This window comes from Perissodus microlepis, chromosome 20, assembly GCF_051167445.1.
Source record: "Perissodus microlepis isolate ML-2025 ecotype Zambia chromosome 20, ASM5116744v1, whole genome shotgun sequence".
Classification (NCBI taxonomy): Eukaryota; Metazoa; Chordata; class Actinopteri; order Cichliformes; family Cichlidae; genus Perissodus; species Perissodus microlepis.
The window spans coordinates 11960568-12104746 of record NC_140480.1 but is presented as its reverse complement, the minus strand read 5'-3'; the positions used below and the strand labels follow the sequence as shown (position 1 = coordinate 12104746).

General features: G+C 39.3%; 6 protein-coding genes, 3 long non-coding RNA genes and 2 pseudogenes across 18 annotated transcripts; 7 read left to right on the top strand and 4 right to left on the bottom strand.

Annotated features, from left to right (window-relative positions):
- Positions 1-11716: 11716 nt before the first annotated feature.
- Positions 11717-15583, bottom strand: LOC146364192 (uncharacterized; annotated as a pseudogene).
- Positions 13846-24497, top strand: LOC146364191 (kinesin-like protein KIF1B). 3 transcript variants are annotated; one of them, XM_084918106.1, is made up of 10 exons: positions 13846-13951; positions 15398-15615; positions 18236-18317; positions 19323-19542; positions 20046-20142; positions 20248-20325; positions 21488-21533; positions 21623-21689; positions 21837-21921; positions 24392-24497. In XM_084918106.1, the coding sequence occupies exons 6-10, from the start codon at positions 20301-20303 to the stop codon at positions 24484-24486; spliced, it is 318 nt and encodes a 105-aa protein (XP_084774232.1). In that variant the 5' UTR covers positions 13846-13951; positions 15398-15615; positions 18236-18317; positions 19323-19542; positions 20046-20142; positions 20248-20300; the 3' UTR covers positions 24487-24497. The 3 variants fall into 3 exon arrangements, with proteins under 3 accessions (XP_084774232.1, XP_084774230.1, XP_084774231.1); XM_084918104.1 differs by lacking the exon at positions 20046-20142; XM_084918105.1 differs by lacking the exons at positions 18236-18317; positions 20046-20142.
- Positions 24498-24603: 106 nt separating this feature from the next.
- LOC146364190 (uncharacterized) lies at positions 24604-25415 on the top strand. Its single transcript, XR_014799047.1, has 3 exons — positions 24604-24737; positions 24838-24899; positions 24994-25415. It is a non-coding gene; the product is annotated as an uncharacterized LOC146364190 (long non-coding RNA).
- Positions 25416-59099: 33684 nt separating this feature from the next.
- Positions 59100-65028, top strand: LOC146364189 (uncharacterized). 5 transcript variants are annotated; one of them, XR_014799054.1, is made up of 5 exons: positions 59100-63031; positions 63522-63678; positions 63931-64039; positions 64145-64266; positions 64409-65028. It is a non-coding gene; the product is annotated as an uncharacterized LOC146364189 (long non-coding RNA). The 5 variants fall into 5 exon arrangements; XR_014799055.1 differs by having other exon boundaries at positions 59561-62652; positions 62807-63031; positions 63931-64266; positions 64409-65025; XR_014799053.1 differs by having other exon boundaries at positions 59574-60414; positions 62259-63031; positions 63931-64266; positions 64409-65024.
- Positions 65029-76060: 11032 nt separating this feature from the next.
- On the top strand, positions 76061-79258 carry LOC146364188 (uncharacterized; annotated as a pseudogene).
- Positions 79259-79888: 630 nt separating this feature from the next.
- Positions 79889-82191, top strand: LOC146364187 (G2/M phase-specific E3 ubiquitin-protein ligase-like). Its single transcript, XM_084918023.1, has 5 exons — positions 79889-80205; positions 80277-80458; positions 80674-80867; positions 81092-81300; positions 81417-82191. Exons 1-5 carry the CDS (start codon positions 80046-80048, stop codon positions 81650-81652), a joined length of 981 nt encoding a protein of 326 aa, XP_084774149.1. The 5' UTR covers positions 79889-80045; the 3' UTR covers positions 81653-82191.
- Positions 82192-82332: 141 nt separating this feature from the next.
- Positions 82333-86476, bottom strand: LOC146364186 (uncharacterized). Of its 2 annotated transcripts, XM_084918249.1 has the most exons (5): positions 86056-86476; positions 85743-85848; positions 84404-85133; positions 83195-83413; positions 82333-82582 (listed from the first exon to the last, which is right to left on the bottom strand). In XM_084918249.1, the coding sequence occupies exons 2-5, from the start codon at positions 85843-85845 to the stop codon at positions 82372-82374; spliced, it is 1263 nt and encodes a 420-aa protein (XP_084774375.1). In that variant the 5' UTR covers positions 85846-85848; positions 86056-86476; the 3' UTR covers positions 82333-82371. The 2 variants fall into 2 exon arrangements, with proteins under 2 accessions (XP_084774375.1, XP_084774374.1); XM_084918248.1 differs by lacking the exon at positions 86056-86476 and having other exon boundaries at positions 85743-86049.
- Positions 86477-88755: 2279 nt separating this feature from the next.
- On the top strand, positions 88756-89707 carry LOC146364185 (uncharacterized). Its single transcript, XR_014799102.1, has 3 exons — positions 88756-88919; positions 89084-89232; positions 89552-89707. It is a non-coding gene; the product is annotated as an uncharacterized LOC146364185 (long non-coding RNA).
- Positions 89708-96275: 6568 nt separating this feature from the next.
- LOC146364184 (TELO2-interacting protein 1 homolog) lies at positions 96276-114930 on the bottom strand. Its single transcript, XM_084917527.1, has 14 exons — positions 114797-114930; positions 113513-114270; positions 112836-113173; positions 112474-112738; positions 110339-110516; positions 109855-110147; positions 105548-105946; positions 105252-105411; positions 104666-104833; positions 104344-104492; positions 103884-104024; positions 103157-103361; positions 100753-100840; positions 96276-99474 (listed from the first exon to the last, which is right to left on the bottom strand). Exons 2-14 carry the CDS (start codon positions 114236-114238, stop codon positions 99255-99257), a joined length of 3330 nt encoding a protein of 1109 aa, XP_084773653.1. The 5' UTR covers positions 114239-114270; positions 114797-114930; the 3' UTR covers positions 96276-99254.
- A 287-nt stretch (positions 114931-115217) lies between these two features.
- zgpat (zinc finger, CCCH-type with G patch domain) lies at positions 115218-120054 on the top strand. The gene is made up of 7 exons (XM_084916852.1): positions 115218-115390; positions 115765-116417; positions 116580-116713; positions 116804-116971; positions 117394-117516; positions 118762-119173; positions 119558-120054. The coding sequence occupies exons 2-7, from the start codon at positions 115810-115812 to the stop codon at positions 119694-119696; spliced, it is 1584 nt and encodes a 527-aa protein (XP_084772978.1). The 5' UTR covers positions 115218-115390; positions 115765-115809; the 3' UTR covers positions 119697-120054.
- A 1350-nt stretch (positions 120055-121404) lies between these two features.
- On the bottom strand, positions 121405-136867 carry LOC146364182 (neuronal acetylcholine receptor subunit alpha-4-like). Of its 3 annotated transcripts, none has more exons than XR_014798884.1 (6): positions 136465-136867; positions 133768-133919; positions 132258-132499; positions 128873-130304; positions 126198-126939; positions 121405-123025 (listed from the first exon to the last, which is right to left on the bottom strand). XR_014798884.1 is itself a non-coding variant. In XM_084916850.1 (6 exons), exons 1-6 carry the CDS (start codon positions 136514-136516, stop codon positions 126814-126816), a joined length of 1917 nt encoding a protein of 638 aa, XP_084772976.1. In that variant the 5' UTR covers positions 136517-136867; the 3' UTR covers positions 121405-126813. The 3 variants fall into 3 exon arrangements, 2 of the variants coding, with proteins under 2 accessions (XP_084772976.1, XP_084772975.1); XM_084916850.1 differs by having other exon boundaries at positions 121405-126939; positions 132258-132367; positions 132455-132499; XM_084916849.1 differs by having other exon boundaries at positions 121405-126939.
- Positions 136868-144179: the final 7312 nt, after the last annotated feature.

The window sequence follows — 144179 nt, the reverse complement described above, 5'->3', positions numbered from 1 at the left end:
GCAGATGATATGAGGCTATCAGGAGAGACTGTTAAAAAGTTATGAGCTGTCTTGATGCAGAGAAAGTGGAGTTTGTCATCCTGGAGCTGTTGCCAAGATTGAATGATGCTCTGGCTCTGTGGTCAAGTTCAGACATAGGCTTTAAGCAACCATGAGCCACTGATAAGCGTGATAGATTAATAAGCATGTATAAAGTGGACTTGTTAAACAGCTGTGATAGGAGAAAGTCAATGAGCACGCAATAAAGTGGACTTGTTAGGGACAGTTTTACCATCAGCCTTGATAAAGTTTAACTTCATTTGTATTGAAAGACAGACTTTAAAGAAGATTCTTATTTGAAACTGGTGATAAAATCCAGGTCAGATACAGTTACATACAAGCATACAGTACACACTACTGCTCAAAGGTCAGAGGTCAGTTAGAAAAGACCCTGATTTTAATAGAAAATTGGCTTTAATGCAACATCACATGAAGTTTATCAGTAATGTTTCACAGCTTTAATCAAATCCTTCATCATCCATAAGTTGTGATGGAAAAATGTCTGCAAGCGTGCAGGAGCCCATTTTTAGAGACAATCATTCCTGTGTTATAATGCTCATTGAAGTTTATCAGGTCAGACGACCAACAGATGATAAGAAATATAATCTTACTAATTATTAGAGTTGAAAAGTACTTTGCTAAGCAAAATTCAATGAGGTTAGGCTGGAGATTGAGACGTTAACATAAAAGGGTCAGTTGGTGATGCATGAAAAAAAAGAATTTCTTCTAAAAATCTATTGGAGAATTCTGATTGTAAGAAATGAAAAATATTAAAACAGTGAAACTGTTAAAAAAAAGTGAAGGTTTTGTGCAGCTGGGTGTTGCAGCCCCTTTAGAGGAAAATGGAAACTTGGTTTCATGAGGTTAAAAACAAACACTGGGATGATCCAGACACATTTATTGTTTCTTTAATCACCACAATAGTTTCAGTTTGTGCTAAAATCTCTTAAAAAGCTGTTTTGAGTGATAAGTTTGGCTTTAATGTGTTAAGCTTGCATTAGATAAGACAATGTACCACTGAACACAGGAGGGATTATTGCTGAAAATGGGTCTCTGAACACCTCTGTAGATATTCTATTAAAAATCATTCATGATTTGTGATCAGTGTTAATATTAAGCATTTATATGATTATTTTTGATAAATTGCTGTGATTCAATCTGAAACCAAATTTGAGTCTATTCTGAAAACAAGACATTTCTAATTCACCTCAGACTTTTGAGCTGTAGTCTACATTGTAATGATAGTGTATGGTTATTGATTAGAGCAGATGATATGAGACTATCAGGAGAGACTGTTAAAAAGTTATGAGCTGTCTTGATGCAGAGAAAGTGGAGTTTGTCATCCTGGAGCTGTTGCCAAGATTGAACGATGCTCTGGCTCTGTGGTCAAGTTCAGACATAGGCTTTAAGCAACCATGAGCCACTGATAAGCGTGATAGATTAATAAGCATGTATAAAGTGGACTTGTTAAACAGCTCTGATAGGAGAAAGTCAATGAGCACGCAATAAAGTGGACTTGTTAGGGACAGTTTACCATCAGCCTTGATAAAGTTTAACTTCATTTGTATTGAAAGACAGACTTTAAAGAAGATTCTTATTTGAAACTGGTGATAAAATCCAGGTCAGATACAGTTACATACAAGCATACAGTACACACTACTGCTCAAAGGTCAGAGGTCAGTTAGAAAAGACCCTGATTTTAATAGAAAATTGGCTTTAATGTAACATCACATGAAGTTTATCAGTAATGTTTCACAGCTTTAATCAAATCCTTCATCATCCATAAGTTGTGATGGAAAAATGTCTGCAAGCGTGCAGGAGCCCATTTTTAGAGACAATCATTCCTGTGTTATAATGCTCATTGAAGTTTATCAGGTCAGACGACCAACAGATGATAAGAAATATAATCTTACTAATTATTAGAGTTGAAAAGTACTTTGCTAAGCAAAATTCAATGAGGTTAGGCTGGAGATTGAGACGTTAACATAAAAGGGTCAGTTGGTGATGCATGAAAAAAAAGAATTTCTTCTAAAAATCTATTGGAGAATTCTGATTGTAAGAAATGAAAAATATTAAAACAGTGAAACTGTTAAAAAAAAGTGAAGGTTTTGTGCAGCTGGGTGTTGCAGCCCCTTTAGAGGAAAATGGAAACTTGGTTTCATGAGGTTAAAAACAAACACTGGGATGATCCAGACACATTTATTGTTTCTTTAATCACCACAATAGTTTCAGTTTGTGCTAAAATCTCTTAAAAAGCTGTTTTGAGTGATAAGTTTGGCTTTAATGTGTTAAGCTTGCATTAGATAAGACAATGTACCACTGAACACAGGAGGGATTATTGCTGAAAATGGGTCTCTGAACACCTCTGTAGATATTCTATTAAAAATCATTCATGATTTGTGATCAGTGTTAATATTAAGCATTTATATGATTATTTTTGATAAATTGCTGTGATTCAATCTGAAACCAAATTTGAGTCTATTCTGAAAACAAGACATTTCTAATTCACCTCAGACTTTTGAGCTGTAGTCTACATTGTAATGATAGTGTATGGTTATTGATTGAAGCAGATGATATGAGGCTATCAGGAGAGACTGTTAAAAAGTTATGAGCTGTCTTGATGCAGAGAAAGTGGAGTTTGTCATCCTGGAGCTGTTGCCAAGATTGAACGATGCTCTGGCTCTGTGGTCAAGTTCAGACATAGGCTTTAAGCAACCATGAGCCACTGATAAGCGTGATAGATTAATAAGCATGTATAAAGTGGACTTGTTAAACAGCTCTGATAGGAGAAAGTCAATGAGCACGCAATAAAGTGGACTTGTTAGGGACAGTTTACCATCAGCCTTGATAAAGTTTAACTTCATTTGTATTGAAAGACAGACTTTAAAGAAGATTCTTATTTGAAACTGGTGATAAAATCCAGGTCAGATACAGTTACATACAAGCATACAGTACACACTACTGCTCAAAGGTCAGAGGTCAGTTAGAAAAGACCCTGATTTTAATAGAAAATTGGCTTTAATGCAACATCACATGAAGTTTATCAGTAATGTTTCACAGCTTTAATCAAATCCTTCATCATCCATAAGTTGTGATGGAAAAATGTCTGCAAGCGTGCAGGAGCCCATTTTTAGAGACAATCATTCCTGTGTTATAATGCTCATTGAAGTTTATCAGGTCAGACGACCAACAGATGATAAGAAATATAATCTTACTAATTATTAGAGTTGAAAAGTACTTTGCTAAGCAAAATTCAATGAGGTTAGGCTGGAGATTGAGACGTTAACATAAAAGGGTCAGTTGGTGATGCATGAAAGAAAATAAATTTCTTCTAAAAATCTATTGGAGAATTCTGATTGTAAGAAATGAAAAATATTCAAAGAGTGAAACTGTTAAAAAAAAGTGAAGGTTTTGTGCAGCTGGGTGTTGCAGCCCCTTTAGAGGAAAATGGAAACTTGGTTTCATGAGGTTAAAAACAAACACTGGGATGATCCAGACACATTTATTGTTTCTTTAATCACCACAATAGTTTCAGTTTGTGCTAAAATCTCTTAAAAAGCTGTTTTGAGTGATAAGTTTGGCTTTAATGTGTTAAGCTTGCATTAGATAAGACAATGTACCACTGAACACAGGAGGGATTATTGCTGAAAATGGGTCTCTGAACACCTCTGTAGATATTCTATTAAAAATCATTCATGATTTGTGATCAGTGTTAATATTAAGCATTTATATGATTCTTTTTGATAAATTGCTGTGATTCAATCTGAAACCAAATTTGAGTCTATTCTGAAAACAAGACATTTCTAATTCACCTCAGACTTTTGAGCTGTAGTCTACATTGTAATGATAGTGTATGGTTATTGATTAGAGCAGATGATATGAGGCTATCAGGAGAGACTGTTAAAAAGTTATGAGCTGTCTTGATGCAGAGAAAGTGGAGTTTGTCATCCTGGAGCTGTTGCCAAGATTGAACGATGCTCTGGCTCTGTGGTCAAGTTCAGACATAGGCTTTAAGCAACCATGAGCCACTGATAAGCGTGATAGATTAATAAGCATGTATAAAGTGGACTTGTTAGGGACAGTTTACCATCAGCCTTGATAAAGTTTAACTTCATTTGTATTGAAAGACAGACTTTAAAGAAGATTCTTATTTGAAACTGGTGATAAAATCCAGGTCAGATACAGTTACATACAAGCATACAGTACACACTACTGCTCAAAGGTCAGAGGTCAGTTAGAAAAGACCCTGATTTTAATAGAAAATTGGCTTTAATGTAACATCACATGAAGTTTATCAGTAATGTTTCACAGCTTTAATCAAATCCTTCATCATCCATAAGTTGTGATGGAAAAATGTCTGCAAGCGTGCAGGAGCCCATTTTTAGAGACAATCATTCCTGTGTTATAATGCTCATTGAAGTTTATCAGGTCAGACGACCAACAGATGATAAGAAATATAATCTTACTAATTATTAGAGTTGAAAAGTACTTTGCTAAGAAAAATTCCATGAGGTTAGGCTGGAGATTGAGATGTTAACATAAAAGGGTCAGTTGGTGATGCATGAAAAAAAAAAATTTCTTCTGAAAATCTATTGGAGAATTCTGATTGTAAGAAATGAAAAATATTCAAATAGTTAAACTGTTAAAAAAAAGTGAAGGTTTTGTGCAGCTGGGTGTTGCAGCCCCTTTAGAGGAAAATGGAAACTTGGTTTCATGAGGTTAAAAACAAACACTGGGATGATCCAGACACATTTATTGTTTCTTTAATCACCACAATAGTTTCAGTTTGTGCTAAAATCTCTTAAAAAGCTGTTTTGAGTGATAAGTTTGGCTTTAATGTGTTAAGCTTGCATTAGATAAGACAATGTACCACTGAACACAGGAGGGATTAATGCTGAAAATGGATCTCTGAACACCTCTGTAGATATTCTATTAAAAATCATTCATGATTTGTGATCAGTGTTAATATTAAGCATTTATATGATTATTTTGATAAATTGCTGTGATTCAATCTGAAACCAAATTTGAGTCTATTCTGAAAACAAGACATTTCTAATTCACCTCAGACTTTTGAGCTGTAGTCTACATTGTAATGATAGTGTATGGTTATTGATTAGAGCAGATGATATGAGACTATCAGGAGAGACTGTTAAAAAGTTATGAGCTGTCTTGATGCAGAGAAAGTGGAGTTTGTCATCCTGGAGCTGTTGCCAAGATTGAACGATGCTCTGGCTCTGTGGTCAAGTTCAGACATAGGCTTTAAGCAACCATGAGCCACTGATAAGCGTGATAGATTAATAAGCATGTATAAAGTGGACTTGTTAAACAGCTCTGATAGGAGAAAGTCAATGAGCACGCAATAAAGTGGACTTGTTAGGGACAGTTTACCATCAGCCTTGATAAAGTTTAACTTCATTTGTATTGAAAGACAGACTTTAAAGAAGATTCTTATTTGAAACTGGTGATAAAATCCAGGTCAGATACAGTTACATACAAGCATACAGTACACACTACTGCTCAAAGGTCAGAGGTCAATTAGAAAAGACCCTGATTTTAATAGAAAATTGGCTTTAATGTAACATCACATGAAGTTTATCAGTAATGTTTCACAGCTTTAATCAAATCCTTCATCATCCATAAGTTGTGATGGAAAAATGTCTGCAAGCGTGCAGGAGCCCATTTTTAGAGACAATCATTCCTGTGTTATAATGCTCATTGAAGTTTATCAGGTCAGACGACCAACAGATGATAAGAAATATAATCTTACTAATTATTAGTTGAAAAGTACTTTGCTAAGCAAAATTCAATGAGGTTAGGCTGGAGATTGAGACGTTAACATAAAAGGGTCAGTTGGTGATGCATGAAAGAAAATAAATTTCTTCTAAAAATCTATTGGAGAATTCTGATTGTAAGAAATGAAAAATATTAAAACAGTGAAACTGTTAAAAAAAAGTGAAGGTTTTGTGCAGCTGGGTGTTGCAGCCCCTTTAGAGGAAAATGGAAACTTGGTTTCATGAGGGTAAAAACAAACACTGGGATGATCCAGACACATTTATTGTTTCTTTAATCACCACAATAGTTTCAGTTTGTGCTAAAATCTCTTAAAAAGCTGTTTTGAGTGATAAGTTTGGCTTTAATGTGTTAAGCTTGCATTAGATAAGACAATGTACCACTGAACACAGGAGGGATTATTGCTGACAATGGGTCTCTGAACACCTCTGTAGATATTCTATTAAAAATCATTCATGATTTGTGATCAGTGTTAATATTAAGCATTTATATGATTATTTTTGATAAATTGCTGTGATTCAATCTGAAACCAAATTTGAGTCTATTCTGAAAACAAGACATTTCTAATTCACCTCAGACTTTTGAGCTGTAGTCTACATTGTAATGATAGTGTATGGTTATTGATTAGAGCAGATGATATGAGGCTATCAGGAGAGACTGTTAAAAAGTTATGAGCTGTCTTGATGCAGAGAAAGTGGAGTTTGTCATCCTGGAGCTGTTGCCAAGATTGAACGATGCTCTGGCTCTGTGGTCAAGTTCAGACATAGGCTTTAAGCAACCATGAGCCACTGATAAGCGTGATAGATTAATAAGCATGTATAAAGTGGACTTGTTAAACAGCTCTGATAGGAGAAAGTCAATGAGCACGCAATAAAGTGGACTTGTTAGGGACAGTTTACCATCAGCCTTGATAAAGTTTAACTTCATTTGTATTGAAAGACAGACTTTAAAGAAGATTCTTATTTGAAACTGGTGATAAAATCCAGGTCAGATACAGTTACATACAAGCATACAGTACACACTACTGCTCAAAGGTCAGAGGTCAGTTAGAAAAGACCCTGATTTTAATAGAAAATTGGCTTTAATGTAACATCACATGAAGTTTATCAGTAATGTTTCACAGCTTTAATCAAATCCTTCATCATCCATAAGTTGTGATGGAAAAATGTCTGCAAGCGTGCAGGAGCCCATTTTTAGAGACAATCATTCCTGTGTTATAATGCTCATTGAAGTTTATCAGGTCAGACGACCAACAGATGATAAGAAATATAATCTTACTAATTATTAGAGTTGAAAAGTACTTTGCTAAGCAAAATTCAATGAGGTTAGGCTGGAGATTGAGACGTTAACATAAAAGGGTCAGTTGGTGATGCATGAAAGAAAATAAATTTCTTCTAAAAATCTATTGGAGAATTCTGATTGTAAGAAATGAAAAATATTCAAAGAGTGAAACTGTTTCACACAGTAGAAATTTGTATTCATCGTTTATATTGGTTTTTTTTCTGATTTTAGTGTTTATTTGTGAGTGTAGTTTTTATTTGCATGATTTTATTCTGTTTGTATCACATTGTTTCAGTGTGTTATTTTACATTGTTTTAATCCACTGTGGATTGGCTGGCAATGGGACAAATTAGCTGATAGTGATCACATGTTGAGGCATGGGTGTGTCCAGAGGTGTCCTTTCAGCTGTTTAAAGGTCGTATTAAAAGGAAGCAAGCTGAGCACTGGGAGGAGAGAGGCCCTAGATTGGAAGAGGAACGCATGAAGGCCAGGTGGAAAAGAGGGAGCCGCTGCGTGATCGTGGGGGGTGCGACGCCTCGTCTGGAGACCGGTCAGCGTGATGTGGTGACCCAGTCCCGACAGCAGGAACGGCGACAGTAGGAGACAACGTGTGTGATTGACATCAGGGCAGATGTATACTGCCTGCATTTGTGAGTAGTGTCTCACTGTTGTTCACTGGGTGCAGCCGTGTTGGGAGAGGGTCGCCATGGCTATAAGCCAGGGCAGCTTCCGGGATGATGGTTCTGGCTCCTATTTGTTTTTACTTACAGGTGATGACGTGAGGGGAGCCGCGGTGGTATCGAGCGACGGACTCCAATGCAGAATGCGAACTGGGTTGGGATGTGATGGACCCAGTTGATGGACGAGACTGGGACAGGAGGCTCCTCGTCTGCCTGACACGAGGCTGGCGTGGACCCCGCTCAGCAAGAGGAATTTCTGTCCAGCTCAAGAACACACAAGGAATATTTGTCCTGGGTTGTGGGACTGGGTGGGATTTCTGTGCATGAAGAGAATTGTATTTTGACCAGTTTTAGAATAATCTTATCCAGTCTCAGTGGGAATTTTAGCATATCGAGAATATTTCATTGTATACTTTATTTCTTAGTATCTGGTTTGTTCTATTCCTGCTGTCCACCTCGTGGAATAAACATGAATGAAACAATACTTTCCTGTCAAAAACAATATTTTAGTCAGGGCTAGCGGAAAGTTTCATATATATCATGAACATCTTTCCTCTTTGTCTTCCTATAGTTTCGTTTCATTTTCTTACCCCAACCGGTGGAGGCAGATGGCCGCCCCTCCCTGATTCTGGTTCTGCCGAAAATGGAGTTTTCTTGCTCATAGGGGGTCATTTGATCGTTTGGGCTTCCTCTGTATTATTGCACAACCTTTATCTTACCATATATTTCAAGTTTATATGTTGTGAATTGGCTTGATTTAAATCAAATTGAACTCATTCAATTAGAACCAAATATAACTTGTAATCGAATCTATTCAAATGTAAAGTCATCTCACTCAATTTGTACAACTAGCACTGAAACATACACTGACATCCTCTGTTTCCCAATTAGCAGATCAGAGGTTGCTGTTTTATTCATGACTCAATACTTGAATGGTTTTAATAAACATTTAAAAAGTACATTGCTTCATTGTATGATTAATTCTTTGTCTGTGTCAGTCCTTAATACACACATGTATACAATAATTCTAGTTGCCACAGTCTCCGGAGATCCTATGCTCCCTTTTCTCATACTTTTCTTCACTGTTTACCTCATTTTGCGGAATAAAATGTATATTTTTGTAAACAATGACTTGTTTTGGGCCATTAAAAAAACTGTCTCCATATGAGGACGTACTTGAAGAGAAAAAGTCACCACTTTGCATTTTACAAATCAAGTAAACAAACACGGGGCTGTTTATCATATAACTAACTTTTAGGTCTGTGGGATGGAAGGACAGGAGCTTTAAATGTTGTGCCTCCATAATTATTCTAGAGTCTTTACAGTGTTCAGCGCCTGCTGTGATTTAGTGCTACATACATAAACTTGAAATGAATGAATCCACCTGTTCACAGGAGATCACAGGAAGATGACACCAAACATCAGAAGATCTTATTGTGCGCCACAGGGTGGTTTCTTGGGGCTAAAAGCACATAATAAACTACAGCAGAAGCTCACATAAAGCAGGAAATAAGCAGGCAGCACTTGATCTGCTAATGCACGTTTCCCACTTTTATTGTTGCCTCATTCACTAACAGTTCAATGGTGCAAGATTACCATACACAGAATTAGGATATCTACATGACACATCTATGCTGTACAGCTAATGGATTATAATTATTACAAATACAGTAAACATATTTACATTTTAGTTCAAACTCCATACAACATAGATATTTACAAAGCATGAAAATGAAACCGGTCTGACAAATAATAAACAGCGTTAATGACGTTTTATTTTTATTTTCTTTTGGTGAACAAATCTGAAAGGGGGCGGGGTTAACTGATATTAATTGTCAGAGGGGGAAGGTGGAAAATATCATGGCTAGTTTTGTTTGAAAGGCATCAACAGAAAAATAAACACACAGAAAAAAGTGATGAGGTGAAGAAAGACACAATAAGTCTGCTGTCGTTTTAGATGTCACCAGCTACTTTGTATAGTCCTATATCTCTGATATTAGAAAAAATTAAAATGAGTTCAAATACACCTTTATTTTGATAGAGCTCAGATGGATGCCTCGCATGACTAATGAGTAGATCTCCTCCAAAAAAATAACAGACTTCTAATTCACTCAAATCGCTTTCTAATAAAGAGGAAGCACTAATGTAACTCACCTCCTCAGTCGAGCTGCAGGGGTTACATGTTAGGTCTGCTTTTCCTTTCCCCCCTCTCTTACATTCAAAGCCTCTCTTAGTTCACACTAGAACAGGCCGCCACACCATCATTTGGTTTAATATGAGTGGAACAACTAAACCGCACAGACTTTATTTGATCAGTTAGTTGAACCTTTTATTAATATGTGCAAAGAGCTGCAAACTAATATTTAAAGATTGCAAACAATAAATACACAATCCAAAATAAAAACACCTCTGCAAATGCAGTGGAAACGTTTGCTCTGGCAGCGCTTCGCATCAACATGTATATGAGGTACATTGCACTTTTCAGACTTGATCTGTGCATAGGTGCATCTTTGATGTGCAGCTCAGAGATCCACAATCCAGCACGTTTCTGTTTCTCTGACCGTCAGGCTGGCTGACCCGAGGTCACGTCAGAGCTTTATTTTTTATCTATATGTAACAGACAGTTGGTACCTCTCCTTCCATCCATTTCATACGACACAGCAGGCAGACTGCTGGTTGGTTGACCAGAGTTTTTCAATACCTTTCTGCATTAACACATCTCGAGAGGCGTAGGTACCAAAAAGTGAATCCGAAGCCGAATGTAGCAGCTGCAGCACGGCACACAGAGCAAATATTTTCATGGGGTAGTATCAGAAATAAGACCTTTGAATATGTAGTCCCTTTAACTTCTTTCCTTCTATTAAACCATTCATTCATTCTTTTTCCTTAAGTCCTTCTAACCTTTTCACTGTGTTTTCTTTGCGTCTTTACAACAAGAGTGTAAAGTTAATAGCAGTAAATGTCAAGGCTTTCTGATTCTCAGTGAGATAGAGCGAGCTAGAGGAGCAGAGAGGAATGTGTTAAATGAGGGTTAACTACCACACTGATCCCAGAACAGACTGCATGTACAAATCAAGTTCTCTCCTTAGTTTGTTTTCATCCTCCTAGTCCTCGTCCTCATCTCCTTGTAACCCTGTTTTTTTTCCTTGGGATGAAAAAGCAAAAAGGGGCCCAAATCTACTCCTGCAGGAACAATCGGTCATTGTTTGTTTTTTAAACTGCTGAGATATGAAGCGATCCGCGCTTGTTTGTCTCTAGTTAGTCTGCAGTTTTTATGTTAACACAAATGCATGAGTATTTTACTGACTCACTAACTGACACTGGCACTTTCGGGGGTTTAGAGGCGGCGTATGTACACAGATTGAGGAGGATCTAAGTATGACGTGGATGACAGTGGAAATCGGGCGTGGCCCTCCTGTCAAAGTTCATTCCCACTTTGAGTTTTTGTTTCAGAGACGGTTCAGCCTGATGCAAATTCACTGCGAGAAGAAAAATACCCTATAAATCTATTAGCAGCTATAGTTTAGGTAGCAGAGCGTAAACTAACACGTCACTTGGAGATGTAAGCTGTCTGATTTGGTTCATTTTTGTTTTTTGTTTGAAACTGAGTAAACCTGGTCTTCTCCTGAGGACTGCTGCAGGTATCATGCGAGCATGTTAATTTAATAAAAAACCAACAACAAAAAAACCCAAAATAGAATGAAACTCATTTCAGGAGACAAATAAAACTGATAGAGGCAGGGGCAGACCCAAGACAGGCTGAGAGATTATATCTCCCGGCTGGCCTGGGAACGCTTTGGTGTTCATATTCATATTAATATTCTTATTCTTCTATGACAAAAAGTACAAGTGTTCATTTAAGGAAATAAACAGAGCAGTAAGAGATATTTTTCAATTTTTTATTTTTTTATTTTTGATTTGCCGCCAATTACATGTTTTTATTTGTAATTTTTGTAGTGCTCCCTACTATGTGAACCCCTCACCTGATGTTTTATGTTTATTAGTTTAGTTTAGATTCTAAACTATCAACCCCAACAATCGAATGATCTCCTTTAATAGCAAGCGCTTGGCAACGGTGGAAAGGAAAAACTCCCTTATAAAAAGGGAGAAACCTTTGACAGAACCAGGCTAAGAAAGGGGCAGCCATCTGTCGTGACTGGTTGGGGGGTGAGAGGCAGAGGAAAAGAAAAAAGAGAGCACATGTTAGCTATATGTTGCTCACATTGCCTAAAATGAACAACGTATGGTTTTCTGGACTGTTCATTTCCTTTCTTGGAGAAATGAACTCCGTTGCGCAAAAAAATGGAGTTGTCGAAAAACCTGATATGCGGATGCTCAATAATCACTCCATCGAAGCGGTCGACAGCCTTTCTAATGCTGGCATTCACAGTCTTCCTGTCCTTATTGATTTTGCCTGGATTTCCATATATCCACACTTGACGCTCGTTGATGGATGAATATGCAATTGTCATTGAGGGGGAACTCTGTGTGCAATTGCATTAATTCCTTCTCAATGACAGAAGAAAGTTTATAAGCAGAAAAGAGTCCCAAATCATTGCCCCCAGCATGGATTACCAGTATGTCAGGTGGGCTCTGTGTGGATAGCTCCTTATAAAAACGAGGAAGGACTCCCCACCAGCGCATTCCTCCTTTGCCAAACCACTGGACTTTGGTATTAAGTCCGAAATTTTCTCCGAAAATCTCTTTTGCTTCACCCTCGGCTCGTCTGATGTAACTGGACCCAATGATCCACACATTTGTTTCTCTCTGGTCTTCTGGGCTCTCTTTCTATTTCGGTGTGTTTTCACAGGTGTTGGTATCACTCAAGGCCGTATCGTTTGTTTTCTGACGTGGGAGTCGGATAGTCCTGGACCAGGGACTTTTTTGGATGCTCTGTGTCACTACTGCTTGTTCTGGCCTCTTGTTGTCTTTCAGTGTGTTTTCAGAGGTTTTGGTATCACTCAAGGCCGTATCGTTTGTTTTCTGACCTGGGAGTCGGATAGTCCTGGACCAGGGACTTTTTTGGCTGCTCTGTGTCACTGCTGCTTGTTCTGGCCTCTTGTTGTATTTTGGAGTGTTTTCAGAGGTTTTGGTATCACTCGAGGTCGTAACGTCCATTTTCTCAACTACGTGTTGGATAGTCCTTGACGAAGAACTTTTCTGGATGCTCTGTGTCACTGCTGCTTGTTCTGGCCTCTTGTTGTCTTTTGGTGTGTTTTCAAAGGTTTTGGTATCACTCAAGGTCATATTGTTCATTTTCTCAACTAGGAGTCGGATAGTCCTTGGCGAACAACTTTTTTGGCTGCTCTTTGTCACTGCAGCTTGTTCTGGCCTCTTGTTGTCTTTTGGTGTGTTTTGAGAGTTTTTGGTATCACTCAAGTTCATATCGTTCTTTTTCTGAACTTGGAGTTGGATAGTCCTTGAAGAAGAACTTTTTTGGATGCTCCGAGTCACTGCTGTTTCTTTTTTCTCAGTGTCTATTCTCATCCTCTTTCTCTCTGGAGAGTAGCTCTCAGAGTTGTTTTTGCTGCCTTTGGAAATCTGACTGTATTTTCTTTTCAACACAGTTTTTTCTTCACAGATTCGTCTTTTTTTCCTTGGTGGAGAGCAGCTGTCGTCACTTCTGCAATTCTGTGCAACATAATTCGGGCCTCGCTTCCTCTTGAGTGGAAGCTGGAAATGTGTTTCATCAGAATTTGGCTCTGGATTTTGGTGGTCCATTGAAGTAAAGCCTTTGCCGTGTTTACTCTGAGACATGTCAGAGTGTTGATGAAGTGACTGTCTTAAAGATTCAACTGTTTTAAAATTTTTCTCAGGCGTACCTTTGAATGCTGCAATCTCGAGTGTTACAAGTAAACTGCATGAAAGTTTGGGCTTCTTACCCGGATTTAAGGATTCACAGATCAAAGGCATGTTATGACATCATGATGATGTCATAACATAATGTAACAACAACATTCTTTTTTTCTTCTTTTTTTAAAAATTTGGTTCTATTGTCTATGGGGCTTTGGAGCGTGATGTCACGGCAGGGGGTGTGGCCGCCGGGGCGCCAATTTAGCAGGCCAAACAAAGCTGCAGTCATGGAGAAACTTGCTTATCTCTGTTCGGGAATGGCAGATAGAGCAGGACGCTGAGAGGAGGTCCGCTGCTTGTTTTTTCCGGTAAGTTAAATGTGTTTGTCAGTAACTACCGTCCTTGCTAGGTCCTGAAATCTAGGCAGGTAAGATGAGAAGTGGGCTCTTCGGGGAAACTTGTTATGTAAAGTTGGTTTAGCTAATCCATAGAAGGGAGTCATTGATGCTAGCTAAGAGGATGTAATAAAGGCACGGTAGCAGAGATGAAAAAGGAGTGGTTGTTGAGAAATAAGTGTAGAAAGAGGTGTGCAGGGAAAAAAGCAGGTGTGGGTGTGTGAAATTTGTTGAGTATTTGAGTGCAAAAATGTGTGGTCTCCAGCTAATTTGGAAAGGCTGGTTGCGCGATGTGCACGTTGTGCTCTTTAAAAGTGTTTCCCTGAGCTTTTACTTGCAGCTTGAAATCTAAATAAATGGTAATGGAAAAAAAAGCTGGAAAAAGGAGGAGCCCGGAGCTTCGTCTTTCGCTCGGCCTACCCCGCTGTAGCAGACAGACCGTCAGAGACTCGAACTTGGCCGTTAAACTCTGGGGTCTGAATGCTGGCCTGTTAACGCTGTGCACCACACAGCAGGCCAGTTAACGATATAAAAAAAAGGACATTTATCTTCTGTTCTTCAACAATTTTTTTTTCGTTTTTCTAAATCTATTTAGCTTCTTGTGCAGTATTGTTCCACACAAATTACACATGGAAACCTAGTTATTTTTTTAATTGGCTTTCACAAAATGGGACTGCCAATGTTGGAGGTGGTACCCAAAGCCTTCCTGCTAGCCGGAAACCTGCTGGCAGCGCCACTATGTTCTCAACACACTCTTCAGCTTTGTTGCCTCTTTTCGGCACACCTACCTAGTCCCACTCATCCACTTTATCTGCTCATGGCTTTACCCACACTGACCACTCCTTCCATTAAGGTAAATTCAAGCAGGTCATTATAAAAAAGACACACAGCTTATCATCTTATCCTTGGGCAACACCTAAAACCACTCTGTTCATTTGTTTGCTAGATTAGCCGCTAGCATACACACACTGTGTTAGAGGCTTGTTGCTACCTAGTTAGCGATGCTACACACCTGTTACTGTGTATTTTTCAATGATTCAGCACTCCTTGGATTTTTAGACAGTAATGAGATCATCTGCACACTCCACAGAGGTCCAGAGTTACTGTTAATAGCAAAAATGTAATGCTGTCCTTAGGAGATTTTCACATAAGACTGTGAGTGTGTAATGGATTTAAAAGTGTTAAAATGTTCAGAGCACTCTACAGCCCGGTAACATGGAAAGTTTGAAAAGAGCAGCAGAAGGTATCAGTACTGTAGTGTAACTTGTTCTTTTCATTTCATAATAGTGAAGAGAGTGCAGATTATTATGAACAGCTACATCCACCCGGGGTGAAAGTAGTGTGGGAGACCATCAGGACCCAGCTGGGTTTCGTTAGCCCAGAGGTTTGGAGAAACTTCTTCCTTTTCTTTCATCACAGCTGTCCTGTGCCAGATGTTCTGTTGACCCACTGAAAGAGGCATCTTTGAGAAACATCAGAAAGACTGAAGCTCATGGCAGGAATCAAGGAGGACATTGTGATCTTCACCAGCAGCTCCCTCACAAGGAACTCTTCAGAACTCCACTGCAGGCACGCCCCAGAAGATGGATAAAGCCAGCGTTTCATGAAGACACTGGAACCAATCTATCTTCATAACAGTGAGTTTTGTCAACAGATCATATGCTCTTGAGACATAGTCTGGTGATATGAGGAATATGAGGAATTCATAGATCAAACTTAATGAGTCCCTCAGGTGGGTTCAAACTATCATGCATTTTAATCTCCTTTACAATAAACACACAGTGACATGATTTGAAACTTGAAATTGTTACCAATTAACCAACTTGTTTCATTTGAGTTTATCTGATTAAAAAAATGCTGCTAAGTAAGTTTGTTACAGTATTGGATGTAAATTGTGTATGCTGTTGAAATATCTAACAGACCAAAATATTTTTCAGTGGTGAATGATATTAGGAAAACCCGTAGATCTTATTTTATAACTGCATTATAAGTAGCAGATAATAAGGGATGGCGTTCAGCTGCAGTTAAAGAGGTTAATGTTTAGAGCTGTACCCAAGCTGGCCCCCTGCCTTTGGCCACACAGCTGTGTAAATAAATTTGGCAAGGTGGCTTGGTCTGACTGTAGACTGAGTTTAAATGACAGTTGCACTTTCACTGGGTGAGTGATCTCCATTTCCTGTGCAAATGCAAATTCCTCGCTGACAGTTTGACCAAAAGGCATTTCCAGTGGAAATTGGCCGACATATCCTCAGCATAACCATGTATAATATCCACAAAACTTAAAAAGAGGTTATACACACACAATACGGTAATATTATGTTGAAGCACAGTACGTATCACTCCGCAAGGCGCCTGCCTACGATAGCCGTAATGCTCTGACAATCCATCAAGCGGTGCGGGTTCGTAGCTTAGCAAAGTCGTACTAAAACATTTGACAGATTTTCGAGCGCCGTGTACATACAATCGTTTCGAGGTCAGTAAACACAACCAGAATTTATACATAAGGCCCATTGGATTATAAGGGGCACTGTCGATTTTCAGAAAATTCTAAGGATTGATTTTAAGTGTGCCGTATTTTCCAAAAAACACAGTAATAACTAGGGATGGGTACCGGTATCCGGTGCCATGATGGCACCGGTTCTGACATAAACCGTAGTAACCAGACCGAAAAGCAGCGCACATTTCGGTGCTTTTTTTTCCTGAGCTGTGATACACTTTAGATTCTAGCCAATCATCTTACGTTTCCGAGGATAGTAGGCGGGCCCAGGTACGTACGTTCTTTTAGAGCAGAGCTACAGATTAAAAATGCCCAAGGCGAAGCGGTCAAAAGTCTGGCTGTACTTCACAGCAAAAGATGGAAACTCAGCAGCCTGCAACAAGTGCTTTAAGGTGATACTGTGATACTGTCAAAGGAGGTAACACCTCAAATCCGATGAAACACCTGGCGACGCATAGCGTTTTTTTTAAAAAGCCGAAAAATGCGCCGTATTTGATAGCTTGCTGCGAGACCTCACACCGTGCACATCTACTGCGGGTGTGGTGCCTGTTATCGGTCCTGGAGTTAGCAACATCCCCCAAAAACCCGAAGAGGAGAGTCCTGGCCCCTAGCCCTGCCAGTGTAGCAGAAATGATGACGGATGATGATGGCAGCAGCAGCCGTTCTTCTCTGCGTGAGTAGCTTAATGTTGTTCGTGTATAATTTACGTTGAGTAGGCTAACCACGTTATTACATTAATGCATATAAGGTGAACTAGCAAACATCATCATAGCTACATGCGGCTGTCTTCTTGTTTGATGGCAGATACTCCCTTCACCCTGGCCAAAAAGGCTAAAATGACCAAAGAAAAAGTGGAAAACAGTTAAACATGAGAGGTTTTTGGACAAAGTTTTTTCCATTGTTTAAGCACTGCTTCCAGCCAAGAGTGATACCATATATGCCCCATAGCTGCAGAAAAGGCTAACATTGTTATCTTTTTACAAAAAAACAGCTGAACATGAGAGGTTTTTGGACCAAGTTTGTGTTCTCCATTCTTTAAGCATCGGTTTAAGCACCGGCACCGTTTCAAAAGTACCGGTTTGGCACCGGTATCGGATAAAACCTAAACGATACCCATCCCTAGTAATAACGACGGCCCGCTAGCATGCGCTACCAAAAATAGTGCTTTGTTGTGTATCTGACGGACGAAAGCCAAACCAGTTCCACACCACTGAAGTTGCAGCATTTTTACAAACCAATTCTGGTTCATCCGTTTCATTCAACGATTTGCTTTCGCTGCCATGCTTTTTCCGACGTGTACATATGAAAACAAAGGCACTGCGCATGCGCGTTTTACCCAGATTCTATCGCGATATTTCATTTTTCTATCGTTGCCCAAAATTATACCGGTATTACCGTTAACAGTATGATATGGCCCAGCCCTACTGACAACTACACTTCTGAACAGGTCCAACTTTTGATTTGCACTCAGAATGATTACATCAAAGAGTTTAGTTAAAAACACTAAAATGAAACCTGCAGACTTGCGATTCATGATTCGTATTCATGAGCAACTGGAACGACATTATCATTGAGTTTATTTTTTTCACGTCTAAGCAACACCAAGTCTAGCCCTGATTGGATGATATAAGTGACAACAGACCTGTCGCTGTGTCAGTCTGTGTACATAATCCTCACCTGGGTGTTGCTGTTCAGTGTAAGCAATATCATTTGCATTTTATTCCTCTGATTTATTTCTCTGTGGTTGCGCTCGTCTACAGGGTCCAGAGAGGGACAAAACAGTATCAATGGCCTTGTCAGCAGCAGAACGGTTTGTCTTGAAGTCTCAGCGAGAAGGAGGAGGTACAGCGGGGGGATAGAAGCATCTTTAAAAATGTTGAAAACTTCTGTTTATTGCTCACCCTTTGTTAAACTTGGGAAGTTTAAGCAGTGCATGTGTGGATCTGCACACACATGCAGCATTTTTCTTGCATTCCATGTATGAGCTAGCCTCAGTCAAAACAGTGACGACACATACATGACTGCCTGCTGTTTTGCATTACTGTGTATCTACTGTGATTCATGCATGCTGTACTGTGACTGAGATAATAGTGTATGTGAGACACACTTGACAACAACATTGATCAGGATGTGAAAAAGCTACCAGATACAAGTTGTCAGCAGGTTATGGCTGACTAACCACCCTGCCTTACATCACTCTGGGCTAATACTGTAAAAAGCAATCATTAGTTTGTAATATCAGATCATTTGTTTTGATAAATACATAGTCCAGTATCAGGGTTCATATGAGCTATTTTAGCAGTAATTTTACACCTCCACTATGATAGTATTTAGCTGTTAATCATGTTAGCAAGGAAGCTCGGGTTTGCAATTCATTCTTAATTTAGCCACGCTGCATGAATTTGGATGATACGATTTTTGAAAATGACAGTTTCATTTATCGGGCGTTTATAAAATCGTATTTCTTAGGCTGGCTTTTAAGGAAGGAGAAAAGGTATGTATCAGTTGGCTGGGAAGAAAGATGGAGGTGGAAAGGATGTGCGAGCTATGGGACAAAGTTGCTGAGACTAGGTTAAAAAGAGGTGAGGATCAGTGAGCAGGAGTGTGGCTTTGTGCTGAAAAGAGCACAACAGATTGTCTGGAGAGAAGGTGAAGGAAAGTCAGCTGAAGCAAGACAGTTTGTGGAGTTTGTGTTGGACTGTATGTTATGCTGGGAGCCTGGGGATTAGTGGACTTTGATTCCAAGTTAATACTAGCTAGTGTTTCTCACTGGTTTTGGGGTGGTGGAGTAAAAGGGATTGGTTGGTGGCTGTTTCTAATGTTAGCCTTTTCTTGCTTTTCTTACAGGCAGGGTAAAGACATGGTGATGAATGAGTGTGTGGGCCGTCTGCTGAGGACCAAGAGCTCAGGACAGTCAGACGGGGGCGTCGCAGCAGGAGTCACCGTGCTCGACAATCCTCTGCTGTTCTGAGATGTCACACTCCTGCCTGCACATACAAACCACAGTGAAGTCAAAGTTCCACCTGCACCTCCACCTGTTCTTGCAAAAGCATGAAAACTGACAGAGGTGAGACAGCAGAAAAGTTCTTGTTTATTTCTTTTTTTACTAAGTTAAGGAATTAAGTTAAGAAGAGTGATTAAATAAATTGTTTCTTGCATTTTTGGTTTAATGATTGTGTTTAGGATTATTTCAGAAACATGTTAAGAGGATCTTTGTAAGCCTGTATTTACTTTAAAAGAAGGGAAGCACTTCTTCATTCTACAGAAAAGGTGACACATTACAGATGAGTTCATAAAAAGTGTCACTGTCACTCTTTCAGGGCTCTGTCACTTTTTCTTTTTTACTGGAACAGCATGGTAAAGTAGGCCTAGGCTGCCATCTTGTGGCAGTGTGTTGTTACTACAACATATGAAATTGTGTTTCTATTGGAAATATAATTCAGCACCACCGAGCCGCTCTCTCAGTTACAAACTGAACCTGTTTTTTAGACATATAAATCACTAAGTACAGTGAAGCTTTTGGTTTTGTAAAAGTGTTTCTTATTCTAAATGCATGTTGATTTTTATAAGGGTGAAGAGCAGTTAGCAGTGCATTCATGGACATCTTTAAACTATTAACTGAAGAATCTTTGGTCATGATGGCATGAACTAGAAACGTGAGCTCCAGGTGAGACTGCACAGAAGAACAAGTGTCCTTAAACTGCATCAACTGATGACGTCTTACAATTTTATTCTACTGTGTGTTTTTATCATTGAACGTTTCTGTCTTCAGGTTTCTCTCAGATCAAGATTGAATGTGATGACAAGGGTGATGGATGGTGTGACATGTGCTGCTGGCCCACAGAACCAGGTGAGTATGCTGTCCATGTGCTCTGCAACAATGAGGACATCCAACACTCTCAGTTAAGATTAGTTTTCATGATTGTTGCTTCAAGGCCTGAGATCATGGTGGTGGGCTTGTGATGGACACACTTTTCATGGCTGAAATCTCTCCTGTAGAGGCTAAGCCTAGGCTTGAAGCCACTGGGGTGTTCGTTGGCGACGGTGACGCGATGTCACTGGTATGCATGAAGTTATTAAACTTGATAGAGTCCAATAACTCCAGCCTTACTCATCTTGTCCTTCAGATTCTTTATTTCCAGGATTTAACAGCAGCTCAGTGGTCACAAACTGTTTGCTTCCCCCCGATCAACAACACAGCTGCCGCTAATTACGTGTGTCTACCTTAAATATCTTCACAAACTCAAAATGTGACCTCTAGCACCAAACGCTTGCTGCAGTTCTTGGTGTCAGAGGTGACACACAAGGTATCGGGTTTTCACTGCAATTACTTTTTCATATAGGACCAAGTATGTTTGGATAGCTTTTTGCCCTTGAAAACTGCCGTTTCATATTAGACATTCTTGTCTAATGTTATAAATGTATTGATCTGAAAGGTGTAAGTGTGACAAATATGCAATAAGATACAAAATCAGAAAGGAGGCAAATACTTTTTCACAGCGCTATAGTCTGTAAATGGTCTTCTTTTGGCTATAGTAGATCTTTTACTTGTTCCTTTCTTAATTGTTTGTTTGAAATTGTTTTTTCGATCATATTGAGTATAGACGAATGCAACTGTGAGCTTTAGCGATTAGCCCGTTTCAACAGGACCGTGATCCTGATGTGTGAGACAGCAGGGTGCTGCCACTGGTGTTGTAATGTGTGATTTAGTTCCTCCTAACATTTCAGTTTGCTTCCAGTATCTATCCTCTGTGATTACTGGCTCTTTAGACAGATTTAATAGAAGTGTGTGAGCTATTGGCTCAGTATAAAGGGTCAGTAGTGTTTTCATGTCACCTATCCATCCTCCATTTAGTCACCCAAAGCATGTAGTAAATACTCCTCACTTTTATTCACCTTCTCTTAAATTCAGACAAATTCCCACTTGTTAACATTGAGCTTGTGTGTGTGTGTGTGTGTGTGTGTGTGTGTGTGTGTGTGTGTGTGTGTGTGTGTGTGTGCGCGCACGCAAGTTCCAGCCACCAAGTTGAATGAACACCATCACCAAATCCAACCTGGGTCAGTGTGTCAGCAAGATTTAAAGAAAACATAAAAATTATATTGTCTCCTCGAACGGATGTTGTGTCACCTCCTCCCTCCATGCACAGGTACATCCCAGCCATCGTGGATCACAGTGGAGGCCTGCCCTGCCATGGTACCTACCTGCTGCACCAGGTACAGGATTGGTGCACATGTTGTTTTCTTATTACTCACACAGTGGTAACTGCTTCCTTTGTATACAGTTGAATCTCTTCTTTTAAAGCGTAATGTTGCTCTAGCTGTGCCCACTGTGATCCTGAGCTCCTGTTATGTTTGCTGCAGGGGATCCAGCGGAGGATCACAGTGACCCTCATCCACGAGAAGGGCAGCGAGCTCCATTGGAAAGATGTTCGTGAGCTGCTTGTAGGTGAGCAGCCTACCTTTAGGGTCTAGTCGTACTATACCTCTCTGTAGTAAACAAAAACCCCAAAGCTCAGAAACAATGTTTTATAGTGTTTGTGTGCTTTTGATAGAAGAAGACAGGACAGAACATCATTAAAGGGATTTGACTTTGTGAGATCACACTGAAAACGCACCACTCGGTTCACTCTGAGATATTTTCAGTCTGGAAAGATGAATCTGTCGGGCTTTAGGCTGCTTCTCACTTTAAGCAGTTCATGCTGTAGCTGTAGCTGATGGACCAAAAAAATTACATTTCATATTTTAGACATTCAGCTGCTGACTCTGAAGCCAACAGGGCTCTTGAGTGTGGATGATTGTGTTGGTACTGGATGCTGTGATCAAACAGCTGTTCTGATCTGTCTTCATTCATGCCTGTCGATATTAAGCCTCCTAAGCTCCAAACCAGTAAAAGCGATCTTTGGAGGCAACACCCTTTGTAGTACTTTTCTGTATTTGTTTGTGATTGTGTGACACTGAACCACAGTGCTATGTATATCCTCTGTAACACTCAGACGTTTCCAGATCAATGTTTTCCCCCTCAGCTGTTTCTCACTATAGAGCAGGGGTAGGCAACTCCAGGCCTCGAGTGCCGGTGTCCTGCAGGTTTTAGATGTGTCCTTGATCCAACACAGCTGATTCAAATGGCTAAATTACCTCCTCAACATGTCTTGAAGTTCTCCAGGGGGCTGGTAATGAACTAATCATTTGATTTAGGTGTGTTGACCCAAGGTGAGATCTAAAACCTGCAGGACACCGGCACTCGAGGCCTGGCGTTGCCTACCCCTGCTATAGAGTCTTACCTCAGTAACAATGAGGCACCAGCAGAGCATATCTGGCTCTCAGTCTGTGGCTGATAGTGCCCCCTGCTGTTAATAACAGGAACAGTGTAACCTTGTATAGAGCTCATAGTGATGGTCTTAAGATTGCTGCTGCAAGGCACTAATTTGTATCCATGTGTGCTGTATATTCTGAGCATATGCAGTTATGTGAGCTCTCAGGTTTTATGTATCAGGACATAATTAAAAAAAATCAGGTCCTTAGTAGGTCTTAATATGAGGTAAATGCAACCTCAGATGAACAACACATAACACATTATACCAGGTCATTATTTATTTAACAAACACTGAGCCGAAATTCAGATGTTTAAAAAACTAAGTACATCCAAGACTATTTCCATAATTAGTTAAGAGGGTCAGTATCAGCCAGGTGCTAATCAAATGCAATAGATCATCAGTAAGTGTAACCACTACTGTCAGTTTGCTGGTGTGGCGTATTCAGGTAAGTGGTAACATACTGAGGAGGAGAGAAGCAGTTGTTGATACCCATGAATGTGGGAAGGCTTTGAAGTCCATCATTTTACAGCAAGAAAGATTATTTGCAAGTTCAAAAAAATCAAAGACTGTTTCCAATCTTACCAGGAGTGGACGTCCCAGAAAATTCACCCCACACATCTGAGGCTCTACAGGCCACAGTTAGCATGCTAAATGTTGGAGTTCATGGCAGTGCAATTAGAAAAAGACTCAGCAAATATGGCCTGTTTGGAAAGGCTTCCAGGAGAAACCATTTTCCCTCTAAATACAACATGGCAGCATGGGTTAGGTTTGCAAAGTTGAAAACCTAAGCCCTAATGCACAGCTTCAACATTGGTAAAAACCAAACACGGCATATCAGCACAAACACCTCATACCAACGGTTTTGCTCGGGTGATGATTATTTGGGCTTTTTTTGCTGCTAAACAACCTGCAAAGTGTCCAGATCACTGAGTGAGCCATGAAGTACTCTAGAGTCAAATGAGATCATCGTTGGGTCTGACTCCAGAGCGCAGCAGCAAAGCAACAACAGAGTGGTGCTGCAGTGGCTCAAAGTTGAGACTTCAACATGATTGAATGTTAAGAAAGCTGTGAATGAATAAATATCTGCAAACTTCAATGAACCGAAGAACCATTGTAAAGACAAATGGGCCAGAAATCCATCCACACTGCTGTGAAACACTAATAAAAAATGATTACCTCAAGTTTGTGCTGCTAAAGTTGGTTCCATCAGCTGCTGCATCACAGGTATAATGATGATGTGGTGTAATAATCTAGATCCAGATCCTTAAACTGCTTTTTCACGTGTCTGTAAATGAATTTCTTATCATTGTCCCGATTGGTGTCGGCTGACACTTGACACTCTGTGGCTCCTGATTTATCTGTTGTCAAGGTCTCACCTCAGTGCGATTCCTCACGTTTTGTCATGATTCAAGGATGAATGTGAACACCGCTTCAGTCACTGTGTTCACTTCCTGATATGTCAGAACTGTGCTCACGTCACTCACTTTTTTTTAACAGCATGACACACTGCTGTAAACAGAGACCCTGTAATGTTAGCACCAAGTAGGACTTCATAAAAAATAATGCTGTCAAGCTAACTTTTCCTCTTTCTGTCTTTTTCAGCACTTTCTATCGCTTTGAGGCAGTGTGGGACAGATCCCTGCACAACTCCCTCCTGCTCAACTACGTCACTCCCTATGGAGAGAAGATCTACATGACCTTATCTGCGTATCTGGAGGTCAGCCGCTGCTCCGCCGTGTTGTACCTGTTTGTACGTGTTTTTAAGTGTCTTGATGTCATCATGTCTAACACACACCCTTTATCTCCTCTCTGCAGCTGGACCATTGCATCCAGCCTGCCATTATCACCAAAGACATCTGCATGGTCTTTTACTCCCGAGACGCCAAGTTGTCCCCACCTGTTCTCTCAAGAACCTCTTTGGGACTGGATACTCCAAAACTCCAGACTGGTAAATCTGGGCTGCTGCACTGTGGCCATCTCTGTTTCACAATCAAAGATATCTGCCCTGTTACAAAGTTTCCTTGTTCATAACTTCTGCTTCATTATAGCAACCGAGTGACTGGGATCTACGAGCTGAGCTTGTGTAAGATGTCTGACACTGAAAGCCCAGGTAGGCGGCCATGAAACATGTTTAAAGAACAGCAGCTGTTTTATCATAATTCTGTGGAGAGCTTCATCCTAATGAGGGCTCATGTCCGGAGCAGGGATGCAGAGGAGGAGGAGGAAGGTCTTGGACACATCAGTGGCTTACGTGCGAGGAGAGCCTCGCTGGCTGGAGGCCCAGAGGAGATAGCCTCATCCTAGAGCAGCGGTCCCCAACCCCCGGGCCTCGGACCGGTACCGGTCCGTGAGTCGTTTGGTACCGGGCCGCGAGAGTTGAGGCTCGGGTGAAAAATGTATGGTTTTCAGGGTTTTTATCGGTTTTCAGCGTTATTTTGTTATCGTTTTTATCGTTAACTCGGTTTTCCTGGGTCTTTTCACGTGTGTTATGAATAAATCTTCTTTTTTTTCGGTACCGGTACTGGTTTTATTTTGTTGTATTTATCCGCAACACCTTAAAGGCCGGTCCGTGAAAATATTGTCGGGCATAAACCGGTCCGTGGCGCAAAAAAGGTTGGGGACCGCTGTCCTAGAGCACCAGTGGGAGCTAGAGAAGATGGAGCAACTGCAGGAGGTGGGGCCTTAAAAGATTTATAAAGAAATGAATCTCTGTTTAATATCGTAGAGGGAAAAAGACTTTTCAACTCAAAGACCAAAGTGCTATTCTAAAAAGTTTTTTTTAGAGTACAGACTTTACATGACTAACCCTCCCCTTTTCTCCCCACCTCACATTTGCCCCCATCCTTCGTCCAGGTGGATGAAAAGACCCGTCACCTTCTGGCGCTGAGAGAGAAGCTGGGAGAGGCGGCTCCCGTGGGAACAGCTCCCACCTCCAAGTCCCTGAGCGAGTCTCTGTCCCCCAGTGTGAGCTCGGGTACTCTGTCCACGTCCACCTCCATCTCCTTGCAGATCTCAAGCACCACCTTTGAAAGCGCCATCACGCCGAGCGAGAGCAGCGGCTACGATTCCGCTGACATGGAGAGCTGGTGGATCGTGAGAAGGAGCTGGCCACCAAGGTGAGAAAAACGTCGGAGGCAGGATAGACGTAAAACTCTCCCAGCAGATCTAAGCTGGCGAGGCGGCGTGGCAGCCTGACGAAGAACTGATCGGGCGGAGCGGTACGCGGGAAAACCACCGCTTCCATCCTTTCTGAAAAGCCTTTGAAAATACAGAAAATACCAAGTGTTAAAACTTATTAATCATTGTGATTCTTGACGGTTTTCTCTTGTAAGTAGACTTGTGGCTTAAGTCTCTTTTCATGCAACTCAAACGTTTAAGTTCCACAGAACTTTTGCCTCCCCGCTTCCCTCCAGCAACCCCGCTGCCAGCTTAGCTTTCCTCCTCTCTATTCCCTCCCCTCAGCTTTTTGTGTTTTTGTTTCGATGACAATGTTTGGGTCTAATTTTGTTCCGCTTGGTTGTCATTCCCAAACTCCCCTAACTAAGTAGCATGTTGTAGTAGTCTACTTGTGTGTGCACGACTCTTTAGAAACTTTCCGTTTGCCAATCATCTGTACAAAAAAAATGTCTCTATCAGTTTTATTTGTCTCCTGAAATGAGTTTCATTCTATTTTGGGTTTTTTTGTTGTTGGTTTTTTATTAAATTAACATGCTCGCATGATACCTGCAGCAGTCCTCAGGAGAAGACCAGGTTTGCTCAGTTTCAAACAAAAAACAAAAATGAACCAAATCAGACAGCTTACATCTCCAAGTGACGTGTTAGTTTACGCTCTGCTACCTAAACTATAGCTGCTAATAGATTTATAGGGTATTTTTCTTCTCGCAGTGAATTTGCATCAGGCTGAACCGTCTCTGAAACAAAAACTCAAAGTGGGAATGAACTTTGACAGGAGGGCCACGCCCGATTTCCACTGTCATCCACGTCATACTTAGATCCTCCTCAATCTGTGTACATACGCCGCCTCTAAACCCCCGAAAGTGCCAGTGTCAGTTAGTGAGTCAGTAAAATACTCATGCATTTGTGTTAACATAAAAACTGCAGACTAACTAGAGACAAACAAGCGCGGATCGCTTCATATCTCAGCAGTTTAAAAAACAAACAATGACCGATTGTTCCTGCAGGAGTAGATTTGGGCCCCTTTTTGCTTTTTCATCCCAAGGAAAAAAAACAGGGTTACAAGGAGATGAGGACGAGGACTAGGAGGATGAAAACAAACTAAGGAGAGAACTTGATTTGTACATGCAGTCTGTTCTGGGATCAGTGTGGTAGTTAACCCTCATTTAACACATTCCTCTCTGCTCCTCTAGCTCGCTCTATCTCACTGAGAATCAGAAAGCCTTGACATTTACTGCTATTAACTTTACACTCTTCTTGTAAAGACGCAAAGAAAACACAGTGAAAAGGTTAGAAGGACTTAAGGAAAAAGAATGAATGAATGGTTTAATAGAAGGAAAGAAGTTAAAGGGACTACATATTCAAAGGTCTTATTTCTGATACTACCCCATGAAAATATTTGCTCTGTGTGCCGTGCTGCAGCTGCTACATTCGGCTTCGGATTCACTTTTTGGCACCTACGCCTCTCGAGATGTGTTAATGCAGAAAGGTATTGAAAAACTCTGGTCAACCAACCAGCAGTCTGCCTGCTGTGTCGTATGAAATGGATGGAAGGAGAGGTACCAACTGTCTGTTACATATAGATAAAAAATAAAGCTCTGACGTGACCTCGGGTCAGCCAGCCTGACGGTCAGAGAAACAGAAACGTGCTGGATTGTGGATCTCTGAGCTGCACATCAAAGATGCACCTATGCACAGATCAAGTCTGAAAAGTGCAATGTACCTCATATACATGTTGATGCGAAGCGCTGCCAGAGCAAACGTTTCCACTGCATTTGCAGAGGTGTTTTTATTTTGGATTGTGTATTTATTGTTTGCAATCTTTAAATATTAGTTTGCAGCTCTTTGCACATATTAATAAAAGGTTCAACTAACTGATCAAATAAAGTCTGTGCGGTTTAGTTGTTCCACTCATATTAAACCAAATGATGGTGTGGCGGCCTGTTCTAGTGTGAACTAAGAGAGGCTTTGAATGTAAGAGAGCGGGGAAAGGAAAAGCAGACCTAACATGTAACCCCTGCAGCTCGACTGAGGAGGTGAGTTACATTAGTGCTTCCTCTTTATTAGAAAGCGGTTTGAGTGAATTAGAAGTCTGTTATTTTTTTGGAGGAGATCTACTCATTAGTCATGCGAGGCATCCATCTGAGCTCTATCAAAATAAAGGTGTATTTGAACTCATTTTAATTTTTTCTAATATCAGAGATATAGGACTATACAAAGTAGCTGGTGACATCTAAAACGACAGCAGACTTATTGTGTCTTTCTTCACCTCATCACTTTTTTCTGTGTGTTTATTTTTCTGTTGATGCCTGTGATGGACCGAGTTGAAAAACAGGAGGAGTCCCAGGAATTATTAGAAAAATATAGTTTCCATTTATTTAACCCCCAAAATTATATTTACAAGAGTAATGAATGTTGAGCTCATAAAAGAGGTCAAAGAAACAAAACTGAACTCAGGCAAAGACTGCAAACTTAACAAACCAAATGACTGCTACAAACAAACATAACTGACCTAAAACATGAAATGACATACAAAGGTATATATAATGGCTGATCAGACCATTGTGACACATGAGGGGTAACAAACAAAACACAATCATAAATCACAAACAATGCAGTACAATCTAGTTTGTTAATAAACTAAACACCAAAGAAGAAAATCAAAAACCCCATTAAACCCTAAACTCAAATATTTAATTAAATACAAATACTTTGTTTTTAAAGTAAAGAAAACACACATTCCCCCTTCAGCAGGAAGTGGTGGTGTGGTCCAATTATCTTCCTTTGCATTTAATGGTTTCAAACCCTGGCTACCATCTTTTGTCCAGCAACGACTTTAGAGTGTGGCCACGGGTTTGGCCATCACACACCCCCCCACTTCTGGATCTTCCATCAGGCAGCGAGAGAGGTAATCAGCAGTGGTGTTGTCTTTACCAGGGATATAGTGAACCTTAAACCGGTATGGCTGCATAGCCAGATACCACCTGGTGATTCTCCCATTAGTGTCTTTCATTCTTTCCAGCCACTGCAGGGCTTTGTGGTCAGTTTGAAGGATGAATTCTCTTCCCAGCAAATAATATTTGAAAGAGTCAAGTGCCCATTTAATGGCCAAGGCTTCCTTCTCAACCGTTGCGTAGCGGCTCTCCCTTGGTAGCAGCTTACGGCTGATGTAAGCGACAGGATGTCGATCCTCTGGTGGTCCCTGCAGAAGCACTGCTCCCAAACCCCTTTCAGAAGCATCAGTCTGCAATGTAAAGTCTTTTGTGAAATCTGGTGAGTGCAGAACAGGGTTCTTACTCAGGGACTGGCGAAGGTCTTTGAAAGCTGCAACGGCTTCAGCTGTCCACCGAATCTTATTGGGACATCTTGAGCCAATCCTGTCCGTCAGTGGGGCTGCTCTAGCTGAGAAGTTGGGAATGAATCTGTTGTAGAACGCAGCCATGCCGAGGAAGGATCGCAGCTGTTTCCTGGTTTGTGGAAGAGGACATGATGCAATTGCATTAATTTTGTCAACCTGTGGTTTAATTGTCCCACCTCCAACAGTAAACCCGAGGTACTGGACTTCAGTCCTAGCAAGAGCACACTTTGCTGGATTGATGGTAAGGCCTGCGGAACACAGCCGATCCAGCACGATCCTTAGGTGATCCACATGCTCTTCCCAAGTTCCACTGAAAACAACAACATCATCAAGGTACGCACAGGTGAATGCTGAGAGCCCACAGAGTATCTTATCCATTAGTCTTTGAAATGTTGCTGGGGCCCCATGCAGACCAAATGGCAAGACTGTGAACTCGAACAATCCCCACAGAGTACGGAATGCTGTCAACTCTTGAGACTGTTTAGTGAGAGGTACTTGCCAGTATCCCTTGGAGAGATCAATGGTCGTTAGATATTTTGCCTTCCCCAAACGCTCAATGAGATCGTCAATGCGTGGCATCGGGTAAGAGTCAAATTTTGATATGGAATTGAGGTACCTGAAGTCAATGCAGAAACGTATCGTGCTATCCTTTTTTGGAGCCAACACAACAGGGTTGCACCACTCACTTGTTGAAGGTTGGATGATTCCAAGAGACAGCATGAGGTCCACCTCCTCCTTTAACTCCACCAGGAAGCGTTCCGGTATCCTGTAACTCATACGCTTCACAGCTGCATCAGGTTTTAAAACAATGTCATGCTCCACCAGACTCGTGCGACCTGGGTACTTTTGAAATATGTCTGAATTAATCAGAGGTGTTACCTGAGACTGTTGCTCACTGGTGAGATGGCTCAGGTCCAGGACAGAGACTGTTACTGAAGGCAAGTAGTCATTAACTTCCTCCTCATCCACGCTGTGAATAAGCAAACCCTCCGTTTTATTCTCAGTGCGTGGAATCCATTCCTTAAGAAGGTTAACATGGAGCACTCTACTCCCTCGCTGGAGACCTGGTGTGGAAACTTTGTAGGTAGTAGGTCCAAGTTTCTTCTGTACTTCAAAGGGTCCCTGCCACTTTGCCAGCAACTTGCTGTCAGAAGTTGGCAACATTACCAAAACCTTCTGGCCAGGGACAAAACTCCTGTGGCGAGCTTTTTTATCAAACAAAGTCTTTTGTTGCCTCTGAGCAGCTGCCATATGGCTCTGAGCCAGTTCACTCATCTGCTGAAGCTTTTCTCTCATATGAATGACATATGAAATAACATTGACCGATTCCTCTTTAACTTGCTCTCCCTCCCATGAGTCCTTTAGCAGGGTCAATGGGCCTCTCACCTCATTGCCATAAAGAAGCTCAAACGGGGAGAAGCAAGTGGAGGCTTGAGGAACTTCCCTGTAGGCAAAAAGGAGGTATGGCAGCCACTGGTCCCAATCAGACCCTGTATCATTGACAAACTTTCGGAGCATTTGTTTGAGAGTTTGGTTGAAGCGCTCCGTCAGTCCATCTGTCTGTGGGTGATAAGGGGTTGTCCGCACACTCCTGATGCCTAACAGCTTATAGACCTCTTTCAACAGTGTGGACATAAAATTAGTGCCCTGGTCAGTTAAAATCTCCTGTGGGAATCCAACCCTTGAGAACAGTTGAATCAATGAGGAAGCTACAGTTTTTGCTTTAACAGTTTTTAGTGGAAAGACTTCAGGATACCTCGTAGCATAGTCTGTAATGACTAGCATAAAGCGATTTCCAGATTTACTTGTTTCTACAGGACCAACTACGTCCATGCCAAGACGCTGAAATGGTATACCAATGATTGGGAGAGGTTGGAGTGGTGCTTTGGTGGGGACCCTAATTGAAGTCTTCTGACATTGAGGACAACTCCTGCAAAACATAGCAACATCTGAGCGCAAAAACCAGGCCAGAAAAAATATCGCTTGATGCGAGCGGTGGTCTTATGCTTCCCCAGGTGGCCAGCCCAGGGAATAGAGTGCCCCAAAGTAAGCACTGTTTCACGGGCTACTTTAGGGACCACTAACTGTTTAACCTGGCCGTGCTGGTGGTATAAAATGCCATCTTGCAGAATGTACAGCTCTTTATTTGTGTCAGATTCAACAGAGTCCTTTTCCTTAGCCCTCAGCAACATGGCAGACAAAGTTGGATCAGCCTGCTGCATTTGTCTAATGTTTGTAGGTACTGAAAAACCTAAAGGCATATCTGGAGCAGCCTGAACTGATGTATTTCCAACAGTGTGTTGAAATTTTTCACTTCTTCTTTGACTGCGTGGCTTCCGAGACTTCCCGGGTTCTGTCTCTAGTTCAGCCTCAAAGAAGGGTAAAGCACTGAGGGTTGCATAATGCTCATCCTGATTTTTAGTTTGAGCCCTTGTTATAGCAACATTACACTCATGTACTTCCCTCAACAGATCATAGATGACTGGCAGATCCTCCCCAAGAACTACAGGATAGGGCAGATTATCAGCTACACCAACCTTTAACAGATAGGGTGTCCCCTGCACTTCAATAAACAGATCAGCAGTAGGGTATGGTCTTTCATCACCATGTATACAGCAAACTGATATGGTTTCAGAGGAGCATGTGTAATCGTTTGACACATATTTCCTGTGTACCAGAGTCTGTGTGCTGCCAGTATCTATTAAAGCATTAATTTCTTGTCCATTAATCTTAACTGTGGTGATTTTATTTGACTGCTTTCTCTCAGATGTAATATCCACATTCTGGTGAGGCACAAAACACATCTGAGATAATTTGCTTTGATTATTAGGACACATGGGCTTAGTGTGACCTTCCTGTCCACAAAGGTAGCACACTGGTGGCCTTTTACCTGGCTTCAAGGTATTCAGAGGCTGCTTTTCCCTTGTAAAGGGCTTACCCACACCCGTCGCTGACCTCTGAGGATGCTGAGGGGGTTGCGACCGACGTGAATCTCTGGCAGCCTTCCATGCACTGTTGCTCCATGGCTGACTCTTACTTCGGGCAGCTACAAACACATCAGCCAGGGTGGCAGCCTCTGCAGCAGACTTTGGATTATGCTCCTTAATCCAGACCTGAAGCTCAGGACACAGCATTCTTAAAAACTGCTCCAAGATAATAATTTCACCAACTTCTTTTACAGTTCTGTTTTTTGGCTGAATCCATTTTTCATAAAGTTCTTTCAGTCTTGCATACAGTTCCTTGGGACTCTCATCAAAAACTTCAAGACAGCGAAATCTTTGCCTGTATGTTTCTGGGTTTATATCATATTTTTGCAAAATGGCAGCTTTTACCTTATCATATTGCAGTGAATCGTCCACATCCATATTAACATAGGCACTTCGAGCCTTACCAGTAAGAAGAGGAATGAGGTGAAAAATCCAGTCTGACTCTGGCCAGCGACAAGCAGCTGCAATTCTCTCAAAAGTGGTCAGAAAATGTTCAACATCATCTTCAACAGCTAGTTTCTCTAGTTTAGGATGATGAATATGCACAGACTGACCTGTTAATATGGAGGCTGAGCCAGAACCCTCATGCTGAGATGTTGCTTGTGTCTGATAATCAGCTGGAGTTTCAACAGGCTCTGGATCAGTTGATGTGGGCTCTGGAAGTGGGGTGGTTCTGGCCTGCACTTCCATTTGCAAAAGCCGAAACTGGTGTTGCAAACTCTTAAAACGCTGTTCTTGCAGTATAGCATCCTCTCTCTGCTTTTTATCTCGAACTTCCTGCTGTCCCATGAAAGCCTGAAGAATCCCAGCAATATCAAGCAGAGTTGGCTCCCTGGTATCCTCTCCTTCAGTGTCTCCAGCCACAACTGAAATTCCTTCTTCCATCTCCCTCTCTGGCTGCTGCAAGGCCTCTTTGGCCTCCATTTTATTTCCTCTCTTTGGGCGCACAGCATTCTGCATGGCTCAAAAAGTTTGTCAGGGGACAAAAAAGGGCAGAAAAATGCAAAAAAAAAAATCCTGTCTCCTCAACTGAAGGATCCCACTTCTGACACCACATGTGATGGACCGAGTTGAAAAACAGGAAGAGTCCCAGGAATTATTAGAAAAATATAGTTTCCATTTATTTAACCCCCAAAATTATATTTACAAGAGTAATGAATGTTGAGCTCATAAAAGAGGTCAAAGAAACAAAACTGAACTCAGGCAAAGACTGCAAACTTAACAAACCAAATGACTGCTACAAACAAACATAACTGACCTAAAACATGAAATGACATACAAAGGTATATATAATGGCTGATCAGACCATTGTGACACATGAGGGGTAACAAACAAAACACAATCATAAATCACAAACAATGCAGTACAATCTAGTTTGTTAATAAACTAAACACCAAAGAAGAAAATCAAAAACCCCATTAAACCCTAAACTCAAATATTTAATTAAATACAAATACTTTGTTTTTAAAGTAAAGAAAACACACATTCCCCCTTCAGCAGGAAGTGGTGGTGTGGTCCAATTATCTTCCTTTGCATTTAATGGTTTCAAACCCTGGCTACCATCTTTTGTCCAGCAACGACTTTAGAGTGTGGCCACGGGTTTGGCCATCACAATGCCTTTCAAACAAAACTAGCCATGATATTTTCCACCTTCCCCCTCTGACAATTAATATCAGTTAACCCCGCCCCCTTTCAGATTTGTTCACCAAAAGAAAATAAAAATAAAACGTCATTAACGCTGTTTATTATTTGTCAGACCGGTTTCATTTTCATGCTTTGTAAATATCTATGTTGTATGGAGCTTGAACTAAAATGTAAATATGTTTACTGTATTTGTAATAATTATAATCCATTAGCTGTACAGCATAGATGTGTCATGCAGATATCCTAATTCTGTGTATGGTAATCTTGCACCATTGAACTGTTAGTGAATGAGGCAACAATAAAAGTGGGAAACGTGCATTAGCAGATCAAGTGCTGCCTGCTTATTTCCTGCTTTATGTGAGCTTCTGCTGTAGTTTATTATGTGCTTTTAGCCCCAAGAAACCACCCTGTGGCGCACAATAAGATCTTCTGATGTTTGGTGTCATCTTCCTGTGATCTCCTGTGAACAGGTGGATTCATTCATTTCAAGTTTATGTATGTAGCACTAAATCACAGCAGGCGCTGAACACTGTAAAGACTCTAGAATAATTATGGAGGCACAACATTTAAAGCTCCTGTCCTTCCATCCCACAGACCTAAAAGTTAGTTATATGATAAACAGCCCCGTGTTTGTTTACTTGATTTGTAAAATGCAAAGTGGTGACTTTTTCTCTTCAAGTACGTCCTCATATGGAGACAGTTTTTTTTAATGGCCCAAAACAAGTCATTGTTTACAAAAATATACATTTTATTCCGCAAAATGAGGTAAACAGTGAAGAAAAGTATGAGAAAAGGGAGCATAGGATCTCCGGAGACTGTGGCAACTAGAATTATTGTATACGTGTGTGTATTAAGGACTGACACAGACAAAGAATTAATCATACAATGAAGCAATGTACTTTTTAAATGTTTATTAAAACCATTCAAGTATTGAGTCATGAATAAAACAGCAACCTCTGATCTGCTAATTGGGAAACAGAGGATGTCAGTGTATGTTTCAGTGCTAGTTGTACAAATTGAGTGAGATGACTTTACATTTGAATAGATTCGATTACAAGTTATATTTGGTTCTAATTGAATGAGTTCAATTTGATTTAAATCAAGCCAATTCACAACATATAAACTTGAAATATATGGTAAGATAAAGGTTGTGCAATAATACAGAGGAAGCCCAAACGATCAAATGACCCCCTATGAGCAAGAAAACTCCATTTTCGGCAGAACCAGAATCAGGGAGGGGCGGCCATCTGCCTCCACCGGTTGGGGTAAGAAAATGAAACGAAACTATAGGAAGACAAAGAGGAAAGATGTTCATGATATATATGAAACTTTCCGCTAGCCCTGACTAAAATATTGTTTTTGACAGGAAAGTATTGTTTCATTCATGTTTATTCCATGAGGTGGACAGCAGGAATAGAACAAACCAGATACTAAGAAATAAAGTATACAATGAAATATTCTCGATATGCTAAAATTCCCACTGAGACTGGATAAGATTATTCTAAAACTGGTCAAAATACAATTCTCTTCATGCACAGAAATCCCACCCAGTCCCACAACCCAGGACAAATATTCCTTGTGTGTTCTTGAGCTGGACAGAAATTCCTCTTGCTGAGCGGGGTCCACGCCAGCCTCGTGTCAGGCAGACGAGGAGCCTCCTGTCCCAGTCTCGTCCGTCAACTGGGTCCATCACATCCCAACCCAGTTCGCATTCTGCATTGGAGTCCGTCGCTCGATACCACCGCGGCTCCCCTCACGTCATCACCTGTAAGTAAAAACAAATAGGAGCCAGAACCATCATCCCGGAAGCTGCCCTGGCTTATAGCCATGGCGACCCTCTCCCAACACGGCTGCACCCAGTGAACAACAGTGAGACACTACTCACAAATGCAGGCAGTATACATCTGCCCTGATGTCAATCACACACGTTGTCTCCTACTGTCGCCGTTCCTGCTGTCGGGACTGGGTCACCACATCACGCTGACCGGTCTCCAGACGAGGCGTCGCACCCCCCACGATCACGCAGCGGCTCCCTCTTTTCCACCTGGCCTTCATGCGTTCCTCTTCCAATCTAGGGCCTCTCTCCTCCCAGTGCTCAGCTTGCTTCCTTTTAATACGACCTTTAAACAGCTGAAAGGACACCTCTGGACACACCCATGCCTCAACATGTGATCACTATCAGCTAATTTGTCCCATTGCCAGCCAATCCACAGTGGATTAAAACAATGTAAAATAACACACTGAAACAATGTGATACAAACAGAATAAAATCATGCAAATAAAAACTACACTCACAAATAAACACTAAAATCAGAAAAAAAAACCAATATAAACGATGAATACAAATTTCTACTGTGTGAAACAGTTTCACTCTTTGAATATTTTTCATTTCTTACAATCAGAATTCTCCAATAGATTTTTAGAAGAAATTCTTTTTTTTTCATGCATCACCAACTGACCCTTTTATGTTAACGTCTCAATCTCCAGCCTAACCTCATTGAATTTTGCTTAGCAAAGTACTTTTCAACTCTAATAATTAGTAAGATTATATTTCTTATCATCTGTTGGTCGTCTGACCTGATAAACTTCAATGAGCATTATAACACAGGAATGATTGTCTCTAAAAATGGGCTCCTGCACGCTTGCAGACATTTTTCCATCACAACTTATGGATGATGAAGGATTTGATTAAAGCTGTGAAACATTACTGATAAACTTCATGTGATGTTACATTAAAGCCAATTTTCTATTAAAATCAGGGTCTTTTCTAACTGACCTCTGACCTTTGAGCAGTAGTGTGTACTGTATGCTTGTATGTAACTGTATCTGACCTGGATTTTATCACCAGTTTCAAATAAGAATCTTCTTTAAAGTCTGTCTTTCAATACAAATGAAGTTAAACTTTATCAAGGCTGATGGTAAACTGTCCCTAACAAGTCCACTTTATTGCGTGCTCATTGACTTTCTCCTATCAGAGCTGTTTAACAAGTCCACTTTATACATGCTTATTAATCTGTCACGCTTATCAGTGGCTCATGGTTGCTTAAAGCCTATGTCTGAACTTGACCACAGAGCCAGAGCATCGTTCAATCTTGGCAACAGCTCCAGGATGACAAACTCCACTTTCTCTGCATCAAGACAGCTCATAACTTTTTAACAGTCTCTCCTGATAGCCTCATATCATCTGCTCTAATCAATAACCATACGCTATCATTACAATGTAGACTACAGCTCAAAAGTCTGAGGTGAATTAGAAATGTCTTGTTTTCAGAATAGACTCAAATTTGGTTTCAGATTGAATCACAGCAATTTATCAAAAATAATCATATAAATGCTTAATATTAACACTGATCACAAATCATGAATGATTTTTAATAGAATATCTACAGAGGTGTTCAGAGACCCATTTTCAGCAATAATCCCTCCTGTGTTCAGTGGTACATTGTCTTATCTAATGCAAGCTTAACACATTAAAGCCAAACTTATCACTCAAAACAGCTTTTTAAGAGATTTTAGCACAAACTGAAACTATTGTGGTGATTAAAGAAACAATAAATGTGTCTGGATCATCCCAGTGTTTGTTTTTAACCTCATGAAACCAAGTTTCCATTTTCCTCTAAAGGGGCTGCAACACCCAGCTGCACAAAACCTTCACTTTTTTTTAACAGTTTCACTGTTTTAATATTTTTCATTTCTTACAATCAGAATTCTCCAATAGATTTTTAGAAGAAATTCTTTTTTTTCATGCATCACCAACTGACCCTTTTATGTTAACGTCTCAATCTCCAGCCTAACCTCATTGAATTTTGCTTAGCAAAGTACTTTTCAACTCTAATAATTAGTAAGATTATATTTCTTATCATCTGTTGGTCGTCTGACCTGATAAACTTCAATGAGCATTATAACACAGGAATGATTGTCTCTAAAAATGGGCTCCTGCACGCTTGCAGACATTTTTCCATCACAACTTATGGATGATGAAGGATTTGATTAAAGCTGTGAAACATTACTGATAAACTTCATGTGATGTTGCATTAAAGCCAATTTTCTATTAAAATCAGGGTCTTTTCTAACTGACCTCTGACCTTTGAGCAGTAGTGTGTACTGTATGCTTGTATGTAACTGTATCTGACCTGGATTTTATCACCAGTTTCAAATAAGAATCTTCTTTAAAGTCTGTCTTTCAATACAAATGAAGTTAAACTTTATCAAGGCTGATGGTAAACTGTCCCTAACAAGTCCACTTTATTGCGTGCTCATTGACTTTCTCCTATCAGAGCTGTTTAACAAGTCCACTTTATACATGCTTATTAATCTATCACGCTTATCAGTGGCTCATGGTTGCTTAAAGCCTATGTCTGAACTTGACCACAGAGCCAGAGCATCGTTCAATCTTGGCAACAGCTCCAGGATGACAAACTCCACTTTCTCTGCATCAAGACAGCTCATAACTTTTTAACAGTCTCTCCTGATAGCCTCATATCATCTGCTCTAATCAATAACCATACACTATCATTACAATGTAGACTACAGCTCAAAAGTCTGAGGTGAATTAGAAATGTCTTGTTTTCAGAATAGACTCAAATTTGGTTTCAGATTGAATCACAGCAATTTATCAAAAATAATCATATAAATGCTTAATATTAACACTGATCACAAATCATGAATGATTTTTAATAGAATATCTACAGAGGTGTTCAGAGACCCATTTTCAGCAATAATCCCTCCTGTGTTCAGTGGTACATTGTCTTATCTAATGCAAGCTTAACACATTAAAGCCAAACTTATCACTCAAAACAGCTTTTTAAGAGATTTTAGCACAAACTGAAACTATTGTGGTGATTAAAGAAACAATAAATGTGTCTGGATCATCCCAGTGTTTGTTTTTAACCTCATGAAACCAAGTTTCCATTTTCCTCTAAAGGGGCTGCAACACCCAGCTGCACAAAACCTTCACTTTTTTTTAACAGTTTCACTGTTTTAATATTTTTCATTTCTTACAATCAGAATTCTCCAATAGATTTTTAGAAGAAATTCTTTTTTTTCATGCATCACCAACTGACCCTTTTATGTTAACGTCTCAATCTCCAGCCTAACCTCATTGAATTTTGCTTAGCAAAGTACTTTTCAACTCTAATAATTAGTAAGATTATATTTCTTATCATCTGTTGGTCGTCTGACCTGATAAACTTCAATGAGCATTATAACACAGGAATGATTGTCTCTAAAAATGGGCTCCTGCACGCTTGCAGACATTTTTCCATCACAACTTATGGATGATGAAGGATTTGATTAAAGCTGTGAAACATTACTGATAAACTTCATGTGATGTTGCATTAAAGCCAATTTTCTATTAAAATCAGGGTCTTTTCTAACTGACCTCTGACCTTTGAGCAGTAGTGTGTACTGTATGCTTGTATGTAACTGTATCTGACCTGGATTTTATCACCAGTTTCAAATAAGAATCTTCTTTAAAGTCTGTCTTTCAATACAAATGAAGTTAAACTTTATCAAGGCTGATGGTAAACTGTCCCTAACAAGTCCACTTTATTGCGTGCTCATTGACTTTCTCCTATCAGAGCTGTTTAACAAGTCCACTTTATACATGCTTATTAATCTATCACGCTTATCAGTGGCTCATGGTTGCTTAAAGCCTATGTCTGAACTTGACCACAGAGCCAGAGCATCGTTCAATCTTGGCAACAGCTCCAGGATGACAAACTCCACTTTCTCTGCATCAAGACAGCTCATAACTTTTTAACAGTCTCTCCTGATAGCCTCATATCATCTGCTCTAATCAATAACCATACACTATCATTACAATGTAGACTACAGCTCAAAAGTCTGAGGTGAATTAGAAATGTCTTGTTTTCAGAATAGACTCAAATTTGGTTTCAGATTGAATCACAGCAATTTATCAAAATAATCATATAAATGCTTAATATTAACACTGATCACAAATCATGAATGATTTTTAATAGAATATCTACAGAGGTGTTCAGAGACCCATTTTCAGCAATAATCCCTCCTGTGTTCAGTGGTACATTGTCTTATCTAATGCAAGCTTAACACATTAAAGCCAAACTTATCACTCAAAACAGCTTTTTAAGAGATTTTAGCACAAACTGAAACTATTGTGGTGATTAAAGAAACAATAAATGTGTCTGGATCATCCCAGTGTTTGTTTTTAACCTCATGAAACCAAGTTTCCATTTTCCTCTAAAGGGGCTGCAACACCCAGCTGCACAAAACCTTCACTTTTTTTTAACAGTTTCACTCTTTGAATATTTTTCATTTCTTACAATCAGAATTCTCCAATAGATTTTTAGAAGAAATTTATTTTCTTTCATGCATCACCAACTGACCCTTTTATCTTAACGTCTCAATCTCCAGCCTAACCTCATTGAATTTTGCTTAGCAAAGTACTTTTCAACTCTAATAATTAGTAAGATTATATTTCTTATCATCTGTTGGTCGTCTGACCTGATAAACTTCAATGAGCATTATAACACAGGAATGATTGTCTCTAAAAATGGGCTCCTGCACGCTTGCAGACATTTTTCCATCACAACTTATGGATGATGAAGGATTTGATTAAAGCTGTGAAACATTACTGATAAACTTCATGTGATGTTGCATTAAAGCCAATTTTCTATTAAAATCAGGGTCTTTTCTAACTGACCTCTGACCTTTGAGCAGTAGTGTGTACTGTATGCTTGTATGTAACTGTATCTGACCTGGATTTTATCACCAGTTTCAAATAAGAATCTTCTTTAAAGTCTGTCTTTCAATACAAATGAAGTTAAACTTTATCAAGGCTGATGGTAAACTGTCCCTAACAAGTCCACTTTATTGCGTGCTCATTGACTTTCTCCTATCAGAGCTGTTTAACAAGTCCACTTTATACATGCTTATTAATCTATCACGCTTATCAGTGGCTCATGGTTGCTTAAAGCCTATGTCTGAACTTGACCACAGAGCCAGAGCATCGTTCAATCTTGGCAACAGCTCCAGGATGACAAACTCCACTTTCTCTGCATCAAGACAGCTCATAACTTTTTAACAGTCTCTCCTGATAGCCTCATATCATCTGCTCTAATCAATAACCATACACTATCATTACAATGTAGACTACAGCTCAAAAGTCTGAGGTGAATTAGAAATGTCTTGTTTTCAGAATAGACTCAAATTTGGTTTCAGATTGAATCACAGCAATTTATCAAAATAATCATATAAATGCTTAATATTAACACTGATCACAAATCATGAATGATTTTTAATAGAATATCTACAGAGGTGTTCAGAGATCCATTTTCAGCATTAATCCCTCCTGTGTTCAGTGGTACATTGTCTTATCTAATGCAAGCTTAACACATTAAAGCCAAACTTATCACTCAAACAGCTTTTTAAGAGATTTTAGCACAAACTGAAACTATTGTGGTGATTAAAGAAACAATAAATGTGTCTGGATCATCCCAGTGTTTGTTTTTAACCTCATGAAACCAAGTTTCCATTTTCCTCTAAAGGGGCTGCAACACCCAGCTGCACAAAACCTTCACTTTTTTTTAACAGTTTCACTGTTTTAATATTTTTCATTTCTTACAATCAGAATTCTCCAATAGATTTTTAGAAGAAATTCTTTTTTTTCATGCATCACCAACTGACCCTTTTATGTTAACGTCTCAATCTCCAGCCTAACCTCATTGAATTTTGCTTAGCAAAGTACTTTTCAACTCTAATAATTAGTAAGATTATATTTCTTATCATCTGTTGGTCGTCTGACCTGATAAACTTCAATGAGCATTATAACACAGGAATGATTGTCTCTAAAAATGGGCTCCTGCACGCTTGCAGACATTTTTCCATCACAACTTATGGATGATGAAGGATTTGATTAAAGCTGTGAAACATTACTGATAAACTTCATGTGATGTTGCATTAAAGCCAATTTTCTATTAAAATCAGGGTCTTTTCTAACTGACCTCTGACCTTTGAGCAGTAGTGTGTACTGTATGCTTGTATGTAACTGTATCTGACCTGGATTTTATCACCAGTTTCAAATAAGAATCTTCTTTAAAGTCTGTCTTTCAATACAAATGAAGTTAAACTTTATCAAGGCTGATGGTAAACTGTCCCTAACAAGTCCACTTTATTGCGTGCTCATTGACTTTCTCCTATCAGAGCTGTTTAACAAGTCCACTTTATACATGCTTATTAATCTATCACGCTTATCAGTGGCTCATGGTTGCTTAAAGCCTATGTCTGAACTTGACCACAGAGCCAGAGCATCGTTCAATCTTGGCAACAGCTCCAGGATGACAAACTCCACTTTCTCTGCATCAAGACAGCTCATAACTTTTTAACAGTCTCTCCTGATAGCCTCATATCATCTGCTCTAATCAATAACCATACACTATCATTACAATGTAGACTACAGCTCAAAAGTCTGAGGTGAATTAGAAATGTCTTGTTTTCAGAATAGACTCAAATTTGGTTTCAGATTGAATCACAGCAATTTATCAAAAATAATCATATAAATGCTTAATATTAACACTGATCACAAATCATGAATGATTTTTAATAGAATATCTACAGAGGTGTTCAGAGACCCATTTTCAGCAATAATCCCTCCTGTGTTCAGTGGTACATTGTCTTATCTAATGCAAGCTTAACACATTAAAGCCAAACTTATCACTCAAAACAGCTTTTTAAGAGATTTTAGCACAAACTGAAACTATTGTGGTGATTAAAGAAACAATAAATGTGTCTGGATCATCCCAGTGTTTGTTTTTAACCTCATGAAACCAAGTTTCCATTTTCCTCTAAAGGGGCTGCAACACCCAGCTGCACAAAACCTTCACTTTTTTTTAACAGTTTCACTCTTTGAATATTTTTCATTTCTTACAATCAGAATTCTCCAATAGATTTTTAGAAGAAATTTATTTTCTTTCATGCATCACCAACTGACCCTTTTATCTTAACGTCTCAATCTCCAGCCTAACCTCATTGAATTTTGCTTAGCAAAGTACTTTTCAACTCTAATAATTAGTAAGATTATATTTCTTATCATCTGTTGGTCGTCTGACCTGATAAACTTCAATGAGCATTATAACACAGGAATGATTGTCTCTAAAAATGGGCTCCTGCACGCTTGCAGACATTTTTCCATCACAACTTATGGATGATGAAGGATTTGATTAAAGCTGTGAAACATTACTGATAAACTTCATGTGATGTTGCATTAAAGCCAATTTTCTATTAAAATCAGGGTCTTTTCTAACTGACCTCTGACCTTTGAGCAGTAGTGTGTACTGTATGCTTGTATGTAACTGTATCTGACCTGGATTTTATCACCAGTTTCAAATAAGAATCTTCTTTAAAGTCTGTCTTTCAATACAAATGAAGTTAAACTTTATCAAGGCTGATGGTAAACTGTCCCTAACAAGTCCACTTTATTGCGTGCTCATTGACTTTCTCCTATCAGAGCTGTTTAACAAGTCCACTTTATACATGCTTATTAATCTATCACGCTTATCAGTGGCTCATGGTTGCTTAAAGCCTATGTCTGAACTTGACCACAGAGCCAGAGCATCGTTCAATCTTGGCAACAGCTCCAGGATGACAAACTCCACTTTCTCTGCATCAAGACAGCTCATAACTTTTTAACAGTCTCTCCTGATAGCCTCATATCATCTGCTCTAATCAATAACCATACACTATCATTACAATGTAGACTACAGCTCAAAAGTCTGAGGTGAATTAGAAATGTCTTGTTTTCAGAATAGACTCAAATTTGGTTTCAGATTGAATCACAGCAATTTATCAAAAATAATCATATAAATGCTTAATATTAACACTGATCACAAATCATGAATAATTTTTAATAGAATATCTACAGAGGTGTTCAGAGATCCATTTTCAGCATTAATCCCTCCTGTGTTCAGTGGTACATTGTCTTATCTAATGCAAGCTTAACACATTAAAGCCAAACTTATCACTCAAACAGCTTTTTAAGAGATTTTAGCACAAACTGAAACTATTGTGGTGATTAAAGAAACAATAAATGTGTCTGGATCATCCCAGTGTTTGTTTTTAACCTCATGAAACCAAGTTTCCATTTTCCTCTAAAGGGGCTGCAACACCCAGCTGCACAAAACCTTCACTTTTTTTTAACAGTTTCACTGTTTTAATATTTTTCATTTCTTACAATCAGAATTCTCCAATAGATTTTTAGAAGAAATTCTTTTTTTTCATGCATCACCAACTGACCCTTTTATGTTAACGTCTCAATCTCCAGCCTAACCTCATTGAATTTTGCTTAGCAAAGTACTTTTCAACTCTAATAATTAGTAAGATTATATTTCTTATCATCTGTTGGTCGTCTGACCTGATAAACTTCAATGAGCATTATAACACAGGAATGATTGTCTCTAAAAATGGGCTCCTGCACGCTTGCAGACATTTTTCCATCACAACTTATGGATGATGAAGGATTTGATTAAAGCTGTGAAACATTACTGATAAACTTCATGTGATGTTACATTAAAGCCAATTTTCTATTAAAATCAGGGTCTTTTCTAACTGACCTCTGACCTTTGAGCAGTAGTGTGTACTGTATGCTTGTATGTAACTGTATCTGACCTGGATTTTATCACCAGTTTCAAATAAGAATCTTCTTTAAAGTCTGTCTTTCAATACAAATGAAGTTAAACTTTATCAAGGCTGATGGTAAACTGTCCCTAACAAGTCCACTTTATTGCGTGCTCATTGACTTTCTCCTATCAGAGCTGTTTAACAAGTCCACTTTATACATGCTTATTAATCTATCACGCTTATCAGTGGCTCATGGTTGCTTAAAGCCTATGTCTGAACTTGACCACAGAGCCAGAGCATCGTTCAATCTTGGCAACAGCTCCAGGATGACAAACTCCACTTTCTCTGCATCAAGACAGCTCATAACTTTTTAACAGTCTCTCCTGATAGCCTCATATCATCTGCTCTAATCAATAACCATACACTATCATTACAATGTAGACTACAGCTCAAAAGTCTGAGGTGAATTAGAAATGTCTTGTTTTCAGAATAGACTCAAATTTGGTTTCAGATTGAATCACAGCAATTTATCAAAAATAATCATATAAATGCTTAATATTAACACTGATCACAAATCATGAATGATTTTTAATAGAATATCTACAGAGGTGTTCAGAGACCCATTTTCAGCAATAATCCCTCCTGTGTTCAGTGGTACATTGTCTTATCTAATGCAAGCTTAACACATTAAAGCCAAACTTATCACTCAAAACAGCTTTTTAAGAGATTTTAGCACAAACTGAAACTATTGTGGTGATTAAAGAAACAATAAATGTGTCTGGATCATCCCAGTGTTTGTTTTTAACCTCATGAAACCAAGTTTCCATTTTCCTCTAAAGGGGCTGCAACACCCAGCTGCACAAAACCTTCACTTTTTTTTAACAGTTTCACTCTTTGAATATTTTTCATTTCTTACAATCAGAATTCTCCAATAGATTTTTAGAAGAAATTCTTTTTTTTCATGCATCACCAACTGACCCTTTTATGTTAACGTCTCAATCTCCAGCCTAACCTCATTGAATTTTGCTTAGCAAAGTACTTTTCAACTCTAATAATTAGTAAGATTATATTTCTTATCATCTGTTGGTCGTCTGACCTGATAAACTTCAATGAGCATTATAACACAGGAATGATTGTCTCTAAAAATGGGCTCCTGCACGCTTGCAGACATTTTTCCATCACAACTTATGGATGATGAAGGATTTGATTAAAGCTGTGAAACATTACTGATAAACTTCATGTGATGTTGCATTAAAGCCAATTTTCTATTAAAATCAGGGTCTTTTCTAACTGACCTCTGACCTTTGAGCAGTAGTGTGTACTGTATGCTTGTATGTAACTGTATCTGACCTGGATTTTATCACCAGTTTCAAATAAGAATCTTCTTTAAAGTCTGTCTTTCAATACAAATGAAGTTAAACTTTATCAAGGCTGATGGTAAACTGTCCCTAACAAGTCCACTTTATTGCGTGCTCATTGACTTTCTCCTATCAGAGCTGTTTAACAAGTCCACTTTATACATGCTTATTAATCTATCACGCTTATCAGTGGCTCATGGTTGCTTAAAGCCTATGTCTGAACTTGACCACAGAGCCAGAGCATCGTTCAATCTTGGCAACAGCTCCAGGATGACAAACTCCACTTTCTCTGCATCAAGACAGCTCATAACTTTTTAACAGTCTCTCCTGATAGCCTCATATCATCTGCTCTAATCAATAACCATACACTATCATTACAATGTAGACTACAGCTCAAAAGTCTGAGGTGAATTAGAAATGTCTTGTTTTCAGAATAGACTCAAATTTGGTTTCAGATTGAATCACAGCAATTTATCAAAATAATCATATAAATGCTTAATATTAACACTGATCACAAATCATGAATGATTTTTAATAGAATATCTACAGAGGTGTTCAGAGACCCATTTTCAGCAATAATCCCTCCTGTGTTCAGTGGTACATTGTCTTATCTAATGCAAGCTTAACACATTAAAGCCAAACTTATCACTCAAAACAGCTTTTTAAGAGATTTTAGCACAAACTGAAACTATTGTGGTGATTAAAGAAACAATAAATGTGTCTGGATCATCCCAGTGTTTGTTTTTAACCTCATGAAACCAAGTTTCCATTTTCCTCTAAAGGGGCTGCAACACCCAGCTGCACAAAACCTTCACTTTTTTTTAACAGTTTCACTGTTTTAATATTTTTCATTTCTTACAATCAGAATTCTCCAATAGATTTTTAGAAGAAATTCTTTTTTTTCATGCATCACCAACTGACCCTTTTATGTTAACGTCTCAATCTCCAGCCTAACCTCATTGAATTTTGCTTAGCAAAGTACTTTTCAACTCTAATAATTAGTAAGATTATATTTCTTATCATCTGTTGGTCGTCTGACCTGATAAACTTCAATGAGCATTATAACACAGGAATGATTGTCTCTAAAAATGGGCTCCTGCACGCTTGCAGACATTTTTCCATCACAACTTATGGATGATGAAGGATTTGATTAAAGCTGTGAAACATTACTGATAAACTTCATGTGATGTTGCATTAAAGCCAATTTTCTATTAAAATCAGGGTCTTTTCTAACTGACCTCTGACCTTTGAGCAGTAGTGTGTACTGTATGCTTGTATGTAACTGTATCTGACCTGGATTTTATCACCAGTTTCACATAAGAATCTTCTTTAAAGTCTGTCTTTCAATACAAATGAAGTTAAACTTTATCAAGGCTGATGGTAAACTGTCCCTAACAAGTCCACTTTATTGCGTGCTCATTGACTTTCTCCTATCAGAGCTGTTTAACAAGTCCACTTTATACATGCTTATTAATCTATCACGCTTATCAGTGGCTCATGGTTGCTTAAAGCCTATGTCTGAACTTGACCACAGAGCCAGAGCATCGTTCAATCTTGGCAACAGCTCCAGGATGACAAACTCCACTTTCTCTGCATCAAGACAGCTCATAACTTTTTAACAGTCTCTCCTGATAGCCTCATATCATCTGCTCTAATCAATAACCATACGCTATCATTACAATGTAGACTACAGCTCAAAAGTCTGAGGTGAATTAGAAATGTCTTGTTTTCAGAATAGACTCAAATTTGGTTTCAGATTGAATCACAGCAATTTATCAAAAATGATCATATAAATGCTTAATATTAACACTGATCACAAATCATGAATGATTTTTAATAGAATATCTACAGAGGTGTTCAGAGACCCATTTTCAGCAATAATCCCTCCTGTGTTCAGTGGTACATTGTCTTATCTAATGCAAGCTTAACACATTAAAGCCAAACTTATCACTCAAAACAGCTTTTTAAGAGATTTTAGCACAAACTGAAACTATTGTGGTGATTAAAGAAACAATAAATGTGTCTGGATCATCCCAGTGTTTGTTTTTAACCTCATGAAACCAAGTTTCCATTTTCCTCTAAAGGGGCTGCAACACCCAGCTGCACAAAACCTTCACTTTTTTTTAACAGTTTCACTGTTTTAATATTTTTCATTTCTTACAATCAGAATTCTCCAATAGATTTTTAGAAGAAATTCTTTTTTTTCATGCATCACCAACTGACCCTTTTATGTTAACGTCTCAATCTCCAGCCTAACCTCATTGAATTTTGCTTAGCAAAGTACTTTTCAACTCTAATAATTAGTAAGATTATATTTCTTATCATCTGTTGGTCGTCTGACCTGATAAACTTCAATGAGCATTATAACACAGGAATGATTGTCTCTAAAAATGGGCTCCTGCACGCTTGCAGACATTTTTCCATCACAACTTATGGATGATGAAGGATTTGATTAAAGCTGTGAAACATTACTGATAAACTTCATGTGATGTTACATTAAAGCCAATTTTTTATTAAAATCAGGGTCTTTTCTAACTGACCTCTGACCTTTGAGCAGTAGTGTGTACTGTATGCTTGTATGTAACTGTATCTGACCTGGATTTTATCACCAGTTTCAAATAAGAATCTTCTTTAAAGTCTGTCTTTCAATACAAATGAAGTTAAACTTTATCAAGGCTGATGGTAAACTGTCCCTAACAAGTCCACTTTATTGCGTGCTCATTGACTTTCTCCTATCAGAGCTGTTTAACAAGTCCACTTTATACATGCTTATTAATCTATCACGCTTATCAGTGGCTCATGGTTGCTTAAAGCCTATGTCTGAACTTGACCACAGAGCCAGAGCATCGTTCAATCTTGGCAACAGCTCCAGGATGACAAACTCCACTTTCTCTGCATCAAGACAGCTCATAACTTTTTAACAGTCTCTCCTGATAGCCTCATATCATCTGCTCTAATCAATAACCATACACTATCATTACAATGTAGACTACAGCTCAAAAGTCTGAGGTGAATTAGAAATGTCTTGTTTTCAGAATAGACTCAAATTTGGTTTCAGATTGAATCACAGCAATTTATCAAAAATAATCATATAAATGCTTAATATTAACACTGATCACAAATCATGAATGATTTTTAATAGAATATCTACAGAGGTGTTCAGAGACCCATTTTCAGCAATAATCCCTCCTGTGTTCAGTGGTACATTGTCTTATCTAATGCAAGCTTAACACATTAAAGCCAAACTTATCACTCAAAACAGCTTTTTAAGAGATTTTAGCACAAACTGAAACTATTGTGGTGATTAAAGAAACAATAAATGTGTCTGGATCATCCCAGTGTTTGTTTTTAACCTCATGAAACCAAGTTTCCATTTTCCTCTAAAGGGGCTGCAACACCCAGCTGCACAAAACCTTCACTTTTTTTTAACAGTTTAACTATTTGAATATTTTTCATTTCTTACAATCAGAATTCTCCAATAGATTTTCAGAAGAAATTTTTTTTTTTCATGCATCACCAACTGACCCTTTTATGTTAACGTCTCAATCTCCAGCCTAACCTCATTGAATTTTGCTTAGCAAAGTACTTTTCAACTAATAATTAGTAAGATTATATTTCTTATCATCTGTTGGTCGTCTGACCTGATAAACTTCAATGAGCATTATAACACAGGAATGATTGTCTCTAAAAATGGGCTCCTGCACGCTTGCAGACATTTTTCCATCACAACTTATGGATGATGAAGGATTTGATTAAAGCTGTGAAACATTACTGATAAACTTCATGTGATGTTACATTAAAGCCAATTTTTTATTAAAATCAGGGTCTTTTCTAACTGACCTCTGACCTTTGAGCAGTAGTGTGTACTGTATGCTTGTATGTAACTGTATCTGACCTGGATTTTATCACCAGTTTCAAATAAGAATCTTCTTTAAAGTCTGTCTTTCAATACAAATGAAGTTAAACTTTATCAAGGCTGATGGTAAACTGTCCCTAACAAGTCCACTTTATTGCGTGCTCATTGACTTTCTCCTATCAGAGCTGTTTAACAAGTCCACTTTATACATGCTTATTAATCTATCACGCTTATCAGTGGCTCATGGTTGCTTAAAGCCTATGTCTGAACTTGACCACAGAGCCAGAGCATCGTTCAATCTTGGCAACAGCTCCAGGATGACAAACTCCACTTTCTCTGCATCAAGACAGCTCATAACTTTTTAACAGTCTCTCCTGATAGCCTCATATCATCTGCTCTAATCAATAACCATACACTATCATTACAATGTAGACTACAGCTCAAAAGTCTGAGGTGAATTAGAAATGTCTTGTTTTCAGAATAGACTCAAATTTGGTTTCAGATTGAATCACAGCAATTTATCAAAAATAATCATATAAATGCTTAATATTAACACTGATCACAAATCATGAATGATTTTTAATAGAATATCTACAGAGGTGTTCAGAGACCCATTTTCAGCAATAATCCCTCCTGTGTTCAGTGGTACATTGTCTTATCTAATGCAAGCTTAACACATTAAAGCCAAACTTATCACTCAAAACAGCTTTTTAAGAGATTTTAGCACAAACTGAAACTATTGTGGTGATTAAAGAAACAATAAATGTGTCTGGATCATCCCAGTGTTTGTTTTTAACCTCATGAAACCAAGTTTCCATTTTCCTCTAAAGGGGCTGCAACACCCAGCTGCACAAAACCTTCACTTTTTTTTAACAGTTTCACTGTTTTAATATTTTTCATTTCTTACAATCAGAATTCTCCAATAGATTTTTAGAAGAAATTCTTTTTTTTCATGCATCACCAACTGACCCTTTTATGTTAACGTCTCAATCTCCAGCCTAACCTCATTGAATTTTTCTTAGCAAAGTACTTTTCAACTCGAATAATTAGTAAGATTATATTTCTTATCATCTGTTGGTCGTCTGACCTGATAAACTTCAATGAGCATTATAACACAGGAATGATTGTCTCTAAAAATGGGCTCCTGCACGCTTGCAGACATTTTTCCATCACAACTTATGGATGATGAAGGATTTGATTAAAGCTGTGAAACATTACTGATAAACTTCATGTGATGTTGCATTAAAGCCAATTTTCTATTAAAATCAGGGTCTTTTCTAACTGACCTCTGACCTTTGAGCAGTAGTGTGTACTGTATGCTTGTATGTAACTGTATCTGACCTGGATTTTATCACCAGTTTCAAATAAGAATCTTCTTTAAAGTCTGTCTTTCAATACAAATGAAGTTAAACTTTATCAAGGCTGATGGTAAACTGTCCCTAACAAGTCCACTTTATTGCGTGCTCATTGACTTTCTCCTATCAGAGCTGTTTAACAAGTCCACTTTATACATGCTTATTAATCTATCACGCTTATCAGTGGCTCATGGTTGCTTAAAGCCTATGTCTGAACTTGACCACAGAGCCAGAGCATCGTTCAATCTTGGCAACAGCTCCAGGATGACAAACTCCACTTTCTCTGCATCAAGACAGCTCATAACTTTTTAACAGTCTCTCCTGATAGCCTCATATCATCTGCTCTAATCAATAACCATACACTATCATTACAATGTAGACTACAGCTCAAAAGTCTGAGGTGAATTAGAAATGTCTTGTTTTCAGAATAGACTCAAATTTGGTTTCAGATTGAATCACAGCAATTTATCAAATTAATCATATAAATGCTTAATATTAACACTGATCACAAATCATGAATGATTTTTAATAGAATATCTACAGAGGTGTTCAGAGACCCATTTTCAGCAATAATCCCTCCTGTGTTCAGTGGTACATTGTCTTATCTAATGCAAGCTTAACACATTAAAGCCAAACTTATCACTCAAAACAGCTTTTTAAGAGATTTTAGCACAAACTGAAACTATTGTGGTGATTAAAGAAACAATAAATGTGTCTGGATCATCCCAGTGTTTGTTTTTAACCTCATGAAACCAAGTTTCCATTTTCCTCTAAAGGGGCTGCAACACCCAGCTGCACAAAACCTTCACTTTTTTTTAACAGTTTCACTGTTTTAATATTTTTCATTTCTTACAATCAGAATTCTCCAATAGATTTTTAGAAGAAATTCTTTTTTTTCATGCATCACCAACTGACCCTTTTATGTTAACGTCTCAATCTCCAGCCTAACCTCATTGAATTTTGCTTAGCAAAGTACTTTTCAACTCTAATAATTAGTAAGATTATATTTCTTATCATCTGTTGGTCGTCTGACCTGATAAACTTCAATGAGCATTATAACACAGGAATGATTGTCTCTAAAAATGGGCTCCTGCACGCTTGCAGACATTTTTCCATCACAACTTATGGATGATGAAGGATTTGATTAAAGCTGTGAAACATTACTGATAAACTTCATGTGATGTTGCATTAAAGCCAATTTTCTATTAAAATCAGGGTCTTTTCTAACTGACCTCTGACCTTTGAGCAGTAGTGTGTACTGTATGCTTGTATGTAACTGTATCTGACCTGGATTTTATCACCAGTTTCACATAAGAATCTTCTTTAAAGTCTGTCTTTCAATACAAATGAAGTTAAACTTTATCAAGGCTGATGGTAAACTGTCCCTAACAAGTCCACTTTATTGCGTGCTCATTGACTTTCTCCTATCAGAGCTGTTTAACAAGTCCACTTTATACATGCTTATTAATCTATCACGCTTATCAGTGGCTCATGGTTGCTTAAAGCCTATGTCTGAACTTGACCACAGAGCCAGAGCATCGTTCAATCTTGGCAACAGCTCCAGGATGACAAACTCCACTTTCTCTGCATCAAGACAGCTCATAACTTTTTAACAGTCTCTCCTGATAGCCTCATATCATCTGCTCTAATCAATAACCATACGCTATCATTACAATGTAGACTACAGCTCAAAAGTCTGAGGTGAATTAGAAATGTCTTGTTTTCAGAATAGACTCAAATTTGGTTTCAGATTGAATCACAGCAATTTATCAAAAATGATCATATAAATGCTTAATATTAACACTGATCACAAATCATGAATGATTTTTAATAGAATATCTACAGAGGTGTTCAGAGACCCATTTTCAGCAATAATCCCTCCTGTGTTCAGTGGTACATTGTCTTATCTAATGCAAGCTTAACACATTAAAGCCAAACTTATCACTCAAAACAGCTTTTTAAGAGATTTTAGCACAAACTGAAACTATTGTGGTGATTAAAGAAACAATAAATGTGTCTGGATCATCCCAGTGTTTGTTTTTAACCTCATGAAACCAAGTTTCCATTTTCCTCTAAAGGGGCTGCAACACCCAGCTGCACAAAACCTTCACTTTTTTTTAACAGTTTCACTGTTTTAATATTTTTCATTTCTTACAATCAGAATTCTCCAATAGATTTTTAGAAGAAATTCTTTTTTTTCATGCATCACCAACTGACCCTTTTATGTTAACGTCTCAATCTCCAGCCTAACCTCATTGAATTTTGCTTAGCAAAGTACTTTTCAACTCTAATAATTAGTAAGATTATATTTCTTATCATCTGTTGGTCGTCTGACCTGATAAACTTCAATGAGCATTATAACACAGGAATGATTGTCTCTAAAAATGGGCTCCTGCACGCTTGCAGACATTTTTCCATCACAACTTATGGATGATGAAGGATTTGATTAAAGCTGTGAAACATTACTGATAAACTTCATGTGATGTTACATTAAAGCCAATTTTTTATTAAAATCAGGGTCTTTTCTAACTGACCTCTGACCTTTGAGCAGTAGTGTGTACTGTATGCTTGTATGTAACTGTATCTGACCTGGATTTTATCACCAGTTTCAAATAAGAATCTTCTTTAAAGTCTGTCTTTCAATACAAATGAAGTTAAACTTTATCAAGGCTGATGGTAAACTGTCCCTAACAAGTCCACTTTATTGCGTGCTCATTGACTTTCTCCTATCAGAGCTGTTTAACAAGTCCACTTTATACATGCTTATTAATCTATCACGCTTATCAGTGGCTCATGGTTGCTTAAAGCCTATGTCTGAACTTGACCACAGAGCCAGAGCATCGTTCAATCTTGGCAACAGCTCCAGGATGACAAACTCCACTTTCTCTGCATCAAGACAGCTCATAACTTTTTAACAGTCTCTCCTGATAGCCTCATATCATCTGCTCTAATCAATAACCATACACTATCATTACAATGTAGACTACAGCTCAAAAGTCTGAGGTGAATTAGAAATGTCTTGTTTTCAGAATAGACTCAAATTTGGTTTCAGATTGAATCACAGCAATTTATCAAAATAATCATATAAATGCTTAATATTAACACTGATCACAAATCATGAATGATTTTTAATAGAATATCTACAGAGGTGTTCAGAGACCCATTTTCAGCAATAATCCCTCCTGTGTTCAGTGGTACATTGTCTTATCTAATGCAAGCTTAACACATTAAAGCCAAACTTATCACTCAAAACAGCTTTTTAAGAGATTTTAGCACAAACTGAAACTATTGTGGTGATTAAAGAAACAATAAATGTGTCTGGATCATCCCAGTGTTTGTTTTTAACCTCATGAAACCAAGTTTCCATTTTCCTCTAAAGGGGCTGCAACACCCAGCTGCACAAAACCTTCACTTTTTTTTAACAGTTTCACTCTTTGAATATTTTTCATTTCTTACAATCAGAATTCTCCAATAGATTTTTAGAAGAAATTCTTTTTTTTCATGCATCACCAACTGACCCTTTTATGTTAACGTCTCAATCTCCAGCCTAACCTCATTGAATTTTGCTTAGCAAAGTACTTTTCAACTCTAATAATTAGTAAGATTATATTTCTTATCATCTGTTGGTCGTCTGACCTGATAAACTTCAATGAGCATTATAACACAGGAATGATTGTCTCTAAAAATGGGCTCCTGCACGCTTGCAGACATTTTTCCATCACAACTTATGGATGATGAAGGATTTGATTAAAGCTGTGAAACATTACTGATAAACTTCATGTGATGTTACATTAAAGCCAATTTTCTATTAAAATCAGGGTCTTTTCTAACTGACCTCTGACCTTTGAGCAGTAGTGTGTACTGTATGCTTGTATGTAACTGTATCTGACCTGGATTTTATCACCAGTTTCAAATAAGAATCTTCTTTAAAGTCTGTCTTTCAATACAAATGAAGTTAAACTTTATCAAGGCTGATGGTAAACTGTCCCTAACAAGTCCACTTTATTGCGTGCTCATTGACTTTCTCCTATCAGAGCTGTTTAACAAGTCCACTTTATACATGCTTATTAATCTATCACGCTTATCAGTGGCTCATGGTTGCTTAAAGCCTATGTCTGAACTTGACCACAGAGCCAGAGCATCGTTCAATCTTGGCAACAGCTCCAGGATGACAAACTCCACTTTCTCTGCATCAAGACAGCTCATAACTTTTTAACAGTCTCTCCTGATAGCCTCATATCATCTGCTCTAATCAATAACCATACACTATCATTACAATGTAGACTACAGCTCAAAAGTCTGAGGTGAATTAGAAATGTCTTGTTTTCAGAATAGACTCAAATTTGGTTTCAGATTGAATCACAGCAATTTATCAAAAATAATCATATAAATGCTTAATATTAACACTGATCACAAATCATGAATGATTTTTAATAGAATATCTACAGAGGTGTTCAGAGACCCATTTTCAGCAATAATCCCTCCTGTGTTCAGTGGTACATTGTCTTATCTAATGCAAGCTTAACACATTAAAGCCAAACTTATCACTCAAAACAGCTTTTTAAGAGATTTTAGCACAAACTGAAACTATTGTGGTGATTAAAGAAACAATAAATGTGTCTGGATCATCCCAGTGTTTGTTTTTAACCTCATGAAACCAAGTTTCCATTTTCCTCTAAAGGGGCTGCAACACCCAGCTGCACAAAACCTTCACTTTTTTTTAACAGTTTAACTATTTGAATATTTTTCATTTCTTACAATCAGAATTCTCCAATAGATTTTCAGAAGAAATTTTTTTTTTTCATGCATCACCAACTGACCCTTTTATGTTAACGTCTCAATCTCCAGCCTAACCTCATTGAATTTTGCTTAGCAAAGTACTTTTCAACTAATAATTAGTAAGATTATATTTCTTATCATCTGTTGGTCGTCTGACCTGATAAACTTCAATGAGCATTATAACACAGGAATGATTGTCTCTAAAAATGGGCTCCTGCACGCTTGCAGACATTTTTCCATCACAACTTATGGATGATGAAGGATTTGATTAAAGCTGTGAAACATTACTGATAAACTTCATGTGATGTTACATTAAAGCCAATTTTCTATTAAAATCAGGGTCTTTTCTAACTGACCTCTGACCTTTGAGCAGTAGTGTGTACTGTATGCTTGTATGTAACTGTATCTGACCTGGATTTTATCACCAGTTTCAAATAAGAATCTTCTTTAAAGTCTGTCTTTCAATACAAATGAAGTTAAACTTTATCAAGGCTGATGGTAAACTGTCCCTAACAAGTCCACTTTATTGCGTGCTCATTGACTTTCTCCTATCAGAGCTGTTTAACAAGTCCACTTTATACATGCTTATTAATCTATCACGCTTATCAGTGGCTCATGGTTGCTTAAAGCCTATGTCTGAACTTGACCACAGAGCCAGAGCATCGTTCAATCTTGGCAACAGCTCCAGGATGACAAACTCCACTTTCTCTGCATCAAGACAGCTCATAACTTTTTAACAGTCTCTCCTGATAGCCTCATATCATCTGCTCTAATCAATAACCATACACTATCATTACAATGTAGACTACAGCTCAAAAGTCTGAGGTGAATTAGAAATGTCTTGTTTTCAGAATAGACTCAAATTTGGTTTCAGATTGAATCACAGCAATTTATCAAAAATAATCATATAAATGCTTAATATTAACACTGATCACAAACCATGAATGATTTTTAATAGAATATCTACAGAGGTGTTCAGAGACCCATTTTCAGCAATAATCCCTCCTGTGTTCAGTGGTACATTGTCTTATCTAATGCAAGCTTAACACATTAAAGCCAAACTTATCACTCAAAACAGCTTTTTAAGAGATTTTAGCACAAACTGAAACTATTGTGGTGATTAAAGAAACAATAAATGTGTCTGGATCATCCCAGTGTTTGTTTTTAACCTCATGAAACCAAGTTTCCATTTTCCTCTAAAGGGGCTGCAACACCCAGCTGCACAAAACCTTCACTTTTTTTTAACAGTTTCACTGTTTTAATATTTTTCATTTCTTACAATCAGAATTCTCCAATAGATTTTCAGAAGAAATTTTTTTTTTTCATGCATCACCAACTGACCCTTTTATGTTAACGTCTCAATCTCCAGCCTAACCTCATTGAATTTTGCTTAGCAAAGTACTTTTCAACTAATAATTAGTAAGATTATATTTCTTATCATCTGTTGGTCGTCTGACCTGATAAACTTCAATGAGCATTATAACACAGGAATGATTGTCTCTAAAAATGGGCTCCTGCACGCTTGCAGACATTTTTCCATCACAACTTATGGATGATGAAGGATTTGATTAAAGCTGTGAAACATTACTGATAAACTTCATGTGATGTTACATTAAAGCCAATTTTCTATTAAAATCAGGGTCTTTTCTAACTGACCTCTGACCTTTGAGCAGTAGTGTGTACTGTATGCTTGTATGTAACTGTATCTGACCTGGATTTTATCACCAGTTTCAAATAAGAATCTTCTTTAAAGTCTGTCTTTCAATACAAATGAAGTTAAACTTTATCAAGGCTGATGGTAAACTGTCCCTAACAAGTCCACTTTATTGCGTGCTCATTGACTTTCTCCTATGAGAGCTGTTTAACAAGTCCACTTTATACATGCTTATTAATCTATCACGCTTATCAGTGGCTCATGGTTGCTTAAAGCCTATGTCTGAACTTGACCACAGAGCCAGAGCATCGTTCAATCTTGGCAACAGCTCCAGGATGACAAACTCCACTTTCTCTGCATCAAGACAGCTCATAACCTTTTAACAGTGTCTCTCTGTCCTCATACTTCTATATATTCTTCTGTAATAGATAACTATACGCTATCATTGTAATCAATCTACACCACAGCTCAAAAGTTTGAAGTCAATTTTCACCTGGTTTATAACCATGTGATCGGTCCACACATCAGTGTCTAAAAAAACGCTCATTTTTATCTGTGTCTATCATCAAAATTTGAGTTGATTGCAAACTCTCCCTAACAAGTTCACTTTATTGCGTGCTCATCAATCTCCTCTACAGCTCAGCTAACTGAAGTCAGTTAGAAACGTCTTTTTATCTTAAAAAAAACAAGATTCTTTTTTATATTTTGTAAATTGGTTTTGAATCCAAATAAATATAATTGCTTAAAACTTGCATTGATCACCAATTATGATTAATGTTTGATAAAACATTAGCTGGTGTATGGATGCAACAATAATGGTGGTGTGTGGATTACAACAATAATAGCGAGTGTGCAGATTATATTACCTATCCTCAGTTTATCACATTAAATCTCATCTTACTAGTGACCCAGTAGCTTTTCCAAATACAGCTGCACTAACCAACATCATTTTTTCAAGTAATATAAAAATCGTTTTTATTTATTACCTTTTTAAACATCCCATTTTTTCTTTCTAATGTCATTAAATCAAGTTTGCCCATTTTTATAAAACATTTGGACCTCCACATCTTTTTAGCGTTCAGTTATTTCCTCAGTGTCACACATGGATTAGTTTTCGTCTCTTTCAATAAGAAAGTCAAATCTTCAGACCTTAAAGCAATCTTTGTTTCTTTCAATCATCTTAATATTTTTAATCTCCTGTAATATAATTGCAGTTAACCAGAGCTTAGCTACTCTGATCTACAGTGATTTTGGGGGTTTGGATTTGTTTTTCACAGGTGCAGAGCCTTTTTCTACAAAATTATGAATAAACTGCATTTTTTAAAAGTACCATTAATCATGTAGACTGACAAGTAACTAAACATGTAACACAGTGATCAGTAGAGAAGAAAGAAAATAACCCATTTACACATTTCTAGTTCAGATCAAAATTATTGTTCTGATTAAGGAAACAGTAAATTTGGCCACGTTATTGTCCTGATCCTCCAATTTTCCCTTTTCAATGTGAAAAAATTCAACTTTTTTTTTTTTTTTTAAATAAAAGCAGATGCACACCCAGATATTTCTTACAGTAAGAATCCTCCAACAACCTTTCAAAAGAAACATTTTTTGTCTTTCCTCAATTTTGAGAGCAACTGAACCCACAAACCTGAAGCTCGAGACCCCAAACTAACCAAATGTAATGTTTCCTTAATCAGCACAGTCATTTTTAACTTTTTGTGTGTTATGTTTACTCACAGTTTTGATGCTTGCTTCTTCGACTTGATCCATGATTAGCTTTTCACCGTCGCTCTGCTGTTTTCTCTCTCCTCATGCTTCTCCTTCATGCGTCCTGTCCTCAAATATAATCCAACCTGCCTCCTTGTTTCCTCCTTGACTTGTATTAGCAAAATTTCCAGGTAAATTAAGAGAAATCCAAAAAAGTTTTCCTGTTTCAAAAGCTCTTCCAGTTGCCTGTCTTCTTGTCCTCCTTCAAATGTGCATTTTTTGACTTATGTATTTATTTGAATTCATATTGCCATGACAACATAGCACAGAGCATCATGGTAGTTTAAAGCAGGTGGTTCTGTCCTCTGCAGAAATGCTGGTGTTCCATAGTGATGTAGAAGTATGTTAATAGTCTTGAAACAGACACTCACTGATCCGGTAAGAGCAGGAATTTAACTACAAACCCTCATAGTCCCCATCAGTATTCTTCATTTTGCTCTGCAGCAATGGTCACAGTGGCTGCTTTAAGTACGTTTGCCCCATAGAAATCCACTGATGTTCAGTGAGTCCCTTTGATACATATTTAGACCTTCATAATTTTCAGGGTGCATGAGTGTTATATCTCCATCTCATCCTAAACATTTTACCAACCAACACGTTCTCACTCCCAACTCGTCAAACGTGTGACGCATGGTCAGGCTCCCTCTGCTTCACTTATTGACATGCAGGGTCCTCTCATTGAATACTATAGAGCTCCCTTAACGTTGCTTATTGACGACAAGAGATTGCCGCGGAAGAGCCTGTTGTCCGTATATTTATATATTTCCGAAATCACATTGTAGTGACGTATACTGAACACAATAAATTATATAATGTAAACAACTACCTGGAAAAACAGGTAGAACGATACTTTTGTATCGTTTATTGCATTTATGGAGGGAGTGATGTATGCTGGGTAATGGCACAGCTAGCGACTGGGTGACTTTATTCACCCGCTTCGGATGTTATCAGTCCATACAATGGGCGTTATTAGCACAAATCAGTCCCATAGATATGGGCCATCTCCTGCTAGATTGTTCAGAAGGTTGTTCTCATCCATCCAGATGGAGGATCCAGAATCCACTCTGGCTGGAATCCGGTGGATACAGCAGTGTGTACAGGTAAGACCATTTAAACAGACAGCATTTATAGAATGACTATTAAAAGTCAGCCAGTGTCAGTAATGTTAATGTGCTTATGTTAGTAATACACCGAGTGCTAATATAACAGCTTTAAGATGCATTTGTAGATATTATTACGTGTTTTACCGTCTTTATGGTGCTAGCTTAAAGTTACAGTGTAAACGTTAGCTTATATTGTAGTAAAGCTGTTACTGTTTAAACGATGTTAGCACAGAAATATTAGCTTCTGTCATGACTGATGAAGTTACTAGTTAATAAAGTTTTCAGTAAAGTGTTTAATCGCAGCCACAGATTGACAGCAAATATCTCGATTAGCTTCAGTGCATCTATAATAAATATGTGCAAGTTTCAGTGCTTCGTTTAAACTGTATGATACTTATACTGACCCAAGGTCAGTGTAAAATACAATCCTAGCTGTGTGAACAAAGCCTGGCTCCTTTAATCCTGCATGACAAACCTCAGAATGCAGGTTATTATTACTCTTTCCTGCTGGCACACCTGTCACACCTGAGAGTCAGCTAGAAACTTACAGTGACGTGGACATCATGCAAAGACTGCCAGACTCTGTAATACTGCAAATGATCAGTGACTCATGTTAACACTAAACTTTAAACGGTATCTCTGTGTCTCTCTGTGTGTGCTGAACATTTAGGATTGAGTCAGGCTGCATCAGCTGAAGCTGTTATTTGTATATATCAGTATTTTTTTCATTCAGGTGTGGGGAAAATACGTAAGACTGCAGTGAAGCGATGTACCAGATTAATCCCTGGCCAAAGGTATCGTACTTAAATCAGACTACTGATCCAGCCACATCAGCCTTTTGTGAGGTCTGTTTAAAGTAGACTAAAAATGAACTGCAGGTTCCTGAGAGGTGGACTGTGAGCACAGAAACACATGTTCATACATACAGCTGCAGCAAACTTACATTAATTTTAAATAGATTTGTTACTCTGATGTCTGTCTCTGTGTTTGTCCTCTGACAGACTGGTGACCTGTCCAGGTGTGCTCTACCTATGACTACTGGGACAGGCTCTAGCCTCTGTAAAAGAAATTTTCTGTTATTCTCATTTAAAGTATTTAAGTGCTTATGCATATGCTTAGTTGTGACACTGTTATAGACTGTTCAGTGAAAGTTTCTAAAACTAGATGAACTTACTTCAGCGTCAGCAGTTTGAGAAAACAACTCCCTTTACAGGTGCTGATAAGGCCAAGGGCACAAAACAGCATAACCATTGATCCGTTAGGTTTCATAGCGAGACACGTGAAGTGTGGTAGGATCAGTTTGTAACTTCCTCCCTCTTCCTTGGAATGCATAAAGGAGTAGGAGCACAACTTCTGTGGCAGCGCTGACATGACTGAACTGTGATGTTTGATGTGTGTTGGCGCAGTAATAAATAGCTTGATCACAGCTCTTTCTGTGTTGCAGACTTTATTTAAAAAATTCCACGACACCCCCCACCCTCCCACTGTGAACCTGAATTGAATATTCAGAAGACATTTGTTTAAATAGTTCTACAAATCTGAGCTGTTGGTGTGTCCTTGGATTGTGTGGTAATAATATTAGAGCTAGCAATCTTTCTTACTGAATCTCTACTATGAGTCATGTTACCTGAGATTAATTCTATGTTTACCTGTCAGCCTGGACAAATGTGCTGTGTGAAGGAAATTAAATTAAATCAGATCTGAACTGCATACATTTAAGGAATCTGTTCATATTTAATTGAAATATGAACCAGTGATTTTTTGATTGCTGATTCCAAGAGAGTCTTTGTGGAAATCCTGTTTGGCTTTTTGTTATTTTAATTCTCTTCTCTGTTTTCCAGAACAGTTCTCCACAGTCGCTGTCCACATGGGTCAGTGGGACCAAGAAGCACTCTGCTAATGTGTGGACTCTGACCAGCAACATCCAGCAAGACCCAGACAGCGTTTTCTATCTCCCAGCTGGAGTTTTTTGTTTGTCTGTGACTGGAGAGTCAGATTTTTGTTGAGCTTCACACTTGCAGAGGTAAGTCAGTTTGCAGAGATCCCTCCCACCCTGGCTTTTATGTCCTAGATTTCTTATCTGAAACAGTAATATTTCAGTGACTGCTGCTTATACCACAGGTTAATACACGCTACTGATCCCTGATAGGAGAATCATCAATTTTGGCAACAAAGAAGCCTGGTGGATGTTTGTTTGCAGTCTGATGATGGGACATCATGCTCTGCATCTTCAAAGTTTGCCCCCTCATTATTATTCATACCCAGTAATGTGAAGTATGCTTATATCTACTATAACTGAACCAACCTGGTGCTCTTCATTTATGGAGGCTGTTGAGTCTGAATGTTGGATGTTGTGTATCTCGTGTTCTCTGGGCTTCGTTGTCCTCAGTCTTTTTGCAGGATCAGAAAACAAAACCAGGAGGCGTGTAAATGTTTCTTCTCCATGATGTTTCTTCAAATGTTTCTTCTGGATGATGATAAGACTGTGACACGGGATGCCACCTTTGGTCTTGTGATGAAGCAAAGCTCAGGAAGAAGTGGGATTAAATGGTACCCACATGTGTGCTGCTGAGAAGGATGTACAGGGGCACCTGCAGCCAAATCCAAGCTTCAGGTTAGTTGTAGTTGCAGAACGCTATAGGACTGAGACAGCTGAGGCATCAAATGTTTGATTAAACGGATGAAAAAGAGAAGTTTTTTCCCTATAATTATCACTTCTTAAAATCTGTAGCAACTTCAAGTCTGTCAGCGTGCTGAGCATGCTCAGAATGTGACAATATATTTTTGTTCAATATTTAATTTCTTTCAGTTGCAATTGTTAAATGAAAAAAAAATATATATATATTCTTATAATTTAGCAAACTAATTTATCAAAAAATATATATACATATATCTGTATTAGTTTTAATAAATTAATTTGACACCTGTATTGAAAATACCATATTGTATTCATACAGAATCAGTATGGTATCATTGTTTGTCTGCTCACTGATTGTTGAAACTAAGAGCTACTTTGATCTGTTTAGATCTAAAGTATCCAAAGTTGAGCTCTAATGTTTCTTCACCCCTGTGTGTGTGATATCTGATTTCCTACATGCTGGCAGAGCAGCAGTTTGTGCTCACAGATGGTGACGGTGTGGAGAGACGGTGGTGTTTCCTCAGAAGAACCAGCAGAGTCACAAAGGACACCAGTCCATCTCACCACCTTGACTTGCTGACTGATGTTCGTCTGCACTGCACAGAGGAAATCAACTGACCGAGGTTTGTCCAGTGACGTGTTATGAAATGTATATTTGTTTTATGCTTACAGATATGTTTTTCTTGACAGAGGCTCTGCAGAGGTTAGACAAAGCAGAGAAAATATGTGCTTTACATTTTACTGTGATTTATTGAGATATTTGTTGCCTGATGTTCAGCAGGAATGGAGAAATAGAATCAAAGGGAGATGTTTTTGATGTTTTTGTAATGATGTAAGTAAATCTTCAATATTATTTATTTGCTTGGTTATATTAGGAGTGTTTCTGAGTGAGGGGGAGAGGAGTCATCATCCAGTTTAAGTGACGTAGATCAGTGGATACACTTGTCTCCCCTTTAAAGGAGACAATCCAAGTCATCCTTAAATGTTAGTGCTTTCAAATACACAAACATTTTTAAAGGACAAAAATGAACATCCAACTTTGACTGTAATACAAAATAAATCTTTGCATGTGTGTTTTCAAACTCTCAGATGGGCAGGATATCAGTCTTGGACTGTCTAACCTGCCGGAGCAGCACTGAATGACCACCACACATGAGCATGTTCCTGCAACATTCAGCATCTGATCTGTCATCTGTGTGCTTCTGCTTTTGGTAAGTAGAGTTACCCAACTCCAGTAACTCTAAACACATGCCATCCATTTCTAACGGCCTGGTTACTTCCTGTCAGTTACTTTAGAAACCATGTGGTCACCTGACCTAACACTGTTTCTTCTTCTTCCCCTTAATGTTCAAGTGTCAAATGTCCAACAGCTGGAGAGGAAACTACACCAGTGTACTGGGATGTTTCAGCAACACGTGCCAGATGCTGTTCCTTCATGGTGACATCACCAGAGACAGCCCCACCCACCTAAGGACCTCGCCATTGATCATGATGATTATAATGATGACAGCGAGCGGAACTAAGACTGTAAAAATCCACGACCACAATTTTTCTTTCTAATTATTAATGAATACTGAGAGCCTCTTTCTGTGTTTTGTCTGTTTTGGGGTTGTTTTTTTACCTCATTTGTTACTAACAAAGTTCACCAAACTCACACAGTTTACATTCTGTATGTTTCCATCTTTACCAGCCACACTCTAACTACATTTAAGAAAATAATCCTTAGAAATCGTCGTTTTTCTCTTTCGTAATTGATGATAATTCAGTGAATATACTGCGCTGCTTCCTTTTATTGCGTCACACATTGCTTTAAGTTTTTCAGTGTCCAGTTATTTTTTACTGCTGTTTGAATTCTCTGTATGTTTGACCCTGTAGACTGTTTGATGGACTGCTTGTCTTCCTGTTTGTTACCGCCGCCTGTTTTTGACTAAAGATTTGGATTTCTGACTTCAACACAGCCTCTGCGTGTCCTCCCTTTGTGTCCTCTTCCTCTGTGAATGTGTTGCATGTGTCACAGATTCGTTTTATTAACAGTTTTCACACAGTGAGTTGCATCAGCATTCATCCACAGCACATTTCAGAAGGATTCAGATTAATACAGTGATCTTATAGTCAGAATTATCCTGACAGACTGCCACTGTAAATTATCTTTCATCAGGTAAATTTTCAAATAAAGTCAAATAAAGTTCAGTATTTCAAAGCAGGAGTTATGAAGAATCATACTGGCATTAGGACTAATAATATGTACTTACAAAGTCAAAGTTTTTTAATTATGCTAGAATACTGGAAGACAATCAACTTTTAGTGTTTTCCGCATATTAATTATTCTGAAATAGAGATGGTGACCCTAACCGTACAGAAGCACACTAAACAACTGACAATCTAACAGACATCATTGGCCTGAGCTGTCATGCACAGTGAGTCTGATCCTTTGCTGTGAGAGTCTGACAAGCATGTTTCTGGTCAGTTTGGAAGAAATAATATCACAATGTTGATCTTTTTTTCCAATATTCCTTCTCTTTTACAACATAAACTGTGATCAAAGCTACTTATGTTCACAGCATGTAATAATACTGACAGTCCAGGGCATTGTGGTCTGTTGAGCTAGGGTTAGGGTTAGCAATTCAGACATATGTAATCAATATTAAACGTCTCTGACGTGGGCCACTGTCCGCAGTGTTGGGAAATCCATACCAGGCTGGAACGAGTCAAGGTAGGTGAGCATCCACGAGAAGACACAGCAGATGCATCCTACTAATACTGACAGGACCAGGAGACTCCAGAAACCGAGCATCTTCTCTTCAGTGCCATCCTCTCCTGTCACCCTCTCTGCCCGCAGCTCTTTGAGTATGGGGTAGATAAGGGCGCAGAGAAAGCCTTATTACTAATTTGTATTATAATTCAATTTTCATGAAATATTCATATTCAGTATTGGTCCTTTTATATTATAACCACGTATCCACCCAGGCTCATGGTGGGGCAGGGCTCTGTCCTGGGATGCTTGAGTACAAGGTAATGTACACCCTGACCAGGTATCCAGTCTGTCAGAATTGTTTTCAATATTTGGTTCAAAAACATGAGTGACAACAAAAATCCAACTAGGATTCTTGCATATGATGAATGAAGTCTGTCTTTGACTGTATTGTCCAGCTGATCCATCAAACCCCCAGCAGGTGAACCTTATTCATGACATAACACGGCAACAATGTAAAAAATTAAACAGCAACAGTCTAAATGTAAAGTGCATTCTAAACTCCTCTTCAATAAATTATATGCAAAGAGTCATTCAGGACTGTAAAACGTGAACTACAGAACCCAGAGTATTCATCATTAAATCTCTGGTTGCTTCATTTTTCTATCTATCCTATATCAGATACTTTAAAGGTTAGGTTAGGTAAAGTTGCATTCTCATGGTGAGGCAAAGTGCTTTATGTGTGTGTGTGCGTGTCATGAACGGCTATAAAAGGCCTATAATTAAAGAACAAAGCGGGGTTTGAGTTCGAGTTGCGGCAGACTGTCACTACTTGTAAATGGAACGCAGCCTTCCTACGGCGGACAGCTAATAACAGGAATCGGACGCGGTCCACCCAAGTCCACAGCAACCACCATAGCAACCGCCTAGCATGACCTTAAAAACATATTCTGTCTTCATAACTATCAAAAACATGAAATGGTTTGCAAAGTGTTTAAGTGTTACAGCTGCAGAGAGCTATGGCGGTATCTTTGGAAGCTGTTTACATAGCTAATAATATACGATGTAACCATGGAGACAGTCAGTCACGTGAGCTAGCGGTGCATGTTTACTACAGTGAATAAGGTGATTGCGTGCACAGCGTCCACACGCTGCAGGGGGTAAAGACATTACTTCAATATTGTTTTATATTGATATATATTTGCCTTCTGTTGACCATCACCTCAGGTTCACCATTACAGTTTCAGCATACAGATGCACACTGTCTAAATATCAACACATTCAAAAACTTATGTCTCAGAAATAAGCACAGCTGTTCATGTTTGTCATTAGAGTTTTATTTGTAAGAAAATTATGAACTTCATATTGTGTATCAAATAAAAGAACATTTCACAACTCTGAGTCAAAAGAAACAGGTAACAGAAATGTCTCTAATGTAGACATGTACAGTGTAGTGTAAGCATTAAAAGATCATAAAGGAAAAACTAACATTTATGTGAAACTAATTGTAATAAAAAAATGAACAGGTGGTTTATAGATGTAAAAGAAAGAATCTGAAAACAACACTTTTTTGGTCTAAGTGATCAAAGTAGAAAACAGAACTGATGTTCAAAAACAAACCGTAGCTGCACTAATATTACACATCTCCATTGTTGTGGTGAACAGACATGTTGCTTTTAAAACCACATGCAGTGTGTGACCGTGACTGTTCACTGAGACCATGAACGCCACTTCGCTGAAGCCTTCGCCTTCTTCTTCTTCTTCTTCTTCTTCTAAAATGGAAGCAGAAGGAGCACGAGCTGCTTTGATCTACTGAAAGGAAAAAGCAGAACATCTGAGCTGAAACCAGTCAGCTGAAATCATTAAGACAGGAACATTCAATGCAGTGTCTCAGGTGGCTTAGCCTGTCACAACTGTTGATACAAGCTAAATACGGTTAACACACAGTGTCAGGGAGCTCCAGTGTGGGAACTAGTGGCTTTAGGTTTGTAGTCATTTAACTTTCATCCATTCATTCATTTAATTCAGGAGGAAGAAATGTCAGGTTGATGCAGGCTGGTTACATGCATTTGGTCCCATGCTGTCTTTAACTAAATGACTTGGTTCATTTTATGGCTGGGCTGTACGTGGGGTTATATCATGTTATTTGGGCAGGAGTACCTGTCCCCTGTTAGACTTAGAAAGTTTCTCCATAAGTAGAGTTTCTAACTCTTCTAGCACATCTGTTGCTGACAGCTTTTTGGTGGCTCTTTTTACCCCACAATGGTTGTGAGTGTGTAAATAGCCCCACTAGTTCTTTTGGGTTGCAGTTAACTTGGGAGGAAGAGGTAGGTCTGCCATGACTAGATGAATAACAATTATCTGGGATACATAAATTTCATAATGCATGCATATATCTCTCTAAACCTGGCCTGAGGGCTGCCATTTTTTACATTCAGTTATTTCTTTGTTGAATCTAAATAATGAATGTGTTACAGTTAAACTGACACTGATCAGTGTAAATGGCTCATTGGGACACAGAAACCTTTAAATTAAACCCTATCACCTGATATCGAGTGTCAAACAATATCAAAGCTATAAAAGCTGTTTACAGTCAGAATTTAAAAAGCTATGATTGTAAATAAATTCAAACAAGTGAGCTTTTCTCTTTGTGCTGAATATCAACACTGTGATTTCTTAGACTGCAAGCTTTACTTTAGCACAACCAGTTGTAGAAGCTGCCACTCCAAATGTCTTTTGATAACAAGAAAAAAATACCTTTTCAGTACACGGCCTGAAGTTCTTCTCTGACATCTTCTGCAATCGGCTTTGTCAGCTGGTTTGAAGACAATAAATCTCGAAGCACAGGCCGAGGGGGCGGTGTGGCAGCAATTTTTCACACCAGCCTATTAATTAATGAAAGACCAAGACAGACTTTTAATTCATTTGAAAGCCTGATGCTTAACATTGTCCACCCCAGCTGTGAAACTCAGAAACCAGTCTTACTTGTTATCATCTATCGTCCACCTGGGCCTTATACAGAGTTTCTGTCTGATTTCTCAGACTTTATATCTAATTTAGTTCTGAGCTCAGATAAAATAATTATTGTGGGTGATTTTAACATCCATGTAGATGCTAAAAATGACAGCCTCAACATGGCATTTAATCTGTTATTAGACTCAATTGGTTTCTCTCAAAATGTAAAAGAACCCACCCACCACTTTTATCACACTCTAGATCTTGTTTTAACATATGGCATAGAAACTGAACATTTAACAGTGTTTCCTGAAAACCCTCTCCTGTCTGATCATTTCCTGATAACATTTACATTTACAATAATTGATTACACAGCGGTGGAGAGTAGACTTTATCAAAGTAGATGTCTTTCTGAAAGCGCTGTAACTAAGTTTAAGAATATAATCCACCCACTGTTATCATCTTCAATGCCCTGTACCAACACAGAGCAGAGCAGCTATCTGAACGCTACTCCAACAGAGGTCGATTATCTTGTTAATAATTTCACCTCCTCACTACGTACGACTCTGGATACTGTAGCTCCAGTGAAAACCAAGGTCTCTAATCAGAAGTACCTGACTCAGTGGTATAATTCTCAAACACGTAGCCTAAAGCAGATGACTCGTAATCTGGAGAGGAAATGGCGTGTCACAAATTTAGAGGATCATCATTTAGCCTGGAGAAATAGTTTGCTGCTTTATAAGAAAGCCCTCCGCAAAGCCAGAACATCTTACTATTCATCACTGATTGAAGAAAATAAGAACAACCCCAGGTTTCTCTTCAGCACTGTAGCCAGGCTGACAAAAAGTCAGAGCTCTTTTGAGCCAACCATCCCTTTAACCTTAACTAGTAATGACTTCATGAACTTCTTCACAAATAAAATTTTTATCATTAGAGAAAAAATTACCAATAATCATCCCACAGATGTAATATTATCTACAGCTACTCTTATTACCATTGATGTTAAGTTAGACTCTTTTTCTCCAGTTGATCTTTCTGAGTTAACTTCAATAATTACTTCCTCCAAACCATCAACGTGTCTTTTAGACCCCATTCCTACAAAACTGCTCAAAGAAGTCCTGCCATTGATTAATTCTTCGATCTTAAATATGATCAACCTATCTCTAATGGTCGGCTATGTACCACAGGCCTTCAAGCTGGCTGTGGTTAAACCTTTACTCAAAAAGCCATCTCTAGACCCAGCAGTCTTAGCTAATTATAGGCCAATCTCCAACCTTCCTTTCATATCAAAAATCCTTGAAAGAGTAGTTGTCAAACAGCTAACAGATCATCTGCAGAGGAATGGTTTATTTGAAGAGTTTCAGTCAGGTTTCAGAGCTCATCACAGCACAGAAACAGCTTTAGTGAAGGTTACAAATGATCTTCTTATGGCCTCTGACAGTGGACTCATCTCTGTGCTTGTCCTGCTAGACCTCAGTGCAGCGTTCGATACTGTCGACCATAATATCCTATTAGAGCGATTAGAACATGCTGTAGGTATTACAGGTACTGCACTGCAGTGGTTTGTATCATATCTATCTAATAGACTCCAATTTGTGCATGTAAATGGAGAGTCCTCTTCACACACTGAGGTTAATTATGGAGTTCCACAGGGTTCAGTGCTAGGACCAATTCTGTTTACATTATACATGCTTCCCTTAGGCAGCATCATTAGAAGACATAGCATACATTTTCACTGCTATGCAGATGACACCCAGCTCTATCTGTCCATGAAGCCAGATAACACACACCAATTAGTTAAACTGCAGGAATGTCTTAAAGACATAAAGACCTGGATGGCCGCTAACTTTCTGCTTCTTAATTCAGATAAAACTGAGGTTATTGTACTCGGCCCTGAAAAGCTTAGAAATATGGTATCTAACCAGATTCTTACCCTGGATGGCATTACCTTGGCCTCCAGTAACGCTGTGAGGAACCTTGGAGTCATTTTTGACCAGGACATGTCCTTCAACGCACATATTAAACAAATATGTAAGACTGCGTTCTTCCATTTGTGCAACATCTCTAAAATTAGAAATATCCTGTCTCAGAGTGACGCTGAAAAACTAGTTCATGCTTTTATTACTTCCAGGCTGGACTACTGTAATTCATTATTATCAGGATGTCCAAAAAACTCACTGAAAAGCCTTCAGCTAATCCAAAATGCTGCAGCAAGAGTACTGACAGGGACTAGAAGGAGAGAGCATATTTCTCCTGTTTTGGCTTCCCTTCATTGGCTTCCTGTTAAATCCAGAATTGAATTCAAAATCCTGCTCCTCACATACAAGGTCTTAAATAATCAGGCCCCATCTTATCTTAATGACCTTGTAGTACCATATCACCCTATTAGAGCACTTCGCTCTCGCTCTGCAGGCCTACTTGTTGTTCCTAGAGTATTTAAAAGTACAATGGGAGGGAGAGCCTTCAGTTTTCAGGCCCCTCTTCTGTGGAACCAGCTTCCAGTTATGATTCGGAAGACAGACACTATCTCTACTTTTAAGATTAGGCTTAAAACTTTCCTTTTTGCTAAAGCATATAGTTAGGGCTGGACCAGGTGACCCTGAATCCTCCCTTAGTTATGCTGCAATAGACGTAGGCTGCCGGGGGATTCCCATGATGCATTGAGTTTTTCCTTTCCAGTCACCTTTCTCACTCACTATGTATTAATAGACCTCTCTGCATTGAATCATATCTGTTATTAACCTCTGTCTCTCTTCCACAGCATGTCTTTTATCCTGTCTTCCTTCTCTCACCCCAACCGGTCGCAGCAGATGGCTGCCCCTCCCTGAGCCTGGTTCTGCCGGAGGTTTCTTCCTGTTAAAAGGGAGTTTTTCCTTCCCACTGTCGCCAAAGTGCTTGCTCATAGGGGGTCATATGATTGTTGGGTTTTTCTCTGTATCTATGAAGCGCCTTGAGGCGACTTTTGTTGTGATTTGGCGCTATATAAATAAAATTGAATTGAATTGAATTGAATTGAATTGAATTGAATTGAATTGAATTGAATACATACATGCATATATAATCACACAATCTAAATAATCCCCTATTCTACTTGTCCAGCTGTTTGCTGTTGGCTCTCCCATCATGTCCAACTCCTTCATATCCATGTTATGTTTCAAATGATCTAAAACAATCTCTAAGCAGAAATTCATCACTCGGTATTAAAAAACTAACAAAAAAAAAGAAGACAATGATCGCAGCTTTACAAAATGTTAGTACTCGTTAGGCAGTTGTCTTGGAGCAGTGAAACAAATCCCATGATAGGTGTAACCCATGCCAGCAGTGATTTCATCACAGGTGTAGTTGTTTTCCACATGTTCTTTCACAGGGATTCAAATTTAATACAAAAACAGGATGCAGTAATCTCATCTCAGAATGAATTGGGAATTTTACACCATGTCCAGAAAATGTGAAAATCGGATTTCCATCACGGCTTTTTCTTTCTTTTTTTCTCCCTACAGTCATGCTTTTACCCCTTACCCTTTGATGCCCGACATTTAGGGCGATGCTTGCTCCTGCCTTTGTTTGTACAGCTTTAACTTTCACCGCTGTACATTTCGTAGTGTTTGGGTGCCACGATTTATCTAAAAATTGATCAGACTATCGATTACTGATGGTTGTATTTTATACCGTGACAAAGTCTTAACATTTCATAACGTCTAGAAATTCTCCACATTTTTTGTTTTTCACTGCTGGGTGTCAGTAGTGTTGTGATTTAGTGAATACTGAGCGTTAGCACACTGAATGTTGTTTATTGAGGTCGTCGCATGACCTAAAGCCTGGTGCTAAGCAGAAGACACATGGTATGGTCTAGCTGAGGGGTGCAGTGTGAACTCTTGGTTAACATTGAAGAACTTACATGTGTCAAGTTTTTGCTTTTATACTACTTCAATATCTGATTCAGACTTGTTTGGCTGGTCCCAGAGAAAAAACTGTTCTATTCCTCACTGTTAAAGCAACTTTATTTTTAAGGTCATTTTTACATTACTGCTTTATTGGATACCACACACTGCAAATGGACTAAGGGGAAGATGGAGAGACGAGGTATAAATTAGTCCACAGAGCAAAAAAGAGCTCGGATTTTGGCCTCATTAGCTCTAGTTTATGGTTCTCACTCGTGCTTACCATTGAATGCTTAGCTCACTCACAGATCAACCAATCATTCACATTGTTGATCGCTGATGGCAGGAGCCAATCAGCTCCTTTCATCCAGTTACATTGGAGACCCTGTATTTTCTAAGACCATTAGCGTTTTCCTGCTCGTCAGTCAGTTTACTCCATAAATTGTTGATACCAGGAAACTGAGCCATAGCTTCTTTTTTCCCCACAAAAACACACTCTTTCTTTTTGCTACTGCGTTTAGCAGATGAAGCACGGCAAGGAAGAAATATGCTTTGAAACGAGTGTGAAAGACTGAAAACTTTAGGATGCCAAGTCCTGATGCACGCTTATATGTAGACCTTGCTGCCACTCTGACCACAGAACATGTTTGTCTCCAGTGTGCTATAACCTTGCAACCAATGTTTTTTTCTACCTTGTTTTTTTCTTTTGGGGTTATATCTGCACTAATGTCATTTTTTACTAGCAATGCTCCAAAGCTGTTCTGTGGATGTCGGCAACCAAATACCCTCTGATGTCTGTGGACGAGGAAACGGCCCAATCTGTTTGTGTGTAATGAACACAAATGTTGCTCTGTACGTAATCTATATTAAACTAGAGGAGTGTTGATAAATATATATATACATATACATAAGTAAGACGAGGGCTTGGTCTCTCCAAAGTTTCCTTTCTTTGTTTCTTCACGTGCCTGAGAGCAAAGAGAATTTTTGGATAAGAAGCTGCTGGGAAATCAAGCCCTCTGATCTTTGAGACCAGCCAGTGTTGCTGCCTCTCCAGTCTATATGACGCATCTTTTAAGCTGGTGTGATCACTCTGCTGCCCTCTACTGTTAGGAGTGGGATCAGCATGGAGACGCATTCATTAGCGCTCAGCAGTATTACTTACTAGCACTATTATTAAAGGTCTTATTAGTATGAATGACCATATTCTTGACATTGGGAAGCGTGGGCTTCAGGGTTGAGAATGAATACACGATCAGTGTAGGATCAAACCTGACCAACGCTGCTTTGACTTTTTGTGTTTATTTTTTTAAAGAGATGAAATGTAGAGTTTGATGTATTTTGCACATGTTCTTCTGAAAGGTGAACCTAAGGACTTTTCTGTACACACCATCTTATTTTAATACCAACACCATTCCTTTGACGTTGATTTTTTTTCTTTTTTCGAACTGCTGTTCATACTGTTGCCTCTGACTGACAGATGTGTAGAGATGAATTGTAGTTGTGGGGCTGCTCTCCCCGACACTCCCTGCAGATTTTTGTTTAAGATGAATTGTTTTTGTCCATTGAGTTTGTCCAAACACAGCTTTAGGACCTGCTCTGTTTAATCTGGCTCTCAGTGCCATTTCTTTTCTGTTAAAATACTTCATGTTTGTTTTTTTGGACTTTATGCCTGTCATTGCCTTGCCTATTTTACCAAAAATAATGTTAATCAAATAATAATGGGTGTAGTTTGTAAGGTCAAGAGCAGACAAAGAATGTATTGAAAAAGCTGTTACAATCAGTTTCTTTGAAAAGTCTCATTTATTTGTACATTTTGGCGACAACGCATCACCTGACTGAACTGACTGTGAGGTACTGCAACAGCAGAGGGCAGCAATACTGTAGAAAGCATGCCATGCGACAGCTCCCCAAAAACGAAGCCCAAACGTCTCTATCACCGCCTGGTGTCTGGCTGCAATATAGGTCATGAACAACCCCTCCTCTATGTTAGCGGAAGAGACTGGGGTCAGACTAAAGAAAAGAAAAAAACTTCTCCTCAGATCATTTTAACGCCTCCGTTACAGAATTTGAGCTGTCTCCATAGACTTTGAATGTGGACATTTTTTAACTGTGTTGCTTCGAGGCCATTTGTACGGTGGCCCTGAGAGGCCAAACGGACTGCAACTTCAGAAAACACTTGCAAAAAGAAAAATGCTGCAAAAAGAAAAAAGCTACAAAAAGAAAGACGCTGCACTGCAACTTCAAGAAAAACGCTGCACTGCAAAAAGAAAAAAGCTACAAAAAGAAAGACGCTGCACTGCAACTTCAAGAAAAACGCTGCACTGCAAAAAGAAAAACGCTACAAAAAGAAAGATGCTGCACTGCAACTTCAAGAAAAACGCTGCACTGCAAAAAGGAAAAACGCTACAAAAAGAAAAACGCTGCAAAAAGAAAGGCGCTGCAAAAGCACACAAAGCACAACGGAAATAGGAAAAAAGACAACGGAAATGTTCCTGGGGAGACAATAACCCGACGGACCAGTTGCACGAACCAAAACATGTTAACCACTGCGCTAGGACTGGGACACACTTCAAAGAAGTGGAGGAGAGGTAAATGTGTTGTAATCTCATGATTCTAATAATACTACAGATATGTTTGCAGTGTTTGGGAGTAACGAAATACATGTAACACTCACGTATTTAAAATACAAAATACGAGTAACTGTATTCCGTTACAGTTACTGTGTAAATAGGTGGTATTCAGAATACAGTTTTTTTGTTGAAATAAATAGATTACACATCATTATTTTCCTATTTCGTATGTTAGGCTATGCCCTCTGTATTTTTGTTAATTCCACTCTGGTGGAAACCCAAACAAAACAAGCATTAAGAGGCTCTAATGCCTGTGTCTCAGTTTCGCGGCCCATGCCACCTCTACTTGCGGCAGTATAATGACATGACAAAATATTTTCAATAATTATTGTTCAAAAAATTAGTTAATATGAAGGCAATAGGCAGAGTATTACAGGCATAGCGATAAAGGATGTGCCCTCATGTAGTCCGTGCTGCAGGGAGAATGGACGTTAAGTTTCTGTGAGCCAGGGAGTGAGAAAAAGGAAAGTGGAAAAGTATGAGTTCTCACCTAGCAGAAAAGGGAGATGGAAGCATGTAAATATAATAATAACCACTGCAGCCAAAAATAGTGCCTGACAAGTCCAGATGTAAGTACACTGTTTAGACTCGACTGTACAATGTGTTTGTGTTTTCCTCCGAAACAATAAGTTCGGTTGGAGCAGCCTTTCAACGCCTCTCTCTGCCTCTCGCTAGCAAAGTTGACCAAAACTGTAAAGCTAGTTCCAGGTGCGAGCCAGACACTGAACCCCACGTATTAGCCAAAGGTCCCTTTACAACAGTTCGGAGCTGCAGATATATATATATATATATATATATATATATATATATATATATATATATATATATATATATATATATATTTGACTGTTTTGTAAAATAAATTGCTAAAATCATACAACTCATGTTTTTCAGGTTAAGATGTATTGTCCATTCTGTGGATTCCAGTTTGAGAACTTGACAAAATTTTGCTGTTCCTGTGGAAAAGACATAAGTTTTGTACCAGCTAAAGATGCTTCCACAGAACAAGAACACTCAAGAGGTAATTTTTTTCTGAACTTCCTGCTATTGTAACTCGTTCTATATGGAAAAAAGTTAAAAGGGCAAGATTTGTTCAGGTGTTTGTAATTTACAGATAGTGTCATAAATGAAAAAAAAAAAAAAGGAAAACTATAGACATCAGGTGTCATGTGACTAATAAATCTGCATTTCTGAAAGCAAAGACATTTTTCTGCTGGATGTGACTGTGGGGAAGAGGTAGATTTTTTTTGTGCATTATGTTCATATGTTTTTTGAATAATGACTTTTTCATGTTTGCTTTTGAATTATAAACAACGATAGACCAATAAAGAGTCTCTCTGTCTTTCACCCTTTTTTCCTGTTCAGCCAAGACAGTTGTTCAGCAGTTCTTCAAGTACCGTGAAGGTAAAGAGGCAGAAAGGAGGATGTTCTCAAAATCCAAAAAGAAATCAAAGAAAACAGTGAAGGTATAAATACAAAGTTTTTTAAATGTTAATCTGTTGTCTGACAACACTTTTCTAATATGTGACCACTTTTTTTTCCCTAAAATATAATCTAGATTTCTGTTGGGATCATGAACAAAAAGAGGACTGGCATGAGACCCATAAGAGGGAAATCACTACCATTACATGTTGACCCAAGCTGGTCATCTGAGAGGCTGTTGGGTGCTGCCATTAAAAAATTTAAAGCTTTCAACCAAGATATGAAAGATGTAGAATACATCCTGCTCTACCCTGATGGCTCTCAAATAAAAAAATATTCCAGGAACTGACACACCCTTTACGATTGAACTCTACAAAGAGGCCGTTGGCAAGCCTTACCAAAGAATTACACTATTTGTCTGCACACTTGAGGACTTTTTGTCAGAATGTGAGTTAAATAGAATTGCCATTAATTCTTTTTTATACTCATATTGTTAAAGATTACTGTGTTGAAGATTTTAACCAAAGTATTTCATACGTTCCCACAGATGTTAGTGTTTCAGAAGTTGAGGAGGATGATGAAGTTATCGTTAGGGTACCACCCGTTACGTCACCCCTCTCTGACACAGTGGTATGTAAATCTCAAGGATTCATTAGTTCGAAATGTTAGTGCTCTCAGTTCCGGCATAATGCATTCAATGTCTGGATATAAGACTAATATCATTCTATCGTTGTGTATATATAGTGGTAAGAATCTGAGCAGCCATAATCAACGAGTTTGGTGTTTGATGATTTTATCTGACAGCTTTGGTCAAGTCCAGAAAGCAGTACACCAGAGCCTATACGTCGGTAAGTTGGCTACCTTCTAGCACATTGATCTGGCCTCTATGGCAGGTATATAAACATCTAATGTTCTTAACACTTTAATGTTAGCATTTGATGGCCACAAAAGCATGTTATGTCTTATAACATTTTCTTTTTATCATTGGATCTATGTTTTATAGGTCAACTTCAATATCCCAAACATCTGATGTGCAAGTACATAATACTCTTTTGTATAACAATGTTGCATATTTAATTGTTAAGTTTCATTTGCATGCCATTACATCTGCAGTTGTTATGGTATTGTGTTGTGTTTGTGTTTATGCTGAAGGTTCAGTGTGGTACAGAATCTCAAATGGCATCCACATCAGGAGAACATACTACAAGTTACAAGTTAGTCTTAAGTTATAAAATTACATGATTTCCCCTAGGGATCAATGAAGTATTATGATTCGATTGTGATTCTAAAATTTAAAAAATATGAAATGATATATCTTGTAAATAATTATAAAGTAATAAGCTCAGTGAAACCGTTTTTTGTTGTTGTTGTTGTTTTTTAATTATAGAGGTTCTCTATCTAATCCATAACTTGAGCAAATTCAGTCACGGTGAAGTACTTCAGACCCAACCCAGCCAAATGTAGAGCCAGAATTACTATTACATAAAATGTATTTTAATCTTCTGTTTTTACTCTCCTTTGACAGTATCTATACCAATATCTATGCACCTGTCGTTATTGACAGCAGTTCTTCAGATGCTGAGGGAGAGGAGTTGCAAAAGGAAAACTGGTAACTTTCATATCTCGAATAAGTACAATAAACCCATAGTGTGTGACTTGCAGTTAACCTATTTATCAAATTTTTTTTTTTTACTAAAAATAGTGCTGGGTACTGCTGCTATTTTTGATCCTAACCTTTTACAGGAGCAAACATAGCTTAACTTTTCCTGTGAAGTTATTCTGCTGATGATTGTATTCAGGAAAAAAAGATTCTTAAAATTATTTGGTTGTTGATGATGATGATTGTTCTTCAGATTACTATTTTGCTTTTTAAAATTAATTAACAGAAAAAGGCCAATTGATAAAGCAAGAAAAATTACTTAAAAGATATTAATAAATAATAAATATAAATACCTTGGAGTACACATTGACAATAAACTGGACTGGGCTAAAAACACCACTGCACTTTACAGGAAGGGCCAGAGTCGTCTCTATTTTTTGAGGCGACTGAGGTCCTTCAACATCTGCCAGAAAATGCTCAGGATTTTCTATGAGTCTGTTGTGGCCAGTGCGATCCTCTATGCTGTTGCATGCTGGGGGAGCAGGCTGAGGGTCGCAGATGCCAACAGACTTAATAAACTAATCCGTAAGGCCAGTAATGTTGTGGGGATGGAGCTGGACTCCCTCAAGGTGGTGTCGGAGAGGCGGATGCTGTCCAACATAAAGACAATGTTGGATAACACCTCCCACCCACTCCATGACATGCTGGTCAGTCACAGGAGCTCGTTCAGTGAGAGACTGAGATTACCGAAAAGCACCACTGAACGACACAGGAAATCTTTCCTGCCTGTGGCCATCTCCCTGTACAACGCATCCACTTAACACACTGGTTACTGCTACAAATACACATTTCTTTTCCAGCTATTTATTTATTTATGAGTGACTTATGTATGTATATATATGTATATATTGTACTATTCTTAGTTAGCGTATTGTCTGTCTTGTCTTAATGTTGGTTTATAATGGAGCACTGTAACAAAAAATAATTTCCCCCAGGGATTAATAAAGTATTCTGATTCTGATTCTGATTAAACAAAAAAAAAAATACATAAAGTGTAAATTAAGGTTAAAGGACACTCTTTCGAGGATGCCAATGTTCACATTTTGGACAGAGAGGACAGATGGTTTGAAAGAGGAGTGAAAGAAGCCATCTATGTCCACTGTGAGCGACCATCTTTGAACAGAGGCGGGGGTTTACGACACCAACTCTCTACCATCTATAATCCAGTTTTGAGATCCCTTCCCAGACGCCTTAACGCCCACTCACATCCTGGGCCATCTGACCTCAGGAATTCGCATGATAAGGTGGGGCCAGGTTTCACAATGAACACACCCGAAACTCTGGCTGATTGGGACCCACACCCAGTTTCACACCTTGGCTCAGGCGATTAGAGGATCATCAGGGGGTCCTTTTGTCCCTCTGTGGGGGGATACTCCCACTAGGTTTATATCTGGGACTCTCCACCATTTGACCTTAGAACTGAAGAAGCTTCTCGGATGAGAGGTGAAACGTCTTCAAGTAACTTAAAGAAGTCCAGACGCTTTTCTTTGCAAGCTCCTTTGACTACGATGACCTGGATGACTGAGAACCTTCACAGACATAAAGTGTAAATAGTGTAAATATTTTGTTGCTTTTCACTGACTCATTCTACAGTGATGAACCTGATGGATTGACGGCTGCAGATGTCATCTCAAATCTGGCTCTGAAGATCAACAAAACCTCCTGTAGCAGATTCAACATTAACCGAGCCAATGTCTGGGATGGTGCCTACCGAGGCTTCAGAAGGTCTTCATATAGTCCCAACTCTGGCATGATGGTGAAATTCTCTGATGATGTGGGGCTGGCTGAAGAGGCAATAGACACAGGTGGGCCTACTCGAGAATTTCTCACCCTTTTGATGGAAGCCATAAGGACGAGAACAATATTCGAAGGAAAAGACTATGCCAAATATCTCACATTTCATAGTAAAGGTATCTATTTTTTTCACATTTTTTTCCATGGTCAAAATTACTTTATTATAATGAATTGTCTTTATCTTTAGCTGCAGATGAAAATGAATATTTCTACGTTGGAAGAATGATTGCAGTTTCCATTGTCCATGGTGGTCCAGGGCCATGTTGTTTATCTCCAAACTTCTTTATGTACCTTGTTGGAAAAGAAAAGACATTCGAGGCACAAATTGATGATATACCAGATGAAGAAATCAAGAAGGCTCTACTAGAGGTAAATTTGTGATGTTATGATTATGACAAACGCCAATAAATGCAAATTTTTAGTTTTAGTTATCCACTTAACATAATCTTGGTAACTAACTGATGCCTGAAATGATTACGGATTGTGTAATCCAAGACTGTGTTAAATTGCACATTAATAGACAGCATGCGAAGGATGTCACTTGTGCATGTGTATGTGTGTGTAATATATATTTTTCTCTTTAGATAAAGAATGCAACATCTCTAAGTGAGCTCCGAGTAATCTCAGAAAAACACTCAAGCATGCTCCAGACAGCAGGATGCTGTCGATTCATGAGGACACTGGAGGATAAGAAGAAGGTAGTAGCGGATTACATTCAGTGGTACTTCATCTACCGAAACCATCTTTCCATCCAAAGGTATAGAATTCAGACTATTATGTGCCCATTTTACAAAATCTTTTCAGAAGAATAAATTGTTACTTTTTTTTTTATTCCCGTGAAATTTAAAGGACGGAAAAAACATATTCTAAATGCAAGACCTTTTTCAGGAGGACTTTTTTTTGTAGCAGGATGAGTGTCTTAGCTAGATAAGAATGTTGTGCAGTTTTGCTTTCTTGCACAAATAACATTAAACATTTTATTAAAAATTAGACTGTTTTCAGAAAGGGTCTAGCAACACTGGATTTTCTAAACGCCCTGGAACAGCATCCTTCACTCTTCTTCTCATTCATGTGCTACACTGAGACCAGGCTGACAGCTGATCTTCTTGAGAACATCTTCCATGTGCAATTTGGTCCACCTGGCAGCTCTAGGCGTCAAGAGGAGACAAGAGTACTAAGCTACTGGCAAGACTATCTGCTTTCTGTAGAAGGTATTAAATTTGGTTGAAAATGTTGAAATGAGTACATTTATGTCAGCAAAGTGTAATGGCACCTTTTTCCTGTTTATTATCATTAGAAATAACTTTTATTCTCTTTACATTTTCAGAGAGAAATGGAAGTCTGTCTCTTGAAGACATCCTTATGTTTGCAACTGGACTGAGAGAAATTCCTCCTGCAGCAATTCAGCCAAAGCCACAACTTCTTTTCCAGACCACTTCACGCTTCCCTGTAGCAGATGTCTGTGCAAATACTATCAAAATCCCAGTGTTACACAGTTATGAGGACTTCCAAGAAGCCATGGATTATGGCATCCAGAACTCTCCTGGGTTTGGGCTTCCCTAAGGTCCAAGTCCTTTTGCTTTTAAGCCACATTTATGGTTTTAGCAAACATTTGAAGTTTGTGATTTTAAAATCTGAAAATTTTGTTTCTAATAATTTATAATAATTTCTGTAAATCACATAAAGTTTAATGCATCGCAAAAAGTTCAATCAGGTTTTGGAATTTCAAAAGCATAGTATCATAGTGGGACAATTGAACAAGTTAGACATATTTCACTGTGTTAAGAAATTGCCAATGTAACAAAATAAAACATTTCTGAAGTATTCTAATGTACTGAGACACACTAGTATAATAACACAGGGAAAAAAATCTGATAAATTCAGTTAAAAGGCTTTATTTAATCAAACACTTCTGTGTTTGATTACATTTTTTTGTAAGATATGCAAGTTGTTCTTGGAGTTAAAAAAAAAAAGAAAAAGAAAAACCCACATAAATACAGGTCTCGCTGAATGCTTTTGTAAACCTTTGTTTGTAAAACAGATCTCCAAATTAATCAACGTGTTTGTTACAACACCTAATTAAAAGGAACAAGTTATTTTGTACAGTATGGTCTTTTGATTTCTTCAGGTAGAAAGCGTACACACTGAAAAGTTGACGGTAATGAAACTATTTATATAAAAACTATGCTACTATTTTTTTCAATACTCATTAAAGTTGGTTTGTGACAATTAGTGTAAGTGGTAATTGTACCCACATCTAGCAGATGATTTTACATTGACTTCTAAAGTCCAGTCATATTTTTGAGTGTTATATAATTTTCAACTGCAGTAGTCCAGTTGACTGGTCGAGGGAGCTCACTCTGTCTTTCCAAGTTTGTGAAATGAACCTGGAGATTGTCGTCCCCACATAGACTGTACTGAGCAGGTAGAATGTCATCAAACTGGTGCAGGATTTCTTGAGGCACTTGGAATCCACACTCTCTTCCACCATACCTTAGGTCAGTCAGAAAAATGAACAAATTCAGTCACTTCTCCATGTACTATCCTTCAAGGTTACAGCAAAAGCGCAAAGTCAATCTTATAATTAAAAGTCAGTTCTGGAAATTGTGATTTTAAAGAATCTTCATTATGCATATATCTACATTTGTCATTTTTAGCCAAGATGTGATCCAAAGTTAAAATATGATTGTCTAACATTTTTTTTTTTTTTTTGGAAAAAAATATAAAAATAAAACGTATGTGCATGAAGTCAGAGAACAGAACTAATGGCAAAACACAAGTGGCAGCTTTAATTTCTATTCAGCAAAAAGGTGAAAACAACAAAACACACTATTCAATTGCTAAAGTGTGTGTAATACCTGCTGTGAGTAACAGTTAGGGCAAATTGTTAAACCTAAATGACATACTGCTTACTTAACTCAAGTGGTTAGGTCAAGAAAGAAAAGAGTGCACATAAGGGATGGACTGTTCCTGAACCATTTTATAAATGAACAAAAGGTTTAATAACAGCAAGCTGGACAGGTATCCTGCACATACAATACACTATACTGAGGAAGAAAAATTTTAGTAAAACTATGAAATAAAATACATGGACTAAATACATACCTATGAGGCAGGTGATACATGGCTTCTGGTTTACCAGATGGACAACAAGATTGGCGCATAGGTCGGATGGTGTGAGTGTTCCAGAGATCTCTGTACTCGTCAAGCTCTTTTTGCAAGACATTGAGGAAGACATATCGCAGAAGGCATTTATGTTCATGACTGCCGTTGAAAAGATGCCTCTCCCTCAGGTCACTGAAGAGTTCAATCCAGAACTGAGTTCTAATGGTGGAATGACAAGGCATATAAAATTTAATAACACAAGTAATTCAATGTAATTGTCCTCTTTAAAAAAAAGTCGTAATCTTAAGAATATTGAAATGTGCGCAATTTCGTTCAAAGAAAAGCTTATTCACATGTTCTGAAGTGTTTCATCAATGCACTGCAGGAAAAAAAAAAGCAACTTCACACAAATAACAAAATTTAACAAAATGATTAATCCTTCTGTTATTCCTGCATTTGGCGGTTGAACTTAAGAAAAGTTGTAATATACAGGTCTGTCCATATAAATGTACTATTTTGTTTCTACATGAACACTGAAGCTGTTATCACTTGTTAGATAACACACAGAAATCCAAAAGCTAGTGAAAACATCAGTATTTTTTTTTTGGCACACAAAGTCGAAGAAATGTCTGAAACGAATGACCTCCTCTAACAAATTTCTGTCATGTTGGATCAATGTTCTTATATTACTCATATTACAGTTCTCAAATTTGAAGAATCCCTTGTTCTTTTATTTATACGACTCCCTACAGGTAAACTATTTGATCTAGATGTTAGTTTGGTACTACGTAGGCACACAAATTTGAATAAATTTTACTCAATTTTAAATACATCAATCTTTACTGATGCCATTGCCTCTAGGATTTATAATAATTTATTAAAATGTTGAATGTCAGTTTGTTTGTTGTTTTTTATAGTTCCTTTTTAGGACTTTTGTGGAATGTCTGAGTAGGATTTTCTTTTTGAGTGTGTTGTTTTAATACAAACAAATGTCACTGGTATACCACACCATTTATTATATTTTTTGAAGCAGTTGTGCATCACATGAGAAAAATGTGTAGGTGACTATGTTTTTCTTTGTTTGTTTGTGACTGTAATTTAATATTTGAGTATAAAACCCCACCCACAAAAAAAAGTATATCGCTGACCACGAAACACCTTCAGAACCATTCAATTTTAGTTTCAGAATATATTTTAAAAGCCATGTACCTTTGCTTTCTGAACGAAGACCACCAACTTTCAATCCGTTGATTTGTAGTTGAGGTACCATACATATGACTGTGGGCTCCTGCAAGTTCATCTCCATGGTCTGATCTTAAAGCACAGTGAATGGCTGCCATTGTGCCATTTTCTGTGCCACAGTCTGTACGAAGGCATGCTGGAAGTTGACCAAACCGTGACAAGCACTCCATATAATATTTTGCAATGATACCTGGGTCATTATTTGAGCTGCCACAGCTGAGCCACATAACTTTCCTTGAAAATCCATCGACACATGCACTAATAGCAACACCAAAGGGCTTCAGCTTATCATAACCATCCACATGCCACACTTGATTTGGTCCTTCTGAAAAATATCCTCTTCGAACAAACCTGCGTTTACAGCGACGCTTAACACCATATGGATCTAGTCTTGAGAGTATGTGCATTACATCATTTCTTTTAACTTTCAGATTATACTTTTGTCGCAGTGTCTGACACATGGATCTGTAACCCAGAAGCTGACCTGAGCCTCTCAGTTCTTGTGTAACAGTGGAAATGACAATGTCAATGGGAGTAAAGTCAGTCCTTCTAGTCATTCCAGCATCTTTTAGCCTCCTCTTTAATGTTCTCAGACTCATACAAATATTATGCTTGTTTTCAAGAAAATCCAGGATCACTTCATATGTATGGCCCTCAGAGAAATACTTATTGATGATGTCTGTGACTGAGACTGGGCCTAAGGTTGAAGAGAAAACATGAAAAGATAATTACGACCACAGGAATCCACAAATGCACTTAATAAGTGTTTTTTTAAAAAAAAATACCACATCTGAAACAAGTCTCAATAAACATGACTCAAGTATTTAATCTTCTTGATGTGTGCTTAAATAAAGGCCAGCAAAAGCTCAAAGAACATGGACCAGGATTCAGGACTTATCACTCTCATTAAGACCTCTATGCTGACAACTCAAAATGAGCAAAATTAGAGAAGTTAGAAGAATTTTGTCACTGTGTACATATGTCCTATTAAGTCATAAACTAGTTTTTAAAATTATGGCAGGCTTAAACCAGAATACAGTTCTTAGTACCTACCAATTCATGCCTTTACGGTTTTTGGAATTCTGATTTATCTTTGCATACAGAGTCTTTAACAATACAAAAACCTTAGAATAAGGAAATGAATATAGTACTTTGGAATGGCACATGAATAATAATCCCCCCCCCCAAAAAAAAAAAAAAAAAGTTAAACACGCACTACTGAAGCTACTGTGGTGTATATAAGTCATTATGAAGCAATTAAAAGGTGAGCAATAAATACTAGAACTTAGGAAAGTGAAGTGCTTACCATTCTCTATAAAAGGTGCTAAAACTTGAATGTTAGTTCCACAGGACCCACAAAAAACTCCAATTTGCCCCACTAGCTGGATTCCACAATATGGACAATACATTGCCTGATGAAGACACAATGCCAAATGAAAACCTGAACACATTAACTGCAATATTCCTTAATGACTTTGACTTATTAGTATTTGTTCTCGAGTTTAAAAAAGCTTCATTTCTAAGGCTACATTAAACATTATCTTTGTTAGAATTATCTTTGAATGTATATTCCAGATATCTGTAGTATTATTAGAATCATGAGATTACAACACATTTACCTCTCCTCCACTTCTTTGAAGTGTGTCCCAGTCCTAGCGCACTGGTTAGCATGTTTTGGTTCGTGCAACTGGTCCGTCGGGTTATTGTCTCCCCAGGAACATTTCCGTTGTCTTTTTTCCTATTTCCGTTGTGCTTTGTGTGCTTTTGCAGCGCTTTTCTTTTTGCAGCGTTTTTCTTTTTGCAGCATTTTTCTTTTTGCAGCGTTTTTCTTTTTGTAGCGTTTTTCTTTTTGCAGTGCAGCGTTTATCTTGAAGTTGCAGTGCAGCGTCTTTCTTTTTGTAGCGTTTTTCTTTTTGCAGTGCAGCGTTTTTCTTGAAGTTGCAGTGCAGCGTCTTTCTTTTTGTAGCGTTTTCCTTTTTGCAGCATTTTTCTTTTTGCAAGTGTTTTCTGAAGTTGCAGTCCGTTTGGCCTCTCAGGGCCACCGTACATTTGTGAGAAAACGGCAACTCCAACTCCTACAACAATGACAGTGCCATTTTGTGAAAGGCAAGAAAAATACCTACATTTTGATGTATAATTTGTGTTAATGAAGGCAAAATTGAGCGTTTGTTCGGACATGAAGAAGAGATTGAGAAAGCGACAATGCATGGTGTGTTTGGCGTCCATAGCAACCATAACAACCAATATTGATTGATGGAAGAGATTTTGAGACAGGGGTTTAAAAAAAAAAAAAAAAAAAACAGAGAGAGCCCATTCTGTAGGCTCCCCTGTAGGCTTCTAGCAAGCGTAGCAGGTGAATTTCAGAGCCAGGGATTTTTTTCTAATTTTTTTTCCATGTTTCCCCAACATATGGTCCGCATGGGATTCGAACCACTGCCCTCTGTCCTCAATCTCTGCCATGGGGCCTGTCACGTTCCCATGAGCCACTTGGGCGGCCCAGAATGACCGGGCAAAAGTGCTATATTTAAAGTGCACAGCCGCACCCCAATTTTCGGCTCTTTTTCATTAGCTGGACACCAGGCCTTATCTAGTCAGCCGTTCCAACCACATCCCTGGCAATGTGTGCCTACTTCAAGCCGCATACAAGTGTAAGGCTCACAATTTTGTGCTATCACTTGAAGGCAACTTAAGTGTTAGTGACATCACACCTATGCGCCACTGCCCTCTGTGGAGAATGGGAGAAATATGCTTGCACCTCAACCTATGGACTCAGACGGACATTCAATCATCATCTTCCTCACTCAAGGTAACCTTATGGCTTGTAGGAACACTGCACATGTATGATAAGACTGTAGCCGTTCAACCGGCCCTTGTAAGGTTGCTGAAGACAGTGAACACCGTGGAATTCTCAGTATCACTGTGGTCCTGGGTTTTTCCACTGTCCTGCTAAGTGCCTATGTAATTGTAACCAACATAAGAGAGAGACGTAACATCGTGGAAGAGACATAAAGTGAGTAAAAACGATCTAAATGCATTTAGAATATATTTAGAACTACAAATGACACTTTTCTTAGCAATTATTGTTTTTTTATGTCACGCTTCAAGCTAGCTCCTTTATTTGGGCTTGGGACCAGCAAAAGTGACCCGAAATTTGGTCTTTAAGTCTGGTCATTAGCCGTGTCTGGACCCAAACTACACTGCAGGTCCCAAAGTCAAATGATCACTGAGAGTTAAAAATCTGTCTCAAGTTAGAAGTTAGCAGAGAGTTAGCTCGCTAGTTTCCATCTAAATATAATATACCAGGTTCTGACTGAGGGATTTCTAAAACAAATTAAAAGGCACAGCTCTGCTATCACTTCTGACATACATGAAGACAGGAAAGTTAGCAGCAGTGATGTTTGTAGGGTTACTGAAGTTTGGCTAGCTGGTATATAGTGATGTGCTATGTGACTAGCGAAACAGCTATGTTAGCATAACATTAACACAGTGATGAAGGGGAACTTTTTTTCCACTGGATAAGAGTTAAGGTGAGGGTTCCCGATGGTTAGGGACAAATGCAGTGGCATGGCAGGATGCTGTAAACGGACCAAACTTCAGTCAAGAGAACAACTGAGATAATCCATCCACATACAGGTTAGTCATTAATGTGCTGCTGCATTGCCTGGGCTGTAGTTACATGGTAAGGTTTTAAAAACTGAGCTTTAAAATGAATAGTTGTAATAAAAACTGAGAGAGGCCGACAGTGATCACTTACTTTTTGTAAGGGGCTTGTTGAGATTAAATAGAACAAGTTACAAAGCATTAAAACATGTTAAAAACACAACAGCCTTATTAAACACAGAGTAGTTTGGGCCCAGAAGTAGGATTCATCACGTCATCACTTAAAGACCGGATAGACACACGGTGGAGTTACTCATGTTTACTGTTGTTGCCACTTTCTAAATGTAGCAGGATGAATATTATATGTACTGGTTGATCCCACTTTTAGTCAGGCGCATTTTGAGGAGAAATAACTTTGCTTGTTATCAAATTATCAGTATCTTTGGAAACATTTAATACATCATGATGGTTTAAATGCTGAGTCGTTTTCTGTTGTAGAATTCATATTCATAATAATATTTAGACAGCGGCACTATAGGTGTTTGCAGTTTTTGCAGTTTTACAAGCTCTCACGGTAAAAATATGGAATTAAATGTCACTAATGGGCTCTTCTCAAAAAACATCAGCATCTGTGTCGCACTGATTTTGATTAACTGACTTATTTTATTGTAATCAAACCTATTTTGATATTGTTGTCTTGTTTTTCCTTTAGCGAGGTGGTTTCCTTCCAATTGTTGCAGGACCAGTACGTCTGTCAGCTCCAGGTAGAGCTCCAGTGACCAGGAAGACCTCAGCATTCGCCAATTCCTGCTGAATTACCGCAAACAGAAAGAACTGACAGAGGGCTTTGGAATAGAGGATGATTATAACACTGAAGACCGAGGTAATAAGTCTGTCTAAGGGCCAGTGGAATATAAGCTCTAGGTTGTAGTGGTGATTATTTTAGATTCAGAGTGTAGAGGAGATGGATCATTGTAATTAAGAGTCATAGAAATCTGAACCTCACTGCTAAACTGGCGGTCTAACTGTACATGTGCTCCATTGCAGAGGTCCTTCCCCTTGAGTGTAAGGATGTTGAAGATACTGGTAGTCCTGATGTGAAAGCAGAGCTTCCCTCCCACCTCAGCATCACTAAGGATGTTATGGAGCGCTGCATTCATCTGCTGTCTGATCCCAGCCTCAGGCTCCGACTCAAGGTACTGTATCAGTAGTTTTATGTAGAGTCAACTGTTGGACTAATAACAAAAATAATCATTCTTGTGAAGGTAGGACCGCCAGCGTTGGTACAATTCATCCTGTCAGAACTGTGTGGAGGACTGTTCAGTGGTGTAATGCTCATCAAGGAAAAACATTCAGTCTGGTCCAGGAGTGAAACAGAAATAAGTCTGTGCTGAAGTCGTGCCTGCTCAGGAGTTTGGGCTCTCAATGAAGACCTCAGTAATTAGTTTCAGCTCACATATAATCAGGATCAAAACAGAGATAATTGTTAGGTGTGTTGTGCGTCTTTGTCTTTAGGTACTGGACGTGCTGGAGTTGTGCGTTCAGGTGCTGAGTGACAGGGAAAATGAACTGCTGCCTATGGCTCATCGCTGCTGGCCAGCACTCCTGCAGAGACTCACAACTGATGACCCATTAGCAGTCCTCAGAGCCTTCAGGGTAAGTAAAACAAACCTCTCTTTTCATTATGTGAGTCAAAATTATTCAAGTCGTCTTTAGTTTTTTAAACTCTTAATAGTGAAAGAAAGAAAGATGCTGCCCAACAACAGGCTTATTTCATTCAGAAATAGTTCTATTATTTACTGGACAGGCACAATTATTGTTGGTAAGCTTTAACGTTCTAACCTCTCAAAACACACGTCTACTTTTTATACACTGTTTGATCTGTTTGATCAGCAGACATCAGAGCAACTGGCACGTCACTTTTTAACACTGGTAGGTTATTTCAGCAAAAGAAGTTAAAACATTGCTCTGATTCTATATTGACTTGTAACACAACAACATGATCTACAGATATTTTCTCAGATTGTCTTTAAAATTCCACATGTGAAGCTGTTAAAGCCACAGCACATGATCCTCATTTACGATTAAAAACTGGCCACGTGGAATATTTAAGAAGAACGGGCTCTTTCTCGTCACACAACCTCACAGAGAATTGCAATCAAACTGCGCAGTTCAGCAGCTGAAGCGCTGCACATAGTCTGGCCCATAAATAGTGGAAGAGTGGATGTCTGAAATCCAGGGATGTGCAAACAGCCTGCTGTGAAATCCTCCCTGAACCACCTCAGCAGTTTTACTGAGCTCATTAGGAGTTAGCAGAGGTTAAGTCCAGGCTTGGTCTACTTTTTATACTCTTTCATCTTTTTCCTAGTTCCTCTTCTTTCCCTCCTCCCTTCTTATCTTTACCCCATATTTTTGGAACCAGGATCATATTTTTAAAGGTTTTGTTCTTTTGGATATAAAAGTGTCATTATGTGCACGCACTGGACAAAATCAGAAAAGAAGCACTCACAACAGTACCCATGTATGTAGTGAAGCCTGGAGCTGCACATGTAACGTGCCCCACTTACCTCACATCCTACTGCACCACTGCCTGCTGTTTCAGCCCATCCACCACCCCAGCATCCACCTGTATGCTCCTGGAGGTTTATGAGTAACATATCTGCAGGGAGTGATCCACCCGAAGACCAGGCACCGAGCTCAAACTGTATTCTGCTGCTGTGATTAATCCGTGAAATTAACTTGGCTTTGTTCCATTTCATTCTTTTTTATTTTCTTTTACAAGTCGATTTCTGTTGTAATTTCTGGATAAAATATAAAAGTATTACAATTGTTATATGAATAAAATATAGTAAAAATGTCCTGTGTTTGGTTTTCTCAGCTGAAGCAGACCTAGATGTGGTTTGTGAAGCCTGTCTACCCTACCTGAGCTCCAGACAACCCATCAGACTGCAAGAAGCCTGTTTAAAGTAAGTCTTTATTAAGGACCGCTGTAGTCTTGGAAAGTAACTAAATCCTTCATTTCGTTACTAATGTGTTTGAGTGTTACACACAGACAGAATGCCATAAATGAAAACTGTACCATCCAGTTGACATTGTATTGCCATGTTGGTCATTAACAGCCACGTAACATGATTTATCAGTAAAATCTGAATTTAAATTGAATGCTCAACATCATATTTGGAGAGGTGCTGGGTGTTACACAACAAAATATGACTTTAGGAGTCATTCATTGTCTCTGAACACTGAATATGAAACAAAGCACTGTGGCTATAGCTTTTGTTTCCTGAAGGAGAGGAACATGGGACCTGAGAATGGAATACCTCAGAAATAATCAGGTTCCTGCATGTTCTGGGTAAAGACACCAGTATTTGTGACTTTAAAGTATATTACCTGTAATATAAGACTTTTAACCCTTTGCTGCAAACTTTAGTAAATCAGTTTGTGGGCCTGATTTAAATATCACCCTCACTCATTTTGTCCCTTGAGAAAGAACTTCCAGAAATATGCAGATGTAGTTCTGCAGTTGTGGCTAAAACCAACAGGAGCCAGACGCCTTAACGCCCACTCACATCCTGGGCCATCTGACCTCAGGAATTCGCATGATAAGGTGGGGCCAGGTTTCACAATGAACACACCCGAAACTCTGGCTGATTGGGACCCACACCCAGTTTCACACCTTGGCTCAGGCGATTAGAGGATCATCAGGGGGTCCTTTTGTCCCTCTGTGGGGGGATACTCCCACTAGGTTTATATCTGGGACTCTCCACCATTTGACCTTAGAACTGAAGAAGCTTCTCGGATGAGAGGTGAAACGTCTTCAAGTAACTTAAAGAAGTCCAGACGCTTTTCTTTGCAAGCTCCTTTGACTACGATGACCTGGATGACTGAGAACCTTCACAGACATATTCAGGAAGTTAACTCAACCAAGCAGTCTTTGGGTTTCAGCTAAGTACTGTTTAGAATACCAGAATAGGGAGGATGGTGTAGGTTTAAGTTTATTAGATTGATACATATGTACCAACAAGACAGTGTACATCACTGTCACAATGACGTTTGTTTTCATTCAAAGGCTTTATGGTTTTTCCTATAATACCTGGTGGGCCGGTCTCTAGTCAAAATGCCCGGGCTGATTTTTTTGTCCCAGTCCAGCCTGATCATGAGAGATGTCATGCTTTGACTCTTATTTTGCTAAAGCAATTTTGAAGCAGAAAAAATGTTCAAAAAATGTTCTTACAAATTTAACAAATTAAAATGGTTAAGCACTGTATTCTCTGTTGATTCTTGAACTTAGCGTTTCAGTGTTTTAGTTTTCCAATATACAAACTTTTTTGCAAGTGTCTGACATTAAATAGAAGAAACAGCACATCTGAATCCTAAAAATTAATAATCAGATGAACTGACACTAAACATATGTGGTAGTTGTGATCATTTGGGTCAGGTGGAAGCCTCTGTGTTCTTTTTGGATATTTTTATTAGGTGGCAGAGGAAAAATGTTTAACACATTCTCTGCATGCTGGAGCTGAAAGTGCAATAGAATCACAGGAGTGTATTAATCCCCTAGGGAAATGCTGTGGTTACAGTTGCTCCAAGACAATAAAAGCAGTAAAAGGTTGAACAAAATTAAATAACACAATATATTACACAGTTACAAAATATAACAAATAGCTCTAATATACAGGGAGTGCAGAATTATTAGGCAAATGAGTATTTTGTCCACATCATCCTCTTCATGCATGTTGTCTTACTCCAAGCTGTATAGGCTCGAAAGCCTACTACCAATTAAGCATATTAGGTGATGTGCATCTCTGTAATGAGAAGGGGTGTGGTCTAATGACATCAACACCCTATATCAGGTGTGCATAATTATTAGGCAACGTCCTTTCCTTTGGCAAAAAGGGTCAAAAGAAGGACTTGACAGGCTCAGAAAAGTCAAAAATAGTGAGATATCTTGCAGAGGGATGCAGCAGACTCAAAATTGCAAAGCTTCTGAAGCGTGATCATCGAACAATCAAGCGTTTCATTCAAAATAGTCAACAGGGTCGCAAGAAGCGTGTGGAAAAACCAAGGTGCAAAATAACTGCCCATGAACTGAGAAAAGTCAAGCGTGCAGCTGCCAAGATGCCACTTGCCACCAGTTTGGCCATATTTCAGAGCTGCAACATCACTGGAGTGCCCAAAAGCACAAGGTGTGCAATACTCAGAGACATGGCCAAGGTAAGAAAGGCTGAAAGACGACCACCACTGAACAAGACACACAAGCTGAAACGTCAAGACTGGGCCAAGAAATATCTCAAGACTGATTTTTCTAAGGTTTTATGGACTGATGAAATGAGAGTGAGTCTTGATGGGCCAGATGGATGGGCCCGTGGCTGGATTGGTAAAGGGCAGAGAGCTCCAGTCCGACTCAGACGCCAGCAAGGTGGAGGTGGAGTACTGGTTTGGGCTGGTATCATCAAAGATGAGCTTGTGGGGCCTTTTCGGGTTGAGGATGGAGTCAAGCTCAACTCCCAGTCCTACTGCCAGTTTCTGGAAGACACCTTCTTCAAGCAGTGGTACAGGAAGAAGTCTGCATCCTTCAAGAAAAACATGATTTTCATGCAGGACAATGCTCCATCACACGCGTCCAAGTACTCCACAGCGTGGCTGGCAAGAAAGGGTATAAAAGAAGAAAAACTAATGACATGGCCTCCTTGTTCACCTGATCTGAACCCCATTGAGAACCTGTGATCCATCATCAAATGTGAGATTTACAAGGAGGGAAAACAGTACACCTCTCTGAACAGTGTCTGGGAGGCTGTGGTTGCTGCTGCACGCAATGTTGATGGTGAACAGATCAAAACACTGACAGAATCCATGGATGGCAGGCTTTTGAGTGTCCTTGCAAAGAAAGGTGGCTATATTGGTCGCTGATTTGTTTTTGTTTTGTTTTTGAATGTCAAAAATGTATATTTGTGAATGTGGAGATGTTATATTGGTTTCACTGGTAAAAATAAATAATTGAAATGGGTATATATTTGTTTTTTGTTAAGTTGCCTAATAATTATGCACAGTAATAGTCACCTGCACACACAGATATCCCCCTAAAATAGCTAAAACTAAAAACAAACTAAAAACTACTTCCAAAAACATTCAGCTTTGATATTAATGAGTTTTTTGGGTTCATTGAGAACATGGTTGTTGTTCAATAATAAAATTATTCCTCAAAAATACAACTTGCCTAATAATTCTGCACTCCCTGTATACACATAGCTCAATTATAAATGTCCAAAATATTACAGAGGTGAAATATGTATCATTGGCATTTTACGCTAAATTAAAAAAATTTTGTATTTTCACTGCAGCAGAAGCGTGTCATTCTTCTGCTACTTCTTATCTCTGGGAATGTTAAACCAAATCCTGGTCCTGACACTCCAGAGTTTAACACCTGCTGATTTTAAATTTAGATCAGGTCTTAGATTTTTTTTTCAACTGAATGTAGGTAGCTTACGTTCCAAGATGGATATGCTTCGTGTATGGGCACATTGGACTGATGTAGATGTTATTGTTTCAGATGATAAATCTATTACAAGTAGGGTTATAAGTATAGATGGGTATAATGTATATAGGACTAAACCTAAAGAGGCGGAGGTACTGCAATATTTGTCAGAAGCAAGTTCCTTGTAAATGTCCTGCTCTGAGTCAGTGAGTAAGCAATCTGAATTTCTGGCCCTCGATCTTGAGGTCTCCAAACCTTTGCACGTCACAGTTGGGTTTTTTTTGCTACAGAACGCTCTGAGGTGTTAGTGACGCAGTACACTCTTTGTCAAAGCTTTTATCTGATTTGAAATTTAACAAAATAGTTCTTATGGGAGACTTGAATTGTAATTGGCTGCATCCAGTCCAATGAATTTAATGCATGCTGTAAATATCCTTTACATTGTTGATATTGGTCTGGTTTAAAATGTCCAGAAATGTCATCTTTAGTTAATCTAATTATTAAAAATGTTCCACATAAATACACAGCTGCTTCAGTGTTTGTAAATGACATTAGAATAGAATAGAATAGCCTTTTATTGTCCTTCTACATGCAAAACAACATTATACGTGCTGCACGCTGACTGTGCAGGAGTAAAATTTAAACAGTAAGACAGCAGGAATCAATATGTAGTAAAATGTGCCACATCTGTATGCTTTGTGAGATCCAGTTTTGAGGGATTGCGTGCACTGAAGTGACCTCCCAAAGTATTGCAAGTGTCCTGCATCGCCGTGTTTTCTCGTGTTTCCGCACTGTAATTTGGCTTCCTTTCATTAAAATCACAAACAACCAATCTGAGATTCACATCCTCTCGTCATTTCTTCACTACGCAGAAGAGAGACACCCCCACCCCCCAAACTGCTCCTGCTCTTTAAAAAGTCACTAAGTAACTTTAATCACTTCGTTAACTGTCACTGACTTCATTGTCATTGTCATCATGTGCTGGGGGCCAGCGTTACTTCCACTTTACACTGATGTAACCAATAGCAACCGGAAATTAACGCTGATATGGGAAAAGGGAGGGTGACATTTGGGCTCTAGAGAAGGACGTGAGGCAGTACCTGAAGGAGGTGATGGGGAAAGAGCTGCTTACACAGGTCAATGAGATCACCATGACCATGAAGGTCAAAGGTCACTTCGATATGAGCTGAAGGACTGGCTGGTCAGCAAAGGTTTCTGACTGAAAGAGCTTCCAGTGCTGGCATCGACCTGCTGAAGGGACAGAGACGGGGGAGGAGGACTGCTGACCTGTGCCAAGTTAATGAAGTTAATTTGACAGCAGTGAGATGTGATGTGACCACTGAGTGTAAAATAATGCAGGTCAGGTTAAGTAATCATCATTAAACGTAGAAGCATAGCAACTGCCTGTTTATTGTCACCCATGATTTCTCCAAAAAAATAGGTAAAAAATCTCGACTCACCGTTTTTAGATTCTTCAGACTGAGTTGCAATTTGAGTATCCACATTATTATTAACAATATACACATTAGGACATTCATTACTGCAACAGTGTGCAACAACATTACAATGACCTGCTTTATGTCATGTAGGTCCTTTAACACTGACACTTTTCTGTGGAGGTCAATGTGTAGAAATGCTACAGGTGGGCTGTTTGTTTGTTTGTTTGTTCTTTAGTTAGTGTGGCCGACAAGATGACGTTAGATGTCTGTGATATGAGTGTGACAAACGCTTTCAGCCTTAAAGGGTCCAAAAACATTTATTACTGATGAAATTCACAAATCTCTACATTCACACTGGGTGCAGCATGCAACAATAAAAACATTTCAAAATAAAACCACAGCAGGTTGTGATGGAACTTACACATGATATAAAAAATTACACATGATGAAGTAGATTTCTTTAAGAAAAAAATAATTTAAACAAGTATTTTAAGCACTTTGGCAGAATTGGCTTTTACATGTGATATATTTCACAATGTTTAATAAGCTTCATACAGTTAAGCACAATCACTGCATGACAGAAACACAAGCTTAATCTCTCTTAATAATAATAGTGTACAGCTACGCTGCTTATTAAATAAAAACAGGTTACAATGCTTTTATTTTTATTTTAGTAGAGACTCAAAACTTAGAACAGACAGCTGCTGGGGTTTGGAAAAGTACTGAACAAATATTTTAAATATACTTTAATCGTTTCTGGAGCAGCCTTTGGGATCGCCAAAGGCTCTCATTGTCATCAGCTAGTGACACTAGCTGGTCATAAGGTGTTACCCAGTCAGCCGTGCCAACCACAACCCTGGCAATGTGTGTCTGCTTCAAACAGTGTTACCAGCTTCTCAGTAAGGAAAATCGGTATTGACTTTCCGAAAAGTCATTAAAAGTGGCTAAATGACGTCATCGACTAATTTGCAGAATTCGTCAGATTATGTAAACTGTAGGAAAGAGAAATAACATCGTGGAAGTGAAATAAAGTGAGTAAACACCCTTAGATGATTATATTTAGTTGCAGGGTGTGCATCATTGGTTTTGCCCAGCGGGATTTGTGGGACGTCTTCGTTGTCATGGCTACCGAGGACCGCTTGGATCAAGCTGGCCATGAATGGTTATGAATGGGTTCAGTTTATCCTTTCTCCATTGTCCAGTGCCATTTCTATAGCACGTTTAAAGGCGACACAGCTGACCAAAGGGCTTTACAAGCTAGCTCATGCACACATATAAAATTGAATGAAATGAAATTTGATTTATTAGCTTTAATCTTTTAACTTATGTACACTGCATCATCATCATTGCATCAAGCAGCAAAAATGAAATCTTTTATGTGGCAATGCCGGCTCCTGTACTGTACTCCTGTAAATCCCAATCAACAGCTGTAACCATATTTATACAATTTTCATGTATTTTCTTAGTGGCTCCTTGGAGGAGACACCCATCCTCAGGGCTTCCAAAGCTAGTATACTGTTACTGCTGGTCCCAAGCCTGGCCAAGAAGGTCACACTGCTCTTGCTCTTGACGAAGGCGGTCGCACTTTTCTCCTCTCCTCCTCTCCCTTAGTTTCCCTGCTTAGCCTCTTATGTCCTTGTCTAGTCTCGTGTTTTTTGTATTACTTTTCCCTGGAACATTCTCTCACAGTCTGTTCTCTAAAACCTAAAAGAGGAATTATGGATTGGATCAACTGGTCCTTAAATGCAATTGACACCCCTTTCTCAACGAGAAGTTTGGGCTTGGGTGAGCCTGAGTGCTGAAGATATCTACCTATTTGGAACCATGGTAACAGGGTTCTGGCTGATCGGAGCTGGCTTGGTCCTGACTTATCGAAGAATTAAGAAAGCGGAACCGGCTGTTCAAACCTCCACAAAGCTGCCCGCTGGGATTGAAATGATGGGAAGAGGCGTGAGTTTCTCAAAATGGGCTCATTGAGTGCAGCACGGATAAGATCTTGGAAAGGCTACGGTTGCTGTGAATACTCAGAATAAGATCTCTGAGTGCAGACTGGATTACATCTCAGAAGGGCTAGCTCGGAATAACATCTCTGAGCGCAAATTGGATGACATCTCGGGGAGGCACACTGTCGTGAGTTCTCAGAATCGGCTCCTTGAGCACAAGAATGACAACATCACAGAACACAAGTATGGCGAAGCTCGCGGCTCTCCAACGGGAGATTGAGAGACCAGTGTTGGACTGTAGAACTGCTTTGAAATTCATGAGCTGTTCGCACTAAAGTAAAAAGCACCATCACCTCATGCGGATACCCTCTCGGCGCCAGCTGCGGTCGCAAGGCTGGAGCTGAACAACAACACCCTGATAACGACTGTGTTTAGACTGTTCCTTCCCATTCCATGCAAGGCCACCTGGGTTGGCTGGAAGACTGTTTACTTAGCCTAGCAGGGCGAAGGACTGTCTCAGCTGAACTCTGGACACGCACACACTCATCCCCCCTCCCTTTCCAAACGCCTTTGACGCTTATTCCCTTCCGATGCTGAAGGTGGATCAAGGAGACCAGCGCACAGGCTGCAGGCCCGGATGTACTGTCTCTCACCCTTTTCCCACCCCTGTTGCTTGTCATGTGTTTCTTTGGTGTATTAAGAGTTTTTTCATGTGCTATGTGCAGAGGTGGGTTTTTTTTCTGTTCTCAAACTGATCTCCCTGTTGGAGCTCAGTCTGGGGGGAGTTATTTTTTTCTCCTTATCTTTCCTCATGTGGTGCATTTTCCATTGTTATACCTCTCTGACCTGTCTTCCCCATGTGATGTTTTGTGTAATGTATGTATGGTCGTAGGGTAAGATGGTGCCGCCATTGTGTGCAATAGGTCGGCAGCCTTATGAAATTTCCCTTTGTGGGACTAATAAAGGTATATCAAATCAAATCATATGATGTAAAAATGTGTGTGAATTCATCTGCTGAGATTCCCTCCTCGGGAAAATAAGGAAAGAGACAAAAATGTCAGATACTTTAGTTTTTGTTTTCTCTTTTTAATCAAACATAACTCAGTAGAGCTCCATTTTCATCTAATGTTAATGTACAGTAAGTACTAATTGTGGGCTAGCAGAAGCCAGGAGGTTAGATAATGAAGGTGATGACTAAGTAACATTTTGTAAATTACAGAGTAGCTCTTAATTCCACAGAGTTAGGTGATCAACTATTTGGCACAGCTGACAGATTTCTTTCAGTTAATTGACCTGTTGAAGTCGTGGTTCAATAAGTTGTCCGTTTGTGAGATGAGTCAATTTCATCAAGCAGCAGCTCATTAGCTGACTGGCTGGTTAACTGTCTCCGTAACGGAGCCAAACTCCTCCTTGAGCAGTTTGAACACGTTGTCCGAGAACTCGTCTCTCGGCCTGCCCGTGCCGTTCAGCTGCACCGGCAGGAGGTCGGGGTGGTGTGGGATGTAAGAGGACGGGCAGTGCAGCTCATTTAGAGTAAACCAGAAGGTGTCCGGATCCACCTGGATTAAGTGTCGGAACACACTGTGCAGGAAAGGGAAAGAAACATGGGAACAGGATTAGTTCTGAGCTGTGTTTTGCTTTGTACGTAATATCTATTGTATGGAAAACACCTTCCTATAATCCAAAGTGACAGACTGAACGAGTTTTGCTGACTTTAACATGCAAACCGACAGTTTAACTATAAGCTCATTAACTCAACACTGCCTTTCTCTTCAGGTTTGTTTTTTAAATCACCTCCAAGCAGGAAAACACTTAAGTATATTAAAGCATGTGTTTTTACTTGTGGCTGCTATGTTGCTACCCAAACACTTAGATCAATAATTCAGAATGATGTGAGTTATTAAAGGCTGCTTGCATACTGCATTCTGAGCTATTTATTTATTTGCTTTTTTTATTCACAACTTCCATCTGTCCTTTACATTACTGTAGGTCTCACAGTGCACACTTTTTGCATCAGATGGCAGTGTAAAGGTGAAACGAGTTCCCTTTCAGATTCGTACACACAGTATTGGGAGATCACGGCCCTACATGTCCTGAAGACACTTCTATTCACGCCTGTACAGCAACTGACCTGTGATGATATGCCACATATAAACTCCTCATCACAGTCATTCTCACTTTTTATCCTCTTTACCTGGCTAGGAACACTTTTGCCAAGTTGGGATTGCTAGCTATTGTAAGTTAGCTCTGTTGTGTGCCAACCTGAAGTTAGCTTAGCCGCTCCTGTTGGTTTTAGCCACAACTGCAGAACTACATCTGCGTATTTCTGGAAGTTCTTTCTCAAGGGACAAAATGAGTGAGGGTGATATTTAAATCAGGCCCACAAACTGATTTACTAAAGTTTGCAGCAAAGGGTTAAAAGTCTTATATTACAGGTAATATACTTTAAAGTCACAAATACTGGTGTCTTTACCCAGAACATGCAGGAACCTGATTATTTCTGAGGTATTCCATTCTCAGGTCCCATGTTCCTCTCCTTCAGGAAACAAAAGCTATAGCCACAGTGCTTTGTTTCATATTCAGTGTTCAGAGACAATGAATGACTCCTGAAGTCATATTTTGTTGTGTAACACCCAGCACCTCTCCAAATATGATGTTGAGCATTCAATTTAAATTCAGATTTTACTGATAAATCATGTTACGTGGCTGTTAATGACCAACATGGCAATACAATGTCAACTGGATGGTACAGTTTTCATTTATGGCATTCTGTCTGTGTGTAACACTCAAACACATTAGTAACGAAATGAAGGATTTAGTTACTTTCCAAGACTACAGCGGTCCTTAATAAAGACTTACTTTAAACAGGCTTCTTGCAGTCTGATGGGTTGTCTGGAGCTCAGGTAGGGTAGACAGGCTTCACAAACCACATCTAGGTCTGCTTCAGCTGAGAAAACCAAACACAGGACATTTTTACTATATTTTATTCATATAACAATTGTAATACTTTTATATTTTATCCAGAAATTACAACAGAAATCGACTTGTAAAAGAAAATAAAAAAGAATGAAATGGAACAAAGCCAAGTTAATTTCACGGATTAATCACAGCAGCAGAATACAGTTTGAGCTCGGTGCCTGGTCTTCGGGTGGATCACTCCCTGCAGATATGTTACTCATAAACCTCCAGGAGCATACAGGTGGATGCTGGGGTGGTGGATGGGCTGAAACAGCAGGCAGTGGTGCAGTAGGATGTGAGGTAAGTGGGGCACGTTACATGTGCAGCTCCAGGCTTCACTACATACATGGGTACTGTTGTGAGTGCTTCTTTTCTGATTTTGTCCAGTGCGTGCACATAATGACACTTTTATATCCAAAAGAACAAAACCTTTAAAGATATGATCCTGGTTCCAAAAATATGGGATAAAGATAAGAAGGGAGGAGGGAAAGAAGAGGAACTAGGAAAAATATGAAAGAGTATAAAAAGTAGACCAAGCCTGGACTTTACCTCTGATAACTAATGAGCTCAGTAAAACTGCTGAGGTGGTTCAGGGAGGATTTCACAGCAGTTTTGAGAGGTCAGAACGTTAAAGCTTACCAACAATAATTCTGCCCGTCCAGGTGAGAATTTATTCTTGAAATTGCCCACTCCCACTACATACCACGTCTCCCTCACCACTGCTGGTTAATCTCCTTTTTAAAACCATCTTTGTCACACCCCCTGTGACCTGAAGCCACAGACCATACTGAAACCGACTTCACAGAATAATCACAAAGAGCATCTCAAACATACAACGTGTATCGTGCCTGTTTATCTGCACACTACACTGTATGAGAGAGTTTGCAGTACAAAAAGTGCCGTAAGCTATTTTAAAGGAACAGTTTCACAAACAACCTGATATCTTACAAAATGACACAATTGTCTTTACACTGCAGTCCTTGTCACTGTTAGATGTAACGCTGGCTCTGGAAAGGCTGCAGACAGCTCTGTCACCTTTGTGACTCTTTTCCTCTGTCAGCGATGAACCTCAGTGGGAGGGTGTGACATTTGTGATGTTCACTCTGTCACTCAGTTCACCTCCACACTGCGCAGGTGACCAAAAATTACACAAGCAGCTCATAATTGCATAATTGGGAATGCAATGGCAGAAGCCTGCAGGCCTTGGATATTTTCAACATGCTAATGGAAGTATGTTGAGCACAAAGTAAACAAAAATAACAACAACAACAACTTCTCTGAGCTTATCAATTAAATGGCTTCGCATTCACTGATTGAACAATCACGTTTCTCAGTTGGGTATAAGAAGAGCTGCTTGCAGTCGTAGCTGTGTGTGCAGTTTGGACCTGAGCAGCATCCTGCTGGCACAGCTGGCTGTGGTCCGTATCATCAAAGTCATGTTTAAAATATGTTGAATCACAGAGCTGCCACAGTGAAGAGGCATTTTTAGGAACAACATCACTGTCATGCATTTAGGATGTCAAACTGTTTCACAGTTTAAGGTTTGTATAATAAAACAGAGATGCCCTGATTTATGCTGTGATACCAATGGTTGATTTTCATTGTTATACGAGACTGCCACCTGGTGGTGAAGGAGCTTCAATAAATTCTTTGGCTTTTTCTGACGACTCATCTCCCCACACACAGCTTTAATGTCAAATCAGGCTAACAACCTAATTTGTTAACCTCAGTATAGAGACATCTTCATCTCTGTACTAAAGTACAGACACAAACTTGTATTGCTGTTGTCTCACTCACAGGAAGAAAGCTGACTATAACTCATTCATTTATAAATCATAAAGTTGATTCCTACAAGAAAATTACAGCCCTGTGTTCAAATAGGCTTCAATAAGATAGATAACATGTATTTACCCAAAATAAATATGGGATCAAAACAGCACAGAGAAAAAGTAAAAAGAAAAAGTAAAGTATTGAACAGGGGGCATTTAACAGTAGGCCAAAAAAATCTTGGTAGCTCTTTGCTCTCGTTGTGTTCAGTTAAATATTACAGCTGAAAAGAGGTTAGATAAAGATAAGATAAGAGGTCATCTGTCTTCAATGTATTTTTACATAAATCGGCTTCATGTTGCACCAATCTCCATAAAGTGAGGCGTCATACTAAGAATAGTTGTCTTGCTCTGATTTGTCCATGTTGTGGCTGCTTTGATCATTGCCAGATCCCAGGTACAGTTCTACAGGATGATGCACTATGTTGTGTCTTGGTGAAACCGTGCTGTTTGTGAACACTGTGTCTCTATTCTCTTACCCAGATCCAGTCTCTGGCACAGTGAGCCCAGCCCCTGCAATACAGCCAGCTGCAGTTTGTAGGCCAGGGTGTGTGTGTAGACAGGCCCAGCCTTGGTGCTGATCGGAGCCTGCCGTGCCAGAGAGGCGCTCAGCTTGGGCAGAACCTCTTTAGAAACCCTCCTCCTCAGAAAGTCCCCACATGTTTCACCCAGCACGCACAGCACCTGGAATGAAATGTACAAAAATGTAATGTACAAAAGCAGCAAGCTGTCAAAATTCAATAAAACCTTCCCGTTGTGTACTCCTGGATGAATTATAGCATTTACAAAACTCGTATATATCCCAAAGCTGATGAAACAATTTCCCAGCAGCAGCTCTGAGTGAATAAATGACTGTTTACAGACTTAACGTGTCTGTATTTGTCAGCTCATCAATGAAAATATGAATAACAAATTCAAAAATACTCCAGCTGATGACAGGAGCTGACGAGTAGCCCAATTTACACCGACAAGCAGCCTTTAAGAAGGCATCCACACTGTGATTTTTCTGTGCTGATAGAAGAAATGTTAGTTTAAAGAGTCTTCACATTACAACCCAAAAAAGTAAATAATAGAACTATTTCTGAATGAAATAAGCCTGTTGTTGGGCAGCATCTTTCATTCTTTCACTATTAAGAGTTTAAAAAACTAAAGACGACTTGAATAATTTTGACTCACATAATGAAAAGAGAGGTTTGTTTTACTTACCCTGAAGGCTCTGAGGACTGCTAATGGGTCATCAGTTGTGAGTCTCTGCAGGAGTGCTGGCCAGCAGCGATGAGCCATAGGCAGCAGTTCATTTTCCCTGTCACTCAGCACCTGAACGCACAACTCCAGCACGTCCAGTACCTAAAGACAAAGACGCACAACACACCTAACAATTATCTCTGTTTTGATCCTGATTATATGTGAGCTGAAACTAATTACTGAGGTCTTCATTGAGAGCCCAAACTCCTGAGCAGGCACGACTTCAGCACAGACTTATTTCTGTTTCACTCCTGGACCAGACTGAATGTTTTTCCTTGATGAGCATTACACCACTGAACAGTCCTCCACACAGTTCTGACAGGATGAATTGTACCAACGCTGGCGGTCCTACCTTCACAAGAATGATTATTTTTGTTATTAGTCCAACAGTTGACTCTACATAAAACTACTGATACAGTACCTTGAGTCGGAGCCTGAGGCTGGGATCAGACAGCAGATGAATGCAGCGCTCCATAACATCCTTAGTGATGCTGAGGTGGGAGGGAAGTTCTGCTTTCACATCAGGACTAGCAGTATCTTCAACATCCTCACACTCAGTGGGAGGGACTTCTGCAATGGAGCACATTGACACATTGGCACATTAGACCGCCAGTTTAGCAGTGAGGTTCAGATTTCTATGACTCTTAATTACAATGACCCATCTCCTCTACACTCTGAATCTAAAATAATCACCACTACAACCTAGAGCTTATATTCCACTGGCCCTTAGACAGACTTATTACCTCGGTCTTCAGTGTCATCATCCTCTATTCCAATGCCCTCTGCCAGTTCTTTCTGTTTGCAGTAATTCAGCAGGAATTGGCGAATGCTGAGGTCTTCCTGGTCACTGGAGCGTTGCCTGTAGCTGGCAGACGTACTGGTCCTGCTACAAGTGGAAGGAAACCACCTCGCTAAAGGAAAAAGAAGACAACAATATGAGCATAGGTTTGGTTACAATAAAATAAGTCAGCTGATCAAATCAGTGTGACACAGACACTGATGTTTTTTGGAAAGAGCCATTAGTGACATTTAATTTACACATTTTTACTGTGAGGGCTTGTAAAACTGCAAACACCTATAGTGCCGCTGTCTAAATATTATTATGAATATGTAGCAGAAAACGACTCAGCATTTAAACCATCATGATGTATTAAATGTTTCCAAAGATACTGATAATTTGATAACAAGCAAAGTTATTTATCCTGAAGTGTACTCCTTGATAGAAAGTTTGAAAGACACTGCAGAAAACATGAGTTACATTTTCTTCCTTGTCCTCTTTGACTCCCAGCATATGTGAGATTCAAGCTGACATCACTGTTGAAATCTTACCCAGTGCCTTCATGAGCGCGTGCAGCACGGAGCAGAAAAGAGCAGCTGTGCGCTCGTAGCTGAGATCCAGAGCCGTCAGCACATCCTGAGCGATGTCCCCGACCAGCGGCAGCAGGCTGCAGTCAGAGTGAGTCAACATAACTGTCAACACCCGTGGAGCCTGGCCAACAAGACAGGATTATAATGAAATACAGTACAAGCTCAGGGCAGCACAGGCTTAAGCAGACAAAGGAGGAAATCAGGTAAACCCTCCAGCAGTCATTTCTGTGTCCATTTTGGGTTAAAAACATAACTACCTGTGGATGCTGGCTGAGCCTCTGAAGGTTGAGTGAAATGTCATTAAGCAGGTAGTCAGAGTTCTCATTGATCAGTTCCTTGAGGGAAGCGTATCCACAGGCCTTACTGATGTCCCACATGGAGCTCAGTCCCGCCTGGCTGACCAGCAGCGTCTCCTCACCAGCTTTCTCCAGCACAGGATACAGCGAGGTCATCAACAAGGGACGGAAATCGCGGCCCAGCGCCTGAGCACAGCAGGCGATGCCCTCGAGTTGGATGCACAGCTGCCAGATGTTGCTGTTGAGCTGGTGGATCGTGGATGCAGATGTTGATGATGAAGGAATCACTTGGAGAGAGCTTGTATTTGAGTTGCCGGCATCACTGTTGGATATGGAGAGGAGTCTGGATGGACTGAGCAGCTACGCAAGGAGACAAAACACATGTTAATGCACTGCTTTCTAACCACTTTTACACATGCACTGCAGACCTGAGGTTTTCTAGATATTATCCATGCGCGTGAGAATGCAAATGTCTGACACAGTTAGAGCAGACATTAAACAGCCTTTAGCCTTCCTGCTCCTGAGTAAAAGCCTGTATTATATCTGACTGTGCTCATGTGGGGATAGCACAGATTAGCCTTGCTCAAAGTCAAGAGTGGGGCCAATTTAGGATCTTCACTCAAATCAAAATACAAGGGAAACTGATGTATTTCCTTACATAAGCAAAAACCACACAGGCTGTTATAAAATGCTCATCCTACGCACTCATATGTAAAGTGTTAAAATCAATGTGTGGCCCACCTGCCACTAAGAGACAATCTTGAATAAAAGAGCAGTAAACTTAATAATAATAATGATAATTATTATCATTACAATGACTTTATTTATGCAGCACTCTCCTCCAGACTTAAAACGTGTTTGTGGGACCACCAACAGCCTTTGATTAGATGATCTCAGGCTGCAAGAGGGAGCGTGGGGTTCAAAAAGATCAGACATGTAGGCAGGAGCGTCACGACTCACAGCGTTAAAAGTCAGTGAAATGAAATCAATTCTAAAACGTAATGGAAGCCAGAGTAAAGAGAACAAAACCAGTCTAATGTGTTCTCTTTTTCTATTTAGGTCAGTGTAATGAGTAAAATCATAAACTAATAATTTCCTAGTACCAGTTTTAATTCAAATTTAATATAAATACATCAATTAATAGATAATAAATAAATATAAGTTAATAAGTATATAGCTTTGAGCTCTAATAGAAGTATTACAGCCCAGCTGCAGTACCTCTGTAGCCCACCAGGGGAATCACTGTTGTTTATAAATGTCCTGTGAATTCTCAGCTATAGAGGAAGTAGCATGTATGATCTCTCCAATCGAACTATCGACATCTTTTACTGAGCCCGTCTATGCAGGCAGCTTGTTCGTCTCAAACAGAGTCATTCTGTTTCTTTGTGTAAAAGATTTTTTATAAGGATGAAAAAGCATTCAACATCTTACCATGTGTTTTAGTAAGAAAACTAGGTTCATACTGCACTCCATTTATGACCCAGTTTGACTTGAGTGCAGAAACAGAAAGCGCCTCTATAGGGGTCAAAAATTCCTCCTGACAAACGTGTATCTGTGTTCTTCGATTCTTTTATTTGGCAATGCCGGCAGGATGTTTGTACTTTTTAGCTGACAGAGTGAAACTGCAAGTTTATCTACTAACTAACAGAAAGCTGCCGGAGGTTTATGGCCTCTGTTCGGTGGAGTTTTGCAGATGTTTTCTCGTGCTCCAAAAATCCAGCCTTGATACTTCAGAGTAGCTACTTCAAATCTTGCAGCAGCTTTGACTTCTGCTCAGTCTGCTGAGAAATCAGTGTGAAAAGAGGCGTGGATACGTGAGCTGGTAAAGCCCAGAGCCCACGTGATTTTAAAAAAAAGTTTGTGCAGAAGTAAACAAAGAGTCCCTGACACTCCCAGATGTGTGAAGCCAGACCATCACAACGACATCATTTCACTTCTTTGTGTCTTTGGAGTTGTAAAGTGTTTTTGTGCATGTAGAACAGCAAAACATGGTAACAGGCTGCTAGAAACAGAACTGGCCAAATATATATCCGCTGATCCGAATATCCGCTGATCGCTCCTCACTCTGTACAATAAAGCCCTTGCAACACCCAAAAATGTGCCCTCTATTCCTTGCCTATGTTTGCATTATTTCTAAAAAGATATGAGGAGTGTTGTTTATGTTTTCAGTCTTCAGTTAAATTAGTCTAAACCAGGTTTTACTGCTTAGATTTATTTTGTAGCATCTATGTACAAACAGCTCTGCTGTTTAGACTGGATGTGCATTTTGCACATTTCTTTGTAATCATCTCTACAGGAGATGAGTCAATATACTACTTGTCAGCGGAGGTGGAAAGTAACGAATTACATTTACTTGCGTTACTGTAATTGAGTAGTTTTTTTGTGTATTTGTACTTTTTAAAGTAATTTTTCAAGTCTGTAATTTTACTTTTACTTAAGTATATTTTTTAAAAAGTATTGTAGTTCGCTACGTTTTCAATCACACCCGTTACTGAGTAAATTAAAAATAAAAAAAAACATTGCGCTTCGGAAATACTGCAGGGAACAATGGGTAGTAGAACAAATTGGCGCTAAGGTCACGTTAAAGATGGAGTCTGACATCGGTGTTACGGATCCAGTGAAAAAAGAAGCCCCGTCGAACTCTGCTGACCCTGAACTCGAAGAAACGGATGTGAACCCCTGGCCGTATTTAAGGGACCATTTCGGCTTCAAGTGCAAGAAAGGCAACAGCTTTATTATGCAGTGTAAGCTGTGTTTGCCCAGAGAGGCCGAGTTAGCAGCTTTTAAAAATTCCACATCAAACCTGCGCAAGCATGGAGAGGTAAGTTAAATACAACTCGTACCGTTATGGTAGCAAAGAGGCTGTGTTCAAATTAATCACATTACGTTAAGACATCTGTGAAGAACACAGATAACGTTGGTTGGTACTAGCAACTTGCTGTAATCGGGCACGTTGTTGTCCACGCAACTTACATTTTTTTTACTGGGTTGGTAAATTGCCAAACGAAAATGTGTTTACCTACGTTTTTCCTGTTTGTTAATAATAATAATTTATTTTAAAAAATAGTTAAATTAAAGACAGAAGCGGCTACTTTCTTACTTAACCCACATATGTTTAACATATTTGTTTTAAATGTTATATACCTATGTGGTATGTGACTTTTGTTGCCATGATGCCAGGTCTCTCTTGGAAATGAGATTTTTAATCTCAATGAGATTTTTTACCTGGATAAATAAAGGATTAATAATAATAAAAAAATATGTTCACACTGCAGCCAAAAGAATAACAGAGCGCTCACTTACCTTAGATTAGTCAAAGACAGCTGACTTCTGTTACTTGTTAATTAGCACTTGCAACCTCCCGTTAACTAGCCTGTTACTGTCCAATAAAAAAAAAAACACGAGGTATATTGGTATAATTTACCAGCGGTAGCTATGTAATGCATTGATGTCTTATTAGGGACGTCAAAAAACTTTCTCTCAAACTTAACACTGGCCTGCCTGCCTCAGCTGCCTTCGAGCGTCTCTTTAGCTGTGCTGGACTACTGTTCACTGCAAAGTGAGCAAGGATGAACTCTACTAACTTTGAAAATCAACTGCTCCTCAAAATTAACAGGAAGTTCAGAGAGTAACACTCTAGGATGGATACGGGAACTTTATTCTAGAGGTACAGTAGGGCAGGGCCAAGTTTAAAAAATTAAAAAACATTTTTAAAGCAGCTGCCGTTCAGTTCAGTACTTGTTCTCTTATTTGACAGTTTAAAACACATTCTCATGTGAAAGAATGATATGGTTTTGTATTGAAAACACTGTGATACCTGACAGTTTGGTTGATTGGTTTGGTGACCATTATCCATTTTCATGTATAGACTTGCAGTTTAACTGCCACTGCACTTTAATTTGTGAAGTTTTTCTTTTCACTAAAAAAGAACTACTTTGAGATTTATATCCCACTGTCTGTTTTTGCACTACTCAGAAGCGGCTGTCCTCCTGCTGACAGAAAAGTAACTATGTAACTTTTACTCTGAGTACATTTTAAATGAGCTACTTTTTACTTTTACTTGAGTACATTTTTAGACAGGTAATTTTACTTGTACTTGAGTAAAATTTCAGCAAAGTAATAGTACTTTTACTTGAGTAAAATATTTTAGTACTCTTTCCACCTCTGCTTGTCAGGAACTCCACTTAGAGGCAAGATGAAGTTAATAAATGATATACTATGTGTGGAAATGCTTGATGAATGATGCACCAGGACTGAAATATCCTCACCTGCTGATCCTGTCGGTCTCTATCCGTCTCCTCGCTGACTGTAATCAAATGCCAGTTGTTCAGGCTGGTGTATTCCTCAATGATAGAAACAGCTGCTGCTTTAATATCTTCCTGGGTGGCAGGGCTTTCACGAACTTTGGTCTTCAAACCCTGACTCTGGTCTGCCACAGCGATACCTGCTGCACCTCTAACTGTCTCATTTAACACCATGGCAGCCTGCTTTCTGTACACTGAAGACTGGCAGTACAAGTCCAGCAAATGATCGGTCAGCAGGTAGATGTTGCCATAATAACCTAAAGACAAAAAAACGTTATCTGTGAGAGCTAAAGAAATGAGCCAGCTACAACCCACGAGTATTTATACCAGCTGTCGTTGTTTTTAGAAGATAACTGCTTTAAATTCATTTGAAATTACAATGGAAAAGGCACAATGATGATAAAAAACAGGAGTGGCTAACTGAGTCCAAGTCAAAGAGCAATTATACCTAATGTGCGACAGATCTCCATGAGCACAGAGAAGATTTTCTCATCTGTGAAGTAGAGAAAATGCTTCCTCTGTGTGTGAGTGGTGTAGGAATCATGGGAGCCGGTGCTCGTCTCCACGGCAGCAGCGTAACTCCTCTCCTCCACAATGCGAACATCCATCACATCGAGTTCCAGCACCTGTAAAGCATGCAGAAGCTTTAGGAAATTTAACGGGGTTAGGAAATCTAAAAACATTCAAGATTGGACCTTAAAGCAGCCGCACTACAGACTACAAAATGCTAATGCCAAGGTGCCCTGTATTTCTACACAAAATAAGACATATATCATTTTGGTTTTGTACGTGAACATTGACAAGTCAAATACTATATTTTGGGCTGCAGTCTTGAAGAGACTACATTTAAAAATATTATTTTTTGCATTAATAACCAGGTCACCAACAACGATGAGTCTGAATACAGAGAGGAGGTACAACACCTGGTGGACTGGTGTCAGAGTAACAACCTGTCTCTGAATGTTCAGAAGACTACAGAGATGGTTGTTAACTTCAGGAAGAGCTCAACGACCCACACCCCACTGCAAATCAACGGATCTGCTGTTGAGATGGTCAACAGTAAAGTTCCTGGGAGTGCACATATGATGACCTCTCTTGGAACCTGAACACCAAACTGAAGAAGGCCAGTCTCCCTCCTACCATCTTCACATCATTCTACCAGGGAACCACTGAAAGTGTCCTCTGCTGTTACATCGCTATCTGGTATGGGAACTGAACTTTTGCTGAAAAGATGTCTCTGCAGCGGATAGTGAGGACAGCAGAGACGATCATTGGAGGCCCTCTCCCACCCATCTCCCAACTCTACGACACACACATCATCTGACGTGCAAACAGCATGGTGAAGGACACTTTCCACCCCTCATATACTCTATTCTCCCTGCTTCCATATGGCAGATGGTTTTGCTGCATCAAAACCGTAACCACCAGACACTGCAAGAGCTTTTTCCCCAAGCAGTCAGAGCCCTCAACTCAATACAACCAAAGAACTGACATACACAAACACCTTACAATACTCACCAAAAGACTCAAAAACAACAAAAACTTCCACAAATCCACTACAAACGGGACCTTATTTGCACACTCATTCACATAGTTACTGAACACATCTAAATTATACTATATTTGCACATGTCTTCGTTCTTATATTGAATTGAAATTGAAATTGTATTAAAGAGTCAAGAATAATCCTTATTATTATTGTTATTAAATAAATGGTTGTATAACAAAACTTTATATCACTTAAAAATAGGGAAAAAAAATAGCTGTTCTTCGTGGTAAAGTGCTGAGGATCATTCAGTAAACTGACAGCCTGAGGAAGTAGAGAAAATGAGGAAAGAAGAAAACTGCTTAATGTTTTATATTTCTGTATTGCTTGCCAGATGGCAGCATGGTGAACAGACTGGCTGAGATGGGAATTGCCTTTTAGTATCCTCTGGGTTGTGCAGACACCTCCCTGATATCATTGCTCTTTGGTAGATGGGAAAAAATGTAAAAGAAAAACTCCCTGTGAGTAGCTACAACAGCACATTTGTTAGAATTTGACGAATGAAATGTTTAAATATTAAAGAGTATTAAGGGAGATGGGATCAAATAAGTGTAAACTTCTTTCTACTCTTTTTCGACTATATAAATTGCGTGGATTATTTAGATATAGAGATATTTGTGGCAACTCGATTTCTCTCACTTTACTTTTTTATGTCTACTATGCTCATTTACAGATCGTCAGACACACATGTCTGAGGTGTCCTACACACACAGATCACATTACATGTGCATGTGGGGTTTGAAGTACTTTTATGTATAGATGAGATAACACGTCATCACATCATTATCAAAAGTGAGCATATATATCCACAAATGAACACTACTCTGGTTTTTATAGAAACATTTGCAAAAAAGCTTATGTGTGTTCTTTGTTTTTGTGTGTGTGTTGGTGCATGCTCAACAAGACACACAAATTGCTGTACCGATCTCTAAATCTATCTATCTATCTATATATGATAAAAGTGTACTTTTTATTTAAATCCATGGCTGTTGTTGCATAATAACATCAAAAGCAGTGTAACCTTATTGTTACATTACCTGCATTAAGGCTTTGGAAATCCTCTCCAGATGTGCAGCCGAGTTGAGCACCACAGAGACAAGCGGTCCTAAGATTTTTAAGTAGCCCAAAAACACGTTGAGAACAAAGAGCTTCTTCTGGTCATCAGAGGTCCTCATCAGTCTGGGTAGGGAGGTGGCCAAAGAATGGAGATTCTCAGATAAGATGTCAGTGAAGGTCTGAGTGCCACTGCTGCCGCTGCACCTCTGATTCCTCTGGGATACCTCTCTGAGAGCAACTTCACACCTAGAGGAGAAAATAGCAGCATCAGTAAACATCTTGTATCCATTAATTATGATTCATTTCTTCCTTTTCTTTATAAAAAATATCAATCAAATCAAACCTCTCTCTGACTCTAGGTTCCACATCATTGATTGCCCCCACCAGTGCTTCTAGTAGTGATCCTACACAATCAGTCAGCGAGCGACTGCATTTGGCCAACAGGTGATCGGCCAACTCCACCATTGCCACTCTAACCCTCCAGTGCTGGTGCGCTGAAGTGCATGAGATTATCTTCTTGAGCAGGACAGACAGCTTCCCTGCCGTGTTCTTCACCCACTCCGGTGTCCGAAGGACTATGAGCTGTCCGATCCTCCCCAGGTCTGCAGAGGGAGTCTTATAGGACTCAGTGGACTGGAGCTGGACATCCTCCATGACAAGCTCCACAGTCCTGGACCAAACCTGACAACAGATGATCACATAATCAGATCACTGCAGTGCATTTGTATTATGATATTGTCAAATTTTCCTTTAGTTCTGGAAAAACTATATAAGCCCTCTTTATGCTCTGTAAATGAAAGGTTTAGGTCAACTGAATTATTCAACAAATCAAACAATCACATAATACATTTTTTTAATATACGGTTTATTAAATGTTCAAGTCAGTTAACAAGGTAAATGTTCACTTGCGAACTATGAAATTGCATGAGATCATCGATTACATATGATGACTATCGTCTAATAAAGTGTTAAGCCATTATTGTACTGTTGTTGTAAATCTGATTAACAAACATGTGGTACCTTGATGGCCCGGACTGTGACTGCATGGCCTTGCCTCAAATCTCCTGTAATGATCCTGGCCGTAGCCATGGTGATTCCAGGTAAAAATGATGCCATGGCGCTGCCTACAGAGCATCGCTCCTCTGATGATGGGACTACGTGTTCCTGGGTGCAGTCACACTGCAGAGTCAAAGCCTGGAGGCACTTCAAGGCTGCTGTCTGTATATCTCGAGATTTCTCCTTCTCCCCCAAAGCCAGCAGCAGTGAAATGGCAGCACCTAGCCCAGGCAGCATAATCGGTTCAAAGAGTTTGAACACTATATCACCATAAGCAGCATGAAGCAGGGCATCCAGGCACCTCAGAACAGCTGATTTTAGCTCCTCTGAAGTATCTGCAGGCTTCCCGGGATCAGCTGAAGAGGACAGGCACAGGCAAAGCTCGGAAAAGAGGTCGTGGAGGGTTTCCCAGCTGTGGATACAAGTGTTCTCCAAAATATAGCTTACTGCCTCGGTCACAGACTGCACCAGCTGCTCCTTCTTAGCCCCGGGGACTTTAAGGACAAATCGAAGAGGGAAGAGGACGTACTCCTGAAGCTGCTGCAACGTGGCATCGTTGACTTCTTTTAACTGGCCTTTGAGTGTCTCCACATTAACCACTGTGGGCTCTCGGGTGAGCAGGACACAGGCTGGGCGCAAGTAGGCAAAAGCAATCTTTGGATCGCTTATTTGAGACATGGCTGGAGGCATCACTGCAGGGGCGCTTAGGTGACGGAGAATGGCTAGAAATGCAGAACACGAGAGTAAGTGCCGTAAGCAGCCGGGAAGCTGTCTGTGCTGCTTAAGAAGATATAAGTTTATTGATTTATTTTGTTACTTTGTCTTTGTGATTGAATATGATTTGGTCAGCTGGTAACTTTGAAGGCTTATATTTACAGGTTAATTACATAAAAACCTACTTCTACAGTATGATCACAGGTACAGCCTTTGCATATAAATGGCATTACAATGCTTTACATCTTACTGTCAATAAAAGAATCCATCCGAATTTGCATGCACCAGCATCACTGATAGTTATGATGTTTTGTGTTGCCAAACACTAGCGTTGGTCCCTTGTATCCGTTAGTACAACTATAACACTTTTGGAAGACTTGTTTGCTTCATGTAGATCTTAGGATACGGAATACAAACTTAACAAGAGCATGTCTAAGAAGACGAGTCTACCATGTAGCTGAACTACAGCATGCTGACAGCATCCAGCTTCTAAAGCACCACTGCGGTACCAGCGTCAGTATCAACACGGCCTACCTTCACATTGTTAGGTTTAAGTGGAGCCCCCCTTCCGTGAAAGCGACTGGAAATGCTTGCCTTTACAATGAAAAATTAGATTTTTACAAACAGATGAAGCTGTGCCGATAACCAGCATCATGAGTTTGCGCCAACGACGCACATGTTTGACGTAAACTAAGGCTTCCGACTTTGGGTCTTTGTCTTCAAAATAAAACAGAATTTTCTTCCTATGATAGAAACCCTATAAAATGTGTAATAAAAACATCGGGGAATTTATAGAATTTTTTATGAGAAAGACGTTTGCTACAGAGAAATCCCCATTTTTAAGCTTGTTCTGACAATTTTTAGCTCTCGAAACGGCTTGACGCTTAACGATGTTAGCTTTATTTTGAAAGTAGAGTATTCCCAAAGGAAGTCCATTCATTTAAGCGAGCTTGACTACTGATCGGACGTCAGACTCATACATATAGGCATATGTTTGCCGGTGCTGCACAATTCTAGTATCTGTATTTAGTTATTTGAACTAAACATATTTTGAATACAGAAGATTTTGTTGGGGCTGTCATTTTCCGTCGCCGTGGTGGACATGAGACAGCTACCCTAATTACAAAGGTAATACAAGTGTTGTAAAAGTTAGCTTAAAGACGGCTAACAGCTAAAACAGTCTGTGATGATGTTACAGACATGATTATTTTGCTACGTTAAATCCTTGACAAATGTTATGGTACCTCGTAACACACCAAAACACACAGTCGATGCTCTTATTACAATGAAATCACATCTTTTAGATGTGGTTCTGTTGTCTACCTCAGATTTACCAACATTCACGAAGCTATGCTTCCTCTTTGTCCTGTTGTCACTCAAATATCTGGAAATTTCTTCTCTTGCTATAAATAGGTGGCCCATAAAGTGTGACTTTCGAAATGATCTTTCTTCTTATATCTAGATTCCCCTTTTATCTTTTGCATCTTGTTTTTTTTCGCAAGGGGATAAGCTGCCGGTTCCTGCCCTGGCTCGTACCTAGGGTCAGCATGGATGAAGAATCCCTTGAGGCAGCCATCGCTGCCTATGGTGCCCAGTTGCAGCAGGTGGAGACAGCCCTGTCTGCCGGCCTGGACCCCACCCAGCACTCAGACCTGCTCAAACTGAAAGAAGATCTCTGTCAGCTGATAGAGCTCACTGAGGCCAGCCTGGTGTCTGTCAGAAAAAGTCAGCTGCTTGCAAGCCTCGAGGAATGTAGCGGACTGCAAGTGAATGCATCAGAAGCAGCTACTGATGCAAACGGTGGACTTGATGCTGAGTTTGCTGCTTTCTACTCTGAACTTGGGGAGTCTTCGGGTAATAGCTCAGATTCCAAAGAGAGGACTAAGGAGGGGGGAGGGGGGGAGGCGGATTATGAAGAGGAAGAAGAAGAAGAGGACAAGGAAGAAGAAGATGCACTAAGTGGTACCAAAGTAAGAGCGCCCTATCGGACAACATGGGGAACATTGGAGTATCACAATGCCATGGTAGTTGGGGCAGAACCGCCAGATGGAGATGAGGCACAAGTGCGAGTGCTCTACATCTACCCCACCCAGAAGTCTATGAAACCCTGCCCGTTCTACTTGGAGGATAAATGTCGCTTTCAGGATAACTGCAGGTAAATTATCACTTTCACTGAGGTGACCATAAATTACTGACAGCGTGATTTAAATTCGGGGCTTCTGTCAGTTCAGTCCCTTACAAGATTATTGTATCATCTACTTGGATCTCAGATCTGTACACACAGAGAGTTATATTTGGTGTTTTTTCACTATCAAAGGTTTTCTCACGGTGAGGTGGTCTATGTGTCGGAGCTCAGAGAGTTCCTAGACTCTGATCTCAGTAATCTGGAAGAAGGTTCATCTTGCTTGGCTCGTCATGAGGACGGTATCTGGCACCCAGGCAAAATAAAAGGTATTCTGTTCACAGAGTGGTCATAATGTAAACACAAAAAAAGTATGAAGAGGTATAAAGAAATAACTCAAAGCCTCCCTCTCACTTTAGAAATTGACAGCGGTTTCTACACTGTGAAGTTCGACTCGCTGCTGCTGAAAGATGCCGTGGTCGAGGCCGACGGCGTTATCCCACCTTTAAGGGAAGATGACCCGCTCTCATCAGAGTCCGACTCGGATGACATCGGTGATGGAGATGATGCTATGGGATATGCAAAAGGTGTGTTTATATTTTGTAAGAAAAAACAAATCAGCCACAACATCAGAAAATATAATCTTTAAGTCTGCCTGCCAATAAAAAAGGCAATGGGGTTCAGAGGCACTCACTTAAAAAAAGAAAAAAAAGAAAATGAAGAGGCTGCATGGTGTCGTGATTTCTCTTGGCAAGTGAACGATCACCTGCTCGATTCACCTTTGGGGTTTTGTCAGTAAAACTGTGGTAACCCCTTCTGACAAACAAACAGCTGAAAGTAGCTTATGTTAAAAAAAAGTTTCATGTCAGGACATCATAGAGAACGATGTTAGTAAAAATGTATCTGTCATAGCTACACATTGGGCCAGTTATTAATATGAAGAAGGGTTTTCTTGACTTGAAAAAAGAACTGACTGTGTCTACTCTGATTTTTACTTGTTGTGCCACAGTTATAGACTCTGCTGTGGAACCCACTGAAACATCAAGCAGTGCTAATTTTGGTGGCTGGGAGGCGCATACCAGAGGCATTGGATCCAAGCTCATGCTCAAAATGGGCTACGAATATGGAAAAGGTGAGTGCAAACAGTGCACAACACAGCGCTGAGGCTCAGAAGTCACAATGTCCACTCCTGGCAATCAGCTAACCTAACTCTTTGCAGTCATTTTGTTTTATTTTTAATTCTTGAGTTTTAAAAATAGGACAAAACAGACATTTAAGACACTTTCAGAAACAAGAAAAAGTAGCACCAAGATTAGGAGAGGTTGTGATGGTGTGTGGTTAGTGTAAGACAGTGGTGTTTGGGTGAAGCAGTTATTTTCTTTAACAAGACGCGAGAGGGCAGTAAGGTGCACTTTAAAATCATATACAATGCATCACAGCTCAAAAGTGTGTCATCTAACAATAGACACACAAATGTCTATGCTTAAATTTGTGCTTTGTCCAGTTTTATTTTCACATTGCTCTGTACATGATTGTATGTTTGTCACGTTAACGAAACAAGTTTTCATATTAACTTAAAGTGGTTTGTGGTATATTCAACCCAAACAAATGTCTATCCAAAATAAAATCAAGTCAAGTCAGATGTTTTTCTATAGCACATTTAAAAGACATAGATCGGTCTTCAAGTTTGAGTTGAAGATTTCCAATCGGACCTACTTTGTTTTTTGGTTTGTGTGGGAGGGGTGGGTTGTTTATTAGGAAAAAGCTTAGATATTACAAACAGCCTCTTCCATGATTTTCTTCCTACTTTTGTCATACAAAAGAGGGAGAGCAAGTACCAAAAATTGAGATAACTAATTAAATAACATTGATTAATTATTATTAAAGGAATGAAAGACAAAAAACAAAAATGTTCCCAGTATCTTTTGGTTCTTCCAGTCTAATATTCAGTTGTTGAAAGGAGGAGAAATAACCTATATAAAATTATAAATAAAATTATTTATAATGGTAGTGTGTGTGTGTTTGTGTAGCACATCTATCTATCTATCTATCTATCTATCTATCTATCTATCTATCTATCTATCTATCTATCTATCTATCTATCTATCTATCTATCTATCTATCTATCTATCTATCTATCTATCTATCTATCTATCTATCTATCTTCTGGTTTTCACTGTCACACTCTATCATTTTTTGTGTGTAGGTCTGAGATTGAGAATTACAGTCAAACTACTAAACTAACATTAAGTTATTAATGTAATTAATACAAATGCATTTTCACTGCACAGTGAATCCTAATAAAAATCTATGTATACAGATGTAAGAAGCACATTACACTGTGTTCTTCTTCACTCACTGTCTTTTATGTTTTCAGGCTTGGGAAAGCTCCAGGAGGGCAGAGTGGAGCCAGTAATGGCGGTGGTACTGCCCAAAGGAAAGTCTCTGGATCAGTGTGCTGAGTTCACCCAGAGACGCACCCAGAGCAAGGCTGCCAAGGACGGCGCACAAACAGGCCGCCCAAAGCGGCGCAGAAAGCCTCGGGTCGCTACCAGAGGGGGCCAGACCGTTTTTGACTTTCTCAACCACAAGCTTGGAGGCAAGACCGCTCATCCTCCCGAGGGGGGTGCTGTTGCGCCATCAGCGGCAACCGGGGTGGAGGCTTACCGGGGAGGAAAAAGCACCAAGAGGAGTCTGAACGTGAGGCTGTTCCAGGCTGCCGAGAGGGTGTCCCAGACCGAGAGGGAGATCCAGAAGCTGAGCGAGTCACTCAGCAGACAGGCAAGCAGGTCAGTACTGGGGTCAGTGCACAGTCTTCATTAGCTGTACTGCAACCTTTTCCCCAATTGTTTCCCCACAGAGCCTCAGCAGCTGCTGTCACATTAGAAACCATTGCATATATCGCTCTGCTTACACAATACAACAGTCTATTGTGAGATATGAAGCATGTGGAACTTGAGTTGCTATAATGTTCCTGACAGTTAAAGTGGTAATTAATGTGAGTTTACAAAGAAGGACTGTGGGAGTTGCGCGAAAATGTAAATAAGGTGTGAAGTTGCGAGGTTAGACACATGGTTCTGTGGCCAACGCAGCTAAATTCAGTTTGACTCATCATCTCGTCTCAATTCCTAATCTGTCTGGGTTTTTATTTATTTATTTTTATGTGTGCAAAGGGACCCATCCATAGTGAAGCAGTTGGAGGAGAAACTGTCAGCGGCCCGCCGGCTGTTGGTCCAGCAGAAAGCCCAGGAGCTGTCCATCCAGAGAGAGCACAAGAAGGCCGACACACACAAGAAGATGACTGAGTTCTGAGCTCAGTTGTCTCTCAAAGACATGGAGGATAAAGGAAAGCACCGCGAGCCTGAAATGAACTTTTGCTCCCGCCCTTATGTCAGGTTTTTTTTTTTTGCTACACTGTATTTGAAGACTCTTGTTTTTTTCCAGTCGTTTCTCACCGCCGTCTCTTGATGCCGAGGGAATCCGCTGCTCTTCATTTATTTTTAAGCGCTGGCGCATTATCCGCTCAGCATTGATGTTTTTTTGATTTCCAGCTGCACAGGTCTCAATAATGTTCAAAAATATTTTTCATTTTTAATGAACTTTTGTTTTCCAAGCTGTATTTTTCTTCACCCGAACTGAAAAAAGAAAAATATATAGCTTGTTTGGAGAACCTATTGTGTGCCTTCCTTTGTTCTTAGCCGCGCACACCTGAGCTCCACTTTAAACTGAATGGACTGTGTAACAGAATTTGTAATGTGCTCCCATTGTTAGGCTTCTCTGGCAGAGGTTTCGATCGCTCTGGCCGAGCACCGCTCCAGTGGTTGGTGCCGTATACTTGAACTTTCATACTTTTAAAATTACATCCTCAGGAGTTGGAAGACCTTTGCAGAGTTTTGAAGTTACGCCCACGCCTCTTACGGCTCGTACACACCATCTTTGAAGTTGCAACCGTAACCTTTCTGTTAAATAATGAATTTGGAGAGCAGCCTGCCTGCTCATAAAATCTGACGCACATTGTCTGTGGGGTTGGGTGGTGGCTACGTGAAGTAAAAGGTTGCAGTCGTGGTGCTGGGCAACCGTAGATCAGGCCTTTGTCCTTTTATAAGCGACTTCAAAACTGATGTGGCGAGGCATAATAACGCTATTACTTCAATTTATAAACACCTCCATTTAACATCTCAAATGAGTCCAGTGAGGTTTAGTGTGAGTCGGAGACCATGACAGACAACTAGAGGAACTGATGAGCAATCATATCGTCCCTGAAGGAAGACAGATTGTACAATCATGCTAAAGCAGTAACAGCTGCAGTGAGATACAGTGTAAGCCTGTGCACGGGGGTCTACTGGAGAAGGCGGGAAAGCCACAGAGGCAGAACTCCTAAACCTTCTTCTCTCCGTACCCTGAGGGAAGCCCCCGCTTGCACCTCGGTCTGTTGAGTGACAGCACTTTGACTGCTGATGACTGCAGGGGTGACGCTGAATTCGCTGATCATGGGCTAAATGCACTATGTGTGTTGATTTAATAGGATCCCTTGAGGGTCTGTGCTTCACGCTTTACCCCATTTATGAGGGTCCAGTCAGTGCCCAGCTAGAGGCAGATTCACTGCGTGTCCTACTGTGGGTGTGCTGTCTGCATCGTTGGGTGTATGAGTGCACCACACACTCCCACAGACACTCGTGCCATAAGAATTTGCTGGGGCAGTTTTTAACTGCACTTCTCGGAGCCTCACAATTATGTGAGGTGAAATTACTTCTATTACTGTATGTTACTTGTGTTCATATTATATAGGTAACACATTACTCTGTTAATTTTTACTTCCTTTTAACTTTTTAAAAGAGTGTTACTCTGAACATGTAGATCAGCTGAGCTTTCTAATGTTTTTGTTTAATACTCCTGAGAAAAGTGTGTGTTTTTATGCCCTATTCATTAGGTTTCACAATCACTGTCACAAATATTGTAAATATTTTCTTATGTACAGTCATATACAGGGTAGGAAATAAAGACATATGGTGCAGGTGGATGTCATTCTAGCACAGACAGGTTTATTGGCACACATCTTACAGATTAAAAAAAAAACAGCCCAACGTTATAAAAGTATAAGGTTATTATCAGATATCTGGTTCAGTCTCTTACAGTGAACCTCATGCATGAATACAAATGTCTCACTTTCTTTGTGATGAATATTGCTGAAAACTGTGAACTGATTCAGTTATCTAGCAAACTATTTTGTGTCTGAACTCACAGAATAGATTATTAAAGTCATGCTAACTGTCTCAGTGTTCCAGTTTTTACACTTAGTGGTGTTCCTGAGCTAATAGGCTTTGAAAAGGTGCAAGTAAAATCCTGCCAAGGGCTAGAGACCCCTGCACCTGCTCTGGCTGATCTTAAAGCCCCAGAGCTGGGCTCCAACCTGTAATCTCACCTCCAGCTGACCCTCCAGCTTGAGGCTGATTTGTTTCATTAACACGGAGGAAATGAAATAGGACTTCCAGTATTAAGTAAATAGTCAAAACTGCTTTGATATAAAAGCCACTGTCTGACCGCAGTGTTTATGGTAATCTGTCTGACTTTATCTTTGTAAGTTTTACGTCTAAACATGACCATGAAACCTGCGTTGTATTCATTCAGGTTACTTTAAAGGTAGAGCTCTTCCTGCTCGGGTTTACAGTCATTATAGAAATGCTTTAATGGCTGAGTTTGCCAGTGATGTTCTGACTGCTTCCCTAACAGGCGCAGGCTGTTCTTTGGCCAGTTGGCATTGAATCTTGGATGCAGATGCTGTTCCCTTGTGAAGATTTTGGCTCAATATACTAGTTTTTGAATCGTGAGTTTTACTTGAGATGAAAGTGACTTCGTGAAAATCTCTCTAGGATGCTTTTAATGCTCCCAGAGAAGCACGAGTGACTCCCAAAGCACTTAATGCATACTGTTTAAATACAAAATATTCTCATCTGACACAAATACACTGTAATCATGAAAACATGACTCTTCACATATGCGGCACTCTGTTCTATACATTAAAGGCCTTGCTATCTACCTTGTATGCACACTTATTACCAATTAACAGTTAACAAGTTTTCTTTTTACAATTTTGCATGATGCATGAAATTGACATGTTTTTCCATCAGTTTACACTTAATAACACATCAATGACTCACTCGAAGGTATTTTGAATATTGTCTCAGAACTGAGTCTTCTTGCTAAATCAATTTTAGCTTTGGATGGGATGTGAGGACTTTGTCCCATTCTCCTGAAACATCCATTTAAACTCTGTCAGTCTGGATGGGAACCATCCTTGAGCTGCCATCTGCAGGTGGCATACTGACGTTCAGTCTGGTCTTTGGTTGGGCCACTCAAGTGGCAGCATTGTGCTGAAACCACACTTGGACTTCATTTCAGTGTCACGTTGAAAGGTGAACCTTCATCCCAGTTTCAGGTTGCTGGACTCTGGAGACTCTGTTCTTCTAGGACTGTTCTGGATTTTAATGCATTCACACCACCTTCAGTCCTGACCCGTCTCTTTGTCCCTGTCACTGAGAAGCACCTTTGTGTTCACTACAGGGATAGTATTTCACTGTGGGGCTGAATGAGGTGATTGAAGGAGCCTGCTGTTTACCAGACATAAAACTTCTGGAGTTCTGCTGAGAGAGTTCAATTTTGGTTTCAGATCAGAAAATACATTTCCTGGTAAAAGCAAAGCTGACTGACATTATTAATTTTTACATATATTTGCTAGAAAAAATGGGACACAGCAAAATACTAAAACATGCAAACACAAATGGAAATACAATATACAAGGCAAAAACAGAGTTTGTACAATTTTAATAAGCTTGAAGGACAATATTTGGTATGACCACCTTTGCTGTCCGACACAGTCTGAATTCTTAGGTAAACTTTTTGTAATGTCTTTTAGCGGTCTTCTGGAAAAGAGCCTTGAATGCCCTCCAGGCATCTTGAAGGACATTCAAGGCTTTTCTTTGGATGTCTCTGTGTAGATGATCCCACACTGCTTTAGTAATGTCAAGGTGTGATCTCTGGGGAGGCCAAATCTATTGCTGATATTATTCCACTGTATGTTTTTCAGTCCAGGTATGCTTTTAATACACTACTAGTGTGTTTGGGATGATTGTAATGCTGAAAAATGAAACCAATCAGATGATTTCCATGATTTTTGCATGTTTTTTTGACAGTAGTTTTCTTCATTCTAAATTCCAATTCAATTTCGACAAAATTCAACTCCACTGGCTGAAATGCAGCCCCTGACCATGACAGAGCATCCACCATACAATGCAAATGACTGTAGATACTCACTGTTGTGCGTCTCTCCTAACATCCTGCATATTGACAGCAATTTGAAGCAGAAAAATTCTATTTTGGATTTACCCCACTAGATTCCCTTGCGCTGTCATTGATTTTCAGTTCAGTTCTTGTGCAATGTGGCATAGCTCAGCCTTTTCTCCCTGTTTCCCTTGCTTAAGAATGGCTTCTTGACAGCCACTCTTCCGCTGAGACCATTTCTGCCGAGGCTTCAGCGTACAGTCAACCGTCCAGATGCATCTCTCGGTTCCTGTGTCTAGTCTTTGCTGGATTTTACCTAGGACTTTCATCGATAGCTTTTAGGCCTCACAGTTCTTCTCTTTTCCTTTGCTTGTCCAATTTTCACAGACTTTTTAAGGACAGTCCCCACACCATGCCATACCCATTATATATAGATTAGTATTAATAAGGAAGCAGCTATCATTAAGTTCATCTTCTTTGCAGGAAATAACCAATATTTTGAAATCAAAATGTCTACATTAATTATCCAAGCAGGGGCATATGTATCTCAGAAGACAATCACTTAATTGAAATTAGCATTGAAGGTCAATTTTTCATAAAGGTAAATTCAATAACATGACATTTAGCTGTAATTAATAACACTGTGTACTTGCATGGCATTTGGCATTGCTTCCTTGAGGTAGCCAACACAAAGGACCTTTATGGAGTTTTGCCATTTGCTTTTCTACAAGTATTTAATGCTGAAATTATGCATGAGATCTGTGCTGAAAAGGCATGGCTTATCATTTAATGAAAATTAGTTTGTGGTTTCATAAAGACCACGCTCATTTCATTTTAGAATTATAATAACAATATGCTGTGGTATTGTGTATCCTTGGAAAACTGGTGGGATAAATGGAAATTAATATCCATTCATATATAAATCTTTGAATGCAAACAAAAGACTTAAACTCATGTTTGTCATATGCTACATTTTTGATGTTGCAACAAAGCCAGAGTACTCATTTGTATTTCAGGCTATCGCCACCTTTTTTTCTCCAGAGTTTGTGCTGAAACGTACGAATAAACAGGGAGCACGGCAGCTATTTCACCTTGTTCAAAGTGCAGTGTTTCCATATTGTGCTAAATTGCTGTTTTCTCTTGTCTGTGAATTTACATAATGATCAGTGGTTAGTAGTCTGCTGAGCAAGTGGAAATGCAATAGTTTGTTTGTTGAGGTCAAAATTGAGGTCATTACTTTGGGTATTCAGGTGTAACATTACATGCTTTTAGATCTAATCGGATGTGGAGTTTTATTCACGTGGAGCTGCAGGGCGCTGATGTACAAACACAGGATTAAAGTGGAGTAATTGAATACTTTTTCTTTTCACACACAATTCAGTGATACACGTTTGTTCTGTTCCTCATGTTTCATCAGTTTTGTTTTGTTTTTGTTTCATTTCCACTTCTTTAAGTTATTTAGGCCAACAGTTCAAATTTCTAAAATAGAAATATTAAAAAAGCCTTTTCATAGATTCACATACCTAATCTAGATGCTTTCCATTTAGCTTTATTTTATTTCACATGAAATTAATATAAGTAGACATGTGCCTATAACTCTTTATGTGACATAAAGAAATCAAACAAGGCTTTCAAAAACATCTCACACACGCACGACAAAGGTGAGGGTGAATTTGGCACAAAGGCAAAGAAATCAAAAAATAAACGCAACAAAGAGTGTGAGGGTGTTAAAGAACTACATGGACTTGAACTGAAACTGAAGTGAAGCATCTAAACTAGAAATGTGTGTACAAAATGTACAGAGATGTGCTTTTGAACTAAAATAAACAATAAAATAATTATTTAATGGAAAAAAAATCTGTCCGGTCAGCTGTACAGTTCTGTTAAGGCCCATAATTATTTAATGATTGCTTTACTTCTTGCAAATTTTATAAGTGCTCCTAAATATAGTATCTGCTTTAGCTATTCTTTGAGGACAGAGGGACACGTGAGATTAATTTCTGTAACGTATTTAAAAAAAAAACATCCAAAAAGCAGGTCCTCCTGTGGAAGCAGCGAATGAATAAAACTAAATGCAGTTAAGTGTGAAACCCTCCTCTGCCAACTTATTTTAAAACACTGCAGTACAATTAACCTTTGCTCTGTGCATGAAATAGTTTTTCACAGAATAGTGGTGTACTCATTAATAAATTTTAATTATCTTTTTTTTTATATAGCTGTTGTAGATACTGAAAAGATCCATTATGGGAAGCGACAAAAGTCAGGTCATAATGAAAGCGGAGAGGACGCTGGAATTAAATGTTGGAACTAATGAGTAACAAATTCATCTCAAAATCTTCAACGCTAAGGTAGAATAATAATATTACCAGAATCGCCACATTTATTGTCATCATTCATATCAGTTTCTGCTCTACTTTATAAACCAAAAGATGCAAAACAGATGGAAAGAATGACAACGATCTGCAGTAAAAGCAAAGAGAATGGCTGAATAGATGTGCTAGAGTTAGAAAGTTGCAAAGCTGCATGTTTGCTTACCTGTGGAGTGACTCTTGCACAAAGCAGCACACCTGAATGCACCCAGCCAAGAATTCTGGCAATTAGGTTTCAAAGAAACAATCGTTTTATGAACATATGTATTTTTTTGTATTTGGCGAAAGCACTGTACATTGATCTGTTCCACAGTCCACATACTGCAACACTGACATTACTGAAGGAATGTTAAAAGTTAGCTATATATTCAACTTTACACAGTCTTATGAACAGCTCCCGGTGCCTACAGTCTTTGTCTGTCTGTGGCATCATCCATAGTTCTTCATGGGTTAGAGTCAATTTTTCACTGTTTTTACAAGAGTATCTGATTGAGCCATACAGCTCAATGTCAGAACGGAATGACATGGAAGGATATTTTTGCTGTTGGCCTTTTGCCCTCATAAAGAATTTATATGCCCACTGAAATCGATGATAGATATTTCATCTTGTCTTTTAGCGAGTAACCTTCCGATGACCCGGCCTAAGAGCGAGAAATGTGACAAGTAGTCCTTTTGAAAAACAGAAAGTAAAAAGATATGTGGTAAACCTTTTTTTTTGTTAAGAGAATGGGGGAACACGTCCTTCTGTCTGTCCGTGTTCTCTTTCCCTTGATGCAGAGATTCTAGATCATTCCAGCCAGCCAAGGAGGAAGAAAGAGTCCCACAGATCCCAGTATACACACCAGCACAAACATCCAGAGGAATATCCTGTCAATGACCATGGCCACATACTTCCAGTCCTCCTTGACCTAGCAGAGAGGGGAAACAGCACAGGGGGACATTTCAAATTTCACTCCACACCACCTTCCTTTTCTACCAGCTGTCAGTTTTCACCCTTGATTGATTTCTCACGAATGGCTGATTTTTTCATTATGAGTCTGCTATCTCTTAAATGTCAGTCAATCCTTGCTTGTGTCTCTTATGAAAAATTCAAGGTCAAATTGCGGAGGTCCCATTGTTTTAAAGACAGGCCTATTCTGGTTAGAGCTCAAAAGTGTATTGTGGCGTCGATGGTGACTGATGTCAGTGAATACAATAGGTTTTTATTACATTTGCTCACATATATCCTCCAGAAACGTATTTTTCCCCTCTCAGAAACTTTATAATTAGCATTTTATCACTATATGCTATATTTTTTTAATTATTTGACACGTAATACTTGTTCCAAGCACAGTTTCAGGGTTATGTTTGAAAGCAAAAAAGAAAATTCACTTGTCTAATGGTCAATTTTAATTAGGCTGCATAAGCATTTGTATGTGCGACTGTTCACACTGAGTTGCCCATAAGAGCTTCTAAATAAGACAGTGTTCTTTTATCATCAGACAATCCCGATTACTGTTATTACTGACTCAGTCATGTCACTTTTATCTTGCTTTTTAATAATGAGTAATGGTAGATTGACTTGTCATTTATGGGTCTGATACTTGATTGTCATTATGTGTTTATGTGCTCTTCCTTTCTTGCATCCCTTCTGAGTTTTTGGGTATGCGCATCCTCAACATATGCAAAAGCCGTGGGAGCAGTATATAAACATGTATGTAAATGCCAACAACAAATGTTTTGAAAAGAAACAAATATGATATTGAAAGTCTTATTATACTTTGTATGATTTACAGTGAGCAGAATCAGTAGTTTAAAAATATATTCGTGTTGGCAGGGGTGATTTGGCCCTGTTCTTTTTCTAGTCAATAACATTTTTAAAGCCTCCTCCTAGTACACAGCATAGACAGGAAAAAGTACAGTATGTGAACAATGCTGCATGCAGTGGAGCTCTGCATACATAGATGATAAAAAGCAAATAACAGCAACACAAAGGACAGCCCACACTGCTTAAAACACACTATTTTTCCAGTTATTCTGCAACGCAGCACACATTTATCTGAGAACTGTAACACGCTTTTTTTTGTTGTCACTCAGTGGCTGAGTCACTCAGCTTAGCTGGATCTCTGACATGCAAAATAACAGGGTTACTTGTTTGTTCAGGATTACTTTCATCCTCTTTTGCACGAGAAAAGAAAGAAGGGGAGGAGCACTGCTTGGTGGGAGTGAGCACAGGGAACATACATGCAGTCAGAATCTACTGTTTTTATGTAATGTTCCTCTGACACCTTAAATGCTGGCAGGCAAAAGATGCGAGGTAGTTTTGTTTTTTTGTTTTTTTTACAAACAAACTGACCTTTTAGAAATGTCCCCCACTGAGGTACCATGTTTCTCCTGCTGGGATCTAACTAATTTTGAATTTGAACAAATCGTGACAGATCAGGTATTGGATTTTATTCTCCCATGTACTTCAGTCTCTAAATGGTAGCTCAAAATTACACAGTGTGGTTTTTGTCCTGTCTGTCTCCTCTCATTTCCAACTAGCCATGGCAGATAGCTCCGTGAGCCCGGTTCTGCCGGAGGCTTCTTCCTGTTAAAAGGGAGTTTCTCCTTCCCACTGTTGCCAAGCGCTTGCTCATAGGGGGTCATTTGATTGTTTTGGGGTTTCTTTTTCAAATTATTGTAGGGTCTTAACATTAAAATATAAAGCACCTTGAGGTGACTGCTGTTGGGATTTGGCAATAGATAAATCAAAAATTGTGCTAAAAGCCCTTATTTAATTTCTGAAAGGATTTCACTTGTGTTTAAAACAGAACATTTAGAAACATTATTACCAAGGCTTGATCGTTTCTGTCTACTCACTGAAAAGTCTGCATCTTCTGCCCTGAGATGATCAGCGATGTACTGCACTCCCTCTATGGCCCGTTTCATAGCTGGAGAAATAGTTGGAATCACAGCATCCTGTTGGGTACTTGCATCTTTTGTGGACTCTGCTGTTAGGGTTTCTGCTAGCTGATCTGTAGGAGGAGTTTTTTTCAACTGCCCCATTATTCCAGAGACCCCATCATCATGCAGACAGCAGTACTGGACGCTGCTGGAGCGACACAGATGTCTGGCTTTCTGAGGAAGCGACTTCTGTTGGTCACACATTTGCTCTACGCTGTGGGAGCGACCATTTGGGGCCAGTCTACTTGGTTCTTCCCTTGACAGGTTGCGAAGTGGACCCAGTGGCAAAGTTGGGGGCAATGACAATTGGGAAGAAGACGAGGCCCCTGAGTTGTGTCTGCGTAGGGGTTGCTTCTCTGAGAGAACTGAATACTGACCAGATGTGGATCGGCTGAAAATGTCGGCCTTCAGTGGGTGATCTTCTTCATTGTACTTCCCAAGAGGGGAAGAGGGTGGAGATGGTGAGCAGACGAGGATGCTTGGGCTGTCAGACTGTGTCCTTGGGAGTATATTTTCAGCCTGGGCCATTTGTATTAACCCAGTCTCTAGGCCTGTCCAGAAGGCCTGAGAGTTGCCTGTGGCAGATATCGTTGTTGGATGGTGCATCATCTCAATAAGCTTCTTGCAGTGCTGCTTTGCGGTGCCTGGCGGACGCTTCATGAAGAGGACCTGAGGTACCAAGTCCAGGAATACTCTGCGGACCCAGTGAGGCATGCCATGTGTTTGTGGGGATCGGTGGTGTACATTCAACACAAAGACGGTAATTATGATGGAGAGTGTGACAAAGACCATAGTGAACAGCAGGTATTCACCAATCAGTGGTATGACCAGAGATGTAGATGGTATTATCTCTGTTATCAGCAGGAGGAACACTGTTAAGGACAGTAGCACTGAAATGCACAAGGTAATCTTCTCGCCACATTGGGAAGGCAAATAGAACACCAGCACAGTCAAGCAGGAGATAAGCAGACAGGGGATAATAAGGTTTATGGTGTAGAACAATGGAAGCCTCCGAATGATGAAGTAGTAAGTGATGTCTGCATAGATCTCTGTGCAGCACTCATACTTTTTTGTATTGTACTTGCCCACTGCATTGACAATCACCCACTCCCCGCTCTCCCAGTAGTCCATCTGGTCCACATCACCGGCCATGCTGATCAGATCGATCTTGGCACGGTCATAGGTCCAAGAGCCGAACTTCATCTTGCAGCTTTGCTGGTCAAAAGGGAAAAACGTGACATCTATGCTGCATGAAGACTTATAAATGGCTGGTGGCATCCACTTTATCTGGCCATCGTAGAACAGATGCGCCTTTGTGAAGTGAGTAACTGCAAAGTCACCGTCGGCACTGCAGATGAAGACCAGGGGAGAAAGGTGGAAACACATATATCAGACTTACATCACATTTTAGCCCCTCTTTAATAAAGGAATTTTATAAGTTTAATTCTGGGTGATTTCTTCAAGCACTACTTTAAAATGTTCAAGGTCAGTCGCAGCTCACAGGTAGAGTAGATGTTCAGTTGCCATGGAGGTAACTAAGTCTTTTTCATTGGAAAACTCAAGTAACAAATAAGTGGAATTTGACCTAAGATTTTTTCCTCAATAGATACAGGAGAAAGTTAAAGAAGTGGTGTTATCAGTTTTTACAGTTTCTAACCCTGTGAAATTCAGGGGTCGAGACTAATTTAAAATGTATTTAAAAGATTAAGTATTCTGAGTCATCAAATAAAAAGTGAAAATGTCTTCATCTATGTTAATGACACTTATGTTTATGTGTATACATCTCTAAATGGGCAAGATGTCATGTCTTTAACATTCTGTTGGTGTCCAGTTTGTTCATTGTTCAGTTCATTCACAGTCTGTTGTTGCCTTTTTGTTATCTCTTTATGCCCTACTTGTGTTTGAGTCTGTCTCCATTGAGTTACTTCCTGTTTTATTTTGGTGTTCCTTGTCATTTTCTTTTCTTTTTTTCTTTTTCTTTGCAGTTCCTGTGTCTCATTATCCCTGATTTGTTCCAGCTGTGTTCCCCATCTTTTTCCACTAGCCTCATTAGCTTTTGTATTTATTGTCTCAGTCTTCCCTTGTCCTTTGTTGAGTGGCTCCATATTTCTGTGTGTTCCCTAATGTTTCTCTGAGTCTTGTAGTATTTGTTAGTGTTTCCTATCCTGGAGTAATTATTCCTCGTGATTCCATTTTCCCGTTCTTATTTTGGACTGTTTCCCTTTCATCAATCCTCCACTTAATGCTTGCTTTATGCTGCACATTGCATTTGGGTCCACAAGCAGCTACCACTTTCCACACAACTTATGATTTTCTGTTTAGAGACGTTTATGGAACATTTCAGTGCTAACATGATATAATTTTCGAGACGTGAATAAGGTCTTCGTGTGCCAGAGGAAAACAGAACTTGAAGATACAGTTTTGTCTCAGATCTGAAATCTCCTTTGTGTACACAACAGTCCTGCTTTTACACACCTGATACCAGTTATTACATCCACCCTCATCGTGTGAACCAGCAATCTCAGTTCTACATCTCAAGGTGCAGAGCTCATTCCAAACCATTCAGCTCAAGTCTACAGAAGAAATAGCTTGAACCTATGTAATCAGAAAACACTTTTGATGTTTATTTTCTCTGAATGGACATGCAGGCTATTCACAATGTAACCTTTTGCTGTTTAAATCAATGCTGTTTACAAAAGTCTTTGAGATATTGTGTCACAAATGCACTTCAGAAGTGAGATCGCCATGTTTTGCCTTACTAATTAAAAGAGAGAAGTGACAAAGGTTCAGTCATTTCACCATGAAAACAACAATCTTTGTTCAATAACTTAAAAGTTGGATATTTAGCAAATTCTTTCATGAAATTTTCTTTCCTATTAGCCGACTTTTGGAAAAAATATTAATCCAGGTTTACTTGAGGTGCTCATACTAGATGCATTTTATCTTTGAAATACATCCAGTTACATTTCACCTTCTTATTCCCAGCCAAATATATTACTTTCTGTCATACTGAGCTTTGTTTGTAACCACATCCATTAGGAGTGACCTTGTTCACATATATTTCAACTAAATTACTTTATGACATTGGCACAGGACAAGATGTTTGGCACGACAGCAGATTCTTCGTGTTTTCCCTCAAGTCATGCCATCTGTTGGAATTAAACCATCAGAATCTGAGCATTACTTGCCATATGATCATTTTTACATTGAAATGTTGACATTTAAAACGCACAGGAAGCACACTGTGGGCCTGAAAAGAATCTAAATTTCATATAGCACAAAAAGGTGTTTCCTTCCTCACTTGTTGTAGAGGACAATGTCGGGTCTCCAGATAATCTCTGAGGGGATACGTATGGAGGTGACATTTTCATAATCCTCTGGGTTCCAGCGGAGTTTGTAATCGTTCCATTCCTGTTGCAAAACATTAATCATATTTATGCACCGCATCGTTATACTGGACTGTATTTCACATGCCTTTTCTCTATCATCTTTTCTTACTTGCTTAACCCAGACATTTGTAGTCATCATCTGGTTCTTCTCATCCTTTTATGGAAAACAGAAAAGAGGATTACTCTGATTACAATGAATTCAACGTCCATCAGCACTTTATTACCACTGAGATAGAATTGAGTTTTTTCTTTCTCTCTTTTTTATGGTCCTCCCCCAAACTCATGGGGATGGGCATTTTGTCCCCATAAGTGAGTGTTAGTCCCCACAAGTATAGTAGTATGGCAGTTTTCTGTCCTCACAAAGACATCTAAACAAGTACACACGCACACACACACACACACACACGCACACAAACACACACACACACACATACATTCATGAATCATTTCTAGAACAAATCAACCAAAACAAAAAACACTTTCACTTCTTTGCTGGCAAGCTGCTTTCTCCAGCTCTTCCCTGGGAACTTCTAAGACACAGCAGTCGGTGAATGCACTGTGCAGGAGAAGACAACTTCACCTAAAGTTGACTCTCACCGGCAGGCAGGTGGAGAAAGTACTGTCAACTAATTGTGTGTCATAAAACTGAAAAGTCATCCCCTGCAGCACAGTCTTGCACTGGGTAACTTTTAAATGGCTCTGCATGGCAGTCGGGTGTTTATATAACCATTTTTACCTTAGTCAACAGAATCTCAGTGACATTTGTGTAAAATGCATACTAAAAGCTTGCACTTAAAACCACAGGAGGTCTGGAATGCAAAGATACCAACATGACGAGAGGGGATAACGACGTTATTTTTGTCTAGAGCAGCTGTGTCTGGATTGCTGCTCAGGAGACAGATTTGAATATTTACTGTCTGTGTTAGCATACTTGACAAGTGAATTTAATTTGGGAAAATAATGCATTGTCTTCTGTTGGTGTGCTTTCATTTCCGCTGATTTATCTCTCTTGCATGGTGTATCTTTCAGCTAGTAATTACCAATATACAGCACATAAGACAGAATCTCCTCCCAACATAACACTCATAATAATGAAACACATGTCTCATGCCCATTCAACAAGCCAGGATGTTTGTAATTACAAGGATAGCTTTTTTGTTAAATCTTGACAACTTTAGTGATATATGTATTTAGATATTTACATAAATGGTAACTTAATTACAGGTAGTTAAAAAAAGCTATTTAAAGATCAGAGTCCCATTATGGAGCCATAACATCGAAATGTCTCGCAGTCGTTTCTTTTCTCCTCAAAGAAGAAACACACAGATCGTGTTATTTTTGAAGGGCACAGTGGTAGCTAGACTTTAATGTCCAGTCGTAGATGTTGATGGAAACTTAACAAAGATGTCAGCTATTACTTACCACATCAATTAGCTGAGCGATAGATAGTCCAAAGTGGACTAGTACTGTATCTGTAGTGTTCCTCACAGGTCGGGAGAGCTTATTGTAATTTGCAAACAGATTCTGGAGCAGCCTCTCTTCAGCGTGGGCACGGGGTCCAAGTTGGAAACACACTGAGGCCAGAGATGAGAAAAAAATTCAACAAAACAAGAAGCTGAGCTTAATCGTGTGCCGTCCTGTTTATGTAATTTAAACGAGACCAATTGATCTTTACTTAGAACTGCAACTGCAATCCATAGGATATTCTTTCCTATGTTTTTGTTTTGTTTTTTTTTTTAAACTCCATGGTGATTTGTACCAGTTGATTTTGTGCAGGGCTCTCATGCATATTCTCATAACCATTTTGAATTGTTTCTATTTTTGTTCACATATTCATGAAATACAGGGCAGAACTTTATATGAATACTATTAATGTTGAAAATATTTGCTTCCATTCACAATACATTCATCTGTAATGGATTGAGTTGATGCTACGATACCAAAGAATACAGAGTGTAATCTAAAAGTAGGGTGACCTCTATTATACAGCTGGCCTATGGTTACATGAGACGGGATCTGAGAGACGGAACAAATCAGGAAGGAGGGTTTGGGGTGGGGCGGTTGCATAAAAGGAATAAGAGGAAGGAACAAACGTGCTGATGGAGCGATCTGTCCAGACGTTTCCCTCACCACCCTCCTCCACCCACCCTCCACTCTCTCCCTCTCCCTTTCTTCCTTTCAACAGCCTTCCTGATGAAGCAACTCAATCAGATCCCTCGGCACTGAGAAGGACCCGGCGAGGTCTGGGGACAATTAAAGAGAAAGGGATCATCCTGTGCCTTCGACAGGACGACGTCCTTTGCATTTTGGTTCTTTCCTTTCACATTCACTTGGGCACTTTTCCATTATAAACCTTGTTGCATCTGTGCAGGTAATTCATTGTGTTTGCAATCTTTCAGAGGCAGTGATTGATTTAACTGGCCTCACTGATATTTTATCATCTCTAGCAGTACCACACAGTTCAATGTCTTTCTTTCTCTATGGACCTTATACTGTACATTATATCATACTCTATATGAATTGTGATGCATTTTAATTTGTTTTGTCAAATATCACATGAAAAAAATAATCCTAAAGAGGACCCTTCCAAACTAGATTCTTATGGTTTCTGGACAACATTAATATATTTGCCCAAAACACACTTGCTTGGCTCAGGCCCCTATAGAAAGGACGTGAGAGGACCTTTCTATAGGCTTCCATTAGTGACTTCCACTTTTCTAAGGCTATATTATTCCAAACGCCCCTTACTTGTATCCTTAAAATAGCGATACAGGTGTTGTTGCCATGCTGCTGGCCTTCCTCTTGGGTCCTTCTACCCACTCAATCAAAGTTGATGGGCTGTCTTTCAGTTGACTGAAAACTGGCATCCACTATTTTTAAAAGCTTGGGATCGATATCTTATTAAATGGATATAGTTTCTTTTTCCTTTCATGTCTTGTCTTCCTGTTTTCACCTGGATCTGTTTGACATTTCCAGACACCCAACAACCTTGAAATGCTGTTACACGCTCAGACGAGAGAGGCCGTCAAAGGTGGCGTTTGTTTTATCGCATCAAATTAGAGCATTATCTGTTGAATGCGACCAATATTAAACTAAACCGGAGGCTCAAGTACATTCTAAATCAGCCTTGGGACTAATGGGTTTATATGGGAGAGCTCACAGGGTGTTGTGACTTTGGTAAAAAATGCAGATTAGAGCAATAATCCTTGCAGGAAAAAGTAGGCAACTGTTAGATGAGTTTACTTCTACATGGTGTGTTCTCCATTACACTATGAATAAGACTGATGCAGACTGTGATGATGCCAGTGTCTTTCACTCATCATCGTGAAGTTTTTCTTATATTGCTGTATTTTACAGTTTTCTGAAGCAACAGCAAAGCCTGATGAGTTATTTGGACATGTCAGAGCTACTGGGTCCAAATCTGTCCTCATCTGATCAATGCTCTCTCATAGGACAGTATTGCATCAGAAGCAAATTAGTTTTCACTCAAGTGAATACTACACTTGAACCAGGCAGATGAAGCTTGTTACCAGGCTACAAAGCTCGCGTAGCAACACAGGCAGTTTCTACCCTCCAGTAGCAAACTACAGAAAACAATTTTTTTTGTCCCAAAGGTCATGTGTTTTTATGGTTGTATTGTTCATTGTGCCAAATTAGCCCCCAGCAAAAATCATTGCCTGTCTAATAAGTAATGAGACTGGGGTGGACTGAATATAGATGACTGGGGTAAGGAGAAAGGCTTATATTAAATAGAAAAGCAAGGCCATCTGATGCCTTTCAGTCGTTTCTCTGAATTGCCCTGCTATTTAGGGCAAACCTATTGAAATGGCACAAATACAGGCAGTTCTTTTGAGTCATGCAGTAAATTACTTTGTAAGCCAACTTTGTTGATGCTGATAAACTTGAGTAGCGTGATATTTTAAACAGAAAAAAGAGGAGTGGAAAAAAAAATCTAATTTGAGATGATTAGTAGATAAAAAACCCTCCTCTTTCAATATATACTTCTGCCTTCAGCAAAAATGAAAAATGCATAAACATCCTTCGCATCGCCTTCCCCTATGTTGAAAAATAAAATGACAGATGATGCAGCTTTAATGACAGCACGGTGGAATTATTTACCTTGTGGAGGAAGAGTGAAGAAAAGTAAGCTCAAACATTTGTAGAAATCCATAGTGATCCAGCAGTACCCAACTCTGTCAGTGAACTCCCTCCAACTTCTGCTGGATTTCAGTCATAGCAGAAGTGATCAAACCTGGAAAGTCTGCCCTGTGACAGCAGGTCGTCAAGGGGTTCAGATCAGGTTAAACACCCAGACGCAGAGGTCACATCAGTCTGAGTCAACCCAGGGTCCGGCGGTCCTCCTGATTCCATCTCTCCATCTTTTCACATTCTCTTTTGTCCAGTCATAGCAGTATGAAGGACCCACAGACACATAGTGTAGTTTTTCTCTACCAACACTTCAAAGTCCCTCCTCCTCCTTCCACTGGAATCCTTCATCCAAGTGTGGCTGGCTTATCCTTCTCTTCTCCACCCTCCCTGACAACATTACTCCCTCCCTCGCCTCTCATCTCTCCGCCTCCTCACCTCATCTCTCCCTCTCTCTCTTTCTCTCCCCCCCCCCCCCCTCTCTCTCACACACCTCATTTCTCTCTTTGTATTCTATCTTTCCCTCCTACTTACATATTTCTTTTTCTCCCTGTTCCAGTTTTCTCTCTTCTTCACTTTTTTCATTGAAAACATAACTTTTTGTCAGTCTCTTTCTGTGTGTGTGTGTGCGCGTGTGTGTGTTTGTGTGTGTGTGTGTGTGTGAGGGAGAGTGTGAGAAGGAGTGTGGGGTGGGATTGGTAGGAGGATGGGGTAGTGGATGTCGACTTTTTGATTACTGGTACATACAGCAGCAGCGCTGTGTGGTTTTCTTGACCAGTTATTTATATGTGAGCTGTGTTACAGTGGATGTGCAGCTACCTGTCAAAGTCCACTGTGTTAAAAAGTGCCAGTGAGTCACAGGACCTCTGGATACTCTTCAACCTCCCCTCTGCACTGTTTCCCACGAGCACTCCCCCCGCCCACCCTTTCTCCCCCTCTCCTTTTTCTTTTAAACACCCCTGACCCTCACACGCTGTCAATTTTTCATGTGACGTCTCACACACAGATGAAGACTTCTTTTTCTCTATAGCATCTTACTTCCCCCCCAGTCTGCTTTCAGCTTTTATACGTCAGCAGAGCTCAATGCCAAGGCTAGCCATCTATTGAGACAGTCACATTTGCTTGAGGTGTATTTCCTGTTGCTGAATATCTTTTTCATTTTTCTCCAGCAATGTCAAAATGTCACCTGAGAATGAGAAAATAACTGGAGAGCCTTAAAAAAATGTAAGCGTCATCATTACATGAGGATGGGTGAAGGAGAAGCTGACTTTTGACTTTCTGACAGTTCTTCCTGAGTGTTATATGACAGAGTGAAAGAAAAGATGTGCAAACAAAGATATATTTTGCTGTTTTAGTTGTCTTTGTCAGATATGCTTCTCTGTGAGCCCACAGAGAAGAGCCTCTGCAGAGCACGCATTGATTTTTTCTAATCAAAGACGAAGTTCTCTTGATCCAGTGATGACTAACTGTGACGTGACAGATGAAGAGATTCCTCTCGCCAGTTTGCCACCACGAGCACAGATGCACATTCTTGCCATGAGAGATTTGATAGCTGATTATTTATTTGGATTGCTGACAGGAGTCAGGCAGGAATTTGTAAGTGGGACAATGTAGCAGCAGGGAGCACTGGAAGAGGAAATTTCACTTACAGTAAAAGGGCAGGGTGCACAAACAGGCCAATTGCCTGGTGGCTGTCGCATATTAGTTTATCTCACACCCACATACAGACACATATAGTCTCCCTCCGCGGCCATCTCATCAGATGAAAAGAACCATCTGTGCTTCTTGCTTTGCGAATGGTAAAGGAGAATACGGTATAGTCACCTCTTCCTGCAACCTCCTTAATAATTCATCTTGTTCTGATATTGCAGCACCTCTGCTGATCCCCAAACAAACACTTTGACCTCTGCTCCAGATGGTCACAAACTAAACACACGTGCTGACCTAGTGGCGTCCCTTTAAAGCAGGAAGATGATTGGCTGCAATCTTAACTGCAGTGCACAGTAGGTATTTCAAATGTTTATCCTTAACAATAGTCACTTCCAAAGTTGAACCATGTGGCATTTGATAAAACCTAGCTGGTTTGTTTATGTGCAACACATGTCAGGGTTGGGAATCTGGGTGTTGCGGTGTCAGTCTGCCAGCCTGTATATTAAACTTTGTCCATTGGACTTTTCCTCTGGTGACAGTGTCACGAGGTTGACATTTGTGCTTTAAAGTGATGTGTTTTGATAACCATTAAATGGGGTGCCATGCAATTTGGAGCAGTTGATACTTTTCCCTCTCATAATGAAGAGTGATTGCTTTTGTGACGCCTTGATTTTTCATCTAGCACAATTACCAGATCAACATTTTAATTTGTCCAATCCTATGATTTACAAGCAGGTATGTGCAAAACTAATAACACTTTGGAGACTCAGCTGTATTTTGTGTTAGATGCAAATGAGCTAATTTTGCATGCAACCATGGTGAATTAGAAGCATGGACTGTATGATACTGTATAGCCACATATTAACAGGCTGACTGTACCTCACCGAGGTTCACAGACCCTTCCAGCATGGTTGTTTGAATCCTGTGCCAAGCTTTCCGGAGCTACCAAGAAAAATAAATAATTCAGCCACTTTGGTGAAGAGAACATAATGAAATTTGCATAATTTAAAGCTCAAATCACAGTTTGGTGCTTAAATGTCATGACTTGAAATGTGATCTGTTGCTTTACTGATGCTGATTCAAGCTAAACAGTGCATCACTCATGGTGTTAAATTGAAGTTTGCTAACTTGACTGATATGTGGTAAATAAGCACCGTCTGCCATCAAACATGCAGTTTATTCACTGTTGACAATAGTGGCTGATTCTAATTGTGCACACATTATTATTTGGTTCAATAAACAAATTGCATTGCTTTTACCAAAATCTTCACTGAGGAAACATCATTTTTATAAGTGGTATCCTTATGTTGGTGTTGAGGGATCACCAGCACACATGAGGTATTATTTGATTTTCAAAAATTAGACCTGATGGGAAAAATATGCAGTTAAAGAAAAGATCTCAATGCTAATCTCCAGATGCAAGTGAGCCAAAACATTTTAATGGGTGCTGGGCACATTTCTGCATGATGGCACAGAAGTTGTTAAGGGATTTATCTTAGTTCACCAAATAGTACTGCAATTGTTGCACCCTGCAGTTTTCAAATTGTTTTTAGCTTTTGATCAATCATCAGTCTGGGAAATCTCCTTCTACCCCAGGAGTATCAGACTCATTTTAGTTCATGGGCCACATACGGCTTAATTTGATTTCAAGTTGGCTGAACCATTAAAACAAAGCCATAATAAACCACATGAAACACAGACCCCTCTAAACTGCTCATTTCTTGAATTGTAAAGAACTACATTTTTAAAAAAAAAAATATTGCATTTTCATATGTAATGAGCCATGCATTTACAAAATAGATGATGAGCATCCTGAAATTTTCTTAAGAATATTAAACACAGTGTCAACAATATGTCTCACTTTTCCCATGTTCAGTGAGCCTGTTGCCATTAAATGTGCACACCAATTCACAGATCATGGTTGTTGTACAAAAACTCCACATGAAGAGCATTCTTTTATTAAATGAGTACAATACTTTACATTTATATGGCTCAATCTGTCTGAATGCAAAAACACTTTTATGTTTCCAAATATTTATAATAAGTTTTGAACTGATGATTTTATTTACTAAGGGAAAAAAGGTTCCTACTTATTAAAAAAAGATCCAAACCTACCCGACCCTATGTGAGAAAGTAACTTCCCCCCCAAACTGATAACTGTTTGTGCCACCATTGGCAACTGCAATCAAGCGTCTGTGTTAATTAGCAATGAGTTTTTCACATCACTGTGGAAGATTTTGGCTCACGCTTCTTTGCAGAATTGTTGTAATTCAGGTTTTTCCAGCATGGGTCGCCTGTTTAAAGTCATACCCAAGCATCCCAATCAGATTTAAGTCCAGACTTTGACTAGTTTTCTCTCTGGATGCCACGTCTGTGCAGTCTCTGTCTTATTGTTGAATCTTAAACTCTTATTTTAACTGTGGCAAGTGATGCCTGCAGTTCTTCAGATGTTGTTCTGGGTTCTTTTTCACACATAGGGCCAGGTAGGTTTGGATAGCTTTTTAGGTTATCTTTGTCTAATATTTAAATTTGTTTGATGATTTGAAATGTTTAAGTGACATATATGCAAAAAGATAAGAAATCAGGAAGGGGGTGGGTACCTTTTCATAGTACTGTACATATGTAGTAATGCTGGCATTACCTCACTGTATCTGAAATAGCAATGCATTTTATCATAAAGCTTGTAAAGCAATACTGTGGGCCATACTGGACTCTCTGGCGCGCTATTACAAAATGATGATTCACATGCTTCATCTTAGTCTTGATGCAGTTGACTGGACCTCACCACAATTTGACTGATTGCTTTCAGTTCCACCAAAGTGAACTGAACTAACTTGGCAAATACAGCAGACCTTGTTTAAACTGAACAAAAGGATTAAATCTAAAAGCTAAGTCCTTCATCAAATGCAACCACTCAATTCTGACCTTGCGAGAAGAAAAAGGAAAGCACCTTTTACTTGAGCACAGAATAACGTAACACTTACTACTACGCCATGAGTACACGAACAGTTATCAGACTGAAGCTTCACTCTGACCACAGCTATATGTTAGATAGGATGTATTTATAAAAGATCAGTGTGAGGCACGATAGAGAGTTTATGCTAATCGGACAGTTGTCGGTGTTCATTAGAGCATTAAACTTTAAAGATTAGAAGTACTTTGGATGGACTTCCAAACCGAGTGAAGTATCTGCAGTTTTGATCAGATCACAAAGTGTGTTCCCGCTGAAGTCAGTCTCTATGAGGAGAGCTCCCTGAAACAGTCCCTGGATCTGAGATTGCCAGGTCAGCTTTCACCCAACAGCGCATGTTTTGCCTCAGTGATTCACACAGCGTTCTTTGTTATACAGACATGCATCCAGCTTCAGACACACAAACCCACACAGACATAGGGATTCAAGCCATGCATGCATAAACACCTAGCCTACTAGGGTTGCCAAGATCACCTGTCAGTCATGGCTACTGCCTCTTCAAAGGCTGCACAAAACCCCCTACAGCACTTTTCCCCTGTAATATCTGTTTAAAATGAAAGGGTTTCACATGTGCCTCTATGGGATATAAACAGAAAGCTTTAAATCTTTAAAAATCTCAAAGTATTGCTGCTTTTCCCGCTGCATTGTCTTGTGTTCAGTTTTCTTTTACCATAGATTTAAATTGGAAGCAGTAGATGGATGTACAAGCCATCCTGAATGCTGCTGGCAAAGGCAAATATTGATACAGTTGGATGCCAACTGTGAACCTAACTGCACTAGCCCAGGGGTGAACTGAGATACCCAATGAACACGTACCAAAAAAGATGGGGCACCTGCAATGCCGTGGGGTGAACGACATCTGTTAGCTAGATACATGCAGTCCTCACAAAATATCACGGAGTCAGGTACAGAGCGTGCAGCTACGTGATAAAGGCCTCATGGATGCTTCCTCTCAAATGAGAGCAGGGGCTGCTTTTTAACTATGATATTATCTTATGAAGATTCAGTGGCATCACGCTCTTTGTTGCCCATGCTGTCTGAGATCAATATTATTTTGATTACAGTGAAAATCAATAGGCACAACCACCATTAAATCAAATGATGCTATGTCCAGAAACAATAGTTGTCATTGGTTTCATTCCTCTGATTGTGAATAGATCAATTATCATCATTTTACTGTTGACTTATTAGAACATTATAATGACATTCATGGTTGCCAGTAAGAGTAATGATACACTAAGTACACCTTTCCATGTAATGGTCTTTTTCATTGTCAATTTTGGGACTACACATTTTTCAAAATACTACTGCTCGAAGGAGAAGAGATTCATATTGTTGGGCCATAAAAGGAAATGTAGTTCTTATCTGATGATACAGCACAGTCATAAAAGCTAAGGATCTCCATCATTTGCCAACAGTCGTGGAAAGACGGAATAAAATCTAGAAACTAATAACCTTGAGGTAGTGTATTTCTTTTTTAATGCTGCCTTTTAACATTTACAACACACTTTACATTTGTGCCCTGTGTCTTATTCAGACTTTCACAAAGACATTTGTCTGGCATTTAAAATATAGAAAAGCATCACACTGCATGGGTTTTGAAATTGTTTAACTTAATTATGTTTGACTAGTACATTTGGCAGGATTTTGTTGTTATGTCACGATTCCCCATCTGTTTCGATTTTTTTCCATGATGTAAATATCTTTTACCATTTATGTCAATCTCATGAGAATTAATGGAAGCTGACTTGCTTTTAGAGGCAGCCTTAAGTGCAAGAAGATGCAGTTTTTGGCACTTGATGATTTTTGTTTGTTTTGGGGTTGTTTCTTTTTTGTTTTTTTGTTTTGTTTTTTTACAATAGAACTGAACAACTTTATTGTCTGTAACAAAGCAGCAGACCTGGCCCTAAAGAAAATGTACAACAACCAGGGCAGGATCACATTGGTCTTCCTAGTAACTGACCTGATGTACAGCTCACACAGCAGTGTTTGAACTGAGGCTATTATCTTACAGGCCTGTCTGATAATCTGAGGTACGTTAGCTGGGTGTATAACAGTGGGGCTGTTGTACCAGAACGACATGTTTAAAGTACATTTTTATTTCCAAGATTTTCTTTTGCCCTGACACTGTACTTCTCCATCAGTTTTTCTTTAATTTTGTTCCAGGGCTGGCCTCCTGGAGATCACTAACTGGCACTGAAAGTTACACAATGGAAGCATCTGTGTTCTGGTATAAAAGTTAAATAAGTAATGACTCAATGAATTTGTTCTGTAAAAACAGAAAAAAAAACAACCAACAAACAAAAACAACAGTAATGTAATAATGGGCATAACTGAACTAACAGAATAAGCATAGCTTTGCATCATCATACCGATGTGCAAATGCAATTAGTGTTAAGCCACTGCTATAAATTTGATTTCCAAAGCTTTTACCAACAGTCACAGACCAAAATACACGTGCAGTAAGGCTGACTTACAGTCAGTACCAATGAAAGCTGGGGCATAAAGATAAGCAATGTAAACATTGTGAAGAGACAAAACAGCAGTTATTGTGCTGAACAAGGCCAGGTGGAAATCTATAGAGCAGGAATGCCACATGTTTTCCTTCACAGCAAATGAAACACAACAATGGACCATCGAACAAATGTTTAATAGTCCACAAGAATCGTGACCCGTGTCTTTTAATTGAGCCCTTTTACTTCACCTTGATGGAAAAAAATCATCAATTATGGATCATAAGGACTTAAGATGATATAACCATGGTGAAAAAAAATTTTTGATGGCAGGATATTTAATTATGTAGTGTGATTATGTAGTGGAGATTTTGTTGACTGGCCAGATGGTGTTGCTTTAATTCATTGTGCAACCAAAAATTGTAGGCTACACCAGGTTTCAGGTTACTTTATTATAAGAGACTGACTGTACTGCAGATCACTCTATTATAATGACACTACATATACATACTTTTCTGTCACTGTTAGCTGCTGTTTATCAAAGGGAAAGTGCCTTTTTGGAAACTCAGGCCTACCATTAACTGGCATAATGTTAACCAGCTGCTGTTGTTGTT

Bases quoted from the DNA above. Each gene is read 5' to 3' on its own strand.
- LOC146364191 (XM_084918105.1), top strand. The intron at 20,326-21,487 runs GTGAGTATGCTG...CGCGCACGCAAG, and splicing joins CTGCTGGCCCACAGAACCAG to TTCCAGCCACCAAGTTGAAT. The intron at 21,534-21,622 runs GTCAGTGTGTCA...CTCCATGCACAG, and splicing joins CATCACCAAATCCAACCTGG to GTACATCCCAGCCATCGTGG.
- LOC146364187 (XM_084918023.1), top strand. From the start codon at position 80,046: ATGATGGTGAAATTCTCTGATGATGTGGGGCTGGCTGAAGAGGCAATA. The intron at 80,206-80,276 runs GTATCTATTTTT...CTTTATCTTTAG, and splicing joins TCTCACATTTCATAGTAAAG to CTGCAGATGAAAATGAATAT. The intron at 81,301-81,416 runs GTATTAAATTTG...TTACATTTTCAG, and splicing joins CTATCTGCTTTCTGTAGAAG to AGAGAAATGGAAGTCTGTCT.
- LOC146364186 (XM_084918248.1), bottom strand. From the start codon at position 85,887: ATGTGTTCAGGTTTTCATTTGGCATTGTGTCTTCATCAGGCAATGTAT. The intron at 85,134-85,742 runs GTAAGCACTTCA...CTTCAACCTTAG, and splicing joins AGCACCTTTTATAGAGAATG to GCCCAGTCTCAGTCACAGAC. The intron at 83,414-84,403 runs GTACATGGCTTT...TTCCACCATTAG, and splicing joins TCTTCGTTCAGAAAGCAAAG to AACTCAGTTCTGGATTGAAC.
- LOC146364184 (XM_084917527.1), bottom strand. From the start codon at position 114,238: ATGCCTCCAGCCATGTCTCAAATAAGCGATCCAAAGATTGCTTTTGCC. The intron at 104,493-104,665 runs GTAATAAGTCTG...GCTCCATTGCAG, and splicing joins TGATGACACTGAAGACCGAG to AAGTCCCTCCCACTGAGTGT. The intron at 104,025-104,343 runs GTACTGTATCAG...CTTTGTCTTTAG, and splicing joins GCCTCAGGCTCCGACTCAAG to GTACTGGACGTGCTGGAGTT.
- zgpat (XM_084916852.1), top strand. From the start codon at position 115,810: ATGGATGAAGAATCCCTTGAGGCAGCCATCGCTGCCTATGGTGCCCAG. The intron at 116,714-116,803 runs GTATTCTGTTCA...CTCTCACTTTAG, and splicing joins GCACCCAGGCAAAATAAAAG to AAATTGACAGCGGTTTCTAC. The intron at 119,174-119,557 runs GTCAGTACTGGG...ATGTGTGCAAAG, and splicing joins CTCAGCAGACAGGCAAGCAG to GGACCCATCCATAGTGAAGC.
- LOC146364182 (XM_084916849.1), bottom strand. From the start codon at position 136,516: ATGGATTTCTACAAATGTTTGAGCTTACTTTTCTTCACTCTTCCTCCA. The intron at 132,500-133,767 runs GTAAGTAATAGC...TTTCCATAAAAG, and splicing joins TCGCTCAGCTAATTGATGTG to GATGAGAAGAACCAGATGAT. The intron at 130,305-132,257 runs GTGAGGAAGGAA...CTTCATCTGCAG, and splicing joins GACATTGTCCTCTACAACAA to TGCCGACGGTGACTTTGCAG.